The sequence below is a fragment of the Heterodontus francisci genome, chromosome 1, assembly GCF_036365525.1.
Source record: "Heterodontus francisci isolate sHetFra1 chromosome 1, sHetFra1.hap1, whole genome shotgun sequence".
NCBI lineage: Eukaryota > Metazoa > Chordata > Chondrichthyes > Heterodontiformes > Heterodontidae > Heterodontus > Heterodontus francisci.
Window position 1 is genome coordinate 240,396,122 of NC_090371.1, and position 144,179 is coordinate 240,540,300.

The following is a 144,179-nucleotide window of genomic DNA, read 5'->3' on the forward strand; positions in this document are numbered from 1 at the left end:
GTGAGGCGTGACAGTGTATGTCATGCGTGACAGTGTGTGATGTGTGACTGTGATATGTGACAGTGTATGATGTGTGCCCGTGAGTGTGATGAGTGACAGTTTGTGTGATGTGTGACAGAGTGAAATGTGGAAGTGTGTTTGATGTGTGACAGTGTGTGATGTGTGAAAGTGTGTGTGATGTGTAACAGTATGTTTGATGTGTGACAGTTTGTGTGATGTGTGACAGTTTGTGTGATGTGTGACAGCTTGATATGTGGCAGTGAGTTTGATGTGTGACAGTGTGTGCGACGTGTGACAGTGTGTGCGATGTGTGACAGTGTGTGCGAAGTGTGACAGTGTGTGCGATGTGTGACAGTGAGTGCGATGTGTGACAGTGAGTGCGATGTGAGTGTGACAGTGTGATATGTGGCAGTGTGTTTGATGTGTGACAGCGTAGGATGTGTGACAGTGTGTTTGATGTGTGTCAGTGTGTTTGATGTGTGACAGCGTCTGTGATGCGTGACAGGGTGTTTGATGTGTGACAGTGTGTGATGTGTGACAGTGTGTGATGTGTGACAGTGAGTGCAATGTGTGACAGTGAGTGCGATGTGTGACAGCATCTGTGATGTGTGACAGTGTGTTTGATGTGTGACAGTGTGATTGATGTGTGACAGATTGTGTGATGTGTGACAGCGTGATATGTGGCAGTGTGTTTGATGTGTGACAGTGTGCGATGTGTGACAGTGTGTGCGATGTGTGAAAGTGGGTGCGATGTGTGACATTGGGTGCGATGGGTGACAGTGGGTGTGATGTGTGACAGGGTGTTTGATGTCTGACAGTGTGTTTGATGTCTGACAGTGTGCGTGATGTGTGACAGTGTGTTTGATGTGTGACAGTGTGTTTGATATCTGACAGTGTGCGTGATGTGTGACAGTGTGTTTGATGTGTGACAGTATGTTTAATGTGTGGCTGTGTGTGTGATGTGTGACAGTGTGTGTGATGTGTGACAGTGTGATATGTAGCAGTGTGTTTGATGAGTGACAGTGTGTGACGTGTGACAGTGAGTGTGACATGTGAACATCTGTGTGATGTGTGACAGTGTTTGTGACGTGTGACACGGTGTGTGACGTGTGACAGGGTGTGTGACGTGTGACAGGGTGTTTGATGTGTGACAGTTTGTGTGATGTGTGACAGTGTGTGCGATGTGTGACAGTGTGTTTCATGTGTGAGTGTGTGTATGAAGTGTGACATTTTGTGTGATGTGTGACAGTGTGTGTTATGTGTGACAGTGTGTGTGATGTGTGACATTGTGTATGATGCATGGCAGTGTGTGTGATGTGTGACAGTTTGATATGTGGCAGTGTGTTTGATGTGTGACAGCGTATGATGTGTGACAGTGTGTGTGACGTGTGACAGTGTGCTTGATGTGTGACACTGTGATGTGTGGCAGTGTGTGTGATGTGTGACAGCATCTGTGATGTGTGACAGCGTCTGTGATGTGTGACAGCGTCTGTGATGTGTGACAGTGTGTTTGATGTGTAGCAGTGTGTTTGATGTGTAGCAGTGAGTGCGATGTGTGACAGTGAGTGCGATGTGTGACAGTGTGTGCGACGTGTGACACGGTGTGTGACGTGTGACAGGGTGTGTGACGTGTGACAGGGTGTTTGATGTGTGACAGTTTGTGTGATGTGTGACAGTGTGTGTGATGTGTGACAGTGTGTTTCATGTGTGAGTGTGTGTGTGAAGTGTGACAGTTTGTGTGATGTGTGACAGTGTGTGTGATGTGTGACAGTGTGTGTGATGTGTGACATTGTGTATGATGCATGACAGTGTGTTTGATGTGTGACAGTTTGATATGTGGCAGTGTGTTTGATGTGTGACAGTGTATGATGTGTGACAGTGTGTGTGACGTGTGACAGTGTGCTTGATGTGTGACACTGTGTGCGATGTGTGTGAGAGTTTGAGATGTGTGAGTGTGTGTGATGTGTGAGTGTGTGCGATGTGTGACAGTGTGCTTCATGTTTGACAGTGTGTATGATGTGTGACAGTGTGTGCGATATGTGACAGTGTGTGCGATGTGTGACAGTGAGTGCGATGTGTGACAGTGAGTGCGATGTGTGACAGTGTGTGTGATGTGTGACAGTGTGATATGTAGCAGTGTGTTTGATGAGTCACAGTGTGTGATTTGTGACAGTGAGTGTGACGTGTGAACATCTGTGTGATGTGTGACAGTGTTTGTGACGTGTGACAGGGTGTGTGACGTGTGACAGGGTGTTTGAAGTGTGACAGGGTGTGATATGTGACAGTGAGTGCGATGTGTGACAGTGAGTGCGACGTGTGACAGTGTGTGTGACGTGTGACAGCGTGTGTGATGTGTGACAGCGTGCTTGATGTGTGACAGCGTGTATGATGTGTGACAATGAGTGTGATGTGCAACCGTGGGTGTGACGCGTGACAGAGTGGGTGTGACGCGTGACAGTGTGTGCGATGTGTGACAGTGTGTGCGATGTGTGACAGTGTGTGTGACAGTGTGATATGTGGCAGTGTGTTTGATGTGTGACAGCGTAGGATGTGTGACAGTGTGTTTGATGTGTGACATTGTGTTTGATGTGTGACAGCATCTGTGATGCGTGACAGGGTGTGTGATGCGTGACAGGATGTGTGATGTGTGACAGGGTGTGTGATGTGTGACAGTGTGTGTGATGTCTAACAGTTTGTGTGATGTGTGACAGCGTGATATGTGGCAGTGTGTTTGATGTGTGACAGTGTGTGATGTGTGACAGTGTGTGATGTGTGACAGTGAGTGCGATGTGTGACAGTGAGTGCGATGTGTGACAGTGAGTGCGATGTGTTACAGTGTGTTTGATGTGTGGCAGTGTGTGTGATGTGTGACAGTTTGTGTGATGTGTGACAGCGTCTGTGATGTGTGTCAGTGTGCTTGATGTATGGCAGTGTGTTTGATGTATGGCAGTGTGTTTGATGTGTGACAGTGTGTGTGATGTGTGACAGTGTGTGTGATGTGTGACAGTGTGTGTGATGTGTGACAGTGTGTGTGATGTCTGAGTGTTTGTGATGTGTGAGTGTGTGTGATGTGTGAGGATGTGTGATGTGTGACAGTGTGCTTCATGTTTGACAGCGTGTATGATGTGTGACAGTGTGTATGATGTGTGACAGTGTGTGCGATGTGTGACAGTGACTGCGATGTGTGACAGTGACTGCGATGTGTGACAGTGTGTATTATGTGTGACAGTGTTTGCGATTTGTGACAGTGAGTGCGATGTGTGACAGTGAGTGCGATGTGTGACAGCGTGATAGGTGGCAGTGTGTTTGATGTGTGATAGTGTGTGATGTGTGACAGTGTGTGTGACGCGTGACAGTTTATGTGACGCGTGATAGTGTATGTGACGCGTGACAGTGTATGTGATGCGTGGCAGTGTATGTCATGTGTGACAGTGTATGTCATGCGTGACAGTGTGTGTGATGTGTGACTGTGACATGTGACAGTGTGTGATGTGTGACCGTGAGTGTGATGAGTGACAGTTTGTGTGATGTGTGACAGCGTGATATGTGGCAGTGTGTTTGATGTGTGACAGTGTGTGATGTGTGAAAGTGTGTGTGATGTGTAACAGTATGTTTGATGTGTGACAGTTTGTGTGATGTGTGACAGTTTGTGTGATGTGTGACAGCGTGATATGTGGCAGTGAGTTTGATGTGTGACAGTGTGTGCGATGCGTGACAGTGTGTGCAACGTGTGACAGTGTGTGCGAAGTGTGACAGTGAGTGCGATGTGTGACAGTGAGTGCGATGTGTGTGTGACAGTGTGATATGTGGCAGTGTGTTTGATGTGTGACAGCGTAGGATGTGTGACAGTGTGTTTGATGTGTGTCAGTGTGTTTGATGTGTGACAGCATCTGTGATGCGTGACAGGGAGTGTGATGCGTGACAGGGTGTGTGATGCGTGACAGGGTGTGTGATGTGTGACAGTGTGTGTGATGTGTGACAGTGTGTGTGATGTCTAACAGTTTGTGTGATGTGTGACAGCGTGATATGTGGCAGTGTGTTTGATGTGTGACAGTGTGTGATGTGTGACAGTGTGTGATGTGTGACAGTGAGTGCGATGTGTGACAGTGAGTGCGATGTGTGACAGTGAGTGCGATGTGTGACAGTGTGTTTGATGTGTGGCAGTGTGTGTGATGTGTGACAGCGTCTGTGATGTGTGACAGTGTATTTGATGTATGGCAGTGTGTTTGATGTATGACAGTGTGTGTGATGTGTGACAGTTTGATATGTGGCAGTGTGTTTGATGTGTGACAGCGTATGATGTGTGACAGTGTGTGTGACGTGTGACAGTGTGCTTGATGTGTGACACTGTGATGTGTGGCAGTGTGTGTGATGTGTGACAGTGTGTGCGATGTGTGTGAGTGTTTGTGATGTGTGAGTGTGTGTGATGTGTGAGTGTGTGCGATGTGTGACAGTGTGCATCATGTTTGACAGTGTGTGCGATGTGTGACAGTGTGTGCGATGTGTGACAGTGTGTGCGATGTGTGTCAGTGAGTGCGATGTGTGACAGTGAGTGCGATGTGTGACAGTGTGTGCGATGTGTGACAGTGTGATATGTAGCAGTGTGTTTGATGAGTGACAGTGTGTGATTTGTGACAGTGAGTGTGACGTGTGAACATCTGTGTGATGTGTGACAGTGTTTGTGACGTGTGACAGGGTGTGTGACGTGTCACAGGGTGTTTGAAGTGGGTCAGGGTGTTTGAAGTGTGACATGGTGTGATATGTGACAGTGAGTGCGATGTGTGACAGTGTGTGCGACGTGTGACAGTGTGTGTGACGTGTGACAGCGTGTGTGATGTGTGACAGCGTGTTTGATGTGTGACAGCGTGTGTGATGTGTGACAATGAGTGTGATGTGCAACCGTGGGTGTGACGCGTGACAGAGTGGGTGTGACGCGTGACAGTGTGTGCGATGTGTGACAGTGTGTGCGATGTGTGACAGTGTGTGTGACAGTGTGATATGTGGCAGTGTGTGTGATGTGTGACAGCGTAGGATGTGTGAGAGTGTGTTTGATGTGTGACAGTGTGTTTGATGTGTGACAGCATCTGTGATGCGTGCCAGGGTGTGTGATGCGTGACAGGATGTGTGATGTGTGACAGTGTGTGTGATGTGTGACAGTGTGTGTGATGTGTGACTGTTTGTGACGTGTGAGTGTGTGTGATGTGTGAGTGTGTGTGATGTGTGAGTGTGTGTGATGTGTGCCAGTGTGCTTCATGTTTGACAGTGTGTATGATGTGTGACAGTGTGTATGATGTGTGACAGTGTGTGCGATGTGTGACAGTGACTGCTATGTGTGACAGTGTGCGATGTGTGACAGTGTGCGATGTGTGACAGTGTGTGCGATGTGTGACAGTGTGTATGATGTGTGACAGTGTGTGCGATGTGTGACATTGAGTGCGATGTGTGACAGTGTGTGTGATGTGTGACAGTGTGTACGATGTGTGACAGTGTATGCGATTTGTGACAGTGAGTGCGATGTGTGACAGTGAGTGCGATGTGTGACAGTGAGTGCGATGTGTGACAGCGTGATATGTGGCAGTGTGTTTGATGTGTGACAGTGTGTGATGTGTGACAGTGTGTGTGACGCGTGACAGTGTATGTGACGCATGATAGTGTATGTGACGCGTGACAGTGTATGTGATGCGTGACAGTGTATGTCATGCGTGACAGTGTTTGTCATGCGTGGCAGTGTTTGTCATGCGTGACAGTGTGTGTGATGTGTGACTGTGACATGTGACAGTGTGTGATGTGTGACCGTGAGTGTGATGAGTGACAGTTTGTGTGATGTGTGACAGCGTCTGTGATGTATGACAGAGTGTTTGATGTATGGCAGTGTGTTTGATGTATGACAGTGTGTGTGATGTGTGACAGTTTGATATGTGGCAGTGTGTTTGATGTGTGACAGCGTATGATGTGTGACAGTGTGTGTGACGTGTGACAGTGTGCTTGATGTGTGACACTGTGTTGTGTGGCAGTGTGTGTGATGTGTGACAGTGTGTGCGATGTGTGTGAGTGTTTGTGATGTGTGAGTGTGTGTGATGTGTGAGTGTGTGCGATGTGTGACAGTGTGCATCATGTTTGAGAGTGTGTGCGATGTGTGATAGTGTGTGCGATGTGTGACAGTGTGTGCGATGTGTGTCACTGAGTGCGATGTGTGACAGTGAGTGCGATGTGTGACAGTGTGTGTGATGTGTGACAGTGTGATATGTAGCAGTGTGTTTGATGAGTGAATGTGTGTGATTTGTGACAGTGAGTGTGACGTGTGAACATCTGTGTGATGTGTGACAGTGTTTCTGACGTGTGACAGGGTGTGTGACGTGTCACAGGGTGTGTGACGTGTCACAGGGTGTGTGACGTGTGACAGGGTGTTTAAACTGGGTCAGGGTGTTTCAAGTGTGACAGGGTGTGATATGTGACAGTGAGTGCGATGTGTGACAGTGTGTGCGACGTGTGACAGTGTGTGTGATGTGTGACAGCGTGTGTGATGTGTGACAGCGTGTTTGATGTGTGACAGCGTGTGTGATGTGTGACAATGAGTGTGATGTGCAACCGTGGGTGTGACGCGTGACAGAGTGTGTGTGACACGTGACAGTGTGTGCGATGTGTGACAGTGTGTGCGATGTGTTACAGTGTGTGTGACAGTGTGATATGTGGCAGTGTGTTTGATGTGTGACAGCGTAGGATGTGTGACAGTGTGTTTGATGTGTGACATTGTGTTTGATGTGTGACAGCATCTGTGATGCGTGACAGGGTGTGTGATGCGTGACAGGATGTGTGATGTGTGACAAGGTGTGTGATGTGTGACAGTGTGTGTGATGTCTAACAGTTTGTGAGATGTGTGACAGCGTGATATGTGGCAGTGTGTTTGATGTGTGACAGTGTGTGATGTGTGACAGTGTGTGATGTGTGACAGTGAGTGCGATGTGTGACAGTGAGTGCGATGTGTGACAGTGAGTGCAATGTGTGACAGTAGGTGCGATGTGTGACAGTGGGTGCGATGTGTGACAGGGTGTTTGATGTCTGTCAGTGTGTTTGATGTCTGACAGTGTGCGTGATGTGTGACAGTATGTTTGATGTGTGGCTGTGTGTGTGATGTGTGACAGTGTGTGTGATGTGTGACAGTGTGATATGTAGCAGTGTGTTTGATGAGTGACAGTGTGTGACTTGTGACAGTGAGTGTGACATGTGAACATCTGTGTGATGTGTGACAGTGTTTGTGACGTGTGACACGGTGTGTGACGTGTGACAGGGTGTGTGACGTGTGACAGGGTGTGTGACGTGTGACAGTTTGTGTGATGTGTGACAGTGTGTGCGATGTGTGACAGTGTGTTTCATGTGTGAGTGTGTGTATGAAGTGTGACAGTTTGTGTGATGTGTGACAGTGTGTGTTATGTGTGACAGTGTGTGTGATGTGTGACATTGTGCATGATGCATGACAGTGTGTGTGATGTGTGACAGTTTGATTTGTGGCATTCTGTTTGATGTGTGACAGCGTATGATGTGTGACAGTGTGTGTGACGTGTGACAGTGTGCTTGATGTGTGACACTGTGATGTGTGGCAGTGTGTGTGATGTGTGACAGTGTGTGCGATGTGTGTGAGTGTTTGTGATGTGTGACAGTGTGTGATGTGTGAGTGTGTGCGATGTGTGACAGTGTGCTTCATGTTTGACAGAGTGTATGATGTGTGACAGTGTGTGCGATGTGTGACAGTGTGTGCGATGTGTGACAGTGTGTGCGATGTGTGTCAGTGAGTGCGATGTGTGACAGTGAGTGCGATGTGTGACAGTGAGTGCCATATGTGACAGTGTGTGTGATGTGTGACAGTGTGATATGTAGCAGTGTGTTTGATGAGTGACAGTGTGTGATTTGTGACAGTGAGTGTGACGTGTGAACATCTGTTTGATGTGTGACAGTGTTTGTGACGTGTGACAGGGTGTGTGACGTGTCACAGGGTGTGTGACATGTCACAGGGTGTGTGACGTGTGACAGGGTGTTTGAAGTGTGACAGGGTGTGATATGTGACAGTGAGTGCGATGTGTGACAGTGTGTGCGACGTGTGACAGTGTGTGTGACGTATGACAGCGTGTGTGATGTGTGACAGCGTGTTTGATGTGTGACAGCGTGTGTGATGTGTGACAATGAGTGTGATGTGCAACCGTGGGTGTGACGCGTGACAGAGTGGGTGTGACGCGTGACAGTGTGTGCGATGTGTGACAGTGTGTGCGATGTGTGACAGTGTGTGTGACAGTGTGTTTGATGTGTGACAGTGTAGGATGTGTGACAGTGTGTTTGATGTGTGACAGTGGGTTTGATGTGTGACAGCATCTGTGATGCGTGACAGGGTGTGTGATGCGTGACAGGATGTGTGATGTGTGACAGGGTGTGTGATGTGTGACAGTGTGTGTGATGTCTAACAGTTTGTGTGATGTGTGACAGCGTGATATGTGGCAGTGTGTTTCATGTGTGACAGTGTGTGATGTGTGACAGTTTTGTGATGTGTGACAGTGAGTGCGATGTGTGACAGTGAGTGCGATGTGTGACAGTGAGTGCGATGTGTGACAGTGAGTGCGATGTGTGACAGCGTGATATGTGGCAGTGTGTTTGATGTGTGACAGTGTGTGATGTGTGACAGTGTGTGTGATGCGTGACAGTGTATGTGACGCGTGACAGTGCATGTGACGCGTGACAGTGTATGTCAGGCGTGACAGTGTATGTCATGCGTGACAGTGTGTGTGATGTGTGACTGTGATATGTGACAGTGTATGATGTGTGCCCGTGAGTGTGATGAGTGACAGTTTGTGTGATGTGTGACAGAGTGAAATGTGGAAGTGTGTTTGATGTGTGACAGTGTGTGATGTGTGAAAGTGTGTGTGATGTGTAACAGTATGTTTGATGTGTGACAGTTTGTGTGATGTGTGACAGTTTGTGTGATGTGTGACAGCTTGATATGTGGCAGTGAGTTTGATGTGTGACAGTGTGTGCGACGTGTGACAGTGTGTGCGATGTGCGACAGTGTGTGCGAAGTGTGACAGTGTGTGCGATGTGTGACAGTGAGTGCGATGTGTGACAGTGAGTGCGATGTGAGTGTGACAGTGTGATATGTGGCAGTGTGTTTGATGTGTGACAGCGTAGGATGTGTGACAGTGTGTTTGATGTGTGTCAGTGTGTTTGATGTGTGACAGCGTCTGTGATGCGTGACAGGGTGTGTGATGCGTGACAGGGTGTGCTATGTGTGACAGGGTGTGTGATGTGTGACAGTGTGTGTGATGTCTAACAGTTTGTGTGATGTGTGACAGCGTGATATGTGGCAGTGTGTTTGATGTGTGACAGTGTGTGATGTGTGACAGTGTGTGATGTGTGACAGTGAGTGCAATGTGTGACAGTGAGTGCGATGTGTGACAGCATCTGTGATGTGTGACAGTGTGTTTGATGTGTGACAGTGTGATTGATGTGTGACAGATTGTGTGATGTGTGACAGCGTGATATTTGGCAGTGTGTTTGATGTGTGACAGTGTGCGATGTGTGACAGTGTGTGCGATGTGTGAAAGTGGGTGCGATGTGTGACATTGGGTGCGATGGGTGACAGTGGGTGCGATGTGTGACAGGGTGTTTGATGTCTGACAGTGTGTTTGATGTCTGACAGTGTGCGTGATGTGTGACAGTGTGTTTGATGTGTGACAGTATGTTTAATGTGTGGCTGTGTGTGTGATGTGTGACAGTGTGTGTGATGTGTGACAGTGTGATATGTAGCAGTGTGTTTGTCACACGTCACACACTGTCACTCATCAAACACACTGCTACATATCACACTGTCACACATCACACACACTGTCACACATCACACACACAGCCACACATTAAACATACTGTCACACATCAAACACCCTGTCACACGTCACACACCCTGTCACACGTCACACACCGTGTCACACGTCACAAGCACTGTCACACATCACACAGATGTTCACATGTCACACTCACTGTCACACGTCACACACTGTCACTCATCAGTGAGGGTGACATGTGAACATCTGTGTGATGTGTGACAGTGCTTGTGACGTGTGACACGGTGTGTGACGTGTGACAGGGTGTGTGACGTGTGACAGGGTGTTTGATGTGTGACAGTTTGTGTGATGTGTGACAGTGTGTGCGATGTGTGACAGTGTGTTTCATGTGTGAGTGTGTGTATGAAGTGTGACATTTTGTGTGATGTGTGACAGTGTGTGTTATGTGTGACAGTGTGTGTGATGTGTGACAATGTGTATGATGCATGACAGTGTGTGTGATGTGTGACAGTTTGATATGTGGCAGTGTGTTTGATGTGTGACAGCGTATGATGTGTGACAGTGTGTGTGACGTGTGACAGTGTGCTTGATGTGTGACACTGTGATGTGTGGCAGTGTGTGTGATGTGTGACAGCATCTGTGATGTGTGACAGCGTCTGTGATGTGTGACAGTGTGTTTGATGTGTAGCAGTGTGTTTGATGTGTGTCAGTGAGTGCGATGTGTGACAGTGAGTGCGATGTGTGACAGTGTGTGCGACGTGTGACACGGTGTGTGACGTGTGACAGGGTGTGTGACGTGTGACAGGGTGTTTGATGTGTGACAGTTTGTGTGATGTGTGACAGTGTGTGTGTTGTGTGACAGTGTGTTTCATGTGTGAGTGTGTGTGTGAAGTGTGACAGTTTGTGTGATGTGTGACAGTGTGTGTGATGTGTGACAGTGTGTGTGATGTGTGACAGTGTGTATGATGCATGACTGTGTGTTTGATGTGTGACAGTTTGATATGTGGCAGTGTGTTTGATGTGTGACAGTGTGTGTGACGCGTGACAGTGTGCTTGATGTGTGACACTGTGATGTGTGGCAGTGTGTGTGATGTGTGACACTGTGTGCGATGTGTGTGAGAGTTTGTGATGTGTGAGTGTGTGTGATGTGTGAGTGTGTGCGATGTGTGACAGTGTGCTTCACGTTTGACAGTGTGTATGATGTGTGACAGTGTGTGCGATGTGTGACAGTGAGTGCGATGTGTGACAGTGAGTGCGATGTGTGACAGTGAGTGCGATGTGTGACAGTGTGTGTGATGTGTGACAGTGTGATATGTAGCAGTGTGTTTGATGAGTGACAGTGTGTGATTTGTGACAGTGAGTGTGACGTGTGAACATCTGAGTGACGTGTGACAGGGTGTGTGACGTGTCACAGGGTGTGTGACGTGTCACAGGGTGTGTGACGTGTGACAGGGTGTTTGAAGTGGGACAGGGTGTTTGAAGTGTGACAGGGTGTGATATGTGACAGTGAGTGCGATGTGTGACAGTGTGTGCGATGTGTGACAGTGTGTGTGACGTGTGACAGCGTGTGTGATGTGTGACAGCGTGTTTGATGTGTGACAGCGTGTGTGATGTGTGACAATGAGTGTGATGTGCAACCGTGGGTGTGACGCGTGAAAGAGTGGGTGTGACGAGTGACAGTGTGTGCGATGTGTGACAGTGTGTGCGATGTGTGACAGTGTGTGTGACAGTGTGATATGTGGCAGTGTGTTTGATGTGTGACAGCGTAGGATGTGTGACAGTGTGTTTGATGTGTGACATTGTGTTTGATGTGTGACAGCATCTGTGATGCGTGACAGGGTGTGTGATGCGTGACAGGATGTGTGATGTGTGACAGAGTGGGTGTGACGCGTGACAGTGTGTGCGATGTGTGACAGTGTGTGCGATGTGTGACAGTGTGTGTGACAGTGTGTTTGATGTGTGACAGTGTAGGATGTGTGACAGTGTGTTTGATGTGTGACAGTGTGTTTGATGTGTGACAGCATCTGTGATGCGTGACAGGGTGTGTGATGCGTGACAGGATGTGTGATGTGTGACAGGGTGTGTGATGTGTGACAGTGTGTGTGATGTCTAACAGTTTGTGTGATGTGTGACAGCGTGATATGTGGCAGTGTGTTTCATGTGTGACAGTGTGTGATGTGTGACAGTTTTGTGATGTGTGACAGTGAGTGCGATGTGTGACAGTGAGTGCGATGTGTGACAGTGAGTGCGATGTGTCACAGTGTGTTTGATGTGTGGCAGTGTGTGTGATGTGTGACAGTTTGTGTGATGTGTGACAGCGTCTGTGATGTGTGACAGTGTGTTTGATGTATGGCAGTGTGTTTGATGTATGGCAGTGTGTTTGATGTGTGACAGTGTGTGTGATGTGTGACAGTGTGTGTGATGTGTGACAGTGTGTGTGATGTGTGAGTGTGTGTGATGTGTGACAGTGTGCTTCATGTTTGAAAGTGTGAATGATGTGTGAGTGTGTGTGATGTGTGACAGTGTGTGCGATGTGTGACAGTGAGTGTGATGTGTGACAGTGACTGCGATGTGTGACAGTGACTGCAATGTGTGACAGTGTGCGATGTGTGACAGTGTGCGATGTGTGACAGTGTGTGCAATGTGTGACAGTGTGTATGATGTGTGACAGTGTGTGCGATGTGTGACAGTGAGTGCGATGTGTGACAGTGTGTGTGATGTGTGACAGTGTGTACGATGTGTGACATTGTGTGCGATGTGTGACAGTGAGTGAGATGTGTGACAGCGTGATATGTGGCAGTGTGTTTGATGTGTGACAGTGTGTGATGTGTGACAGTGTGTGTGATGCGTGACAGTGTATGTGACGCGTGACAGTGTATGTGACGCGTGACAGTGTATGTGAGGCGTGACAGTGTATGTCATGCGTGACAGTGTGTGTGATGTGTGACTGTGATATGTGACAGTGTATGATGTGTGCCCGTGAGTGTGATGAGTGACAGTTTGTGTGATGTGTGACAGAGTGAAATGTGGAAGTGTGTTTGATGTGTGACAGTGTGTGATGTGTGAAAGTGTGTGTGATGTGTAACAGTATGTTTGATGTGTGACAGTTTGTGTGATGTGTGACAGTTTGTGTGATGTGTGACAGCTTGATATGTGGCAGTGAGTTTGATGTGTGACAGTGTGTGCGACGTGTGACAGTGTGTGCGATGTGTGACAGTGTCTGCGAAGTGTGACAGTGTGTGCGATGTGTGACAGTGTGTGCGATGTGTGAAAGTGGGTGCGATGTGTGACATTGGGTGCGATGGGTGACAGTGGGTGCGATGTGTGACAGGGTGTTTGATGTCTGACAGTGTGTTTGATGTCTGACAGTGTGCGTGATGTGTGACAGTGTGTTTGATGTGTGACAGTATGTTTGATGTGTGACAGCGTGATATGTGGCAGTGTGTTTGATGTGTGACAGTGTGCGATGTGTGACAGTGTGTGTGATGTGTGAAAGTGGGTGCGATGTGTGACATTGGGTGCGATGGGTGACAGTGAGTGCGATGTGTGGCTGTGTGTGTGATGTGTGACAGTGTGTGTGATGTGTGACAGTGTGATATGTAGCAGTGTGTTTGATGAGTGACAGTGTGTGTCGTGTGACAGTGAGTGTGACATGTGAACATCTGTGTGATGTGTGAGTGTTTGTGACGTGTGACATGGTGTGTGACGTGTGACAGGGTGTGTGACGTGTGACAGGGTGTTTGATGTGTGACAGTTTGTGTGATGTGTGACAGTGTGTGCGATGTGTGACAGTGTGTTTCATGTGTGAGTGTGTGTATGAAGTGTGACATTTTGTGTGATGTGTGACAGTGTGTGTTATGTGTGACAGTGTGTGTGATGTGTGACATTGTGTATGATGCATGACAGTGTGTGTGATGTGTGACAGTTTGATATGTGGCAGTGTGTTTGATGTGTGACAGTGTGCGATGTGTGACAGTGTGTGCGATGTGTGAAAGTGGGTGCGATGTGTGACATTGGGTGCGATGGGTGACATTGGGTGCGATGGGTGACAGTGGGTGCGATGTGTGACAGGGTGTTTGATGTCTGACAGTGTGTTTGATGTCTGACAGTGTGCGTGATGTGTGACAGTGTGTTTGATGTGTGACAGTATGTTTAATGTGTGGCTGTGTGTGTGATGTGTGACAGTGTGTGTGATGTGTGACAGTGTGATATGTAGCAGTGTGTTTGATGAGTGACAGTGTGTGACGTGTGACAGTGAGTGTGACATGTGAACATCTGTGTGATGTGTGACAGTGTTTGTGACGTGTGACACGGTGTGTGACGTGTGACAGGGTGTGTGACGTGTGACAGGGTGTTTGATGTGTGACAGTTTGTGTGATGTGTGACAGTGTGTGCGATGTGTGACAGTGTGTTTCATGTGTGAGTGTGTGTATGAAGTGTGACATTTTGTGTGATGTGTGACAGTGTGTGTTATGTGTGACAGTGTGTGTGATGTGTGACATTGTGTATGATGCATGACAGTGTGTGTGATGTGTGACAGTTTGATATGTGGCAGTGTGTTTGATGTGTGACAGCGTATGATGTGTGACAGTGTGTGTGACGTGTGACAGTGTGCTTGATGTGTGACACTGTGATGTGTGGCAGTGTGTGTGATGTGTGACAGCATCTGTGATGTGTGACAGCGTCTGTGATGTGTGACAGCGTCTGTGATGTGTGACAGTGTGTTTGATGTGTAGCAGTGTGTTTGATGTGTGTCAGTGAGTGCGATGTGTGACAGTGAGTGCGATGTGTGACAGTGTGTGCGACGTGTGACACGGTGTGTGACGTGTGACAGGGTGTGTGACGTGTGATAGGGTGTTTGATGTGTGACAGTTTGTGTGATGTGTGACAGTGTGTGTGATGTGTGACAGTGTGTTTCATGTGTGAGTGTGTGTGTGAAGTGTGACAGTGTGTGTGATGTGTGACAGTGTGTGATGTGTGACAGTGAGTGCGATGTGTGACAGTGTGTATGATGCATTACAGTGTGTTTGATGTGTGACAGTTTGATATGTGGCAGTGTGTTTGATGTGTGACAGCGTATGATTTGTGACAGTGTGTGTGACGTGTGACAGTGTGCTTGATGTGTGACACTGTGATGTGTGGCAGTGTGTGTGATGTGTGACACTGTGTGCGATGTGTGTGAGAGTTTGTGATGTGTGAGTGTGTGTGATGTGAGTGTGTGCGATGTGTGACAGTGTGCTTCATGTTTGACAGTGTGTATGATGTGTGACAGTGTGTGCGATGTGTGACAGTGTGTGCGATGTGTGACAGTGAGTGCGATGTGTGACAGTGAGTGCGATGTGTGACAGTGTGTGTGATGTGTGACAGTGTGATATGTAGCAGTGTGTTTGATGAGTGACAGTGTGTGATTTGTGACAGTGAGTGTGACGTGTGAACATCTGTGTGATGTGTGACAGTGAGTGCGATGTGTGACAGTGTGTGCGACGTGTGACAGTGTGTGTGACGTGTGACAGCGTGTGTGATGTGTGACAGCGTGTTTGATGTGTGACAGCGTGTGTGATGTGTGACAATGAGTGTGATGTGCAACCGTGGGTGTGACGCGTGACAGAGTGGGTGTGACGCGTGACAGTGTGCGCGATGTGTGACAGTGTGTGCGATGTCTGACAGTGTGTGTGACAGTGTGATATGTGGCAGTGTGTTTGATGTGTGACAGCGTAGGATGTGTGAGAGTGTGTTTGATGTGTGACAGTGTGTTTGATGTGTGACAGCATCTGTGATGCGTGACAGGGTGTGTGATGCGTGACAGGATGTGTGATGTGTGACAGGGTGTGTGATGTGTGACAGTGTGTGTGATGTCTAACAGTTTGTGTGATGTGTGACAGCGTGATATGTGGCAATGTGTTTGATGTGTGACAGTGTGTGATGTGTGACAGTGAGTGCGATGTGTGACAGTGAGTGCGATGTGTGACAGTGAGTGCGATGTGTGACAGTGAGTTCGATGTGTTACAGTGTGTTTGATGTGTGGCAGTGTGTGTGATGTGTGACAGTTTGTGTGATGTGTGACAGCGTCTGTGATGTGTGACAGTGTGCTTGATGTATGGCAGTGTGTTTGATGTATGGCAGTGTGTTTGATGTGTGACAGTGAGTGTGATGTGTGACAGTGTGTGTGATGTGTGACAGTGTGTGTGATGTCTGAGTGTTTGTGATGTGTGAGTGTGTGTGATGTGTGAGGATGTGTGATGTGTGACAGTGTGCTTCATGTTTGACAGTGTGTATGATGTGTGACAGTGTGTATGATGTGTGACAGTGTGTGCGATGTGTGACAGTGAGAGCGATGTGTGACAGTGACTGCGATGTGTGACAGTGACTGCGATGTGTGACAGTGTGCAATGTGTGACAGTGTGCGATGTGTGACAGTGTGTGCAATGTGTGACAGTGTGTATGATGTGTGACAGTGTGTGCGATGTGTGACAGTGTGTGCGACGTGTGACAGTGTGTGTGACATGTGACAGCGTGTGTGATGTGTGACAGCGTGTTTGATGTGTGACAGCGTCTTTGATGTGTGACAGCGTGTGTGATGTGTGACAATGAGTGTGATGTGCAACCATGGGTGTGACGCGTGACAGAGTGGGTGTGACGCGTGACAGTGTGTGCGATGTGTGACAGTGTGTGCGATGTGTGACAGTGTGTGTGACAGTGTGATATGTGGCAGTGTGTTTGATGTGTGACAGCGTAGGATGTGTGACAGTGTGTTTGATGTGTGACATTGTGTTTGATGTGTGACAGCATCTGTGATGCGTGACAGGGTGTGTGATGCGTGACAGGATGTGTGATGTGTGACAGGATGTGTGATGTGTGACAGTGTGTGTGATGTCTAACAGTTTGTGTGATGTGTGACAGCGTGATATGTGGCAGTGTGTTTGATGTGTGACAGTGTGTGATGTGTGACAGTGAGTGCGATGTGTGACAGTGAGTGCGATGTGTGACAGTGAGTGCGATGTGTTACAGTGTGTTTGATGTGTGGCAGTGTGTGTGATGTGTGACAGTTTGTGTGATGTGTGACAGCGTCTGTGATGTGTGACAGTGTGCTTGATGTATGGCAGTGTGTTTGATGTATGGCACTGTGTTTGATGTGTGACAGTGTGTGTGATGTGTGACAGTGTGTGTGATGTGTGACAGTGTGTGTGATGTCTGAGTGTTTGTGATGTGTGAGTGTGTGTGATGTGTGAGGATGTGTGATGTGTGAGGATGTGTGATGTGTGACAGTGTGCTTCATGTTTGACAGTGTGTATGATGTGTGACAGTGTGTATGATGTGTGACAGTGTGTGCGATGTGTGACAGTGAGTGCGATGTGTGACAGTGACTGCGATGTGTGACATTGACTGCGATGTGTGACAGTGTGTGTTATGTGTGACAGTGTGTGTGATGTGTGACAATGTGTATGATGCATGACAGTGTGTGTGATGTGTGACAGTTTGATATGTGGCAGTGTGTTTGATGTGTGACAGCGTATGATGTGTGACAGTGTGTGTGACGTGTGACAGTGTGCTTGATGTGTGACACTGTGATGTGTGGCAGTGTGTGTGATGTGTGACAGCATCTGTGATGTGTGACAGCGTCTGTGATGTGTGACAGTGTGTTTGATGTGTAGCAGTGTGTTTGATGTGTGTCAGTGAGTGCGATGTGTGACAGTGAGTGCGATGTGTGACAGTGTGTGCGACGTGTGACACGGTGTGTGACATGTGACAGGGTGTGTGACGTGTGACAGGGTGTTTGATGTGTGACAGTTTGTGTGATGTGTGACAGTGTGTGTGTTGTGTGACAGTGTGTTTCATGTGTGAGTGTGTGTGTGAAGTGTGACAGTTTGTGTGATGTGTGACAGTGTGTGTGATGTGTGACAGTGTGTGTGATGTGTGACAGTGTGTATGATGCATGACTGTGTGTTTGATGTGTGACAGTTTGATATGTGGCAGTGTGTTTGATGTGTGACAGTGTGTGTGACGTGTGACAGTGTGCTTGATGTGTGACACTGTGATGTGTGGCAGTGTGTGTGATGTGTGACACTGTGTGCGATGTGTGTGAGAGTTTGTGATGTGTGAGTGTGTGTGATGTGTGAGTGTGTGCGATGTGTGACAGTGTGCTTCTTGTTTGACAGTGTGTATGATGTGTGACAGTGTGTGCGATGTGTGACAGTGAGTGCGATGTGTGACAGTGAGTGCGATGTGTGACAGTGAGTGCGATGTGTGACAGTGTGTGTGATGTGTGACAGTGTGATATGTAGCAGTGTGTTTGATGAGTGACAGTGTGTGATTTGTGACAGTGAGTGTGACGTGTGAACATCTGAGTGATGTGTGACAGTGTTTGTGACGTGTGACAGGGTGTGTGACGTGTCACAGGGTGTGTGACGTGTCACAGGGTGTGTGACGTGTCACAGGGTGTTTGAAGTGGGACAGGGTGTTTGAAGTGTGACAGGGTGTGATATGTGACAGTGAGTGCGATGTGTGACAGTGTGTGCGACGTGTGACAGTGTGTGTGACGTGTGACAGCGTGTGTGATGTGTGACAGCGTGTTTGATGTGTGACAGCGTGTGTGATGTGTGACAATGAGTGTGATGTGCAACCGTGGGTGTGACGCGTGAAAGAGTGGGTGTGACGAGTGACAGTGTGTGCGATGTGTGACAGTGTGTGCGATGTGTGACAGTGTGTGTGACAGTGTGATATGTGGCAGTGTGTTTGATGTGTGACAGCGTAGGATGTGTGACAGTGTGTTTGATGTGTGACATTGTGTTTGATGTGTGACAGCATCTGTGATGCGTGACAGGGTGTGTGATGCGTGACAGGATGTGTGATGTGTGACAGAGTGGGTGTGACGCGTGACAGTGTGTGCGATGTGTGACAGTGTGTGCGATGTGTGACAGTGTGTGTGACAGTGTGTTTGATGTGTGACAGTGTAGGATGTGTGACAGTGTGTTTGATGTGTGACAGTGTGTTTGATGTGTGACAGCATCTGTGATGCGTGACAGGGTGTGTGATGCGTGACAGGATGTGTGATGTGTGACAGGGTGTGTGATGTGTGACAGTGTGTGTGATGTCTAACAGTTTGTGTGATGTGTGACAGCGTGATATGTGGCAGTGTGTTTCATGTGTGACAGTGTGTGATGTGTGACAGTTTTGTGATGTGTGACAGTGAGTGCGATGTGTGACAGTGAGTGCGATGTGTGACAGTGAGTGCGATGTGTCACAGTGTGTTTGATGTGTGGCAGTGTGTGTGATGTGTGACAGTTTGTGTGATGTGTGACAGCGTCTGTGATGTGTGACAGTGTGTTTGATGTATGGCAGTGTGTTTGATGTATGGCAGTGTGTTTGATGTGTGACAGTGTGTGTGATGTGTGACAGTGTGTGTGATGTGTGACAGTGTGTGTGATGTGTGAGTGTGTGTGATGTGTGACAGTGTGCTTCATGTTTGAAAGTGTGAATGATGTGTGAGTGTGTGTGATGTGTGACAGTGTGTGCGATGTGTGACAGTGAGTGTGATGTGTGACAGTGACTGCGATGTGTGACAGTGACTGCAATGTGTGACAGTGTGCGATGTGTGACAGTGTGCGATGTGTGACAGTGTGTGCAATGTGTGACAGTGTGTATGATGTGTGACAGTGTGTGCGATGTGTGACAGTGAGTGCGATGTGTGACAGTGTGTGTGATGTGTGACAGTGTGTACGATGTGTGACATTGTGTGCGATGTGTGACAGTGAGTGAGATGTGTGACAGCGTGATATGTGGCAGTGTGTTTGATGTGTGACAGTGTGTGATGTGTGACAGTGTGTGTGATGCGTGACAGTGTATGTGACGCGTGACAGTGTATGTGACGTGTGACAGTGTATGTGAGGCGTGACAGTGTATGTCATGCGTGACAGTGTGTGTGATGTGTGACTGTGATATGTGACAGTGTATGATGTGTGCCCGTGAGTGTGATGAGTGACAGTTTGTGTGATGTGTGACAGAGTGAAATGTGGAAGTGTGTTTGATGTGTGACAGTGTGTGATGTGTGAAAGTGTGTGTGATGTGTAACAGTATGTTTGATGTGTGACAGTTTGTGTGATGTGTGACAGTTTGTGTGATGTGTGACAGCTTGATATGTGGCAGTGAGTTTGATGTGTGACAGTGTGTGCGACGTGTGACAGTGTGTGCGATGTGTGACAGTGTCTGCGAAGTGTGACAGTGTGTGCGATGTGTGACAGTGTGTGCGATGTGTGAAAGTGGGTGCGATGTGTGACATTGGGTGCGATGGGTGACAGTGGGTGCGATGTGTGACAGGGTGTTTGATGTCTGACAGTGTGTTTGATGTCTGACAGTGTGCGTGATGTGTGACAGTGTGTTTGATGTGTGACAGTATGTTTGATGTGTGACAGCGTGATATGTGGCAGTGTGTTTGATGTGTGACAGTGTGCGATGTGTGACAGTGTGTGTGATGTGTGAAAGTGGGTGCGATGTGTGACATTGGGTGCGATGGGTGACAGTGAGTGCGATGTGTGGCTGTGTGTGTGATGTGTGACAGTGTGTGTGATGTGTGACAGTGTGATATGTAGCAGTGTGTTTGATGAGTGACAGTGTGTGTCGTGTGACAGTGAGTGTGACATGTGAACATCTGTGTGATGTGTGAGTGTTTGTGACGTGTGACACGGTGTGTGACGTGTGACAGGGTGTGTGACGTGTGACAGGGTGTTTGATGTGTGACAGTTTGTGTGATGTGTGACAGTGTGTGCGATGTGTGACAGTGTGTTTCATGTGTGAGTGTGTGTATGAAGTGTGACATTTTGTGTGATGTGTGACAGTGTGTGTTATGTGTGACAGTGTGTGTGATGTGTGACATTGTGTATGATGCATGACAGTGTGTGTGATGTGTGACAGTTTGATATGTGGCAGTGTGTTTGATGTGTGACAGTGTGCGATGTGTGACAGTGTGTGCGATGTGTGAAAGTGGGTGCGATGTGTGACATTGGGTGCGATGGGTGACATTGGGTGCGATGGGTGACAGTGGGTGCGATGTGTGACAGGGTGTTTGATGTCTGACAGTGTGTTTGATGTCTGACAGTGTGTTTGATGTCTGACAGTGTGCGTGATGTGTGACAGTGTGTTTGATGTGTGACAGTATGTTTAATGTGTGGCTGTGTGTGTGATGTGTGACAGTGTGTGTGATGTGTGACAGTGTGATATGTAGCAGTGTGTTTGATGAGTGACAGTGTGTGACGTGTGACAGTGAGTGTGACATGTGAACATCTGTGTGATGTGTGACAGTGTTTGTGACGTGTGACACGGTGTGTGACGTGTGACAGGGTGTGTGACGTGTGACAGGGTGTTTGATGTGTGACAGTTTGTGTGATGTGTGACATTGTGTATGATGCATGACAGTGTGTGTGATGTGTGACAGTTTGATATGTGGCAGTGTGTTTGATGTGTGACAGCGTATGATGTGTGACAGTGTGTGTGACGTGTGACAGTGTGCTTGATGTGTGACACTGTGATGTGTGGCAGTGTGTGTGATGTGTGACAGCATCTGTGATGTGTGACAGCGTCTGTGATGTGTGACAGCGTCTGTGATGTGTGACAGTGTGTTTGATGTGTAGCAGTGTGTTTGATGTGTGTCAGTGAGTGCGATGTGTGACAGTGAGTGCGATGTGTGACAGTGTGTGCGACGTGTGACACGGTGTGTGACGTGTGACAGGGTGTGTGACGTGTGATAGGGTGTTTGATGTGTGACAGTTTGTGTGATGTGTGACAGTGTGTGTGATGTGTGACAGTGTGTTTCATGTGTGAGTGTGTGTGTGTATAGTGTGACAGTGTGTGTGATGTGTGACAGTGTGTGTGATGTGTGACAGTGTGTATGATGCATTACAGTGTGTTTGATGTGTGACAGTTTGATATGTGGCAGTGTGTTTGATGTGTGACAGCGTATGATTTGTGACAGTGTGTGTGACGTGTGACAGTTTGCTTGATGTGTGACACTGTGATGTGTGGCAGTGTGTGTGATGTGTGACACTGTGTGCGATGTGTGTGAGAGTTTGTGATGTGTGAGTGTGTGTGATGTGAGTGTGTGCGATGTGTGACAGTGTGCTTCATGTTTGACAGTGTGTATGATGTGTGACAGTGTGTGCGATGTGTGACAGTGTGTGCGATGTGTGACAGTGAGTGCGATGTGTGACAGTAAGTGCGATGTGTGACAGTGTGTGTGATGTGTGACAGTGTGATATGTAGCAGTGTGTTTGATGAGTGACAGTGTGTGATTTGTGACAGTGAGTGTGACGTGTGAACATCTGTGTGATGTGTGACAGTGTTTGTGACGTGTGACAGGGTGTGTGACGTGTCACAGGGTGTGTGACGTGTGACAGGGTGTTTGAAGTGGGACAGGGTGTTTGAAGTGTGACAGGGTGTGATATGTGACAGTGAGTGCGATGTGTGACAGTGTGTGCGACGTGTGACAGTGTGTGTGACGTGTGACAGCGTGTGTGACGTGTGACAGCGTGTTTGATGTGTGACAGCGTGTGTGATGTGTGACAATGAGTGTGATGTGCAACCGTGGGTGTGACGCGTGACAGAGTGGGTGTGACGCGTGACAGTGTGCGCGATGTGTGACAGTGTGTGCGATGTCTGACAGTGTGTGTGACAGTGTGATATGTGGCAGTGTGTTTGATGTGTGACAGCGTAGGATGTGTGAGAGTGTGTTTGATGTGTGACAGTGTGTTTGATGTGTGACAGCATCTGTGATGCGTGACAGGGTGTGTGATGCGTGACAGGATGTGTGATGTGTGACAGGGTGTGTGATGTGTGACAGTGTGTGTGATGTCTAACAGTTTGTGTGATGTGTGACAGCGTGATATGTGGCAATGTGTTTGATGTGTGACAGTGTGTGATGTGTGACAGTGAGTGCGATGTGTGACAGTGAGTGCGATGTGTGACAGTGAGTGCGATGTGTGACAGTGAGTTCGATGTGTTACAGTGTGTTTGATGTGTGGCAGTGTGTGTGATGTGTGACAGTTTGTGTGATGTGTGACAGCGTCTGTGATGTGTGACAGTGTGTTGATGTATGGCAGTGTGTTTGATGTATGGCAGTGTGTTTGATGTGTGACAGTGTGTGTGATGTGTGACAGTGTGTGTGATGTGTGACAGTGTGTGTGATGTCTGAGTGTTTGTGATGTGTGAGTGTGTGTGATGTGTGAGGATGTGTGATGTGTGACAGTGTGCTTCATGTTTGACAGTGTGTATGATGTGTGACAGTGTGTATGATGTGTGACAGTGTGTGCGATGTGTGACAGTGAGAGCGATGTGTGACAGTGACTGCGATGTGTGACAGTGACTGCGATGTGTGACAGTGTGCAATGTGTGACAGTGTGCGATGTGTGACAGTGTGTGCAATGTGTGACAGTGTGTATGATGTGTGACAGTGTGTGCGATGTGTGACAGTGTGTGCGACGTGTGACAGTGTGTGTGACATGTGACAGCGTGTGTGATGTGTGACAGCGTGTTTGATGTGTGACAGCGTCTTTGATGTGTGACAGCGTGTGTGATGTGTGACAATGAGTGTGATGTGCAACCATGGGTGTGACGCGTGACAGAGTGGGTGTGACGCGTGACAGTGTGTGCGATGTGTGACAGTGTGTGCGATGTGTGACAGTGTGTGTGACAGTGTGATATGTGGCAGTGTGTTTGATGTGTGACAGCGTAGGATGTGTGACAGTGTGTTTGATGTGTGACATTGTGTTTGATGTGTGACAGCATCTGTGATGCGTGACAGGGTGTGTGATGCGTGACAGGATGTGTGATGTGTGACAGGGTGTGTGATGTGTGACAGTGTGTGTGATGTCTAACAGTTTGTGTGATGTGTGACAGCGTGATATGTGGCAGTGTGTTTGATGTGTGACAGTGTGTGATGTGTGACAGTGAGTGCGATGTGTGACAGTGAGTGCGATGTGTGACAGTGAGTGCGATGTGTTACAGTGTGTTTGATGTGTGGCAGTGTGTGTGATGTGTGACAGTTTGTGTGATGTGTGACAGCGTCTGTGATGTGTGACAGTGTGCTTGATGTATGGCAGTGTGTTTGATGTATGGCACTGAGTTTGATGTGTGACAGTGTGTGTGATGTGTGACAGTGTGTGTGATGTGTGACAGTGTGTGTGATGTGTGACAGTGTGTGTGATGTCTGAGTGTTTGTGATGTGTGAGTGTGTGTGATGTGTGAGGATGTGTGATGTGTGACAGTGTGCTTCATGTTTGACAGTGTGTATGATGTGTGACAGTGTGTATGATGTGTGACAGTGTGTGCGATGTGTGACAGTGAGTGCGATGTGTGACAGTGACTGCGATGTGTGACATTGACTGCGATGTGTGACAGTGTGCGATGTGTGACAGTGTGTATGATGTGTGACAGTGTGTGCGATTTGTGACAGTGAGTGCGATGTGTGACAGTGAGTGCGATGTGTGACAGCGTGATATGTGGCAGTGTGTTTGATGTGTGATAGTGTGTGATGTGTGACAGTGTGTGTGACGCGTGACAGTGTATGTGACGCGTGATAGTGTATGTGACGCGTGACAGTGTATGTGATGCGTGACAGTGTATGTCATGTGTGACAGTGTATGTCATGCGTGACAGTGTGTGTGATGTGTGACTGTGACATGTGACAGTGTGTGATGTGTGACCGTGAGTGTGATGAGTGACAGTTTGTGTGATGTGTGACAGCGTGATATGTGGCAGTGTGTTTGATGTGTGACAGTGTGTGATGTGTGAAAGTGTGTGTGATGTGTAACAGTATGTTTGATGTGTGACAGTTTGTGTGATGTGTGACAGTTTGTGTGATGTGTGACAGCGTGATATGTGGCAGTGCGTTTGATGTGTGACAGCGTAGGATGTGTGACAGTGTGTTTGATGTGTGGCAGTGTGTTTGATGTGTGACAGCATCTGTGATGCGTGACAGGGTGTGTGATGCGTGACAGGGTGTGTGATGTGTGACAGGGTGTGTGATGTGTGACAGTGTGTGTGATGTCTAACAATTTGTGTGATGTGTGACAGCGTGATATGTGGCAGTGTGTTTGATGTGTGACAGTGTGTGATGTGTGACAGTGAGTGCGATGTGTGACAGTGAGTGCGATGTGTGACAGTGAGTGCGATGTGTGACAGTGTGTTTGATGTGTGGCAGTGTGTGTGATGTGTGACAGCGTCTGTGATGTATGACAGTGTATTTGATGTATGGCAGTGTGTTTGATGTATGACAGTGTGTGTGATGTGTGACAGTTTGATATGTGGCAGTGTGTTTGATGTGTGACAGCGTATGATGTGTGACAGTGTGTGTGACGTGTGACAGTGTGCTTGATGTGTGACACTGTGATGTGTGGCAGTGTGTGTGATGTGTGACAGTGTGTGTGATGTGTGTGAGTGTTTGTGATGTGTGAGTGTGTGTGATGTGTGAGTGTGTGCGATGTGTGACAGTGTGCATCATGTTTGACAGTGTGTGCGATGTGTGACAGTGTGTGCGATGTGTGACAGTGTGTGCGATGTGTGTCAGTGAGTGCGATGTGTGACAGTGAGTGCGATGTGTGACAGTGTGTGTGATGTGTGACAGTGTGATATGTAGCAGTGTGTTTGATGAGTGACAGTGTGTGATTTGTGACAGTGAGTGTGACGTGTGAACATCTGTGTGATGTGTGACAGTGTTTGTGACGTGTGACAGGGTGTGTGACGTGTCACAGGGTGTTTGAAGTGGGTCAGGGTGTTTGAAGTGTGACAGGGTGTGATATGTGACAGTGAGTGCGATGTGTGACATTGTGTGCGACGTGTGACAGTGTGTGTGACGTGTGACAGCGTGTGTGATGTGTGACAGCGTGTTTGATGTGTGACAGTGTGTGTGATGTCTGAGTGTTTGTGATGTGTGAGTGTGTGTGATGTGTGAGGATGTGTGATGTGTGACAGTGTGCTTCATGTTTGTCAGTGTTTATGATGTGTGACAGTGTGTATGATGTGTGACAGTGTGTGCGATGTGTGACAGTGAGTGCGATGTGTGACAGTGACTGCGATGTGTGACAGTGTGTGATGTGTGAAAGTGTGTGTGATGTGTAACAGTATGTTTGATGTGTGACAGTTTGTGTGATGTGTGACAGTTTGTGTGATGTGTGACAGCGTGATATGTGGCAGTGAGTTTGATGTGTGACAGTGTGTGCAACGCGTGACAGGGTGTGCAACGTGTGACAGTGTGTGCGAAGTGTGACAGTGAGTGCAATGTGTGACAGTGAGTGCGATGTGTGTGTGACAGTGTGATATGTGGCAGTGTGTTTGATGTGTGACAGCGTAGGATGTATGACAGTGTGTTTGATGTGTGTCAGTGTGTTTGATGTGTGACAGCATCTGTGATGCGTGACAGGGTGTGTGATGCGTGACAGGGTGTGTGATGCGTGACAGGGTGTGTGATGTGTGACAGTGTGTGTGATGTCTAACAATTTGTGTGATGTGTGACAGCGTGATATGTGGCAGTGTGTTTGATGTGTGACAGTGTGTGATGTGTGACAGTGTGTGATGTGTGACAGTGAGTGCGATGTGTGACAGTGAGTGCGATGTGTGACAGTGAGTGCGATGTGTGACAGTGAGTGCGATGTGTGACAGTGTGTTTGATGTGTGGCAGTGTGTGTGATGTGTGACAGCGTCTGTGATGTATGACAGTGTATTTGATGTATGGCAGTGTGTTTGATGTATGACAGTGTGTGTGATGTGTGACAGTTTGATATGTGGCAGTGTGTTTGATGTGTGACAGCGTATGATGTGTGACAGTGTGTGTGACGTGTGGCAGTGTGTTTGATGTGTGACAGCGTATGATGTGTGACAGTGTGTGTGACGTGTGACAGTGTACTTGATGTGTGACACTGTGATGTGTGGCAGTGTGTGTGATGTGTGACAGTGTGTGCGATGTGTGTGAGTGTTTGTGATGTGTGAGTGTGTGTGATGTGTGAGTGTGTGCGATGTGTGACAGTGTGCATCATGTTTGACAGTGTGTGCGATGTGTGACAGTGTGTGCGATGTGTGACAGTGTGTGCGATGTGTGTCAGTGAGTGCGATGTGTGACAGTGAGTGCGATGTGTGACAGTGTGTGTGATGTGTGACAGTGTGATATGTAGCAGTGTGTTTGATGAGTGACTGTGTGTGATTTGTGACAGTGAGTGTGACGTGTGAACATCTGTGTGATGTGTGACAGTGTTTGTGATGTGTGACAGGGTGTGTGACGTGTCACAGGGTGTGTGACGTGTCACAGGGTGTGTGACGTGTGACAGGGTGTTTGAAGTGGGTCAGGGTGTTTGAAGTGTGACAGGGTGTGATATGTGACAGTGAGTGCGATGTGTGACAGTGTGTGCGACGTGTGACAGTGTGTGTGACGTGTGACAGCGTGTGTGATGTGTGACAGCGTGTTTGATGTGTGACAGCGTGTGTGATGTGTGACAATGAGTGTGATGTGCAACCGTGGGTGTGGCGCATGACAGAGTGGGTGTGACGCGTGACAGTGTGTGCGATGTGTGACAGTGTGTGCGATGTGTGACAGTGTGTGTGACAGTGTGATATGTGGCAGTGTGTTTGATGTGTGACAGCGTAGGATGTGTGAGAGTGTGTTTGATGTGTGACAGTGTGTTTGATGTGTGACAGCATCTGTGATGCGTGACAGGGTGTGTGATGCGTGACAGGATGTGTGATGTGTGACAGTGTGTGTGATGTGTGACAGTGTGTGTGATGTGTGACTGTTTGTGACGTGTGAGTGTGTGTGATGTGTAAGTGTGTGTGATGTGTGAGTGTGTGTGATGTGTGACAGTGTACTTGATGTGTGACACTGTGATGTGTGGCAGTGTGCGTGATGTGTGACAGTGTGTGCGATGTGTGTGAGTGTTTGTGATGTGTGAGTGTGTGTGATGTGTGAGTGTGTGCGATGTGTGACAGTGTGCATCATGTTTGACAGTGTGTGCGATATGTGACAGTGTGTGCGATGTGTGACAGTGTGTGCGATGTGGGTCAGTGAGTGCGATGTGTGACAGTGAGTGCGATGTGTGACAGTGTGTGTGATGTGTGACAGTGTGATATGTAGCAGTGTGTTTGATGAGTGACAGTGTGTGATTTGTGACAGTGAGTGTGACTTGTGAACATCTGTGTGATGTGTGACAGTGTTTGTGACGTGTGACAGGGTGTGTGACGTGTCACAGGGTGTGTGACGTGTGACAGGGTGTTTGAAGTGGGTCAGGGTGTTTGAAGTGTGACAGGGTGTGATATGTGACAGTGAGTGCGATGTGTGACAGTGTGTGCGACGTGTGACAGTGTGTGTGACGTGTGACAGCGTGTGTGATGTGTGACAGCGTGTTTGATGTGTGACAGCGTGTGTGATGTGTGACAATGAGTGTGATGTGCAACCGTGGGTGTGACGTGTGACAGAGTGGGTGTGACGCGTGACAGTGTGTGCGATGTGTGACAGTGTGTGCGATGTGTGACAGTGTGATATGTGGCAGTGTGTTTGATGTGTGACAGCGTAGGATGTGTGAGAGTGTGTTTGATGTGTGACAGTGTGTTTGATGTGTGACAGCATCTGTGATGCGTGACAGGGTGTGTGATGCGTGACAGGATGTGTGATGTGTGACAGTGTGTGTGATGTGTGACAGTGTGTGTGATGTCTGACTGTTTGTGACGTGTGAGTCTGTGTGATGTGTGAGTGTGTGTGATGTGTGAGTGTGTGTGATGTGTGACAGTGTGCTTCATGTTTGACAGTGTGTATGATGTGTGACAGTGTGTATGATGTGTGACAGTGTGTGCGATGTGTGACAGTGACTGCTATGTGTGACAGTGTGCGATGTGTGACAGTGTGCGATGTGTGACAGTGTGTGCGATGTGTGACAGTGTGTATGATGTGTGACAGTGTGTGCGATGTGTGACATTGAGTGCGATGTGTGACAGTGTGTGCGATTTGTGACAGTGAGTGCGATGTGTGACAGTGAGTGCGATGTGTGACAGCGTGATATGTGGCAGTGTGTTTGATGTGTGACAGTGTGTGATGTGCGACAGTGTGTGTGACGCGTGACAGTGTATGTGACGCGTGATAGTGTATGTGACGCGTGACAGTGTATGTGATGCGTGACAGTGTATGTCATGCGTGACAGTGTTTGTCATGCGTGACAGTGTGTGTGATGTGTGACTGTGACATGTGACAGTGTGTGATGTGTGACCGTGAGTGTGATGAGTGACAGTATGTGTGATGTGTGACAGCGTGATATGTGGCAGTGTGTTTGATGTGTGACAGTGTGTGATGTGTGAAAGTGTGTGTGATGTGTAACAGTGTGTTTGATGTGTGACAGTTTGTGTGATGTGTGACAGTTTGTGTGATGTGTGACAGCGTGATATGTGGCAGTGAGTTTGATGTGTGACAGGGTGTGCGAAGTGTGACAGTGAGTGCGATGTGTGACAGTGAGTGCGATGTGTGTGTGACAGTGTGATATGTGGCAGTGTGTTTGATGTGTGACAGCGTAGGATATGTGACAGTGTGTTTGATGTGTGTCAGTGTGTTTGATGTGTGACAGCATCTGTGATGCGTGACAGGGTGTGTGATGCGTGACCGGGTGTGTGATGTGTGACAGTGTGTGTGATGTGTGACAGTGTGTGTGATGTCTAACAGTTTGTGTGATGTGTGACAGCGTGATATGTGGCAGTGTGTTTGATGTGTGGCAGTGTGTGTGATGTGTGACAGTCAGTGCGATGTGTGACAGTGAGTGCGATGTGTGACAGTGAGTGCGATGTGTGACAGTGTGTTTGATGTGTGGCAGTGTGTTTGATGTGTGGCAGTGTGTGTGATGTGTGACAGCGTCTGTGATGTATGACAGTGTGTTTGATGTATGGCAGTGTGTTTGATGTATGACAGTGTGTGTGATGTGTGACAGTTTGATATGTGGCAGTGTGTTTATTGTGTGACAGCGTATGATGTGTGGCAGTGTGTGTGATGTGTGACAGTGTGTGCGATGTGTGTGAGTGTTTGTGATGTGTGAGTGTGTGTGATGTGTGAGTGTGTGCGATGTGTGACAGTGTGCATCATGTTTGACAGTGTGTGCGATGTGTGACAGTGTGTGCGATGTGTGACAGTGTGTGCGATGTGTGTCACTGAGTGCGATGTGTGACAGTGAGTGCGATGTGTGACAGTGTGTGTGATGTGTGACAGTGTGATATGTAGCAGTGTGTTTAATGAGTGACTGTGTGTGATTTGTGACAGTGAGTCTGACGTGTGAACATCTGTGTGATGTGTGACAGTGTTTGAGACGTGTGACAGGGTGTGTGACGTGTCACAGGGTGTGTGACGTGTCACAGGGTGTGTGACGTGTGACAGGGTGTTTGAAGTGGGTCAGGGCGTTTGAAGTGTGACAGGGTGTGATATGTGACAGTGAGTGCGATGTGTGACAGTGTGTGCGACGTGTGACAGTGTGTGTGACGTGTGACAGCGTGTGTGATGTGTGACAGCGTCTTTGATGTGTGATAGCGTGTGTGATGTGTGACAATGAGTGTGATGTGCAACCGTGGGTGTGACGCGTGACAGAGTGGGTGTGACGCGTGACAGTGTGTGCGATGTGTGACAGTGTGTGCGATGTGTGACAGTGTGTGTGACAGTGTGATATGTGGCAGTGTGTTTGATGTGTGACAGCGTAGGATGTGTGAGAGTGTGTTTGATGTGTGACAGTGTGTTTGATGTGTGACAGCATCTGTGATGCGTGACAGGGTGTGTGATGCGTGACAGGATGTGTGATGTGTGACAGGGTGTGTGATGTGTGACAGTGTGTGTGATGTCTAACAGTTTGTGTGATGTGTGACAGCGTGATATGTGGCAGTGTGTTTGATGTGTGACAGTGTGTGATGTGTGACAGTGTGTGATGTGTGACAGTGAGTGCGATGTGTGACAGTGAGTGCGATGTGTGACAGTGAGTGCGATGTGTGACAGTGTGCTTCATGTTTGACAGTGTGTATGATGTGTGACAGTGTGTGCGATGTGTGACAGTGTGTGCGATGTGTGTCAGTGAGTGCGATGTGTGACAGTGAGTGCGATGTGTGACAGTGAGTGCGATGTGTGACAGTGTGTTTGATGTGTGGCAGTGTGTGTGATGTGTGACAGTTTGTATGATGTGTGACAGCGTCTGTGATGTGTGACAGTGTGCTTGATGTATGGCAGTGTGTTTGATGTATGGCAGTGTGTTTGATGTGTGACAGTGTGTGTGATGTGTGACAGTGTGTGTGATGTGTGACAGTGTGTGTGATGTGTGAGTGTTTGTGATGTGTGAGTGTGTGTGATGTGTGAGTGTGTGTGATGTGTGAGTGTGTGTTATGTGTGACAGTGTGCTTCATGTTTGACAGTGTGTATGATGTGCGACAGTGTGTATGATGTGTGACAGTGTGTGCGATGTGTGACAGTGAGTGCGATGTGTGACAGTGAGTGCGATGTGTGACAGCGTGATATGTGGCAGTGTGTTTGATGTGTGACAGTGTGTGATGTGTGACAGTGTGTGTGACGCGTGACAGTGTATGTGACGCGTGATAGTGTATGTGACGCGTGACAGTGTATGTGATGCGTGACAGTGTATGTCATGCGTGACAGTGTTTGTCATGCGTGACAGTGTTTGTCATGCGTGACAGTGTGTGTGATGTGTGACTGTGACATGTGACAGTGTGTGATGTGTGACCATCAGTGTGATGAGTGACAGTTTGTGTGATGTGTGACAGCGTGATATGTGGCAGTGTGTTTGATGTGTGACAGTGTGTGATGTGTGAAAGTGTGTGTGATGTGTAACAGAGTGTTTGATGTGTGACAGTTTGTGTGATGTGTGACAGCGTGATATGTGGCAGTCAGTTTGATGTGTGACAGTGTGTGCGAAGTGTGTCAGTGAGTGCGATGTGTGACAGTGAGTGCGATGTGTGTGTGACAGTGTGATATGTGGCAGGGTGTTTGATGTGTGACAGCGTAGGATATGTGACAGTGTGTTTGATGTGTGTCAGTGTGTTTGATGTGTGACAGCATCTGTGATGCGTGACAGGGTGTGTGATGCGTGACAGGGTGTGTGATGTGTGACAGGGTGTGTGATGTGTGACAGTGTGTGTGATGTCTAACAGTTTGTGTGATGTGTGACAGCGTGATATGTGGCAGTGTGTTTGATGTGTGACAGTGTGTGATGTGTGACAGTGTGTGATGTGTGACAGTGAGTGCGATGTGTGACAGTGAGTGCGATGTGTGACAGTGAGTGCGATGTGTGACAGTGTGTTTGATGTGTGGCAGTGTGTGTGATGTGTGACAGCGTCTGTGATGTATGACAGTGTGTTTGATGTATGGCAGTGTGTTTGATGTATGACAGTGTGTGTGATGTGTGACAGTTTGATATGTGACAGTGTGTTTGATGTGTGTCACTGTGTTTGATGTGTGACAGCGTCTGTGATGCGTGATAGGGTGTGTGATGTGTGAAAGTGTGTGTGATGTCTAACAGTTTGTGTGATGTGTGACAGCGTGATATGTGTCAGTGTGTTTGATGTGTGACAGTGTGTGATGTGTGACAGTGTGTGATGTGCGACAGTGAGTGCGATGTGTGACAGTGAGTGCGATGTGTGACAGTTAGTGCGATGTGTGACAGTGTGTTTGATGTGTGGCAGTGTGTGTGATGTGTGACAGTTTGTATGATGTGTGACAGCGTCTGTGATGTGTGACAGTGTGCTTGATGTATGGCAGTGTGTTTGATGTATGGCAGTGTGTTTGATGTGTGACAGTGTGTGTGATGTGTGACAGTGTGTGTGATGTGTGACAGTGTGTGTGATGTGTGAGTGTTTGTGATGTGTGAGTGTGTGTGATGTGTGAGTGTGTGTGATGTGTGACAGTGTGCTTCACGTTTGACAGTGTGTATGATGTGTGACAGTGTGTATGATGTGTGACAGTGTGTGTGATGTGTGACAGTGAGTGCGATGTGTGACAGTGAGTGCGATGTGTGACAGCGTGATATGTGGCAGTGTGTTTGATGTGTGACAGTGTGTGATGTGTGACAGTGTGTGTGACGCGTGACAGTGTATGTGAGGTGTGATAGTGTATGTGACGCGTGACAGTGTATGTGATGCGTGACAGTGTATGTCATGCGTGACAGTGTTTCTCATGCGTGACAGTGTGTGTGATGTGTGACTGTGACATGTGACAGTGTGTGATGTGTGACCGTGAGTGTGATGAGTGACAGTTTGTGTGATGTGTGACAGCGTGATATGTGGCAGTGTGTTTGATGTGTGACAGTGTGTTTGATGTGTGTCACTGTGTTTGATGTGTGACAGCGTCTGTGATGCGTGATAGGGTGTGTGATGTGTGACAGTGTGTGTGATGTCTAACAGTTTGTGTGATGTGTGACAGCGTGATATGTGTCAGTGTGTTTGATGTGTGACAGTGTGTGATGTGTGACAGTGTGTGATGTGCGACAGTGAGTGCGATGTGTGACAGTGAGTGCGATGTGTGACAGTGAGTGCGATGTGTGACAGTGTGTTTGATGTGTGGCAGTGTGTGTGATGTGTGACAGTTTGTATGATGTGTGACAGCGTCTGTGATGTGTGACAGTGTGCTTGATGTATGGCAGTGTGTTTGATGTATGGCAGTGTGTTTGATGTGTGACAGTGTGTGTGATGTGTGACAGTGTGTGTGATGTGTGACAGTGTGTGTGATGTGTGAGTGTTTGTGATGTGAGTGTGTGTGATGTGTGAGTGTGTGTGATGTGTGAAGTGTGCTTCATGTTTGACAGTGTGTATGATGTGTGACAGTGTGTATGATGTGTGACAGTGTGTGCGATGTGTGACAGTGAGTGCGATGTGTGACAGTGAGTGCGATGTGTGACAGCGTGATATGTGGCAGTGTGTTTGATGTGTGACAGTGTGTGATGTGCGACAGTGTGTGTGACGCGTGACAGTGTATGTGACGCGTGATAGTGTATGTGACGTGTGACAGTGTATGTGATGCGTGACAGTGTATGTCATGCGTGACAGTGTTTCTCATGCGTGACAGTGTGTGTGATGTGTGACTGTGACATGTGACAGTGTGTGATGTGTGACCGTGAGTGTGATGAGTGACAGTTTGTGTGATGTGTGACAGCGTGATATGTGGCAGTGTGTTTGATGTGTGACAGTGTGTGATGTGTGAAAGTGTGTGTGATGTGTAACAGTGTGTTTGATGTGTGACAGTTTGTGTGATGTGTGACAGTTTGTGTGATGTGTGACAGCGTGATATGTGGCAGTGAGTTTGATGTGTGACAGGGTGTGCGAAGTGTGACAGTGAGTGCGATGTGTGACAGTGAGTGCGATGTGTGTGTGACAGTGTGATATGTGGCAGTGTGTTTGATGTGTGACAGCGTAGGATATGTGACAGTGTGTTTGATGTGTGTCAGTGTGTTTGATGTGTGACAGCCTCTGTGATGCGTGACAGGGTGTGTGATGCGTGACAGGGTGTGTGATGTGTGACAGGGTGTGTGATGTGTGACAGTGTGTGTGATGTCTAACAGTTTGTGTGATGTGTGACAGCGTGATATGTGGCAGTGTGTATGATGTGTGACAGTGTGTGATGTGTGACAGTGTGTGATGTGTGACAGTGTGTATGATGTGTGACAGTGTGTGCGATGTGTGACAGTGAGTGCGATGTGTGACAGTGTGTTTGATGTGTGGCAGTGTGTGTGATGTGTGACAGCGTCTGTGATGTATGACAGTGTGTTTGATGTATGGCAGTGTGTTTGATGTATGACAGTGTGTGTGATGTGTGACAGTTTGATATGTGGCAGTGTGTTTGATGTGTGACAGCGTATGATGTGTGACAGTGTGTGTGACGTGTGACAGTGTGCTTGATGTGTGACACTGTGATGTGTGGCAGTGTGTGTGATGTGTGACAGTGTGTGCGATGTGTGTGAGTGTTTGTGATGTGTGAGTGTGTGTGATGTGTGAGTGTGTGCGATGTGTGACAGTGTGCATCATGTTTGACAGTGTGTGCGATGTGTGACAGTGTGTGCGATGTGTGACAGTGAGTGCGATATGTGACAGTGAGTGTGATGTGTGACAGTGTGTGTGATGTGTGACAGTGTGATATGTAGCAGTGTGTTTGATGAGTGAATGTGTGTGATTTGTGACAGTGAGTGTGACGTGTGAACATCTGTGTGATGTGTGACATTGTTTGTGATGTGTGACAGGGTGTGTGACGTGTCACAGGGTGTGTGACGTGTCACAGGGTGTGTGACGTGTGACAGGGTGTTTGAAGTGGGTCAGGGTGTTTGAAGTGTGACAGGGTGTGATATGTGACAGTGAGTGCGATGTGTGACAGTGTGTGCGACGTGTGACAGTGTGTGTGACATGTGACAGCGTGTGTGATGTGTGACAGCGTGTTTGATGTGTGACAGCGTGTGTGATGTGTGACAATGAGTGTGATGTGCAACCGTGGGTGTGACGCGTGACAGAGTGGGTGTGACGCGTGACAGTGTGTGCGATGTGTGACAGTGTGTGCGATGTGTGACAGTGTGTGTGACAGTGTGATATGTGGCAGTGTGTTTGATGTGTGACAGCATCTGTGATGCGTGACAGGGTGTGTGATGCGTGACAGGATGTGTGATGTGTGACAGGGTGTGTGATGTGTGACAGTGTGTGTGATGTCTAACAGTTTGTGTGATGTGTGACAGCGTGATATGTGGCAGTGTGTTTGATGTGTGACAGTGTGTGACGTGTGACAGTGTGTGATGTGTGACAGTGAGTGCGATGTGTGACAGTGTGCTTCATGTTTGACAGTGTGTATGATGTGTGACAGTGTGTGCGATGTGTGACAGTGTGTGCGATGTGTGACAGTGTGTGCGATGTGTGTCAGTGAGTGCGATGTGTGTCAGTGAGTGCGATGTGTGACAGTGTGTGTGATGTGTGACAGTGTGATATGTAGCAGTGTGTTTGATGAGTGACAGTGTGTGATTTGTGACAGTGAGTGTGACGTGTGAACATCTGTGTGATGTGTGACAGTGTTTGTGACGTGTGACAGGGTGTGTGACGTGTCACAAGGTGTGTGACGTGTCACAGGGTGTGTGACGTGTGACAGCGTGTTTGAAGTGTGACAGGGTGTTTGAAGTGTGACAGGGTGTGATATGTGACAGTGAGTGCGATGTGTGACAGTGTGTGCGACGTGTGACAGTGTGTGTGACGTGTGACAGCGTGTGTGATGTGTGACAGCGTGTTTGATGTGTGACAGCGTGTGTGATGTGTGACAATGAGTGTGATGTGCAACCGTGGGTGTGACGCGTGACAGAGTGGGTGTGACGCATGACAGTGTGTGCAATGTGTGACAGTGTGTGCGATGTGTGACAGTGTGATATGTGACAGTGTGTTTGATGTGTGACAGCGTAGGATGTGTGACAGTGTGTTTGATGTGTGACAGTGTGTTTGATGTGTGATAGCATCTGTGATGCGTGACAGGGTGTGTGATGCGTGACAGGATGTGTGATGTGTGACAGGGTGTGTGATGTGTGACAGTGTGTGTGATGTCTAACAGTTTGTGTGATGTGTGACAGCGTGATATGTGGCAGTGTGTTTGATGTGTGACAGTGTGTGATGTGTGACAGTGTGTGATGTGTGACAGTGAGTGCGATGTGTGACAGTGAGTGCGATGTGTGACAGTGAGTGCAATGTGTGACAGTGGGTGCGATGTGTGACAGGGTGTTTGATGTCTGACAGTGTGCGTGATGTGTGACAGTGTGTTTGATGTGTGACAGTATGTTTGATGTGTGGCTGTGTGTGTGATGTGTGACAGTGTTTGTGACGTGTGACACGGTGTGTGACGTGTGACAGGGTGTGTGACGTGTGACAGGGTGTTTGATGTGTGACAGTTTGTGTGATGTGTGACAGTGTGTGCGATGTGTGACTGTGTGTTTCATGTGTGAGTGTGTGTATGAAGTGTGACAGTGTGTGTGAAGTGTGACAGTGTGTGTTATGTATGACAGTGTGTGTGATGTGAGACATTGTGTATGATGCATGACAGCGTGTGTGATGTGTGACAGTTTGATTTGTGGCAGTCTGTTTGATGTGTGACAGCGTATGATGTGTGACAGTGTGTGTGACGTGTGACAGTGTGCTTGATGTGTGACACTGTGATGTGTGGCAGTGTGTGTGATGTGTGACAGTGTGTGCGATGTGTGTGAGTGTTTGTGATGTGTGAGTGTGTGTGATGTGTGAGTGTGTGCGATGTGTGACAGTGTGCTTCATGTTTGACAGTGTGTATGATGTGTGACAGTGTGTGCGATGTGTGACAGTGTGTGCGATGTGTGACAGTGTGTGCGATGTGTGTCAGTGAGTGCGATGTGTGACAGTGAGTGCGATGTGTGACAGTGAGTGCCATGTGTGACAGTGTGTGTGATGTGTGACAGTGTGATATGTAGCAGTGTGTTTGATGAGTGACAGTGTGTGATTTGTGACAGTGAGTGTGACGTGTGAACATCTGTTTGATGTGTGACAGTGTTTGTGACGTGTGACAGGGTGTGTGACGTGTCACAGGGTGTGTGACGTGTGACAGGGTGTTTGAAGTGTGACAGGGTGTTTGAAGTGTGACAGGGTGTTTGAAGTGTGACAGGGTGTGATATGTGACAGTGAGTGCGATGTGTGACAGTGTGTGCGACGTGTGACACTGTGTGTGATGTGTGACAGCGTGTGTGATGTGTGACAGCGTGTTTGATGTGTGACAGCGTGTGTGATGTGTGACAATGAGTGTGATGTGCAACCGTGGGTGTGACGCGTGACAGAGTGGGTGTGACGCGTGACAGTGTGTGCGATGTGTGACAGTGTGTGCGATGTGTGACAGTGTGTGTGACAGTGTGTTTGATGTGTGACAGTGTAGGATGTGTGACAGTGTGTTTGATGTGTGACAGTGTGTTTGATGTGTGACAGCATCTGTGATGCGTGACAGGGTGTGTGATGCGTGACAGGATGTGTGATGTGTGACAGGGTGTATGATGTGTGACAGTGTGTGTGATGTCTAACAGTTTGTGTGATGTGTGACAGCGTGATATGTGGCAGTGTGTTTCATTTGTGACAGTGTGTGATGTGTGACAGTTTTGTGATGTGTGACAGTGACTGCGATGTGTGACAGTGAGTGCGATGTGTGACAGTGAGTGCGATGTGTGACAGTGAGTGCGATGTGTCACAGTGTGTTTGATGTGTGGCAGTGTGTGTGATGTGTTACAGTTTGTGTGATGTGTGACAGCGTCTGTGATGTGTGACAGTGTGTTTGATGTATGGCAGTGTGTTTGATGTATGGCAGTGTGTTTGATGTGTGACAGTGTGTGTGATGTGTGACAGTGTGTGTGATGTGTGACAGTGTGTGTGATGTGTGAGTGTGTGTGATGTGTGACAGTGTGCTTCATGTTTGAAAGTGTGTATGATGTGTGACAGTGTGTATGATGTGTGACAGTGTGTGCGATGTGTGACAGTGAGTGTGATGTGTGACAGTGACTGCGATGTGTGACAGTGACTGCAATGTGTGACAGTGTGCCATGTGTGACAGTGTGCGATGTGTGACAGTGTGTGCAATGTGTGACAGTGTGTATGATGTGTGACAGTGTGTGCGATGTGTGACAGTGAGTGCGATGTGTGACAGTGTGTGTGATGTGTGACAGTTTGATTTGTGGCAGTCTGTTTGATGTGTGACAGCGTATGATGTGTGACAGTGTGTGTGACGTGTGACAGTGTGCTTGATGTGTGACACTGTGATGTGTGGCAGTGTATGTGATGTGTGACAGTGTGTGCGATGTGTGTGAGTGTTTGTGATGTGTGAGTGTGTGTGATGTGTGAGTGTGTGCGATGTGTGACAGTGTGCTTCATGTTTGACAGTGTGTATGATGTGTGACAGTGTGTGCGATGTGTGACAGTGTGTGCGATGTGTGACAGTGTGTGCGATGTGTTTCAGTGAGTGCGATGTGTGACAGTGAGTGCGATGTGTGACAGTGAGTGCCATGTGTGACAGTGAGTGCCATGTGTGACAGTGTGTGTGATGTGTGACAGTGTGATATGTAGCAGTGTGTTTGATGAGTGACAGTGTGTGATTTGTGACAGTGAGTGTGACGTGTGAACATCTGTTTGATGTGTGACAGTGTTTGTGACGTGTGACAGGGTGTGTGACGTGTCACAGGGTGTGTGACGTGTCACAGGGTGTGTGACGTGTGAGAGGGTGTTTGAAGTGTGACAGGGTGTGATATGTGACAGTGAGTGCGATGTGTGACAGTGTGTGCGACGTGTGACAGTGTGTGTGACGTGTGACAGCGTGTGTGATGTGTGACAGCGTGTTTGATGTGTGACAGCGTGTGTGATGTGTGAGAATGAGTGTGATGTGCAACCGTGGGTGTGACGCGTGACAGAGTGGGTGTGACGCGTGACAGTGTGTGCGATGTGTGACAGTGTGTGCGATGTGTGACAGTGTGTGTGACAGTGTGTTTGATGTGTGACAGTGTAGGATGTGTGACAGTGTGTTTGATGTGTGACAGCATCTGTGATGCGTGACAGGGTGTGTGATGCGTGACAGGATGTGTGATGCGTGACAGGATGTGTGATGTGTGACAGGGTGTATGATGTGTGACAGTGTGTGTGATGTCTAACAGTTTGTGTGATGTGTGACAGCGTGATATGTGGCAGTGTGTTTCATGTGTGACAGTGTGTGATGTGTGACAGTTTTGTGATGTGTGACAGTGAGTGCGATGTGTGACAGTGAGTGTGATGTGTGACAGTGAGTGCGATGTGTCACAGTGTGTTTGATGTGTGGCAGTGTGTGTGATGTGTGACAGTTTGTGTGATGTGTGACAGCGTCTGTGATGTGTGACAGTGCGTTTGATGTATGGCAATGTGTTTGATGTATGGCAGTGTGTTTGATGTGTGACAGTGTGTGTGATGTGTGACAGTGTGTGTGATGTGTGACAGTGTGTGTGATGTGTGAGTGTGTGTGATGTGTGACAGTGTGCTTCATGTTTGAAAGTGTGTATGATGTGTGACAGTGTGTGCGATGTGTGACAGTGAGTGTGATGTGTGACAGTGACTGCGATGTGTGACAGTGACTGCAATGTGTGACAGTGTGCCATGTGTGACAGTGTGCGATGTGTGACAGTGTGCGATGTGTGACAGTGTGTGCAATGTGTGACAGTGTGTATGATGTGTGACAGTGTGTGCGATGTGTGACAGTGTGTGCGATGTGTGACAGTGTGTGTGATGTGTGACAGTGTGTACGATGTGTGACATTGTGTGCGATGTGTGACAGTGAGTGCGATGTGTGACAGTGAGTGCGATGTGTGACAGCGTGATATGTGGCAGTGTGTTTGATGTGTGACCGTGTGTGATGTGTGACAGTGTGTGTGATGCGTGACAGTGTATGTGACGCGTGACAGTGTATGTGACGCGTGACAGTGTATGTGAGGCATGACAGTGTATGTCATGCGTGACAGTGTGTGTGATGTGTGACTGTGATATGTGATAGTGTATGATGTGTGCCCGTGAGTGTGATGAGTGACAGTTTGTGTGATGTGTGACAGAGTGAAATGTGGAAGTGTGTTTGATGTGTGACAGTGTGTGATGTGTGAAAGTGTGTGTGATGTGTAACAGTATGTTTGATGTGTGACAGTTTGTGTGATGTGAGACAGTTTGTGTGATGTGTGACAGCTTGATATGTGGCAGTGAGTTTGATGTGTGACAGTGTGTGCGACGTGTGACAGTGTGTGCGATGTGTGACAGTGTGTGCGAAGTGTGACAGTGTGTGCGATGTGTGACAGTGAGTGCGATGTGTGACAGTGAGTGCGATGTGAGTGTGACAGTGTGATATGTGGCAGTGTGTTTGATGTGTGACAGCGTAGGATGTGTGACAGTGTGTTTGATGTGTGTCAGTGTGTTTGATGTGTGACAGCGTCTGTGATGCGTGACAGGGTGTGTGATGCGTGACAGGGTGTGTGATGCGTGACAGGGTGTGTGATGTGTGACAGGGTGTGTGATGTGTGACAGTGTGTGTGATGTCTAACAGTTTGTGTGATGTGTGACAGCGTGATATGTGGCAGTGTGTTTGATGTGTGACAGTGTGTGATGTGTGACAGTGAGTGCAATGTGTGACAGTGAGTGCGATGTGTGACAGCATCTGTGATGTGTGACAGTGTGTTTGATGTGTGACAGTGTGTTTGATGTGTGACAGATTGTGTGATGTGTGACAGCGTGATATGTGGCAGTGTGTTTGATGTGTGACAGTGTGCGATGTGTGACAATGTGTGCGATGGGTGACAGTGAGTGCGATGTGTGACAGGGTGTTTGATGTCTGACAGTGTGTTTGATGTCTGACAGTGTGCGTGATGTGTGACAGTGTGTTTGATGTGTGACAGTATGTTTAATGTGTGGCTGTGTGTGTGATGTGTGACAGTGTGTGTGATGTGTGACAGTGTGATATGTAGCAGTGTGTTTGATGAGTGACAGTGTGTGACCTGTGACAGTGAGTGTGACATGTGAACATCTGTGTGATGTGTGACAGTGTTTGTGACGTGTGACACGGTGTGTGACGTGTGACAGGGTGTGTGACGTGTGACAGGGTGTTTGATGTGTGACAGTTTGTGTGATGTGTGACAGTGTGTGCGATGTGTGACAGTGTGTTTCATGTGTGAGTGTGTGTATGAAGTGTGACATTTTGTGTGATGTGTGACAGTGTGTGTTATGTGTGACAGTGTGTGTGATGTGTGACATTGTGTATGATGCATGACAGTGTGTGTGATGTGTGACAGTTTGATATGTGGCAGTGTGTTTGATGTGTGACAGCGTATGATGTGTGACAGTGTGTGTGACGTGTGACAGTGTGCTTGATGTGTGACACTGTGATGTGTGGCAGTGTGTGTGATGTGTGACAGCATCTGTGATGTGTGACAGCGTCTGTGATGTGTGACAGCGTCTGTGATGTGTGACAGTGTGTTTGATGTGTAGCAGTGTGTTTGATGTGTGTCAGTGAGTGCGATGTGTGACAGTGAGTGCGATGTGTGACAGTGTGTGCGATGTGTGTGAGTGTTTGTGATGTGTGAGTGTGTGTGATGTGTGAGTGTGTGAGATGTGTGACAGTGTGCTTCATGTTTGACAGTGTGTATGATGTGTGACAGTGTGTGCGATGTGTGACAGCGTGTGCGATGTGTGACAGTGTGTGCGATGTGTGTCAGTGAGTGCGATGTGTGACAGTGAGTGCGATGTGTGACAGTGAGTGCGATGTGTGACAGTGTGTGTGATGTGTGACAGTGTGATATGTAGCAGTGTGTTTGATGAGTGACAGTGTGTGATTTGTGACAGTGAGTGTGACGTGTGAACATCTGTGTGATGTGTGACAGTGTTTGTGACGTGTGACAGGGTGTGTGACGTGTCACAAGGTGTGTGACGTGTCACAGGGTGTGTGACGTGTGACAGCGTGTTTGAAGTGTGACAGGGTGTTTGAAGTGTGACAGGGTGTGATATGTGACAGTGAGTGTGATGTGTGACAGTGTGTGCGACGTGTGACAGTATGTGTGACGTGTGACAGCGTGTGTGATGTGTGACAGCGTGTTTGATGTGTGACAGCGTGTGTGATGTGTGACAATGAGTGTGATGTGCAACCGTGGGTGTGACACGTGACAGAGTGGGTGTGACGCATGACAGTGTGTGCGATGTGTGACAGTGTGTGCGATGTGTGACAGTGTGTGTGACAGTGTGATATGTGGCAGTGTGTTTGATGTGTGACAGCGTAGGATGTGTGACAGTGTGTTTGATGTGTGACAATGAGTGTGATGTGTGACAGCATCTGTGATGCGTGCCAGGGTGTGTGATGCGTGACAGGATGTGTGATGCGTGCCAGGGTGTGTGATGCGTGACAGGATGTGTGACGTGTGACAGTGTGCTTGATGTGTGACACTGTGATGTGTGGCAGTGTGTGTGATGTGTGACAGCATCTGTGATGTGTGACAGCGTCTGTGATGTGTGACAGCGTCTGTGATGTGTGACAGTGTGTTTGATGTGTAGCAGTGTGTTTGATGTGTGTCAGTGAGTGCGATGTGTGACAGTGAGTGCGATGTGTGACAGTGTGTGCGATGTGTGTGAGTGTTTGTGATGTGTGAGTGTGTGTGATGTGTGAGTGTGTGAGATGTGTGACAGTGTGCTTCATGTTTGACAGTGTGTATGATGTGTGAAAGTGTGTGCGATGTGTGACAGTGTGTGCGATGTGTGTCAGTGAGTGCGATGTGTGACAGTGAGTGCGATGTGTGACAGTGAGTGCGATGTGTGACAGTGTGTGTGATGTGTGACAGTGTGATATGTAGCAGTGTGTTTGATGAGTGACAGTGTGTGATTTGTGACAGTGAGTGTGACGTGTGAACATCTGTGTGATGTGTGACAGTGTTTGTGACGTGTGACAGGGTGTGTGACGTGTCACAAGGTGTGTGACGTGTCACAGGGTGTGTGACGTGTGACAGCGTGTTTGAAGTGTGACAGGGTGTTTGAAGTGTGACAGGGTGTGATATGTGACAGTGAGTGTGATGTGTGACAGTGTGTGCGACGTGTGACAGTATGTGTGACGTGTGACAGCGTGTGTGATGTGTGACAGCGTGTTTGATGTGTGACAGCGTGTGTGATGTGTGACAATGAGTGTGATGTGCAACCGTGGGTGTGACACGTGACAGAGTGGGTGTGACGCATGACAGTGTGTGCGATGTGTGACAGTGTGTGCGATGTGTGACAGTGTGTGTGACAGTGTGATATGTGGCAGTGTGTTTGATGTGTGACAGCGTAGGATGTGTGACAGTGTGTTTGATGTGTGACAATGAGTGTGATGTGTGACAGCATCTGTGATGCGTGCCAGGGTGTGTGATGCGTGACAGGATGTGTGATGCGTGCCAGGGTGTGTGATGCGTGACAGGATGTGTGACGTGTGACAGTGTGCTTGATGTGTGACACTGTGATGTGTGGCAGTGTGTGTGATGTGTGACAGCATCTGTGATGTGTGACAGCGTCTGTGATGTGTGACAGCGTCTGTGATGTGTGACAGTGTGTTTGATGTGTAGCAGTGTGTTTGATGTGTGTCAGTGAGTGCGATGTGTGACAGTGAGTGCGATGTGTGACAGTGTGTGCGATGTGTGTGAGTGTTTGTGATGTGTGAGTGTGTGTGATGTGTGAGTGTGTGAGATGTGTGACAGTGTGCTTCATGTTTGACAGTGTGTATGATGTGTGACAGTGTGTGCGATGTGTGACAGTGTGTGCGATGTGTGTCAGTGAGTGCGATGTGTGACAGTGAGTGCGATGTGTGACAGTGAGTGCGATGTGTGACAGTGTGTGTGATGTGTGACAGTGTGATATGTAGCAGTGTGTTTGATGAGTGACAGTGTGTGATTTGTGACAGTGAGTGTGACGTGTGAACATCTGTGTGATGTGTGACAGTGTTTGTGACGTGTGACAGGGTGTGTGACGTGTCACAAGGTGTGTGACGTGTCACAGGGTGTGTGACGTGTGACAGCGTGTTTGAAGTGTGACAGGGTGTTTGAAGTGTGACAGGGTGTGATATGTGACAGTGAGTGCGATGTGTGACAGTGTGTGCGACGTGTGACAGTGTGTGTGACGTGTGACAGCGTGTGTGATGTGTGACAGCGTGTTTGATGTGTGACAGCGTGTGTGATGTGTGACAATGAGTGTGATGTGCAACCGTGGGTGTGACGCGTGACAGAGTGGGTGTGACGCATGACAGTGTGTGCAATGTGTGACAGTGTGTGCGATGTGTGACAGTGTGATATGTGACAGTGTGTTTGATGTGTGACAGCGTAGGATGTGTGACAGTGTGTTTGATGTGTGACAGTGTGTTTGATGTGTGATAGCATCTGTGATGCGTGACAGGGTGTGTGATGCGTGACAGGATGTGTGATGTGTGACAGGGTGTGTGATGTGTGACAGTGTGTGTGATGTCTAACAGTTTGTGTGATGTGTGACAGCGTGATATGTGGCAGTGTGTTTGATGTGTGACAGTGTGTGATGTGTGACAGTGTGTGATGTGTGACAGTGAGTGCGATGTGTGACAGTGAGTGCGATGTGTGACAGTGAGTGCAATGTGTGACAGTGGGTGCGATGTGTGACAGGGTGTTTGATGTCTGACAGTGTGCGTGATGTGTGACAGTGTGTTTGATGTGTGACAGTATGTTTGATGTGTGGCTGTGTGTGTGATGTGTGACAGTGTGTGTGATGTGTGACAGTGTGATATGTAGCAGTGTGTTTGATGAGTGACAGTGTGTGATTTGTGACAGTGAGTGTGACGTGTGAACATCTGTGTGATGTGTGACAGTGTTTGTGACGTGTGACACGGTGTGTGACGTGTGACAGGGTGTGTGACGTGTGACAGGGTGTTTGATGTGTGACAGTTTGTGTGATGTGTGACAGTGTGTGCGATGTGTGACTGTGTGTTTCATGTGTGAGTGTGTGTATGAAGTGTGACAGTTTGTGTGAAGTGTGACAGTGTGTGTTATGTATGACAGTGTGTGTGATGTGTGACATTGTGTATGATGCATGACAGCGTGTGTGATGTGTGACAGTTTGATTTGTGGCAGTCTGTTTGATGTGTGACAGCGTATGATGTGTGACAGTGTGTGTGACGTGTGACAGTGTGCTTGATGTGTGACACTGTGATGTGTGGCAGTGTGTGTGATGTGTGACAGTGTGTGCGATGTGTGTGAGTGTTTGTGATGTGTGAGTGTGTGTGATGTGTGAGTGTGTGCGATGTGTGACAGTGTGCTTCATGTTTGACAGTGTGTATGATGTGTGACAGTGTGTGCGATGTGTGACAGTGTGTGCGATGTGTGACAGTGTGTGCGATGTGTGTCAGTGAGTGCGATGTGTGACAGTGAGTGCGATGTGTGACAGTGAGTGCCATGTGTGACAGTGTGTGTGATGTGTGACATTGTGTATGATGCATGACAGTGTGTGTGATGTGTGACAGTTTGATATGTGGCAGTGTGTTTGATGTGTGACAGCGTATGATGTGTGACAGTGTGTGTGACGTGTGACAGTGTGCTTGATGTGTGACACTGTGATGTGCGGCAGTGTGTCTGATGTGTGACAGCATCTGTGATGTGTGACAGGGTGTGTGATGCGTGACAGGGTGTGTGATGCGTGACAGGGTGTGTGATGTGTGACAGGGTGTGTGATGTGTGACAGTGTGTGTGATGTCTAACAGTTTGTGTGATGTGTGACAGCGTGATATGTGGCAGTGTGTTTGATGTGTGACAGTGTGTGATGTGTGACAGTGTGTGATGTGTGACAGTGAGTGCAATGTGTGACAGTGAGTGCGATGTGTGACAGCATCTGTGATGTGTGACAGTGTGTTTGATGTGTGACAGTGTGTTTGATGTGTGACAGATTGTGTGATGTGTGACAGCGTGATATGTGGCAGTGTGTTTGATGTGTGACAGTGTGCGATGTGTGACAGTGTGTGCGATGTGTGAAAGTGGGTGCGATGTGTGACATTGGGTGCGATGGGTGACAGTGGGTGCGATGTGTGACAGTGTGTTTGATGTGTGACAGTATGTTTAATGTGTGGCTGTGTGTGTGATGTGTGACAGTGTGTGTGATGTGTGACAGTGTGATATGTAGCAGTGTGTTTGATGAGTGACAGTGTGTGACCTGTGACAGTGAGTGTGACATGTGAACATCTGTGTGATGTGTGACAGTGTTTGTGACGTGTGACACGGTGTGTGACGTGTGACAGGGTGTGTGACGTGTGACAGGGTGTTTGATGTGTGACAGTTTGTGTGATGTGTGACAGTGTGTGCGATGTGTGACAGTGTGTTTCATGTGTGAGTGTGTGTATGAAGTGTGACATTTTGTGTGATGTGTGACAGTGTGTGTTATGTGTGACAGTGTGTGTGATGTGTGACATTGTGTATGATGCATGACAGTGTGTGTGATGTGTGACAGTTTGATATGTGGCAGTGTGTTTGATGTGTGACAGCGTATGATGTGTGACAGTGTGTGATGTGTGACAGTGTGTGCGATGTGTGAAAGTGGGTGCGATGTGTGACATTGGGTGCGATGGGTGACAGTGGGTGCGATGTGTGACAGGGTGTTTGATGTCTGACAGTGTGTTTGATGTCTGACAGTGTGCGTGATGTGTGACAGTGTGTTTGATGTGTGACAGTATGTTTAATGTGTGGCTGTGTGTGTGATGTGTGACAGTGTGTGTGATGTGTGACAGTGTGATATGTAGCAGTGTGTTTGATGAGTGACAGTGTGTGACCTGTGACAGTGAGTGTGACATGTAAACATCTGTGTGATGTGTGACAGTGTTTCTGACGTGTGACACGGTGTGTGACGTGTGACAGGGTGTGTGACGTGTGACAGGGTGTTTGATGTGTGACAGTTTGTGTGATGTGTGACAGTGTGTGCGATGTGTGACAGTGTGTTTCATGTGTGAGTGTGTGTATGAAGTGTGACATTTTGTGTGATGTGTGACAGTGTGTGTTATGTGTGACAGTGTGTGTGATGTGTGACATTGTGTATGATGCATGACAGTGTGTGTGATGTGTGACAGTTTGATATGTGGCAGTGTGTTTGATGTGTGACAGCGTATGATGTGTGACAGTGTGTGTGACGTGTGACAGTGTGCTTGATGTGTGACACTGTGATGTGTGGCAGTGTGTGTGATGTGTGACAGCGTCTGTGATGTGTGACAGCGTCTGTGATGTGTGACAGCGTCTGTGATGTGTGACAGTGTGTTTGATGTGTAGCAGTGTGTTTGATGTGTGTCAGTGAGTGCGATGTGTGACAGTGAGTGCGATGTGTGACAGTGTGTGCGATGTGTGTGAGTGTTTGTGATGTGTGAGTGTGTGTGATGTGTGAGTGTGTGAGATGTGTGACAGTGTGCTTCATGTTTGACAGTGTGTATGATGTGTGACAGTGTGTGCGATGTGTGACAGTGTGTGCGATGTGTGACAGTGTGTGCGATGTGTGTCAGTGAGTGCGATGTGTGACAGTGAGTGCGATGTGTGTCAGTGAGTGCGATGTGTGACAGTGTGTGATGTGTGACAGTGTGATATGTAGCAGTGTGTTTGATGAGTGACAGTGTGTGATTTGTGACAGTGAGTGTGACGTGTGAACATCTGTGTGATGTGTGACAGTGTTTGTGACGTGTGACAGGGTGTGTGACGTGTCACAAGGTGTGTGACGTGTCACAGGGTGTGTGACGTGTGACAGCGTGTTTGAAGTGTGACAGGGTGTTTGAAGTGTGACAGGGTGTGATATGTGACAGTGAGTGTGATGTGTGACAGTGTGTGCGACGTGTGACAGTATGTGTGACGTGTGACAGCGTGTGTGATGTGTGACAGCGTGTTTGATGTGTGACAGCGTGTGTGATGTGTGACAATGAGTGTGATGTGCAACCGTGGGTGTGACGCGTGACAGAGTGGGTGTGACGCATGACAGTGTGTGCGATGTGTGACAGTGTGTGCGATGTGTGACAGTGTGTGTGACAGTGTGATATGTGGCAGTGTGTTTGATGTGTGACAGCGTAGGATGTGTGACAGTGTGTTTGATGTGTGACAATGAGTGTGATGTGTGACAGCATCTGTGATGCGTGCCAGGGTGTGTGATGCGTGACAGGATGTGTGATGCGTGCCAGGGTGTGTGATGCGTGACAGGATGTGTGACGTGTGACAGTGTGCTTGATGTGTGACACTGTGATGTGTGGCAGTGTGTGTGATGTGTGACAGCATCTGTGATGTGTGACAGCGTCTGTGATGTGTGACAGCGTCTGTGATGTGTGACAGTGTGTTTGATGTGTAGCAGTGTGTTTGATGTGTGTCAGTGAGTGCGATGTGTGACAGTGAGTGCGATGTGTGACAGTGTGTGCGATGTGTGTGAGTGTTTGTGATGTGTGAGTGTGTGTGATGTGTGAGTGTGTGAGATGTGTGACAGTGTGCTTCATGTTTGACAGTGTGTATGATGTGTGACAGTGTGTGCGATGTGTGACAGTGTGTGCGATGTGTGTCAGTGAGTGCGATGTGTGACAGTGAGTGCGATGTGTGACAGTGAGTGCGATGTGTGACAGTGTGTGTGATGTGTGACAGTGTGATATGTAGCAGTGTGTTTGATGAGTGACAGTGTGTGATTTGTGACAGTGAGTGTGACGTGTGAACATCTGTGTGATGTGTGACAGTGTTTGTGACGTGTGACAGGGTGTGTGACGTGTCACAAGGTGTGTGACGTGTCACAGGGTGTGTGACGTGTGACAGCGTGTTTGAAGTGTGACAGGGTGTTTGAAGTGTGACAGGGTGTGATATGTGACAGTGAGTGCGATGTGTGACAGTGTGTGCGACGTGTGACAGTGTGTGTGACGTGTGACAGCGTGTGTGATGTGTGACAGCGTGTTTGATGTGTGACAGCGTGTGTGATGTGTGACAATGAGTGTGATGTGCAACCGTGGGTGTGACGCGTGACAGAGTGGGTGTGACGCATGACAGTGTGTGCAATGTGTGACAGTGCGTGCGATGTGTGACAGTGTGATATGTGACAGTGTGTTTGATGTGTGACAGCGTAGGATGTGTGACAGTGTGTTTGATGTGTGACAGTGTGTTTGATGTGTGATAGCATCTGTGATGCGTGACAGGGTGTGTGATGCGTGACAGGATGTGTGATGTGTGACAGCGTGATATGTGGCAGTGTGTTTGATGTGTGACAGTGTGTGATGTGTGACAGTGTGTGATGTGTGACAGTGAGTGCTATGTGTGACAGTGAGTGCGATGTGTGACAGTGAGTGCAATGTGTGACAGTGGGTGCGATGTGTGACAGGGTGTTTGATGTCTGACAGTGTGCGTGATGTGTGACAGTGTGTTTGATGTGTGACAGTATGTTTGATGTGTGGCTGTGTGTGTGATGTGTGACAGTGTGTGTGATGTGTGACAGTGTGATATGTAGCAGTGTGTTTGATGAGTGACAGTGTGTGACTTGTGACAGTGAGTGTGACATGTGAACATCTGTGTGATGTGTGACAGTGTTTGTGACGTGTGACACGGTGTGTGACGTGTGACAGGGTGTGTGACGTGTGACAGGGTGTTTGATGTGTGACAGTTTGTGTGATGTGTGACAGTGTGTGCGATGTGTGACTGTGTGTTTCATGTGTGAGTGTGTGTATGAAGTGTGACAGTTTGTGTGAAGTGTGACAGTGTGTGTTATGTATGACAGTGTGTGTGATGTGTGACATTGTGTATGATGCATGACAGCGTGTGTGATGTGTGACAGTTTGATTTGTGGCAGTCTGTTTGATGTGTGACAGCGTATGATGTGTGACAGTGTGTGTGACGTGTGACAGTGTGCTTGATGTGTGACACTGGGATGTGTGGCAGTGTGTGTGATGTGTGACAGTGTGTGCGATGTGTGTGAGTGTTTGTGATGTGTGAGTGTGTGTGATGTGTGAGTGTGTGCGATGTGTGACAGTGTGCTTCATGTTTGACAGTGTGTATGATGTGTGACAGTGTGTGCGATGTGTGACAGTGTGTGCGATGTGTGACAGTGTGTGCGATGTGTGTCAGTGAGTGCGATGTGTGACAGTGAGTGCGATGTGTGACAGTGAGTGCGATGTGTGACAGTGAGTGCCATGTGTGACAGTGTGTGTGATGTGTGACAGTGTGATATGTAGCAGTGTGTTTGATGAGTGACAGTGTGTGATTTGTGACAGTGAGTGTGACGTGTGAACATCTGTTTGATGTGTGACAGTGTTTGTGACGTGTGACAGGGTGTGTGACGTGTCACAGGGTGTGTGACGTGTCACAGGGTGTGTGACGTGTGACAGGGTGTTTGAAGTGTGACAGGGTGTTTGAAGTGTGACAGGGTGTTTGAAGTGTGACAGGGTGTGATATGTGACAGTGAGTGCGATGTGTGACAGTGTGTGCGACGTGTGACAGTGTGTGTGACGTGTGACAGCGTGTGTGATGTGTGACAGCGTGTTTGATGTGTGACAGCGTGTGTGATGTGTGACAATGAGTGTGATGTGCAACCGTGGGTGTGACGCGTGACAGAGTGGGTGTGACGCGTGACAGTGTGTGCGATGTGTGACAGTGTGTGCGATGTGTGACAGTGTGTGTGACAGTGTGTTTGATGTGTGACAGTGTAGGATGTGTGACAGTGTGTTTGATGTGTGACAGTGTGTTTGATGTGTGACAGCATCTGTGATGCGTGACAGGGTGTGTGATGCGTGACAGGATGTGTGATGTGTGACAGGGTGTATGATGTGTGACAGTGTGTGTGATGTCTAACAGTTTGTGTGATGTGTGACAGCGTGATATGTGGCAGTTGTGTGATGTGTGACAGTGAGTGCGATGTGTGACAGTGAGTGCGATGTGTGACAGTGAGTGCGATGTGTCGCAGTGTGTTTGATGTGTGGCAGTGTGTGTGATGTGTGACAGTTTGTGTGATGTGTGACAGCGTCTGTGATGTGTGACTGTGTGTTTGATGTATGGCAGTGTGTTTGATGTATGGCAGTGTGTTTGATGTGTGACAGTGTGTGTGATGTGTGACAGTGTGTGTGATGTGTGACAGTGTGTGTGATGTGTGAGAGTGTGTGATGTGTGACAGTGTGCTTCATGTTTGAAAGTGTGTATGATGTGTGACAGTGTGTATGATGTGTGACAGTGTGTGCGATGTGTGACAGTGAGTGTGATGTGTGACAGTGACTGCGATGTGTGACAGTGACTGCAATGTGTGACAGTGTGCCATGTGTGACAGTGTGCGATGTGTGACAGTGTGTGCAATGTGTGACAGTGTGTATGATGTGTGACAGTGTGTGTGATGTGTGACAGTGAGTGCGATGTGTGACAGTGTGTGTGATGTGTGACAGTGTGTACGATGTGTGACATTGTGTGCGATGTGTGACAGTGAGTGCGATGTGTGACAGTGAGTGCGATGTGTGACAGCGTGATATGTGGCAGTGTGTTTGATGTGTGACAGTGTGTGATGTGTGACAGTGTGTGTGATGCGTGACAGTGTATGTGACGCGTGACAGTGTATGTGACGCGTGACAGTGTATGTGAGGCATGACAGTGTATGTCATGCGTGACAGTGTGTGTGATGTGTGACTGTGATATGTGATAGTGTATGATGTGTGCCCTTGAGTGTGATGAGTGACAGTTTGTGTGATGTGTGACAGAGTGAAATGTGGAAGTGTGTTTGATGTGTGACAGTGTGTGATGTGTGAAAGTGTGTGTGATGTGTAACAGTATGTTTGATGTGTGACAGTTTGTGTGATGTGAGACAGTTTGTGTGATGTGTGACAGCTTGATATGTGGCAGTGAGTTTGATGTGTGACAGTGTGTGCGACGTGTGACAGTGTGTGCGATGTGTGACAGTGTGTGCGAAGTGTGACAGTGTGTGCGATGTGTGACAGTGAGTGCGAAGTGTGACAGTGAGTGCGATGTGAGTGTGACAGTGTGATATGTGGCAGTGTGTTTGATGTGTGACAGCGTAGGATGTGTGACAGTGTGTTTGATTGTGTCAGTGTGTTTGATGTGTGACAGCGTCTGTGATGCGTGACAGGGTGTGTGATGCGTGACAGGGTGTGTGATGCGTGACAGGGTGTGTGATGTGTGACAGGGTGTGTGATGTGTGACAGTGTGTGTGATGTCTAACAGTTTGTGTGATGTGTGACAGCGTGATATGTGGCAGTGTGTTTGATGTGTGACAGTGTGTGATGTGTGACAGTGTGTGATGTGTGACAGTGAGTGCAATGTGTGACAGTGAGTGCGATGTGTGACAGCATCTGTGAGGTGTGACAGTGTGTTTGATGTGTGACAGTGTGTTTGATGTGTGACAGATTGTGTGATGTGTGACAGCGTGATATGTGGCAGTGTGTTTGATGTGTGACAGTGTGCGATGTGTGACAGTGTGTGCGATGTGTGAAAGTGGGTGCGATGTGTGACATTGGGTGCGATGGGTGACAGTGGGTGCGATGTGTGACAGGGTGTTTGATGTCTGACAGTGTGTTTGATGTCTGACAGTGTGCGTGATGTGTGACAGTGTGTTTGATGTGTGACAGTATGTTTAATGTGTGGCTGTGTGTGTGATGTGTGACAGTGTGTGTGATGTGTGACAGTGTGATATGTAGCAGTGTGTTTGATGAGTGACAGTGTGTGACCTGTGACAGTGAGTGTGACATGTGAACATCTGTGTGATGTGTGACAGTGTTTGTGACGTGTGACACGGTGTGTGACGTGTGACAGGGTGTGTGACGTGTGACAGGGTGTTTGATGTGTGACAGTTTGTGTGATGTGTGACAGTGTGTGCGATGTGTGACAGTGTGTTTCATGTGTGAGTGTGTGTATGAAGTGTGACATTTTGTGTGATGTGTGACAGTGTGTGTTATGTGTGACAGTGTGTGTGATGTGTGACATTGTGTATGATGCATGACAGTGTGTGTGATGTGTGACAGTTTGATATGTGGCAGTGTGTTTGATGTGTGACAGCGTATGATGTGTGACAGTGTGTGTGACGTGTGACAGTGTGCTTGATGTGTGACACTGTGATGTGTGGCAGTGTGTGTGATGTGTGACAGCATCTGTGATGTGTGACAGCGTCTGTGATGTGTGACAGCGTCTGTGATGTGTGACAGTGTGTTTGATGTGTAGCAGTGTGTTTGATGTGTGTCAGTGAGTGCGATGTGTGACAGTGAGTGCGATGTGTGACAGTGTGTGCGATGTGTGTGAGTGTTTGTGATGTGTGAGTGTGTGTGATGTGTGAGTGTGTGAGATGTGTGACAGTGTGCTTCATGTTTGACAGTGTGTATGATGTGTGACAGTGTGTGCGATGTGTGACAGCGTGTGCGATGTGTGACAGTGTGTGCGATGTGTGTCAGTGAGTGCGATGTGTGACAGTGAGTGCGATGTGTGACAGTGAGTGCGATGTGTGACAGTGTGTGTGATGTGTGACAGTGTGATATGTAGCAGTGTGTTTGATGAGTGACAGTGTGTGATTTGTGACAGTGAGTGTGACGTGTGAACATCTGTGTGATGTGTGACAGTGTTTGTGACGTGTGACAGGGTGTGTGACGTGTCACAAGGTGTGTGACGTGTCACAGGGTGTGTGACGTGTGACAGCGTGTTTGAAGTGTGACAGGGTGTTTGAAGTGTGACAGGGTGTGATATGTGACAGTGAGTGTGATGTGTGACAGTGTGTGCGACGTGTGACAGTATGTGTGACGTGTGACAGCGTGTGTGATGTGTGACAGCGTGTTTGATGTGTGACAGCGTGTGTGATGTGTGACAATGAGTGTGATGTGCAACCGTGGGTGTGACGCGTGACAGAGTGGGTGTGACGCATGACAGTGTGTGCGATGTGTGACAGTGTGTGCGATGTGTGACAGTGTGTGTGACAGTGTGATATGTGGCAGTGTGTTTGATGTGTGACAGCGTAGGATGTGTGACAGTGTGTTTGATGTGTGACAATGAGTGTGATGTGTGACAGCATCTGTGATGCGTGCCAGGGTGTGTGATGCGTGACAGGATGTGTGATGTGTGACAGGGTGTGTGATGTGTGACAGTGTGTGTGATGTCTAACAGTTTGTGTGATGTGTGACAGCGTGATATGTGGCAGTGTGTTTGATGTGTGGCAGTGTGTGATGTGTGACAGTGTGTGATGTGTGACAGTGAGTGCGATGTGTGACAGTGAGTGCGATGTGTGACAGTGAGTGCAATGTGTGACAGTGGGTGCGATGTGTGACAGGGTGTTTGATGTCTGTCAGTGTGTTTGATGTCTGACAGTGTGCGTGATGTGTGACAGTGTGTTTGATGTGTGACAGTGTGTTTGATGTGTGACAGTGTGTTTGATGTGTGGCAGTGTGATATGTAGCAGTGTGTTTGATGAGTGACAGTGTGTGACTTGTGACAGTGAGTGTGACATGTGAACATCTGTGTGATGTGTGACAGTGTTTGTGATGTGTGACACGGTGTGTGACGTGTGACAGGGTGTGTGACAGGGTGTTTGATGTGTGACAGTTTGTGTGATGTGTGACAGTGTGTGCGATGTGTGACAGTGTGTTTCATGTGTGAGTGTGTGTATGAAGTGTGACAGCTTGTGTGATGTGTGACAGTGTGTGTTATGTGTGACAGTGTGTGTGATGTGTGACATTGTGTATGATGCATGACAGTGTGTGTGATGTGTGACAGTTTGATTTGTGGCAGTCTGTTTGATGTGTGACAGCGTATGATGTGTGACAGTGTGTGTGACGTGTGACAGTGTGCTTGATGTGTGACACTGTGATGTGTGGCAGTGTGTGTGATGTGTGACAGTGTGCTTCATGTTTGACAGTGTGTATGATGTGTGACAGTGTGTGCGATGTGTGACAGTGTGTGCGATGTGTGACAGTGTGTGCGATGTGTGTCAGTGAGTGCGATGTGTGACAGTGAGTGCCATGTGTGACAGTGTGTGTGATGTGTGACAGTGTGATATGTAGCAGTGTGTTTGATGAGTGACAGTGTGTGATTTGTGACAGTGAGTGTGACGTGTGAACATCTGTTTGATGTGTGACAATGTTTGTGACGTGTGACAGGGTGTGTGACGTGTCACAGGGTGTGTGACGTGTGACAGGGTGTTTGAAGTGTGACAGGGTGTTTGAAGTGTGACAGGGTGTTTGAAGTGTGACAGGGTGTGATGTGTGACAGTGAGTGCGATGTGTGACAGTGTGTGCGACGTGTGACAGTGTGTGTGACATGTGACAGCGTGTGTGATGTGTGACAGCGTGTTTGATGTGTGACAGCGTGTGTGATGTGTGACAATGAGTGTTATGTGCAACCGTGGGTGTGACGCGTGACAGAGTGGGTGTGACGCGTGACAGTGTGTGCGATGTGTGACAGTGTGTGTGATGTGTGACAGTGTGTGTGACAGTGTGTTTGATGTGTGACAGTGTAGGATGTGTGACAGTGTGTTTGATGTGTGACATTGTGTTTGATGTGTGACAGCATCTGTGATGCGTGACAGGGTGTGTGATGTGTGACAGGATGTGTGATGTGTGACAGGGTGTGTGATGTGTGACAGTGTGTGATGTCTAACAGTTTGTGTGATGTGTGACAGCGTGATATGTGGCAGTGTGTTTCATGTGTGACAGTGTGTGATGTGTGACAGTTCTGTGATGTGTGACAGTGAGTGCGATGTGTGACAGTGAGTGCGATGTGTGACAGTGTGTTTGATGTGTGGCAGTGTGTGTGATGTGTGACAGTTTGTGTGATGTGTGACAGCGTCTGTGATGTGTGACAGTATGTTTGATGTATGGCAGTGTGTTTGATGTATGGCATTGTGTTTGATGTGTGACAGTGACTGCGATGTGTGACAGTGACTGCAATGTGTGACAGTGACTGCAATGTGTGACAGTGTGCGATGTGTGACAGTGTGCGATGTGTGACAGTGTGTGCAATGTGTGACAGTGTGTATGATGTGTGACAGTGTGTGCGATGTGTGACAGTGAGTGCGATGTGTGACAGTGTGTGTGATGTGTGACAGTGTGTACGATGTGCGACATTGTGTGCGATGTGTGACAGTGAGTGCGATGTGTGACAGCGTGATATGTGGCAGTGTGTTTGATGTGTGACAGTGTGTGATGTGTGACAGTGTGTGTGATGCGTGACAGTGTATGTGACGTGTGACAGTGTATGTGACGCGTGACAGTGTATGTGAGGCGTGACAGTGTATGTCATGCGTGACAGTGTGTGTGATGTGTGACTGTGATATGTGACAGTGTATGATGTGTGACCGTGAGTGTGATGAGTGACAGTTTGTGTGATGTGTGACAGCGTGAAATGTGGAAGTGTGTTTGATGTGTGACAGTGTGTGATGTGTGAAAGTGTGTGTGATGTGTAACAGTATGTTTGATGTGTGACAGTTTGTGTGATGTGTGACAGTTTGTGTGATGTGTGACAGCTTGATATGTGGCAGTGAGTTTGATGTGTGACAGTGTGTGCGATGTGTGACAGTGTGTGCAACGTGTGACAGTGTGTGCGAAGTGTGACAGTGTGTGCGATGTGTGACAGTGAGTGCGATGTGTGTGTGACAGTGTGATATGTGGCAGTGTGTTTGATGTGTGACAGCGTAGGATGTGTGACAGTGTGTTTGATGTGTGTCAGTGTGTTTGATGTGTGACAGCGTCCGTGATGCGTGACAGGGTGTGTGACGCGTGACAGGGTGTGTGATGTGTGACAGGGTGTGTGATGTGTGACAGTGTGTGTGATGTCTAACAGTTTGTGTGATGTGTGACAGCGTGATATGTGGCAGTGTGTTTGATGTGTGACAGTGTGTGATGTGTGACAGTGTGTGATTTGTGACAGTGAGTGCAATGTGTGACAGTGAGTGCGATGTGTGACAGTGAGTGCGATGTGTGAAAGTGGGTGCGATGTGTGACAGCGTGTTTGATGTCTGACAGTGTGTTTGATGTCTGACAGTGTGCGTGATGTGTGTCAGTGTGTTTGATGTCTGACAGCATGTTTGACGTGTGACAGTGTGTGTGATGTGTGACAGTGTGATATGTAGCAGTGTGTTTGATGTGTGGCAGTGTGTGTGATGTGTGACAGCGTCTGTGATGCATGACAGTGTGTTTGATGTATGGCAGTGTGTTTGATGTATGGCAGTGTGTTTGATGTGTGACAGTGTGTGATGTGTGACATTGTGTGTGATGTGTGACAGTGTGTGTGATGTGTGAGTGTTTGTGATGTGTGAGTGTGTGTGATGTGTGACAGTGTGCTTCATGTTTGACAGTGTGTATGATGTGTGACAGTGTGTATGATGTGTGACAGTGACTGCGAAGTGTGACAGTGACTGCGATGTGTGACAGTGTGCGATGTGTGACAGTGTGTGCGATGTGTGACAGTGTGTATGATGTGTGACACTGTGTATGATGTGTGACAGTGTGTGCGATGTGTGACAGTGAGTGCGATGTGTGACAGTGAGTGCGATGTGTGACAGTGTGTTTGATATCTGAAAGTGTGTTTGATGTGTGACAGGGTGTGTGACGTGTGACAGGGTGTGTGACGTGTGACAGGGTGTGTTACGCGTGACAGGGTGTGTGATGTGTGACAGTGAGTGCGATGTGTGACAGTGTGTGTGATGTGTGACAGCGTGTGTGATGTGTGACAGTGTGAGTAATATGTGACAGTTTGTGTGATGTGTGACAGTGTGTGCGATGTGTGACAGTGTGTGCGAGTGTGACAGTGTGTTTGATGTCTGACAGTGTGCATGATGTGTGACAGTGTGTGTGATGTGTGACAGTGTATGTGATGTGTGACATTGTGTTTGATGTTTCACAGTGTGTTTGATGTGTGACAGTGTGTTTGATGTGTGACAGTGTGTTTGATGTGTGAGTGTGTGTGTGATGAGTGACAGTGTATTTGATGTGTGATGTGATGTGTGACAGTGTGTGTGATGTGTGACAGTGTGTGTGATGTGTGACAGGCTGATATGTGGCAGTGTGTTTGATGTGTGACAGTGTGATATGTAATATTGTGTTTGATGTGTGACAGTGTGTGTGATGTGTGACAGTGTATGTGATGTGTGACAGTTTCTTTGATGTGTGACAGTGTGTGTGATGTGTGACAGCGTGATATGTGGCAGTGTGTTTGATGTGTGACCGTGTGTGTGATGTGTGACAGTGAGTGTGATGTGTGACAGTGTGTGGGATGTGTGACAGCGACTGTGATGTGTGACAGTGTGTTTGATGTGTGACAGATTGCGTGATGTGTGACAGCATGATATGCGGCAGTGTGTTTGATGTGTGACAGTGTGCGATGTGCGACAGTGTGTGTGATGTGTGAAAGTGGGTGCGATGTGTGACAGTGGGTGCGATGTGTGAAAGTGGGTGCGATGTCTGACAGTGTGTTTGATGTCTGACAGTATGTTTGATGTGTGACAGTGTGTGTGATGTGTGACAGTGTGATATGTAGCAGTGTGTTTGATGAGTGACAGTGTGTGATTTGTGACAATGTGTGTGACGTGTGAACATCTGTGTGATGTGTGACAGGGTCTTTGAAGTGTGACAGTGTGTGCGATGTGTGACAGTGTGTTTGATGTCTGACAGTGTGCCTGATGTGTGATAGTGTGTTTGATGTCTGACAGTATGTTTGATGTGTGACAGTGTGTGTGATGTGTGACAGTGTGATATGTAGCAGTGTGTTTGATGAGTGACAGTGTGTGATTTGTGACAATGTGTGTGACGTGTGAACATCTGTGCGATGTGTGACAGGGTCTTTGAAGTGTGACAGTGTGTGCGATGTGTGACAGTGTGTTTGATGTCTGACAGTGTGCGTGATGTGCGACAGTGTGTGTGATGTGTGACAGTGTATGTGATGTGTGGCATTGTGTTTGATGTGTCACAGTGTGTGTGATGTGTGACAGTGTGTGTGATGTGTGACAGCGACTGTGATGTGTGACAGTGTGTTTGATGTGTGACAGATTGTGTGATGTGTGACAGCGTGATATGCGGCAGTGTGTTTGATGTGTGACAGTGTGCGATGTGTGACAGTGTGTGCGATGTGTGACAGTGTGTGCGATGTGTGACAGTGTGTGCGATGTGTGAAAGTGGGTGCGATGTGTGACAGTGGGTGCAATGTGTGACAGTGGGTGCAATGTGTGACAGTGGGTGCAATGTGTGACAGGGTGTTTGATGTCTGACAGTGTGTTTGATGTCTGACAGTGTGCGTGATGTGTGATAGTGTGTTTGATGTCTGACAGTATGTTTGATGTCTGACAGTGTGTGTGATGTGTGACAGTGTGATATGTAGCAGTGTGTTTGATGTGTGACAGTGTGTGATTTGTGACAGTGAGTGTGACGTGTGAACATCTGTGTGATGTGTGACAGGGTGTTTGAAGTGTGACAGTGTGTGCGATGTGTGACAGTGTGTGCGATGTGTGGCAGTGTGTTTGATGTGTGACAGTGTGATATGTAATATTGTGTTTGATGTGTGACAGTGTGTGTGATGTGTGACAGTGTATGTGATGTGTGACAGTTTGTTTGATGTGTGACAGTGTGTGTGATGTGTGACAGCGTGATATGTGGCAGTGTGTTTGATGTGTGACAGTGTGTTTGATGTCTGACAGTGTGCGTGATGTGTGACAGTGTGTGTGATGTGTGACAGTGTATGTGATGTGTGACATTGTGTTTGATGTGTCACAGTGTGTTTGATGTGTGAGTGTGTGTGTGATGTGTGACAGTGTATTTGATGTGTGATGTGATGTGTGACAGTGTGTGTGATGTGTGACAGTGTGTGTGATGTGTGACAGTATGATATGTGGCAGTGTGTTTGATGTGTGACAGTGTGATGTGTAATATTGTGTTTGATGTGTGACAGTGTGTGTGATGTGTGACAGTGTATGTGATGTGTGACAGTTTGTTTGATGTGTGAGTGTGTGTGTGATGTGTGACAGTGTATTTGATGTGTGATGTGATGTGTGACAGTGTGTGTGATGTGTGACAGTGTTTGTGATGTGTGACAGTATGATATGTGGCAGTGTGATGGATGTGTGACAGTATGTTTGATGTGTGACAGTATGTTTGATGTGTGACAGTGTGTGTGATGTGTGACAGTGTGTGTGACGTGTGACAGTGTGTGTGATGTGTGACAGTGTGTGTGATTTGTGACAGTGTGATATGTAGCAGTGTGTTTGATGAGTGACAGTGTGTGATTTGTGACAGTGAGTGTGACGTGTGAACATCTGTGTGATGTGTGACAGTGTTTGTGACGTGTGACAGGGTGTGTGACGTGTGACAGGGTGTGTGACGTGTGACAGAGTGTTTGAAATGTGACCACGTGTCATATGTGACAGTGAGTGCGATGTGTGACAGTGTGTGCGACGTGTGACAGTGTGTGTGACGTGTGACATTGTGTGTGATGTGTGACAGCGTGTTTGATGTGTGACAGCGTGTGTGATGTGTGACAATGAGTGTGATGTGCAACCGTGGGTGTGACGCGTGACAGAGTGGGTGTGACGCGTGACAGTGTGGGTGTGACGCGTGACAGTGTGTGTGATGTGCGACAGTGTGATATGTGGCAGCATGTTTTTGATGTGTGACAGCGTATAATGTGTGACAGTGAGTGTGATGTGCAACCGTGTGTGTGATGTGTGTCAGTGAGTGCGATGTGTGACAGTGTGTGTGATGTGTGACAGTGTGAGTGATGTGTGACAGCATCTGTGATGTGTGTCAGTGTGTTTGATGTGTGACAGATTGTGTGATGTGTGACAGCGTGATATGTGGCAGTGTGTTTGAAGTGTGACAGTGTGCGATGTGTGACAGTGTGTGCGATGTGTGAAAGTGGGTGCGATGTGTGACAGTGGGTGCGATGTGTGACAGTGGGTGCGATGTGTGACAGGGTGTTTGATGTCTGACAGTGTGTTTGATGTGTGACAGTGTGCGTGATGTGTGACAGGGTCTTTGAAGTGTGACAGTGTGTGCGATGTGTGACAGTGTGTTTGATGTCTGACAGTGTGCGTGATGTGCGACAGTGTGTGTGATGTGTGACAGTGTATGTGATGTGTGGCATTGTGTTTGATGTGTCACAGTGTGTGTGATGTGTGACAGTGTGTGTGATGTGTGACAGCGACTGTGATGTGTGACAGTGTGTTTGATGTGTGACAGATTGTGTGATGTGTGACAGCGTGATATGCGGCAGTGTGTTTGATGTGTGACAGTGTGCGATGTGTGACAGTGTGTGCGATGTGTGACAGTGTGTGCGATGTGTGACAGTGTGTGCGATGTGTGAAAGTGGGTGCGATGTGTGACAGTGGGTGCAATGTGTGACAGTGGGTGCAATGTGTGACAGGGTGTTTGATGTCTGACAGTGTGTTTGATGTCTGACAGTGTGCGTGATGTGTGATAGTGTGTTTGATGTCTGACAGTATGTTTGATGTGTGACAGTGTGTGTGATGTGTGACAGTGTGATATGTAGCAGTGTGTTTGATGTGTGACAGTGTGTGATTTGTGACAGTGAGTGTGACGTGTGAACATCTGTGTGATGTGTGACAGAGTCTTTGAAGTGTGACAGTGTGTGCGATGTGTGACAGTGTGTGCGATGTGTGACAGTGTGTTTGATGTCTGACAGTGTGCGTGATGTGTGACAGTGTGTGTGATGTGTGACAGTGTATGTGATGTGTGACATTGTGTTTGATGTGTCACAGTGTGTTTGATGTGTGAGTGTGTGTGTGATGTGTGACAGTGTATTTGATGTGTGATGTGATGTGTGACAGTGTGTGTGAGGTGTGACAGTGTGTGTGATGTGTGACAGTATGATATGTGGCAGTGTGTTTGATGTGTGACAGTGTGATGTGTAATATTGTGTTTGATGTGTGACAGTGTGTGTGATGTGTGACAGTGTATGTGATGTGTGACAGTTTGTTTGATGTGTGAGTGTGTGTGTGATGTGTGACAGTGTATTTGATGTGTGATGTGATGTGTGACAGTGTGTGTGATGTGTGACAGTGTTTGTGATGTGTGACAGTATGATATGTGGCAGTGTGATGGATGTGTGACAGTATGTTTGATGTGTGACAGTATGTTTGATGTGTGACAGTGTGTGTGATGTGTGACAGTGTGTGTGACGTGTGACAGTGTGTGTGATGTGTGACAGTGTGTGTGATTTGTGACAGTGTGATATGTAGCAGTGTGTTTGATGAGTGACAGTGTGTGATTTGTGACAGTGAGTGTGACGTGTGAACATCTGTGTGATGTGTGACAGTGTTTGTGACGTGTGACAGGGTGTGTGACGTGTGACAGGGTGTGTGACGTGTGACAGAGTGTTTGAAATGTGACCACGTGTCATATGTGACAGTGAGTGCGATGTGTGACAGTGTGTGCGACGTGTGACAGTGTGTGTGACGTGTGACATTGTGTGTGATGTATGACAGCGTGTTTGATGTGTGACAGCGTGTGTGATGTGTGACAATGAGTGTGATGTGCAACCGTGGGTGTGACGCGTGACAGAGTGGGTGTGACGCGTGACAGTGTGGGTGTGACGCGTGACAGTGTGTGTGATGTGCGACAGTGTGATATGTGGCAGCATGTTTTTGATGTGTGACAGCGTATAATGTGTGACAGTGAGTGTGATGTGCAACCGTGTGTGTGATGTGTGTCAGTGAGTGCGATGTGTGACAGTGTGTGTGATGTGTGACAGTGTGAGTGATGTGTGACAGCATCTGTGATGTGTGTCAGTGTGTTTGATGTGTGACAGATTGTGTGATGTGTGACAGCGTGATATGTGGCAGTGTGTTTGAAGTGTGACAGTGTGCGATGTGTGACAGTGTGTGCGATGTGTGAAAGTGGGTGCGATGTGTGACAGTGGGTGCGATGTGTGACAGTGGGTGCGATGTGTGACAGGGTGTTTGATGTCTGACAGTGTGTTTGATGTGTGACAGTGTGCGTGATGTGTGACAGTGTGTTTGATGTGTGACAGTATGTTTGATGTGTGACTGTGTGTGTGATGTGTGACAGTGTGTGTGATGTGTGACAGTGTGATATGTAGCAGTGTGTTTGATGAGTGACAGTGTGTGACTTGTGACAGTGAGTGTGACATGTGAACATCTGTGTGATGTGTGACAGTGTTTGTGACGTGTGACACGGTGTGTGACGTGTGACAGGGTGTGTGATGTGTGACAGGGTGTTTGATGTGTGACTGTTTGTGTGATGTGTGACAGTGTGTGCGATGTGTGACAGTGTGTTTCATGTGTGAGTGTGTGTATGAAGTGTGACAGTTTGTGTGATGTGTGACAGTGTGTGTTATGTGTGACAGTGTGTGTGATGTGTGACATTGTGTATGATGCATGACAGTGTGTGTGATGTGTGACAGTTTGATATGTGGCAGTGTGTTTGATGTGTGACAGCGTATGATGTGTGACAGTGTGTGTGACGTGTGACAGTGTGCTTGATGTGTGACACTGTGATGTGTGGCAGTGTGTGTGATGTGTGACAGCATCTGTGATGTGTGACAGCGTCTGTGATGTGTGACAGCGTCTGTGATGTGTGACAGTGTGTTTGATGTGTAGCAGTGTGTTTGATGTGTGTCAGTGAGTGCGATGTGTGACAGTGAGTGCGATGTGTGACAGTGTGTGCAATGTGTGTGAGTGTTTGTGATGTGTGAGTGTGTGTGATGTGTGAGTGTGTGAGATGTGTGACAGCGTGCTTCATGTTTGACAGTGTGTATGATGTGTGACAATGTGTGCGATGTGTGACAGTGTGTGCGATGTGTGACAGTGTGTGCGATGTGTGACAGTGTGTATGATGTGTGACAGTGTGTATGATGTGTGACAGTGTGTGCGATGTGTGACAGTGAGTGCGATGTGTGACAGTGAGTGCGATGTGTGACAGTGTGTTTGATATCTGAAAGTGTGTTTGATGTGTGACAGGGTGTGTGACGTGTGACAGGGTGTGTGACGTGTGACAGGGTGTGTGACGTGTGACAGGGTGTGTGACGCGTGACAGGGTGTGTGATGTGTGACAGTGAGTGCGATGTGTGACAGTGTGTGTGATGTGTGACAGCGTGTGTGATGTGTGACAGCGTGTGTGATGTGTGACAGTGCGTGTGATATGTGACAGTTTGTGTGATGTGTGACAGTGTATGCGATGTGTGACAGTGTGTGCGAGTGTGACAGTGTGTTTGATGTCTGACAGTGTGCATGATGTGTGACAGTGTGTGTGATGTGTGACAGTGTATGTGATGTGTGACATTGTGTTTGATGTGTCACAGTGTGTTTGATGTGTGACAGTGTGTTTGATATGTGACAGTGTGTTTGATCTGTGAGTGTGTGTGTGATGTGTGACAGTGTATTTGATGTGCGACAGTGTGTGTGATGTGTGACAGGCTGATATGTGGCAGTGTGTTTGATGTGTGACAGTGTGATATGTAATATTGTGTTTGATGTGTGACAGTGTGTGTGATGTGTGACAGTGTATTTGATGTGTGACAGTTTGTTTGATGTGTGACAGTGTGTGTGATGTGTGACAGCGTGATATGTGGCAGTGTGTTTGATGTGTGACAGTGTGATATGTAGCAGTGTGTTTGATGTGTGACAGTGTGTGTGATGTGTGACAGTGTGATATGTAGCAGTGTGTTTGATGAGTGACAGTGTGTGATTTGTGACAGTGAGTGTGACGTGTGAACATCTGTGTGATGTGTGACAGGGTCTTTGAAGTGTGACAGTTTGTGCGATGTGTGACAGTGTGTGCGATGTGTGACAGTGTGTTTGATGTTTGACAGTGTGCGTGATGTGTGACAGTGTGTGTGATGTGTGACAGTGTATGTGATGTGTGACATTGTGTTTGATGTGTCACAGTGTGTTTGATGTGTGAGTGTGTGTGTGATGTGTGACAGTGTATTTGATGTGTGATGTGATGTGTGACAGTGTGTGTGAGGTGTGACAGTGTGTGTGATGTGTGACAGTATGATATGTGGCAGTGTGTTTGATGTGTGACAGTGTGATGTGTAATATTGTGTTTGATGTGTGACAGTGTGTGTGATGTGTGACAGTGTATGTGATGTGTGACAGTTTGTTTGATGTGTGAGTGTGTGTGTGATGTGTGACAGTGTATTTGATGTGTGATGTGATGTGTGACAGTGTGTGTGATGTGTGACAGTGTTTGTGATGTGTGACAGTATGATATGTGGCAGTGTGATGGACGCGTGACAGTATGTTTGATGTGTGACAGTATGTTTGATGTGTGACAGTATGTTTGATGTGTGACAGTGTGTGTGATGTGTGACAGTGTGTGTGACGTGTGACAGTGTGTGTGATGTGTGACAGTGTGTGTGATTTGTGACAGTGTGATATGTAGCAGTGTGTTTGATGAGTGACAGTGTGTGATTTGTGACAGTGAGTGTGACGTGTGAACATCTGTGTGATGTGTGACAGTGTTTGTGACGTGTGACAGGGTGTGTGACGTGTGACAGGGTGTGTGACGTGTGACAGAGTGTTTGAAATGTGACCACGTGTCATATGTGACAGTGAGTGCGATGTGTGACAGTGTGTGCGACGTGTGACAGTGTGTGTGACGTGTGACATTGTGTGTGATGTGTGACAGCGTGTTTGATGTGTGACAGCGTGTGTGATGTGTGACAATGAGTGTGATGTGCAACCGTGGGTGTGACGCGTGACAGAGTGGGTGTGACGCGTGACAGTGTGGGTGTGACGCGTGACAGTGTGTGTGATGTGCGACAGTGTGATATGTGGCAGCATGTTTTTGATGTGTGACAGCGTATAATGTGTGACAGTGAGTGTGATGTGCAACCGTGTGTGTGATGTGTGTCAGTGAGTGCGATGTGTGACAGTGTGTGTGATGTGTGACAGTGTGAGTGATGTGTGACAGCATCTGTGATGTGTGTCAGTGTGTTTGATGTGTGACAGATTGTGTGATGTGTGACAGCGTGATATGTGGCAGTGTGTTTGAAGTGTGACAGTGTGCGATGTGTGACAGTGTGTGCGATGTGTGAAAGTGGGTGCGATGTGTGACAGTGGGTGCGATGTGTGACAGTGTGTGCGATGTGTGACAGGGTGTTTGATGTCTGACAGTGTGTTTGATGTGTGACAGTGTGCGTGATGTGTGACAGGGTCTTTGAAGTGTGACAGTGTGTGCGATGTGTGACAGTGTGTTTGATGTCTGACAGTGTGCGTGATGTGCGACAGTGTGTGTGATGTGTGACAGTGTATGTGATGTGTGGCATTGTGTTTGATGTGTCACAGTGTGTGTGATGTGTGACAGTGTGTGTGATGTGTGACAGCGACTGTGATGTGTGACAGTGTGTTTGATGTGTGACAGATTGTGTGATGTGTGACAGCGTGATATGCGGCAGTGTGTTTGATGTGTGACAGTGTGCGATGTGTGACAGTGTGTGCGATGTGTGACAGTGTGTGCGATGTGTGACAGTGTGTGCGATGTGTGAAAGTGGGTGCGATGTGTGAAAGTGGGTGCGATGTGTGACAGTGGGTGCGATGTGTGACAGGGTGTTTGATGTCTGACAGTGTGTTTGATGTCTGACAGTGTGCGTGATGTGTGATAGTGTGTTTGATGTCTGACAGTATGTTTGATGTGTGACAGTGTGTGTGATGTGTGACAGTGTGATATGTAGCAGTGTGTTTGATGTGTGACAGTGTGTGATTTGTGACAGTGAGTGTGACGTGTGAACATCTGTGTGATGTGTGACAGGGTCTTTGAAGTGTGACAGTGTGTGCGATGTGTGACAGTGTGTGCGATGTGTGACAGTGTGTTTGATGTCTGACAGTGTGCGTGATGTGTGACAGTGTGTGTGATGTGTGACAGTGTATGTGATGTGTGACATTGTGTTTGATGTGTCACAGTGTGTTTGATGTGTGAGTGTGTGTGTGATGTGTGACAGTGTATTTGATGTGTGATGTGATGTGTGACAGTGTGTGTGAGGTGTGACAGTGTGTGTGATGTGTGACAGCATGATATGTGGCAGTGTGTTTGATGTGTGACAGTGTGATGTGTAATATTGTGTTTGATGTGTGACAGTGTGTGTGATGTGTGACAGTGTATGTGATGTGTGACAGTTTGTTTGATGTGTGAGTGTGTGTGTGATGTGTGACAGTGTATTTGATGTGTGATGTGATGTGTGACAGTGTGTGTGATGTGTGACAGTGTTTGTGATGTGTGACAGTATGATATGTGGCAGTGTGATGGATGTGTGACAGTATGTTTGATGTGTGACAGTATGTTTGATGTGTGACAGTGTGTATGATGTGTGACAGTGTGTGTGACGTGTGACAGTGTGTGTGATGTGTGACAGTGTGTGTGATTTGTGACAGTGTGATATGTAGCAGTGTGTTTGATGAGTGACAGTGTGTGATTTGTGACAGTGAGTGTGACGTGTGAACATCTGTGTGATGTGTGACAGTGTTTGTGACGTGTGACAGGGTGTGTGACGTGTGACAGGGTGTGTGACGTGTGACAGAGTGTTTGAAATGTGACCACGTGTCATATGTGACAGTGAGTGCGATGTGTGACAGTGTGTGCGACGTGTGACAGTGTGTGTGACGTGTGACATTGTGTGTGATGTGTGACAGCGTGTTTGATGTGTGACAATGAGTGTGATGTGCAACCGTGGGTGTGACGCGTGACAGAGTGGGTGTGACGCGTGACAGTGTGGGTGTGACGTGTGACAGTGAGTGTGATGTGCAACCGTGTGTGTGATGTGTGTCAGTGAGTGCGATGTGTGACAGTGTGTGTGATGTGTGACAGTGTGAGTGATGTGTGACAGCATCTGTGATGTGTGTCAGTGTGTTTGATGTGTGACAGATTGTGTGATGTGTGACAGCGTGATATGTGGCAGTGTGTTTGAAGTGTGACAGTGTGCGATGTGTGACAGTGTGTGCGATGTGTGAAAGTGGGTGCGATGTGTGACAGTGGGTGCGATGTGTGACAGTGGGTGCGATGTGTGACAGTGTGTTTGATGTGTGACAGTGTGCGTGATGTGTGACAGTGTGTTTGATGTTTGACAGTATGTTTGATGTGTGACTGTGTGTGTGATGTGTGACAGTGTGTGTGATGTATGACAGTGTGATATGTAGCAGTGTGTTTGATGAGTGACAGTGTGTGACTTGTGACAGTGAGTGTGACATGTGAACATCTGTGTGATGTGTGACAGTGTTTGTGACGTGTGACACGGTGTGTGACGTGTGACAGGGTGTGTGACGTGTGACAGGGTGTTTGATGTGTGACTGTTTGTGTGATGTGTGACTGTTTGTGTGATGTGTGACAGTGTGTGCGATGTGTGACAGTGTGTTTCATGTGTGAGTGTGTGTATGAAGTGTGACAGTTTGTGTGATGTGTGACAGTGTGTGTTATGTGTGACAGTGTGTGTGATGTGTGACATTGTGTATGATGCATGACAGTGTGTGTGATGTGTGACAGTTTGATATGTGGCAGTGTGTTTGATGTGTGACAGCGTATGATGTGTGACAGTGTGTGTGACGTGTGACAGTGTGCTTGATGTGTGACACTGTGATGTGTGGCAGTGTGTGTGATGTGTGACAGCATCTGTGATGTGTGACAGCGTCTGTGATGTGTGACAGCGTCTGTGATGTGTGACAGTGTGTTTGATGTGTAGCAGTGTGTTTGATGTGTGTCAGTGAGTGCGATGTGTGACAGTGAGTGCGATGTGTGACAGTGTGTGCAATGTGTGTGAGTGTTTGTGATGTGTGAGTGTGTGTGATGTGTGAGTGTGTGAGATGTGTGACAGTGTGCTTCATGTTTGACAGTGTGTATGATGTGTGACAGTGTGTGCGATGTGTGACAGTGTGTGCGATGTGTGACAGTGTGTATGATGTGTGACAGTGTGTGCGATGTGTGACAGTGAGTGCGATGTGTGACAGTGAGTGCGATGTGTGACAGTGAGTGCGATGTGTGACAGTGTGTTTGATATCTGAAAGTGTGTTTGATGTGTGACAGGGTGTGTGACGTGTGACAGGGTGTGTGACGTGTGACAGGGTGTGTGACGTGTGACAGGGTGTGTGACGCATGACAGGGTGTGTGATGTGTGACAGTGAGTGCGATGTGTGACAGTGTGTGTGATGTGTGACAGCGTGTGTGATGTGTGACAGCGTGTGTGATGTGTGACAGTGTGTTTGATGTCTGACAGTGTGCATGATCTGTGAGTGTGTGTGTGATGTGTGACAGTGTATTTGATGTGCGACAGTTTGTGTGATGTGTGACAGTGTGTGCGATGTGTGACAGTGTGTGCGAGTGTGACAGTGTGTTTGATGTCTGACAGTGTGCATGATGTGTGACAGTGTGTGTGATGTGTGACAGTGTATGTGATGTGTGACATTGTGTTTGATGTGTCACAGTGTGTTTGATGTGTGACAGTGTGTTTGATATGTGACAGTGTGTATGATCTGTGAGTGTGTGTGTGATGTGTGACAGTGTATTTGATGTGCGACAGTGTGTGTGATGTGTGACAGTGTATTTGATGTGTGACAGTTTGTTTGATGTGTGACAGTGTGTGTGATGTGTGACAGCGTGATATGTGGCAGTGTGTTTGATGTGTGACAGTGTGATATGTAGCAGTGTGTTTGATGTGTGACAGTGTGTGTGATGTGTGACAGTGTGATATGTAGCAGTGTGTTTGATGAGTGACAGTGTGTGATTTGTGACAATGTGTGTGACGTGTGAACATCTGTGTGATGTGTGAAAGGGTCTTTGAAGTGTGAAAGTGTGTGCGATGTGCGACAGTGTGTGTGATGTGTGACAGTATATGTGATGTGTGGCATTGTGTTTGATGTGTCACAGTGTGTGTGATGTGTGACAGTGTGTGTGATGTGTGACAGTGACTGTGATGTGTGACAGTGTGTTTGATGTGTGAAGATTGTGTGATGTGTGACAGCGTGATATGCAGCAGTGTGTTTGATGTGTGACAGTGTGCGATGTGTGACAGTGTGCTTCATGTTTGACAGTGTGTATGATGTGTGACAGTGTGTGCGATGTGTGACAGTGTGTGCGATGTGTGACAGTGTGTGCGATGTGTGTCAGTGAGTGTGATGTGTGACAGTGAGTGCGATGTGTGACAGTGAGTGCGATGTGTGACAGTGTGTGTGATGTGTGACAGTCTGATATGTAGCAGTGTGTTTGATGAGTGACAGTGTGTGATTTGTGACAGTGAGTGTGACGTGTGAACATCTGTGTGATGTGTGACAGTGTTTGTGACGTGTGACAGGGTGTGTGACGTGTCACAAGGTGTGTGACGTGTCACAGGGTGTGTGACGTGTGACAGCGTGTTTGAAGTGTGACAGGGTGTTTGAAGTGTGACAGGGTGTGATATGTGACAGTGAGTGTGATGTGTGACAGTGTGTGCGACGTGTGACAGTATGTGTGACGTGTGACAGCGTGTGTGATGTTTGACAGCGTGTTTGATGTGTGACAGCGTGTGTGATGTGTGACAATGAGTGTGATGTGCAACCGTGGGTGTGACGCGTGACAGAGTGTGTGTGACGCATGACAGTGTGTGCGATGTGTGACAGTGTGTGCGATGTGTGACAGTGTGTGTGACAGTGTGATATGTGGCAGTGTGTTTGATGTGTGACAGCGTAGGATGTGTGACAGTGTGTTTGATGTGTGACAATGAGTGTGATGTGTGACAGCATCTGTGATGCGTGCCAGGGTGTGTGATGCGTGACAGGATGTGTGATGTGTGACAGGGTGTGTGATGTGTGACAGTGTGTGTGATGTCTAACAGTTTGTGTGATGTGTGACAGCGTGATATGTGGCAGTGTGTTTGATGTGTGACAGTGTGTGATGTATGACAGTGTGTGATGTGTGACAGTGAGTGCGATGTGTGACAGTGAGTGCGATGTGTGAGTGAGTGCAATGTGTGACAGTGGGTGCGATGTGTGACAGGGTGTTTGATGTCTGTCAGTGTGTTTGATGTCTGACAGTGTGCGTTATGTGTGACAGTGTGTTTGATGTGTGACAGTATGTTTGATGTGTGGCTGTGTGTGTGATGTGTGACAGTGTGTGTGATGTGTGACAGAGTGATATGTAGCAGTGTGTTTGATGAGTGACAGTGTGTTTGATATCTGAAAGTGTGTTTGATGTGTGACAGGGCGTGTGACGTGTGACAGGGTGTGTGACGTGTGACAGGGTGTGTTACGCGTGACAGGGTGTGTGATGTGTGACAGTGAGTGCGATGTGTGACAGTGTGTGTGATGTGTGACAGCGTGTGTGATGTGTGACAGTGTGTGTAATATGTGACAGTTTGTGTGATGTGTGACAGTGTGTGCGATGTGTGACAGTGTGTGCGAGTGTGACAGTGTGTTTGATGTCTGACAGTGTGCATGATGTGTGACAGTGTGTGTGATGTGTGACAGTGTATGTGATGTGTGACATTGTGTTTGATGTTTCACAGTGTGTTTGATGTGTGACAGTGTGTTTGATGTGTGACAGTGTGTTTGATGTTTGAGTGTGTGTGTGATGAGTGACAGTGTATTTGATGTGTGATGTGATGTGTGACAGTGTGTGTGATGTGTGACAGTGTGTGTGATGTGTGACAGTGTGATATGTAATATTGTGTTTGATGTGTGACAGTGTGTGTGATGTGTGACAGTGTATGTGATGTGTGACAGTTTCTTTGATGTGTGACAGTGTGTGTGATGTGTGACAGCGTGATATGTGGCAGTGTGTTTGATGTGTGACCGTGTGTGTGATGTGTGACAGTGTGTGTGATGTGTGACAGTGTGTGGGATGTGTGACAGCGACTGTGATGTGTGACAGTGTGTTTGATGTGTGACAGATTGCGTGATGTGTGACAGCGTGGTATGCGGCAGTGTGTTTGATGTGTGACAGTGTGCGATGTGTGACAGTGTGTGCGATGTGTGAAAGTGGGTGCGATGTGTGAAAGTGGGTGCGATGTGTGAAAGTGGGTGCGATGTCTGACAGTGTGTTTGATGTCTGACAGTGTGTTTGATGTCTGACAGTGTGTTTGATGTCTGACAGTGTGCGTGATGTGTGATAGTGTGTTTGATGTCTGACAGTATGTTTGATGTGTGACAGTGTGTGTGATGTGTGACAGTGTGATATGTAGCAGTGTGTTTGATGAGTGACAGTGTGTGATTTGTGACAATGTGTGTGACGTGTGAACATCTGTGTGATGTGTGACAGGGTCTTTGAAGTGTGACAGTGTGTGCGATGTGTGACAGTGTGTTTGATGTCTGACAGTGTGTGTGATGTGTGACAGTGTGTGTGATGTGTGACAGCGACTGTGATGTGTGACAGTGTGTTTGATGTGTGACAGATTGTGTGATGTGTGACAGCGTGATATGCAGCAGTGTGTTTGATGTGTGACAGTGTGCGATGTGTGACCGTGTGCTTCATGTTTGACATTGTGTATGATGTGTGACAGTGTGTGCGATGTGTGACAGTGTGTGCGATGTGTGACAGTGTGTGCGATGTGTGTCAGTGAGTGCGATGTGTGACAGTGAGTGCGATGTGTGACAGTGAGTGCGATGTGTGACAGTGTGTGTGATGTGTGACAGTGTGATATGTAGCAGTGTGTTTGATGAGTGACAGTGTGTGATTTGTGACAGTGAGTGTGACGTGTGAACATCTGTGTGATGTGTGACAGTGTTTGTGACGTGTGACAGGGTGTGTGACGTGTCACAAGCTGTGTGACGTGTCACAGGGTGTGTGACGTGTGACAGCGTGTTTGAAGTGTGACAGGGTGTTTGAAGTGTGACAGGGTGTGATATGTGACAGTGAGTGTGATGTGTGACAGTGTGTGCGACGTGTGACAGTATGTGTGACGTGTGACAGCGTGTGTGATGTGTGACAGCGTGTTTGATGTGTGACAGCATGTGTGATGTGTGACAATGAGTGTGATGTGCAACCGTGGGTGTGACGCGTGACAGAGTGTGTGTGACGCATGACAGTGTGTGCGATGTGTGACAGTGTGTGCGATGTGTGACAGTGTGTGTGATTTGTGACAGTGTGATATGTAGCAGTGTGTTTGATGAGTGACAGTGTGCGATGTGTGACAGTGTGCTTCATGTTTGACATTGTGTATGATGTGTGACAGTGTGTGCGATGTCTGACAGTGTGTGCGATGTGTGACAGTGTGTGCGATGTGTGTCAGTGAGTGCGATGTGTGACAGTGAGTGCGATGTGTGACAGTGAGTGCGATGTGTGACAGTGTGTGTGATGTGTGACAGTGTGATATGTAGCAGTGTGTTTGATGAGTGACAGTGTGTGATTTGTGACAGTGAGTGTGACGTGTGAACATCTGTGTGATGTGTGACAGTGTTTGTGACGTGTGACAGGGTGTGTGACGTGTCACAAGCTGTGTGACGTGTCACAGGGTGTGTGACGTGTGACAGCGTGTTTGAAGTGTGACAGGGTGTTTGAAGTGTGACAGGGTGTGATATGTGACAGTGAGTGTGATGTGTGACAGTGTGTGCGACGTGTGACAGTATGTGTGATGTGTGACAGCGTGTGTGATGTGTGACAGCGTGTTTGATGTGTGACAGCATGTGTGATGTGTGACAATGAGTGTGATGTGCAACCGTGGGTGTGACGCGTGACAGAGTGTGTGTGACGCATGACAGTGTGTGCGATGTGTGACAGTGTGTGTGATGTGTGACAGTGTGTGTGATTTGTGACAGTGTGATATGTAGCAGTGTGTTTGATGAGTGACAGTGTGTGATTTGTGACAGTGAGTGTGACGTGTGAACATCTGTGTGATGTGTGACAGTGTTTGTGACGTGTGACAGGGTGTGTGACGTGTGACAGGGTGTGTGACGTGTGACAGAGTGTTTGAAATGTGACCACGTGTCATATGTGACAGTGAGTGCGATGTGTGACAGTGTGTGCGACGTGTGACAGTGTGTGTGACGTGTGACATTGTGTGTGATGTGTGACAGCGTGTTTGATGTGTGACAATGAGTGTGATGTGCAACCGTGGGTGTGACGCGTGACAGAGTGGGTGTGACGCGTGACAGTGTGGGTGTGACGTGTGACAGTGAGTGTGATGTGCAACCGTGTGTGTGATGTGTGTCAGTGAGTGCGATGTGTGACAGTGTGTGTGATGTGTGACAGTGTGAGTGATGTGTGACAGCATCTGTGATGTGTGTCAGTGTGTTTGATGTGTGACAGATTGTGTGATGTGTGACAGCGTGATATGTGGCAGTGTGTTTGAAGTGTGACAGTGTGCGATGTGTGACAGTGTGTGCGATGTGTGAAAGTGGGTGCGATGTGTGACAGTGGGTGCGATGTGTGACAGTGGGTGCGATGTGTGACAGTGTGTTTGATGTGTGACAGTGTGCGTGATGTGTGACAGTGTGTTTGATGTGTGACAGTATGTTTGATGTGTGACTGTGTGTGTGATGTGTGACAGTGTGTGTGATGTATGACAGTGTGATATGTAGCAGTGTGTTTGATGAGTGACAGTGTGTGACTTGTGACAGTGAGTGTGACATGTGAACATCTGTGTGATGTGTGACAGTGTTTGTGACGTGTGACACGGTGTGTGACGTGTGACAGGGTGTGTGACGTGTGACAGGGTGTTTGATGTGTGACTGTTTGTGTGATGTGTGACTGTTTGTGTGATGTGTGACAGTGTGTGCGATGTGTGACAGTGTGTTTCATGTGTGAGTGTGTGTATGAAGTGTGACAGTTTGTGTGATGTGTGACAGTGTGTGTTATGTGTGACAGTGTGTGTGATGTGTGACATTGTGTATGATGCATGACAGTGTGTGTGATGTGTGACAGTTTGATATGTGGCAGTGTGTTTGATGTGTGACAGCGTATGATGTGTGACAGTGTGTGTGACGTGTGACAGTGTGCTTGATGTGTGACACTGTGATGTGTGGCAGTGTGTGTGATGTGTGACAGCATCTGTGATGTGTGACAGCGTCTGTGATGTGTGACAGCGTCTGTGATGTGTGACAGTGTGTTTGATGTGTAGCAGTGTGTTTGATGTGTGTCAGTGAGTGCGATGTGTGACAGTGAGTGCGATGTGTGACAGTGTGTGCAATGTGTGTGAGTGTTTGTGATGTGTGAGTGTGTGTGATGTGTGAGTGTGTGAGATGTGTGACAGTGTGCTTCATGTTTGACAGTGTGTATGATGTGTGACAGTGTGTGCGATGTGTGACAGTGTGTGCGATGTGTGACAGTGTGTATGATGTGTGACAGTGTGTGCGATGTGTGACAGTGAGTGCGATGTGTGACAGTGAGTGCGATGTGTGACAGTGAGTGCGATGTGTGACAGTGTGTTTGATATCTGAAAGTGTGTTTGATGTGTGACAGGGTGTGTGACGTGTGACAGGGTGTGTGACGTGTGACAGGGTGTGTGACGTGTGACAGGGTGTGTGACGCATGACAGGGTGTGTGATGTGTGACAGTGAGTGCGATGTGTGACAGTGTGTGTGATGTGTGACAGCGTGTGTGATGTGTGACAGCGTGTGTGATGTGTGACAGTGTGTTTGATGTCTGACAGTGTGCATGATCTGTGAGTGTGTGTGTGATGTGTGACAGTGTATTTGATGTGCGACAGTTTGTGTGATGTGTGACAGTGTGTGCGATGTGTGACAGTGTGTGCGAGTGTGACAGTGTGTTTGATGTCTGACAGTGTGCATGATGTGTGACAGTGTGTTTGATGTGTGACAGCGTAGGATGTGTGACAGAGTGTTTGATGTGTGACGGTGTGTTTGATGTGTGACAGCATCTGTGATGCGTGCCAGGGTGTGTGATGCGTGACAGGATGTGTGATGTGTGACAGGGTGTGTGATGTGTGACAGTGTGTGTGATGTCTAACAGTTTGTGTGATGTGTGACAGCGTGATATGTGGCAGTGTGTTTGATGTGTGACAGTGTGTGATGTATGACAGTGTGTGATGTGTGACAGTGAGTGCGATGTGTGACAGTGAGTGCGATGTGTGAGTGAGTGCAATGTGTGACAGTGGGTGCGATGTGTGACAGGGTGTTTGATGTCTGTCAGTGTGTTTGATGTCTGACAGTGTGCGTTATGTGTGACAGTGTGTTTGATGTGTGACAGTATGTTTGATGTGTGGCTGTGTGTGTGATGTGTGACAGTGTGTGTGATGTGTGACAGAGTGATATGTAGCAGTGTGTTTGATGAGTGACAGTGTGTTTGATATCTGAAAGTGTGTTTGATGTGTGACAGGGCGTGTGACGTGTGACAGGGTGTGTGACGTGTGACAGGGTGTGTTACGTGTGACAGGGTGTGTGATGTGTGACAGTGAGTGCGATGTGTGACAGTGTGTGTGATGTGTGACAGCGTGTGTGATGTGTGACAGTGTGTGTAATATGTGACAGTTTGTGTGATGTGTGACAGTGTGTGCGATGTGTGACAGTGTGTGCGAGTGTGACAGTGTGTTTGATGTCTGACAGTGTGCATGATGTGTGACAGTGTGTGTGATGTGTGACAGTGTATGTGATGTGTGACATTGTGTTTGATGTTTCACAGTGTGTTTGATGTGTGACAGTGTGTTTGATGTGTGACAGTGTGTTTGATGTTTGAGTGTGTGTGTGATGAGTGACAGTGTATTTGATGTGTGATGTGATGTGTGACAGTGTGTGTGATGTGTGACAGTGTGATATGTAATATTGTGTTTGATGTGTGACAGTGTGTGTGATGTGTGACAGTGTATGTGATGTGTGACAGTTTCTTTGATGTGTGACAGTGTGTGTGATGTGTGACAGCGTGATATGTGGCAGTGTGTTTGATGTGTGACCGTGTGTGTGATGTGTGACAGTGTGTGTGATGTGTGACAGTGTGTGGGATGTGTGACAGCGACTGTGATGTGTGACAGTGTGTTTGATGTGTGACAGATTGCGTGATGTGTGACAGCGTGGTATGCGGCAGTGTGTTTGATGTGTGACAGTGTGCGATGTGTGACAGTGTGTGCGATGTGTGAAAGTGGGTGCGATGTGTGAAAGTGGGTGCGATGTGTGAAAGTGGGTGCGATGTCTGACAGTGTGTTTGATGTCTGACAGTGTGTTTGATGTCTGACAGTGTGTTTGATGTCTGACAGTGTGCGTGATGTGTGATAGTGTGTTTGATGTCTGACAGTATGTTTGATGTGTGACAGTGTGTGTGATGTGTGACAGTGTGATATGTAGCAGTGTGTTTGATGAGTGACAGTGTGTGATTTGTGACAATGTGTGTGACGTGTGAACATCTGTGTGATGTGTGACAGGGTCTTTGAAGTGTGACAGTGTGTGCGATGTGTGACAGTGTGTTTGATGTCTGACAGTGTGTGTGATGTGTGACAGTGTGTGTGATGTGTGACAGCGACTGTGATGTGTGACAGTGTGTTTGATGTGTGACAGATTGTGTGATGTGTGACAGCGTGATATGCAGCAGTGTGTTTGATGTGTGACAGTGTGCGATGTGTGACCGTGTGCTTCATGTTTGACATTGTGTATGATGTGTGACAGTGTGTGCGATGTGTGACAGTGTGTGCGATGTGTGACAGTGTGTGCGATGTGTGTCAGTGAGTGCGATGTGTGACAGTGAGTGCGATGTGTGACAGTGAGTGCGATGTGTGACAGTGTGTGTGATGTGTGACAGTGTGATATGTAGCAGTGTGTTTGATGAGTGACAGTGTGTGATTTGTGACAGTGAGTGTGACGTGTGAACATCTGTGTGATGTGTGACAGTGTTTGTGACGTGTGACAGGGTGTGTGACGTGTCACAAGCTGTGTGACGTGTCACAGGGTGTGTGACGTGTGACAGCGTGTTTGAAGTGTGACAGGGTGTTTGAAGTGTGACAGGGTGTGATATGTGACAGTGAGTGTGATGTGTGACAGTGTGTGCGACGTGTGACAGTATGTGTGACGTGTGACAGCGTGTGTGATGTGTGACAGCGTGTTTGATGTGTGACAGCATGTGTGATGTGTGACAATGAGTGTGATGTGCAACCGTGGGTGTGACGCGTGACAGAGTGTGTGTGACGCATGACAGTGTGTGCGATGTGTGACAGTGTGTGCGATGTGTGACAGTGTGTGTGATTTGTGACAGTGTGATATGTAGCAGTGTGTTTGATGAGTGACAGTGTGCGATGTGTGACAGTGTGCTTCATGTTTGACATTGTGTATGATGTGTGACAGTGTGTGCGATGTGTGACAGTGTGTGCGATGTGTGACAGTGTGTGCGATGTGTGTCAGTGAGTGCGATGTGTGACAGTGAGTGCGATGTGTGACAGTGAGTGCGATGTGTGACAGTGTGTGTGATGTGTGACAGTGTGATATGTAGCAGTGTGTTTGATGAGTGACAGTGTGTGATTTGTGACAGTGAGTGTGACGTGTGAACATCTGTGTGATGTGTGACAGTGTTTGTGACGTGTGACAGGGTGTGTGACGTGTCACAAGCTGTGTGACGTGTCACAGGGTGTGTGACGTGTGACAGCGTGTTTGAAGTGTGACAGGGTGTTTGAAGTGTGACAGGGTGTGATATGTGACAGTGAGTGTGATGTGTGACAGTGTGTGCGACGTGTGACAGTATGTGTGATGTGTGACAGCGTGTGTGATGTGTGACAGCGTGTTTGATGTGTGACAGCATGTGTGATGTGTGACAATGAGTGTGATGTGCAACCGTGGGTGTGACGCGTGACAGAGTGTGTGTGACGCATGACAGTGTGTGCGATGTGTGACAGTGTGTGTGATGTGTGACAGTGTGTGTGATTTGTGACAGTGTGATATGTAGCAGTGTGTTTGATGAGTGACAGTGTGTGATTTGTGACAGTGAGTGTGACGTGTGAACATCTGTGTGATGTGTGACAGTGTTTGTGACGTGTGACAGGGTGTGTGACGTGTGACAGGGTGTGTGACGTGTGACAGAGTGTTTGAAATGTGACCACGTGTCATATGTGACAGTGAGTGCGATGTGTGACAGTGTGTGCGACGTGTGACAGTGTGTGTGACGTGTGACATTGTGTGTGATGTGTGACAGCGTGTTTGATGTGTGACAATGAGTGTGATGTGCAACCGTGGGTGTGACGCGTGACAGAGTGGGTGTGACGCGTGACAGTGTGGGTGTGACGTGTGACAGTGAGTGTGATGTGCAACCGTGTGTGTGATGTGTGTCAGTGAGTGCGATGTGTGACAGTGTGTGTGATGTGTGACAGTGTGAGTGATGTGTGACAGCATCTGTGATGTGTGTCAGTGTGTTTGATGTGTGACAGATTGTGTGATGTGTGACAGCGTGATATGTGGCAGTGTGTTTGAAGTGTGACAGTGTGCGATGTGTGACAGTGTGTGCGATGTGTGAAAGTGGGTGCGATGTGTGACAGTGGGTGCGATGTGTGACAGTGGGTGCGATGTGTGACAGTGTGTTTGATGTGTGACAGTGTGCGTGATGTGTGACAGTGTGTTTGATGTGTGACAGTATGTTTGATGTGTGACTGTGTGTGTGATGTGTGACAGTGTGTGTGATGTATGACAGTGTGATATGTAGCAGTGTGTTTGATGAGTGACAGTGTGTGACTTGTGACAGTGAGTGTGACATGTGAACATCTGTGTGATGTGTGACAGTGTTTGTGACGTGTGACACGGTGTGTGACGTGTGACAGGGTGTGTGACGTGTGACAGGGTGTTTGATGTGTGACTGTTTGTGTGATGTGTGACTGTTTGTGTGATGTGTGACAGTGTGTGCGATGTGTGACAGTGTGTTTCATGTGTGAGTGTGTGTATGAAGTGTGACAGTTTGTGTGATGTGTGACAGTGTGTGTTATGTGTGACAGTGTGTGTGATGTGTGACATTGTGTATGATGCATGACAGTGTGTGTGATGTGTGACAGTTTGATATGTGGCAGTGTGTTTGATGTGTGACAGCGTATGATGTGTGACAGTGTGTGTGACGTGTGACAGTGTGCTTGATGTGTGACACTGTGATGTGTGGCAGTGTGTGTGATGTGTGACAGCATCTGTGATGTGTGACAGCGTCTGTGATGTGTGACAGCGTCTGTGATGTGTGACAGTGTGTTTGATGTGTAGCAGTGTGTTTGATGTGTGTCAGTGAGTGCGATGTGTGACAGTGAGTGCGATGTGTGACAGTGTGTGCAATGTGTGTGAGTGTTTGTGATGTGTGAGTGTGTGTGATGTGTGAGTGTGTGAGATGTGTGACAGTGTGCTTCATGTTTGACAGTGTGTATGATGTGTGACAGTGTGTGCGATGTGTGACAGTGTGTGCGATGTGTGACAGTGTGTATGATGTGTGACAGTGTGTGCGATGTGTGACAGTGAGTGCGATGTGTGACAGTGAGTGCGATGTGTGACAGTGAGTGCGATGTGTGACAGTGTGTTTGATATCTGAAAGTGTGTTTGATGTGTGACAGGGTGTGTGACGTGTGACAGGGTGTGTGACGTGTGACAGGGTGTGTGACGTGTGACAGGGTGTGTGACGCATGACAGGGTGTGTGATGTGTGACAGTGAGTGCGATGTGTGACAGTGTGTGTGATGTGTGACAGCGTGTGTGATGTGTGACAGCGTGTGTGATGTGTGACAGTGTGTTTGATGTCTGACAGTGTGCATGATCTGTGAGTGTGTGTGTGATGTGTGACAGTGTATTTGATGTGCGACAGTTTGTGTGATGTGTGACAGTGTGTGCGATGTGTGACAGTGTGTGCGAGTGTGACAGTGTGTTTGATGTCTGACAGTGTGCATGATGTGTGACAGTGTGTTTGATGTGTGACAGCGTAGGATGTGTGACAGAGTGTTTGATGTGTGACGGTGTGTTTGATGTGTGACAGCATCTGTGATGCGTGCCAGGGTGTGTGATGCGTGACAGGATGTGTGATGTGTGACAGGGTGTGTGATGTGTGACAGTGTGTGTGATGTCTAACAGTTTGTGTGATGTGTGACAGCGTGATATGTGGCAGTGTGTTTGATGTGTGACAGTGTGTGATGTATGACAGTGTGTGATGTGTGACAGTGAGTGCGATGTGTGACAGTGAGTGCGATGTGTGAGTGAGTGCAATGTGTGACAGTGGGTGCGATGTGTGACAGGGTGTTTGATGTCTGTCAGTGTGTTTGATGTCTGACAGTGTGCGTTATGTGTGACAGTGTGTTTGATGTGTGACAGTATGTTTGATGTGTGGCTGTGTGTGTGATGTGTGACAGTGTGTGTGATGTGTGACAGAGTGATATGTAGCAGTGTGTTTGATGAGTGACAGTGTGTTTGATATCTGAAAGTGTGTTTGATGTGTGACAGGGCGTGTGACGTGTGACAGGGTGTGTGACGTGTGACAGGGTGTGTTACGCGTGACAGGGTGTGTGATGTGTGACAGTGAGTGCGATGTGTGACAGTGTGTGTGATGTGTGACAGCGTGTGTGATGTGTGACAGTGTGTGTAATATGTGACAGTTTGTGTGATGTGTGACAGTGTGTGCGATGTGTGACAGTGTGTGCGAGTGTGACAGTGTGTTTGATGTCTGACAGTGTGCATGATGTGTGACAGTGTGTGTGATGTGTGACAGTGTATGTGATGTGTGACATTGTGTTTGATGTTTCACAGTGTGTTTGATGTGTGACAGTGTGTTTGATGTGTGACAGTGTGTTTGATGTTTGAGTGTGTGTGTGATGAGTGACAGTGTATTTGATGTGTGATGTGATGTGTGACAGTGTGTGTGATGTGTGACAGTGTGATATGTAATATTGTGTTTGATGTGTGACAGTGTGTGTGATGTGTGACAGTGTATGTGATGTGTGACAGTTTCTTTGATGTGTGACAGTGTGTGTGATGTGTGACAGCGTGATATGTGGCAGTGTGTTTGATGTGTGACCGTGTGTGTGATGTGTGACAGTGTGTGTGATGTGTGACAGTGTGTGGGATGTGTGACAGCGACTGTGATGTGTGACAGTGTGTTTGATGTGTGACAGATTGCGTGATGTGTGACAGCGTGGTATGCGGCAGTGTGTTTGATGTGTGACAGTGTGCGATGTGTGACAGTGTGTGCGATGTGTGAAAGTGGGTGCGATGTGTGAAAGTGGGTGCGATGTGTGAAAGTGGGTGCGATGTCTGACAGTGTGTTTGATGTCTGACAGTGTGTTTGATGTCTGACAGTGTGTTTGATGTCTGACAGTGTGCGTGATGTGTGATAGTGTGTTTGATGTCTGACAGTATGTTTGATGTGTGACAGTGTGTGTGATGTGTGACAGTGTGATATGTAGCAGTGTGTTTGATGAGTGACAGTGTGTGATTTGTGACAATGTGTGTGACGTGTGAACATCTGTGTGATGTGTGACAGGGTCTTTGAAGTGTGACAGTGTGTGCGATGTGTGACAGTGTGTTTGATGTCTGACAGTGTGTGTGATGTGTGACAGTGTGTGTGATGTGTGACAGCGACTGTGATGTGTGACAGTGTGTTTGATGTGTGACAGATTGTGTGATGTGTGACAGCGTGATATGCAGCAGTGTGTCTGATGTGTGACAGTGTGCGATGTGTGACCGTGTGCTTCATGTTTGACATTGTGTATGATGTGTGACAGTGTGTGCGATGTGTGACAGTGTGTGCGATGTGTGACAGTGTGTGCGATGTGTGTCAGTGAGTGCGATGTGTGACAGTGAGTGCGATGTGTGACAGTGAGTGCGATGTGTGACAGTGAGTGCGATGTGTGACAGTGTGTGTGATGTGTGACAGTGTGATATGTAGCAGTGTGTTTGATGAGTGACAGTGTGTGATTTGTGACAGTGAGTGTGACGTGTGAACATCTGTGTGATGTGTGACAGTGTTTGTGACGTGTGACAGGGTGTGTGACGTGTCACAAGCTGTGTGACGTGTCACAGGGTGTGTGACGTGTGACAGCGTGTTTGAAGTGTGACAGGGTGTTTGAAGTGTGACAGGGTGTGATATGTGACAGTGAGTGTGATGTGTGACAGTGTGTGCGACGTGTGACAGTATGTGTGACGTGTGACAGCGTGTGTGATGTGTGACAGCGTGTTTGATGTGTGACAGCATGTGTGATGTGTGACAATGAGTGTGATGTGCAACCGTGGGTGTGACGCGTGACAGAGTGTGTGTGACGCATGACAGTGTGTGCGATGTGTGACAGTGTGTGCGATGTGTGACAGTGTGTGTGATTTGTGACAGTGTGATATGTAGCAGTGTGTTTGATGAGTGACAGTGTGCGATGTGTGACAGTGTGCTTCATGTTTGACATTGTGTATGATGTGTGACAGTGTGTGCGATGTGTGACAGTGTGTGCGATGTGTGACAGTGTGTGCGATGTGTGTCAGTGAGTGCGATGTGTGACAGTGAGTGCGATGTGTGACAGTGAGTGCGATGTGTGACAGTGTGTGTGATGTGTGACAGTGTGATATGTAGCAGTGTGTTTGATGAGTGACAGTGTGTGATTTGTGACAGTGAGTGTGACGTGTGAACATCTGTGTGATGTGTGACAGTGTTTGTGACGTGTGACAGGGTGTGTGACGTGTCACAAGCTGTGTGACGTGTCACAGGGTGTGTGACGTGTGACAGCGTGTTTGAAGTGTGACAGGGTGTTTGAAGTGTGACAGGGTGTGATATGTGACAGTGAGTGTGATGTGTGACAGTGTGTGCGACGTGTGACAGTATGTGTGATGTGTGACAGCGTGTGTGATGTGTGACAGCGTGTTTGATGTGTGACAGCATGTGTGATGTGTGACAATGAGTGTGATGTGCAACCGTGGGTGTGACGCGTGACAGAGTGTGTGTGACGCATGACAGTGTGTGCGATGTGTGACAGTGTGTGTGATGTGTGACAGTGTGTGTGATTTGTGACAGTGTGATATGTAGCAGTGTGTTTGATGAGTGACAGTGTGTGATTTGTGACAGTGAGTGTGACGTGTGAACATCTGTGTGATGTGTGACAGTGTTTGTGACGTGTGACAGGGTGTGTGACGTGTGACAGGGTGTGTGACGTGTGACAGAGTGTTTGAAATGTGACCACGTGTCATATGTGACAGTGAGTGCGATGTGTGACAGTGTGTGCGACGTGTGACAGTGTGTGTGACGTGTGACATTGTGTGTGATGTGTGACAGCGTGTTTGATGTGTGACAATGAGTGTGATGTGCAACCGTGGGTGTGACGCGTGACAGAGTGGGTGTGACGCGTGACAGTGTGGGTGTGACGTGTGACAGTGAGTGTGATGTGCAACCGTGTGTGTGATGTGTGTCAGTGAGTGCGATGTGTGACAGTGTGTGTGATGTGTGACAGTGTGAGTGATGTGTGACAGCATCTGTGATGTGTGTCAGTGTGTTTGATGTGTGACAGATTGTGTGATGTGTGACAGCGTGATATGTGGCAGTGTGTTTGAAGTGTGACAGTGTGCGATGTGTGACAGTGTGTGCGATGTGTGAAAGTGGGTGCGATGTGTGACAGTGGGTGCGATGTGTGACAGTGGGTGCGATGTGTGACAGTGTGTTTGATGTGTGACAGTGTGCGTGATGTGTGACAGTGTGTTTGATGTGTGACAGTATGTTTGATGTGTGACTGTGTGTGTGATGTGTGACAGTGTGTGTGATGTATGACAGTGTGATATGTAGCAGTGTGTTTGATGAGTGACAGTGTGTGACTTGTGACAGTGAGTGTGACATGTGAACATCTGTGTGATGTGTGACAGTGTTTGTGACGTGTGACACGGTGTGTGACGTGTGACAGGGTGTGTGACGTGTGACAGGGTGTTTGATGTGTGACTGTTTGTGTGATGTGTGACTGTTTGTGTGATGTGTGACAGTGTGTGCGATGTGTGACAGTGTGTTTCATGTGTGAGTGTGTGTATGAAGTGTGACAGTTTGTGTGATGTGTGACAGTGTGTGTTATGTGTGACAGTGTGTGTGATGTGTGACATTGTGTATGATGCATGACAGTGTGTGTGATGTGTGACAGTTTGATATGTGGCAGTGTGTTTGATGTGTGACAGCGTATGATGTGTGACAGTGTGTGTGACGTGTGACAGTGTGCTTGATGTGTGACACTGTGATGTGTGGCAGTGTGTGTGATGTGTGACAGCATCTGTGATGTGTGACAGCGTCTGTGATGTGTGACAGCGTCTGTGATGTGTGACAGTGTGTTTGATGTGTAGCAGTGTGTTTGATGTGTGTCAGTGAGTGCGATGTGTGACAGTGAGTGCGATGTGTGACAGTGTGTGCAATGTGTGTGAGTGTTTGTGATGTGTGAGTGTGTGTGATGTGTGAGTGTGTGAGATGTGTGACAGTGTGCTTCATGTTTGACAGTGTGTATGATGTGTGACAGTGTGTGCGATGTGTGACAGTGTGTGCGATGTGTGACAGTGTGTATGATGTGTGACAGTGTGTGCGATGTGTGACAGTGAGTGCGATGTGTGACAGTGAGTGCGATGTGTGACAGTGAGTGCGATGTGTGACAGTGTGTTTGATATCTGAAAGTGTGTTTGATGTGTGACAGGGTGTGTGACGTGTGACAGGGTGTGTGACGTGTGACAGGGTGTGTGACGTGTGACAGGGTGTGTGACGCATGACAGGGTGTGTGATGTGTGACAGTGAGTGCGATGTGTGACAGTGTGTGTGATGTGTGACAGCGTGTGTGATGTGTGACAGCGTGTGTGATGTGTGACAGTGTGTTTGATGTCTGACAGTGTGCATGATCTGTGAGTGTGTGTGTGATGTGTGACAGTGTATTTGATGTGCGACAGTTTGTGTGATGTGTGACAGTGTGTGCGATGTGTGACAGTGTGTGCGAGTGTGACAGTGTGTTTGATGTCTGACAGTGTGCATGATGTGTGACAGTGTGTGTGATGTGTGACAGTGTATGTGATGTGTGACATTGTGTTTGATGTGTCACAGTGTGTTTGATGTGTGACAGTGTGTTTGATATGTGACAGTGTGTATGATCTGTGAGTGTGTGTGTGATGTGTGACAGTGTATTTGATGTGCGACAGTGTGTGTGATGTGTGACAGGCTGATATGTGGCAGTGTGTTTGATGTGTGACAGTGTGATATGTAATATTGTGTTTGATGTGTGACAGTGTGTGTGATGTGTGACAGTGTATTTGATGTGTGACAGTTTGTTTGATGTGTGACAGTGTGTGTGATGTGTGACAGCGTGATATGTGGCAGTGTGTTTGATGTGTGACAGTGTGATATGTAGCAGTGTGTTTGATGTGTGACAGTGTGTGTGATGTGTGACAGTGTGATATGTAGCAGTGTGTTTGATGAGTGACAGTGTGTGATTTGTGACAATGTGTGTGACGTGTGAACATCTGTGTGATGTGTGAAAGGGTCTTTGAAGTGTGAAAGTGTGTGCGATGTGCGACAGTGTGTGTGATGTGTGACAGTATATGTGATGTGTGGCATTGTGTTTGATGTGTCACAGTGTGTGTGATGTGTGACAGCGACTGTGATGTGTGACAGTGTGTTTGATGTGTGAAGATTGTGTGATGTGTGACAGCGTGATATGCAGCAGTGTGTTTGATGTGTGACAGTGTGCGATGTGTGACAGTGTGCTTCATGTTTGACAGTGTGTATGATGTGTGACAGTGTGTGCGATGTGTGACAGTGTGTGCGATGTGTGACAGTGTGTGCGATGTGTGTCAGTGAGTGCGATGTGTGACAGTGAGTGCGATGTGTGACAGTGAGTGCGATGTGTGACAGTGTGTGTGATGTGTGACAGTCTGATATGTAGCAGTGTGTTTGATGAGTGACAGTGTGTGATTTGTGACAGTGAGTGTGACGTGTGAACATCTGTGTGATGTGTGACAGTGTTTGTGACGTGTGACAGGGTGTGTGACGTGTCACAAGGTGTGTGACGTGTCACAGGGTGTGTGACGTGTGACAGCGTGTTTGAAGTGTGACAGGGTGTGATATGTGACAGTGAGTGTGATGTGTGACAGTGTGTGCGACGTGTGACAGTATGTGTGACGTGTGACAGCGTGTGTGATGTTTGACAGCGTGTTTGATGTGTGACAGCGTGTGTGATGTGTGACAATGAGTGTGATGTGCAACCGTGGGTGTGACGCGTGACAGAGTGTGTGTGACGCATGACAGTGTGTGCGATGTGTGACAGTGTGTGCGATGTGTGACAGTGTGTGTGACAGTGTGATATGTGGCAGTGTGTTTGATGTGTGACAGCGTAGGATGTGTGACAGTGTGTTTGATGTGTGACAATGAGTGTGATGTGTGACAGCATCTGTGATGCGTGCCAGGGTGTGTGATGCGTGACAGGATGTGTGATGTGTGACAGGGTGTGTGATGTGTGACAGTGTGTGTGATGTCTAACAGTTTGTGTGATGTGTGACAGCGTGATATGTGGCAGTGTGTTTGATGTGTGACAGTGTGTGATGTATGACAGTGTGTGATGTGTGACAGTGAGTGCGATGTGTGACAGTGAGTGCGATGTGTGAGTGAGTGCAATGTGTGACAGTGGGTGCGATGTGTGACAGGGTGTTTGATGTCTGTCAGTGTGTTTGATGTCTGACAGTGTGCGTGATGTGTGACAGTGTGTTTGATGTGTGACAGTATGTTTGATGTGTGGCTGTGTGTGTGATGTGTGACAGTGTGTGTGATGTGTGACAGTGTGATATGTAGCAGTGTGTTTGATGAGTGACAGTGTGTGACTTGTGACAGTGAGTGTGACATGTGAACATCTGTGTGATGTGTGACAGTGTTTGTGATGTGTGACACGGTGTGTGACGTGTGACAGGGTGTGTGACAGGGTGTTTGATGTGTGACAGTTTGTGTGATGTGTGACAGTGTGTGCGATGTGTGACAGTGTGTTTCATGTGTGAGTGTGTGTATGAAGTGTGACAGTTTGTGTGATGTGTGACAGTGTGTGTTATGTGTGACAGTGTGTGTGATGTGTGACATTGTGTATGATGCATGACAGTGTGTGTGATGTGTGACAGTTTGATTTGTGGCAGTCTGTTTGATGTGTGACAGCGTATGATGTGTGACAGTGTGTGTGACGTGTGACAGTGTGCTTGATGTGTGACACTGTGATGTGTGGCAGTGTGTGTGATGTGTGACAGTGTGTGCGATGTGTGTGAGTGTTTGTGATGTGTGAGTGTGTGTGATGTGTGAGTGTGTGCGATGTGTGACAGTGTGCTTCATGTTTGACAGTGTGTATGATGTGTGACAGTGTGTGCGATGTGTGACAGTGTGTGCGATGTGTGACAGTGTGTGCAATGTGTGTCAGTGAGTGTGATGTGTGACAGTGAGTGCCATGTGTGACAGTGTGTGTGATGTGTGACAGTGTGATATGTAGCAGTGTGTTTGATGAGTGACAGTGTGTGATTTGTGACAGTGAGTGTGACGTGTGAACATCTGTTTGATGTGTGACAGTGTTTGTGACGTGTGACAGGGTGTGTGACGTGTCACAGGGTGTGTGACGTGTCACAGGGTGTGTGACGTGTGACAGGGTGTTTGAAGTGTGACAGGGTGTTTGAAGTGTGACAGGGTGTTTGAAGTGTGACAGGGTGTGATATGTGACAGTGAGTGCGATGTGTGACAGTGTGTGCGACGCGTGACAGTGTGTGTGACGTGTGACAGCGTGTGTGATGTGTGACAGCGTGTTTGATGTGTGACAGCATGTGTGATGTGTGACAATGAGTGTGATGTGCAACCGTGGGTGTGACGCGTGACAGAGTGGGTGTGACGCGTGACAGTGTGTGCGATGTGTGACAGTGTGTGTGATGTGTGACTGTGTGTGTGACAGTGTGTTTGATGTGTGACAGTGTAGGATGTGTGACAGTGTGTTTGATGTGTGACAGTGTGTTTGATGTGTGACAGCATCTGTGATGCGTGACAGGGTGTGTGATGTGTGACAGGATGTGTGATGTGTGACAGGGTGTGTGATGTGTGACAGGATGTGTGATGTGTGACAGGGTGTGTGATGTGTGACAGTGTGTGATGTCTAACAGTTTGTGTGATGTGTGACAGCGTGATATGTGGCAGTGTGTTTCATGTGTGACAGTGTGTGATGTGTGTCAGTTTTGTGATGTGTGACAGTGAGTGCGATGTGTGACATTGAGTGCGATGTATGACAGTGAGTGCGATGTGTGACAGTGTGTTTGATGTGTGGCAGTGTGTGTGATGTGTGACAGTTTGTGTGATGTGTGACAGCGTCTGTGATGTGTGACAGTATGTTTGATGTATGGCAGTGTGTTTGATGTATGGCATTGTGTTTGATGTGTGACAGTGTGTGTGATGTGTGACAGTGTGTGTGATGTGTGACAGTGTGTGTGATGTGTGAGTGTGTGTGATGTGTGACAGTGTGCTTCATGTTTGAAAGTGTGTATGATTTGTGACAGTGTGTATGATGTGTGACAGTGTGTGCGATGTGTGACAGTGAGTGTGATGTGTGACAGTGACTGCGATGTGTGACAGTGACTGCAATGTGTGACAGTGACTGCAATTTGTGACAGTGTGTGATGTGTGACAGTGTGCGATGTGTGACAGTGTGTGCAATGTGTGACAGTGTGTATGATGTGTGACAGTGTGTGCGATGTGTGACAGTGAGTGCGATGTGTGACAGTGTGTGCGATGTGTGACAGTGTGTGCGATGTGTGAAAGTGGGTGCGATGTGTGAAAGTGGGTGCGATGTGTGACAGTGGGTGCGATGTGTGACAGGGTGTTTGATGTCTGACAGTGTGTTTGATGTCTGACAGTGTGCGTGATGTGTGATAGTGTGTTTGATGTCTGACAGTATGTTTGATGTGTGACAGTGTGTGTGATGTGTGACAGTGTGATATGTAGCAGTGTGTTTGATGTGTGACAGTGTGTGATTTGTGACAGTGAGTGTGACGTGTGAACATCTGTGTGATGTGTGACAGGGTCTTTGAAGTGTGACAGTGTGTGCGATGTGTGACAGTGTGTGCGATGTGTGACAGTGTGTTTGATGTCTGACAGTGTGCGTGATGTGTGACAGTGTGTGTGATGTGTGACAGTGTATGTGATGTGTGACATTGTGTTTGATGTGTCACAGTGTGTTTGATGTGTGAGTGTGTGTGTGATGTGTGACAGTGTATTTGATGTGTGATGTGATGTGTGACAGTGTGTGTGAGGTGTGACAGTGTGTGTGATGTGTGACAGTATGATATGTGGCAGTGTGTTTGATGTGTGACAGTGTGATGTGTAATATTGTGTTTGATGTGTGACAGTGTGTGTGATGTGTGACAGTGTATGTGATGTGTGACAGTTTGTTTGATGTGTGAGTGTGTGTGTGATGTGTGACAGTGTATTTGATGTGTGATGTGATGTGTGACAGTGTGTGTGATGTGTGACAGTGTTTGTGATGTGTGACAGTATGATATGTGGCAGTGTGATGGATGTGTGACAGTATGTTTGATGTGTGACAGTATGTTTGATGTGTGACAGTGTGTGTGATGTGTGACAGTGTGTGTGATGTGTGACAGTGTGTGTGATGTGTGACAGTGTGTGTGATTTGTGACAGTGTGATATGTAGCAGTGTGTTTGATGAGTGACAGTGTGTGATTTGTGACAGTGAGTGTGACGTGTGAACATCTGTGTGATGTGTGACAGTGTTTGTGACGTGTGACAGGGTGTGTGACGTGTGACAGGGTGTGTGACGTGTGACAGAGTGTTTGAAATGTGACCACGTGTCATATGTGACAGTGAGTGCGATGTGTGACAGTGTGTGCGACGTGTGACAGTGTGTGTGACGTGTGACATTGTGTGTGATGTGTGACAGCGTGTTTGATGTGTGACAATGAGTGTGATGTGCAACCGTGGGTGTGACGTGTGACAGAGTGGGTGTGACGCGTGACAGTGTGGGTGTGACGTGTGACAGTGAGTGTGATGTGCAACCGTGTGTGTGATGTGTGTCAGTGAGTGCGATGTGTGACAGTGTGTGTGATGTGTGACAGTGTGAGTGATGTGTGACAGCATCTGTGATGTGTGTCAGTGTGTTTGATGTGTGACAGATTGTGTGATGTGTGACAGCGTGATATGTGGCAGTGTGTTTGAAGTGTGACAGTGTGCGATGTGTGACAGTGTGTGCGATGTGTGAAAGTGGGTGCGATGTGTGACAGTGGGTGCGATGTGTGACAGTGGGTGCGATGTGTGACAGTGTGTTTGATGTGTGACAGTGTGCGTGATGTGTGACAGTGTGTTTGATGTGTGACAGTATGTTTGATGTGTGACTGTGTGTGTGATGTGTGACAGTGTGTGTGATGTATGACAGTGTGATATGTAGCAGTGTGTTTGATGAGTGACAGTGTGTGACTTGTGACAGTGAGTGTGACATGTGAACATCTGTGTGATGTGTGACAGTGTTTGTGACGTGTGACACGGTGTGTGACGTGTGACAGGGTGTGTGACGTGTGACAGGGTGTTTGATGTGTGACTGTTTGTGTGATGTGTGACAGTGTGTGCGATGTGTGACAGTGTGTTTCATGTGTGAGTGTGTGTATGAAGTGTGACAGTTTGTGTGATGTGTGACAGTGTGTGTTATGTGTGACAGTGTGTGTGATGTGTGACATTGTGTATGATGCATGACAGTGTGTGTGATGTGTGACAGTTTGATATGTGGCAGTGTGTTTGATGTGTGACAGCGTATGATGTGTGACAGTGTGTGTGACGTGTGACAGTGTGCTTGATGTGTGACACTGTGATGTGTGGCAGTGTGTGTGATGTGTGACAGCATCTGTGATGTGTGACAGCGTCTGTGATGTGTGACAGCGTCTGTGATGTGTGACAGTGTGTTTGATGTGTAGCAGTGTGTTTGATGTGTGTCAGTGAGTGCGATGTGTGACAGTGAGTGCGATGTGTGACAGTGTGTGCAATGTGTGTGAGTGTTTGTGATGTGTGAGTGTGTGTGATGTGTGAGTGTGTGAGATGTGTGACAGTGTGCTTCATGTTTGACAGTGTGTATGATGTGTGACAGTGTGTGCGATGTGTGACAGTGTGTGCGATGTGTGACAGTGTGTATGATGTGTGACAGTGTGTATGATGTGTGACAGTGTGTGCGATGTGTGACAGTGAGTGCGATGTGTGACAGTGAGTGCGATGTGTGACAGTGTGTTTGATATCTGAAAGTGTGTTTGATGTGTGACAGGGTGTGTGACGTGTGACAGGGTGTGTGACGTGTGACAGGGTGTGTGACGTGTGACAGGGTGTGTGACGCATGACAGGGTGTGTGATGTGTGACAGTGAGTGCGATGTGTGACAGTGTGTGTGATGTGTGACAGCGTGTGTGATGTGTGACAGCGTGTGTGATGTGTGACAGTGTGTTTGATGTCTGACAGTGTGCATGATCTGTGAGTGTGTGTGTGATGTGTGACAGTGTATTTGATGTGCGACAGTTTGTGTGATGTGTGACAGTGTGTGCGATGTGTGACAGTGTGTGCGAGTGTGACAGTGTGTTTGATGTCTGACAGTGTGCATGATGTGTGACAGTGTGTGTGATGTGTGACAGTGTATGTGATGTGTGACATTGTGTTTGATGTGTCACAGTGTGTTTGATGTGTGACAGTGTGTTTGATATGTGACAGTGTGTATGATCTGTGAGTGTGTGTGTGATGTGTGACAGTGTATTTGATGTGCGACAGTGTGTGTGATGTGTGACAGGCTGATATGTGGCAGTGTGTTTGATGTGTGACAGTGTGATATGTAATATTGTGTTTGATGTGTGACAGTGTGTGTGATGTGTGACAGTGTATTTGATGTGTGACAGTTTGTTTGATGTGTGACAGTGTGTGTGATGTGTGACAGCGTGATATGTGGCAGTGTGTTTGATGTGTGACAGTGTGATATGTAGCAGTGTGTTTGATGTGTGACAGTGTGTGTGATGTGTGACAGTGTGATATGTAGCAGTGTGTTTGATGAGTGACAGTGTGTGATTTGTGACAATGTGTGTGACGTGTGAACATCTGTGTGATGTGTGAAAGGGTCTTTGAAGTGTGAAAGTGTGTGCGATGTGCGACAGTGTGTGTGATGTGTGACAGTATATGTGATGTGTGGCATTGTGTTTGATGTGTCACAGTGTGTGTGATGTGTGACAGTGTGTGTGATGTGTGACAGCGACTGTGATGTGTGACAGTGTGTTTGATGTGTGAAGATTGTGTGATGTGTGACAGCGTGATACGCAGCAGTGTGTTTGATGTGTGACAGTGTGCGATGTGTGACAGTGTGCTTCATGTTTGACAGTGTGTATGATGTGTGACAGTGTGTGCGATGTGTGACAGTGTGTGCGATGTGTGACAGTGTGTGCGATGTGTGTCAGTGAGTGCGATGTGTGACAGTGAGTGCGATGTGTGACAGTGAGTGCGATGTGTGACAGTGTGTGTGATGTGTGACAGTGTGATATGTAGCAGTGTGTTTGATGAGTGACAGTGTGTGATTTGTGACAGTGAGTGTGACGTGTGAACATCTGTGTGATGTGTGACAGTGTTTGTGACGTGTGACAGGGTGTGTGACGTGTCACAAGGTGTGTGACGTGTCACAGGGTGTGTGACGTGTGACAGCGTGTTTGAAGTGTGACAGGGTGTTTGAAGTGTGACAGGGTGTGATATGTGACAGTGAGTGTGATGTGTGACAGTGTGTGCGACGTGTGACAGTATGTGTGACGTGTGACAGCGTGTGTGATGTTTGACAGCGTGTTTGATGTGTGACAGCGTGTGTGATGTGTGACAATGAGTGTGATGTGCAACCGTGGGTGTGACGCGTGACAGAGTGTGTGTGACGCATGACAGTGTGTGCGATGTGTGACAGTGTGTGCGATGTGTGACAGTGTGTGTGACAGTGTGATATGTGGCAGTGTGTTTGATGTGTGACAGCGTAGGATGTGTGACAGTGTGTTTGATGTGTGACAATGAGTGTGATGTGTGACAGCATCTGTGATGCGTGCCAGGGTGTGTGATGCGTGACAGGATGTGTGATGTGTGACAGGGTGTGTGATGTGTGACAGTGTGTGTGATGTCTAACAGTTTGTGTGATGTGTGACAGCGTGATATGTGGCAGTGTGTTTGATGTGTGACAGTGTGTGATGTATGACAGTGTGTGATGTGTGACAGTGAGTGCGATGTGTGACAGTGAGTGCGATGTGTGAGTGAGTGCGATGTGTGACAGTGGGTGCGATGTGTGACAGGGTGTTTGATGTCTGTCAGTGTGTTTGATGTCTGACAGTGTGCGTGATGTGTGACAGTGTGTTTGATGTGTGACAGTATGTTTGATGTGTGGCTGTGTGTGTGATGTGTGACAGTGTGTGATGTATGACAGTGTGTGATGTGTGACAGTGAGTGCGATGTGTGACAGTGAGTGCGATGTGTGAGTGAGTGCAATGTGTGACAGTGGGTGCGATGTGTGACAGGGTGTTTGATGTCTGTCAGTGTGTTTGATGTCTGACAGTGTGCGTGATGTGTGACAGTGTGTTTGATGTGTGACAGTATGTTTGATGTGTGGCTGTGTGTGTGATGTGTGACAGTGTGTGTGATGTGTGACAGTGTGATATGTAGCAGTGTGTTTGATGAGTGACAGTGTGTGACTTGTGACAGTGAGTGTGACATGTGAACATCTGTGTGATGTGTGACAGTGTTTGTGATGTGTGACACGGTGTGTGACGTGTGACAGGGTGTGTGACAGGGTGTTTGATGTGTGACAGTTTGTGTGATGTGTAACAGTGTGTGCGATGTGTGACAGTGTGTTTCATGTGTGAGTGTGTGTATGAAGTGTGACAGTTTGTGTGATGTGTGACAGTGTGTGTTATGTGTGACAGTGTGTGTGATGTGTGACATTGTGTATGATGCATGACAGTGTGTGTGATGTGTGACAGTTTGATTTGTGGCAGTCTGTTTGATGTGTGACAGCGTATGATGTGTGACAGTGTGTGTGACGTGTGACAGTGTGCTTGATGTGTGACACTGTGATGTGTGGCAGTGTGTGTGATGTGTGACAGTGTGTGCGATGTGTGTGAGTGTTTGTGATGTGTGAGTGTGTGTGATGTGTGAGTGTGTGCGATGTGTGACAGTGTGCTTCATGTTTGACAGTGTGTATGATGTGTGACAGTGTGTGCGATGTGTGACAGTGTGTGCGATGTGTGACAGTGTGTGCGATGTGTGTCAGTGAGTGTGATGTGTGACAGTGAGTGCCATGTGTGACAGTGTGTGTGATGTGTGACAGTGTGTGTGATGTGTGACAGTGTGATATGTAGCAGTGTGTTTGATGAGTGACAGTGTGTGATTTGTGACAGTGAGTGTGACGTGTGAACATCTGTTTGATGTGTGACAGTGTTTGTGACGTGTGACAGGGTGTGTGACGTGTCACAGGGTGTGTGACGTGTGACAGGGTGTTTGAAGTGTGACAGGGTGTTTGAAGTGTGACAGGGTGTGATATGTGACAGTGAGTGCGATGTGTGACAGTGTGTGCGACGCGTGACAGTGTGTGTGACGTGTGACAGCGTGTGTGATGTGTGACAGCGTGTTTGATGTGTGACAGCGTGTGTGATGTGTGACAATGAGTGTGATGTGCAACCGTGGGTGTGACGCGTGACAGAGTGGGTGTGACGCGTGACAGTGTGTGCGATGTGTGACAGTGTGTGTGATGTGTGACTGTGTGTGTGACAGTGTGTTTGATGTGTGACAGTGTAGGATGTGTGACAGTGTGTTTGATGTGTGACAGTGTGTTTGATGTGTGACAGCATCTGTGATGCGTGACAGGGTGTGTGATGTGTGACAGGATGTGTGATGTGTGACAGGGTGTGTGATGTGTGACAGGATGTGTGATGTGTGACAGGGTGTGTGATGTGTGACAGTGTGTGATGTCTAACAGTTTGTGTGATGTGTGACAGCGTGATATGTGGCAGTGTGTTTCATGTGTGACAGTGTGTGATGTGTGACAGTTTTGTGATGTGTGACAGTGAGTGCGATGTGTGACATTGAGTGCGATGTGTGACAGTGAGTGCGATGTGTGACAGTGTGTTTGATGTGTGGCAGTGTGTGTGATGTGTGACAGTTTGTGTGATGTGTGACAGCGTCTGTGATGTGTGACAGTATGTTTGATGTATGGCAGTGTGTTTGATGTATGGCATTGTGTTTGATGTGTGACAGTGTGTGTGATGTGTGACAGTGTGTGTGATGTGTGACAGTGTGTGTGATGTGTGAGTGTGTGTGATGTGTGACAGTGTGCTTCATGTTTGAAAGTGTGTATGATTTGTGACAGTGTGTATGATGTGTGACAGTGTGTGCGATGTGTGACAGTGAGTGTGATGTGTGACAGTGACTGCGATGTGTGACAGTGACTGCAATGTGTGACAGTGACTGCAATGTGTGACAGTGTGCGCTGTGTGACAGTGTGCGATGTGTGACAGTGTGTGCAATGTGTGACAGTGTGTATGATGTGTGACAGTGTGTGCGATGTGTGACAGTGAGTGCGATGTGTGACAGTGTGTGTGATGTGTGACAGTGTGTACGATGTGCGACATTGTGTGCGATGTGTGACAGTGAGTGCGATGTGTGACAGCGTGATATGTGGCAGTGTGTTTGATGTGTGACAGTGTGTGATGTGTGACAGTGTGTGTGATGCGTGACAGTGTATGTGACGTGTGACAGTGTATGTGACGCGTGACAGTGTATGTGAGGCGTGACAGTGTATGTCATGCGTGACAGTGTGTGTGATGTGTGACTGTGATATGTGACAGTGTATGATGTGTGACCGTGAGTGTGATGAGTGACAGTTTGTGTGATGTGTGACAGCGTGAAATGTGGAAGTGTGTTTGATGTGTGACAGTGTGTGATGTGTGAAAGTGTGTGTGATGTGTAACAGTATGTTTGATGTGTGACAGTTTGTGTGATGTGTGACAGTTTGTGTGATGTGTGACAGCTTGATATGTGGCAGTGAGTTTGATGTGTGACAGTGTGTGCGACGTGTGACAGTGTGTGCGACGTGTGACAGTGTGTGCGAAGTGTGACAGTGTGTGCGATGTGTGACAGTGAGTGCGATGTGTGACAGTGAGTGCGATGTGTGTGTGACAGTGTGATATGTGGCAGTGTGTTTGATGTGTGACAGCGTAGGATGTGTGACAGTGTGTTTGATGTGTGTCAGTGTGTTTGATGTGTGACAGCGTCTGTGATGCGTGACAGGGTGTGTGATGCGTGACAGGGTGTGTGATGTGTGACAGGGTGTGTGATGTGTGACAGTGTGTGTGATGTCTAACAGTTTGTGTGATGTGTGACAGCGTGATATGTGGCAGTGTGTTTGATGTGTGACAGTGTGTGATGTGTGACAGTGTGTGATGTGTGACAGTGAGTGCAATGTGTGACAGTGAGTGCGATGTGTGACAGTGAGTGCGATGTGTGAAAGTGGGTGCGATGTGTGACAGCGTGTTTGATGTCTGACAGTGTGTTTGATGTCTGACAGTGTGCGTGATGTGTGTCAGTGTGTTTGATGTCTGACAGCATGTTTGACGTGTGACAGTGTGTTTGATGTGTGGCAGTGTGTGTGATGTGTGACAGCGTCTGTGATGTATGACAGTGTGTTTGATGTATGGCAGTGTGTTTGATGTATGGCAGTGTGTTTGATGTGTGACAGTGTGTGTGATGTGTGACATTGTGTGTGATGTGTGACAGTGTGTGTGATGTGTGAGTGTTTGTGATGTGTGAGTGTGTGTGATGTGTGACAGTGTGCTTCATGTTTGACAGTGTGTATGATGTGTGACAGTGTGTATGATGTGTGACAGTGACTGCGAAGTGTGACAGTGACTGCGATGTGTGACAGTGTGCGATGTGTGACAGTGTGTGCAATGTGTGACAGTGTGTATGATGTGTGACAGTGTGTATGATGTGTGACAGTGTGTGCGATGTGTGACAGTGAGTGCGATGTGTGACAGTGAGTGCGATGTGTGACAGTGTGTTTGATATCTGAAAGTGTGTTTGATGTGTGACAGGGCGTGTGACGTGTGACAGGGTGTGTGACGTGTGACAGGGTGTGTTACGCGTGACAGGGTGTGTGATGTGTGACAGTGAGTGCGATGTGTGACAGTGTGTGTGATGTGTGACAGCGTGTGTGATGTGTGACAGTGTGTGTAATATGTGACAGTTTGTGTGATGTGTGACAGTGTGTGCGATGTGTGACAGTGTGTGCGAGTGTGACAGTGTGTTTGATGTCTGACAGTGTGCGTGATGTGTGACAGTGTGTGTGATGTGTGACAGTGTATGTGATGTGTGACATTGTGTTTGATGTTTCACAGTGTGTTTGATGTGTGACAGTGTGTTTGATGTGTGACAGTGTGTTTGATGTGTGAGTGTGTGTGTGATGAGTGACAGTGTATTTGATGTGTGATGTGATGTGTGACAGTGTGTGTGATGTGTGACAGTGTGTGTGATGTGTGACAGGCTGATATGTGGCAGTGTGTTTGATGTGTGACAGTGTGATATGTAATATTGTGTTTGATGTGTGACAGTGTGTGTGATGTGTGACAGTGTATGTGATGTGTGACAGTTTCTTTGATGTGTGACAGTGTGTGTGATGTGTGACAGCGTGATATGTGGCAGTGTGTTTGATGTGTGACCGTGTGTGTGATGTGTGACAGTGTGTGTGATGTGTGACAGTGTGTGGGATGTGTGACAGCGACTGTGATGTGTGACAGTGTGTTTGATGTGTGACAGATTGCGTGATGTGTGACAGCGTGATATGCGGCAGTGTGTTTGATGTGTGACAGTGTGCGATGTGTGACAGTGTGTGCGATGTGTGAAAGTGGGTGCGATGTGTGAAAGTGGGTGCGATGTGTGAAAGTGGGTGCGTTGTGTGAAAGTGGGTGCGATGTCTGACAGTGTGTTTGATGTCTGACAGTGTGTTTGATGTCTGACAGTGTGTTTGATATCTGACAGTGTGCGTGATGTGTGATAGTGTGTTTGATGTCTGACAGTATGTTTGATGTGTGACAGTGTGTGTGATGTGTGAGTGTGTGTGTGATGAGTGACAGTGTATTTGATGTGTGATGTGATGTGTGACAGTGTGTGTGATGTGTGACAGTGTGTGTGATGTGTGACAGGCTGATATGTGGCAGTGTGTTTGATGTGTGACAGTGTGATATGTAATATTGTGTTTGATGTGTGACAGTGTGTGTGATGTGTGACAGTGTATGTGATGTGTGACAGTTTCTTTGATGTGTGACAGTGTGTGTGATGTGTGACAGCGTGATATGTGGCAGTGTGTTTGATGTGTGACCGTGTGTGTTATGTGTGACAGTGTGTTTGATGTTTCACAGTGTGTTTGATGTGTGACAGTGTGTTTGATGTGTGACAGTGTGTATGATGTGTGACAGTGTGTGCGATGTGTGACAGTGAGTGCGATGTGTGACAGTGAGTGCGATGTGTGACAGTGAGTGCGATGTGTGACAGTGTGTTTGATATCTGAAAGTGTGTTTGATGTGTGACAGGGCGTGTGACGTGTGACAGGGTGTGTGACGTGTGACAGGGTGTGTTACGCGTGACAGGGTGTGTGATGTGTGACAGTGAGTGCGATGTGTGACAGTGTGTGTGATGTGTGACAGCGTGTGTGATGTGTGACAGTGTGTGTAATATGTGACAGTTTGTGTGATGTGTGACAGTGTGTGCGATGTGTGACAGTGTGTGCGAGTGTGACAGTGTGTTTGATGTCTGACAGTGTGCGTGATGTGTGACAGTGTGTGTGATGTGTGACAGTGTATGTGATGTGTGACATTGTGTTTGATGTTTCACAGTGTGTTTGATGTGTGACAGTGTGTTTGATGTGTGACAGTGTGTTTGATGTGTGAGTGTGTGTGTGATGAGTGACAGTGTATTTGATGTGTGATGTGATGTGTGACAGTGTGTGTGATGTGTGACAGTGTGTGTGATGTGTGACAGGCTGATATGTGGCAGTGTGTTTGATGTGTGACAGTGTGATATGTAATATTGTGTTTGATGTGTGACAGTGTGTGTGATGTGTGACAGTGTATGTGATGTGTGACAGTTTCTTTGATGTGTGACAGTGTGTGTGATGTGTGACAGCGTGATATGTGGCAGTGTGTTTGATGTGTGACCGTGTGTGTGATGTGTGACAGTGTGTGTGATGTGTGACAGTGTGTGGGATGTGTGACAGCGACTGTGATGTGTGACAGTGTGTTTGATGTGTGACAGATTGCGTGATGTGTGACAGCGTGATATGCGGCAGTGTGTTTGATGTGTGACAGTGTGCGATGTGTGACAGTGTGTGCGATGTGTGAAAGTGGGTGCGATGTGTGAAAGTGGGTGCGATGTGTGAAAGTGGGTGCGTTGTGTGAAAGTGGGTGCGATGTCTGACAGTGTGTTTGATGTCTGACAGTGTGTTTGATGTCTGACAGTGTGTTTGATATCTGACAGTGTGCGTGATGTGTGATAGTGTGTTTGATGTCTGACAGTATGTTTGATGTGTGACAGTGTGTGTGATGTGTGAGTGTGTGTGTGATGAGTGACAGTGTATTTGATGTGTGATGTGATGTGTGACAGTGTGTGTGATGTGTGACAGTGTGTGTGATGTGTGACAGGCTGATATGTGGCAGTGTGTTTGATGTGTGACAGTGTGATATGTAATATTGTGTTTGATGTGTGACAGTGTGTGTGATGTGTGACAGTGTATGTGATGTGTGACAGTTTCTTTGATGTGTGACAGTGTGTGTGATGTGTGACAGCGTGATATGTGGCAGTGTGTTTGATGTGTGACCGTGTGTGTGATGTGTGACAGTGTGTTTGATGTTTCACAGTGTGTTTGATGTGTGACAGTGTGTTTGATGTGTGACAGTGTGTTTGATGTGTGAGTGTGTGTGTGATGAGTGACAGTGTATGTGATGTGTGATGTGATGTGTGACAGTGTGTGTGATGTGTGACAGTGTGTGTGATGTGTGACAGGCTGATATGTGGCAGTGTGTTTGATGTGTGACAGTGTGATATGTAATATTGTGTTTGATGTGTGACAGTGTGTGTGATGTGTGACAGTGTATGTGATGTGTGACAGTTTCTTTGATGTGTGACAGTGTGTGTGATGTGTGACAGCGTGATATGTGGCAGTGTGTTTGATGTGTGACCGTGTGTGTGATGTGTGACAGTGTGTGTGATGTGTGACAGTGTGTGGGATGTGTGACAGCTACTGTGATGTGTGACAGTGTGTTTGATGTGTGACAGATTGCGTGATGTGTGACAGCGTGATATGCGGCAGTGTGTTTGATGTGTGACAGTGTGCGATGTGTGACAGTGTGTGCGATGTGTGAAAGTGGGTGCGATGTGTGAAAGTGGGTGCGATGTGTGAAAGTGGGTGCGTTGTGTGAAAGTGGGTGCGATGTCTGACAGTGTGTTTGATGTCTGACAGTGTGTTTGATGTCTGACAGTGTGTTTGATGTCTGACAGTGTGCGTGATGTGTGATAGTGTGTTTGATGTCTGACAGTATGTTTGATGTGTGACAGTGTGTGTGATGTGTGAGTGTGTGTGTGATGAGTGACAGTGTATTTGATGTGTGATGTGATGTGTGACAGTGTGTGTGATGTGTGACAGTGTGTGTGATGTGTGACAGGCTGATATGTGGCAGTGTGTTTGATGTGTGACAGTGTGATATGTAATATTGTGTTTGATGTGTGACAGTGTGTGTGATGTGTGACAGTGTATGTGATGTGTGACAGTTTCTTTGATGTGTGACAGTGTGTGTGATGTGTGACAGCGTGATATGTGGCAGTGTGTTTGATGTGTGACCGTGTGTGTGATGTGTGACAGTGTGTTTGATGTTTCACAGTGTGTTTGATGTGTGACAGTGTGTTTGATGTGTGACAGTGTGTTTGATGTGTGAGTGTGTGTGTGATGAGTGACAGTGTATTTGATGTGTGATGTGATGTGTGACAGTGTGTGTGATGTGTGACAGTGTGTGTGATGTGTGACAGGCTGATATGTGGCAGTGTGTTTGATGTGTGACAGTGTGATATGTAATATTGTGTTTGATGTGTGAAAGTGTGTGTGATGTGTGACAGTGTATGTGATGTGTGACAGTTTCTTTGATGTGTGACAGTGTGTGTGATGTGTGACAGCGTGATATGTGGCAGTGTGTTTGATGTGTGACCGTGTGTGTGATGTGTGACAGTGTGTGTGATGTGTGACAGTGTGTGGGATGTGTGACAGCGACTGTGATGTGTGACAGTGTGTTTGATGTGTGACAGATTGCGTGATGTGTGACAGCGTGATATGCGGCAGTGTGTTGGATGTGTGACAGTGTGCGATGTGTGACAGTGTGTGCGATGTGTGAAAGTGGGTGCGATGTGTGAAATTGGGTGCGATGTGTGAAAGTGGGTGCGATGTCTGACAGTGTGTTTGATGTCTGACAGTGTGTTTGATGTCTGACAGTGTGTTTGATGTCTGACAGTGTGCGTGATGTGTGATAGTGTGTTTGATGTCTGACAGTATGTTTGATGTGTGACAGTGTGTGTGATGTGTGACAGTGTGATATGTAGCAGTGTGTTTGATGAGTGACAGTGTGTGATTTGTGACAATGTGTGTGACGTGTGAACATCTGTGTGATGTGTGACAGGGTCTTTGAAGTGTGACAGTGTGTGCGATGTGTGACAGTGTGTTTGATGTCTGACAGTGTGCGTGATGTGCGACAGTGTGTGTGATGTGTGACAGTGTATGTGATGTGTGGCATTGTGTTTGATGTGTCACAGTGTGTGTGATGTGTGACAGTGTGTGTGATGTGTGACAGCGACTGTGATGTGTGACAGTGTGTTTGATGTGTGACACATTGTGTGATGTGTGACAGCGTGATATGCGGCAGTGTGTTTGATGTGTGACAGTGTGCGATGTGTGACAGTGTGTGCGATGTGTGACAGTGTGTGCGATGTGTGACAGTGTGTGCGATGTGTGAAAGTGGGTGCGATGTGTGAAAGTGGGTGCGATGTGTGACAGTGGGTGCGATGTGTGACAGGGTGTTTGATGTCTGACAGTGTGTTTGATGTCTGACAGTGTGCGTGATGTGTGATAGTGTGTTTGATGTCTGACAGTATGTTTGATGTGTGACAGTGTGTGTGATGTGTGACAGTGTGATATGTAGCAGTGTGTTTGATGTGTGACAGTGTGTGATTTGTGACAGTGAGTGTGACGTGTGAACATCTGTGTGATGTGTGACAGGGTCTTTGAAGTGTGACAGTGTGTGCGATGTGTGACAGTGTGTGCGATGTGTGACAGTGTGTTTGATGTCTGACAGTGTGCGTGATGTGCGACAGTGTGTGTGATGTGTGACAGTGTATGTGATGTGTGGCATTGTGTTTGATGTGTCACAGTGTGTGTGATGTGTGACAGTGTGTGTGATGTGTGACAGCGACTGTGATGTGTGACAGTGTGTTTGATGTGTGACACATTGTGTGATGTGTGACAGCGTGATATGCGGCAGTGTGTTTGATGTGTGACAGTGTGCGATGTGTGACAGTGTGTGCGATGTGTGACACTGTGTGCGATGTGTGACAGTGTGTGCGATGTGTGACAGTGTGTGCGATGTGTGAAAGTGGGTGCGATGTGTGAAAGTGGGTGCGATGTGTGACAGTGGGTGCGATGTGTGACAGGGTGTTTGATGTCTGACAGTGTGTGTGATGTGTGACAGTGTGTGTGATGTGTGACAGGCTGATATGTGGCAGTGTGTTTGATGTGTGACAGTGTGATATGTAATATTGTGTTTGATGTGTGACAGTGTGTGTGATGTGTGACAGTGTATGTGATGTGTGACAGTTTCTTTGATGTGTGACAGTGTGTGTGATGTGTGACAGCGTGATATGTGGCAGTGTGTTTGATGTGTGACCGTGTGTGTGATGTGTGACAGTGTGTTTGATGTTTCACAGTGTGTTTGATGTGTGACAGTGTGTTTGATGTGTGACAGTGTGTTTGATGTGTGAGTGTGTGTGTGATGAGTGACAGTGTATTTGATGTGTGATGTGATGTGTGACAGTGTGTGTGATGTGTGACAGTGTGTGTGATGTGTGACAGGCTGATATGTGGCAGTGTGTTTGATGTGTGACAGTGTGATATGTAATATTGTGTTTGATGTGTGAAAGTGTGTGTGATGTGTGACAGTGTATGTGATGTGTGACAGTTTCTTTGATGTGTGACAGTGTGTGTGATGTGTGACAGCGTGATATGTGGCAGTGTGTTTGATGTGTGACCGTGTGTGTGATGTGTGACAGTGTGTGTGATGTGTGACAGTGTGTGGGATGTGTGACAGCGACTGTGATGTGTGACAGTGTGTTTGATGTGTGACAGATTGCGTGATGTGTGACAGCGTGATATGCGGCAGTGTGTTGGATGTGTGACAGTGTGCGATGTGTGACAGTGTGTGCGATGTGTGAAAGTGGGTGCGATGTGTGAAATTGGGTGCGATGTGTGAAAGTGGGTGCGATGTCTGACAGTGTGTTTGATGTCTGACAGTGTGTTTGATGTCTGACAGTGTGTTTGATGTCTGACAGTGTGCGTGATGTGTGATAGTGTGTTTGATGTCTGACAGTATGTTTGATGTGTGACAGTGTGTGTGATGTGTGACAGTGTGATATGTAGCAGTGTGTTTGATGAGTGACAGTGTGTGATTTGTGACAATGTGTGTGACGTGTGAACATCTGTGTGATGTGTGACAGGGTCTTTGAAGTGTGACAGTGTGTGCGATGTGTGACAGTGTGTTTGATGTCTGACAGTGTGCGTGATGTGCGACAGTGTGTGTGATGTGTGACAGTGTATGTGATGTGTGGCATTGTGTTTGATGTGTCACAGTGTGTGTGATGTGTGACAGTGTGTGTGATGTGTGACAGCGACTGTGATGTGTGACAGTGTGTTTGATGTGTGACACATTGTGTGATGTGTGACAGCGTGATATGCGGCAGTGTGTTTGATGTGTGACAGTGTGCGATGTGTGACAGTGTGTGCGATGTGTGACAGTGTGTGCGATGTGTGACAGTGTGTGCGATGTGTGACAGTGTGTGCGATGTGTGAAAGTGGGTGCGATGTGTGAAAGTGGGTGCGATGTGTGACAGTGGGTGCGATGTGTGACAGGGTGTTTGATGTCTGACAGTGTGTTTGATGTCTGACAGTGTGCGTGATGTGTGATAGTGTGTTTGATGTCTGACAGTATGTTTGATGTGTGACAGTGTGTGTGATGTGTGACAGTGTGATATGTAGCAGTGTGTTTGATGTGTGACAGTGTGTGATTTGTGACAGTGAGTGTGACGTGTGAACATCTGTGTGATGTGTGACAGGGTCTTTGAAGTGTGACAGTGTGTGCGATGTGTGACAGTGTGTGCGATGTGTGACAGTGTGTTTGATGTCTGACAGTGTGCGTGATGTGTGACAGTGTGTGTGATGTGTGACAGTGTGATATGTAGCAGTGTGTTTGATGAGTGACAGTGTGTGATTTGTGACAATGTGTGTGACGTGTGAACATCTGTGTGATGTGTGACAGGGTCTTTGAAGTGTGACAGTGTGTGCGATGTGTGACAGTGTGTTTGATGTCTGACAGTGTGCGTGATGTGCGACAGTGTGTGTGATGTGTGACAGTGTATGTGATGTGTGGCATTGTGTTTGATGTGTCACAGTGTGTGTGATGTGTGACAGTGTGTGTGATGTGTGACAGCGACTGTGATGTGTGACAGTGTGTTTGATGTGTGACACATTGTGTGATGTGTGACAGCGTGATATGCGGCAGTGTGTTTGATGTGTGACAGTGTGCGATGTGTGACAGTGTGTGCGATGTGTGACACTGTGTGCGATGTGTGACAGTGTGTGCGATGTGTGACAGTGTGTGCGATGTGTGAAAGTGGGTGCGATGTGTGAAAGTGGGTGCGATGTGTGACAGTGGGTGCGATGTGTGACAGGGTGTTTGATGTCTGACAGTGTGTTTGATGTCTGACAGTGTGCGTGATGTGTGATAGTGTGTTTGATGTCTGACAGTATGTTTGATGTGTGACAGTGTGTGTGATGTGTGACAGTGTGATATGTAGCAGTGTGTTTGATGTGTGACAGTGTGTGATTTGTGACAGTGAGTGTGACGTGTGAACATCTGTGTGATGTGTGACAGGGTCTTTGAAGTGTGACAGTGTGTGCGATGTGTGACAGTGTGTGCGATGTGTGACAGTGTGTTTGATGTCTGACAGTGTGCGTGATGTGTGACAGTGTGTGTGATGTGTGACAGTGTATGTGATGTGTGACATTGTGTTTGATGTGTGACAGTGTGTTTGATGTGTGAGTGTGTGTGTGATGTGTGACAGTGTATTTGATGTGTGATGTGATGTGTGACAGTGTGTGTGAGGTGTGACAGTGTGTGTGATGTGTGACAGTATGATATGTGGCAGTGTGTTTGATGTGTGACAGTGTGATGTGTAATATTGTGTTTGATGTGTGACAGTGTGTGTGATGTGTGACAGTGTATGTGATGTGTGACAGTTTGTTTGATGTGTGAGTGTGTGTGTGATGTGTGACAGTGTATTTGATGTGTGATGTGATGTGTGACAGTGTGTGTGATGTGTGACAGTGTTTGTGATGTGTGACAGTATGATATGTGGCAGTGTGATGGATGTGTGACAGTATGTTTGATGTGTGACAGTATGTTTGATGTGTGACAGTGTGTGTGATGTGTGACAGTGTGTGTGACGTGTGACAGTGTGTGTGATGTGTGACAGTGTGTGTGATGTGTGACAGTGTGTGTGATTTGTGACAGTGTGATATGTAGCAGTGTGTTTGATGAGTGACAGTGTGTGATTTGTGACAGTGAGTGTGACGTGTGACAGTGTGTGTGATGTGTGACAGTGTGTGTGACGTGTGACAGTGTGTGTGATGTGTGACAGTGTGTGTGATTTGTGACAGTGTGATATGTAGCAGTGTGTTTGATGAGTGACAGTGTGTGATTTGTGACAGTGAGTGTGACGTGTGAACATCTGTGTGATGTGTGACAGTGTTTGTGACGTGTGACAGGGTGTGTGACGTGTGACAGGGTGTGTGACGTGTGACAGAGTGTTTGAAATGTGACCACGTGTCATATGTGACAGTGAGTGCGATGTGTGACAGTGTGTGCGACGTGTGACAGTGTGTGTGACGTGTGACATTGTGTGTGATGTGTGACAGCGTGTTTGATGTGTGACAGCGTGTGTGATGTGTGACAATGAGTGTGATGTGCAACCGTGGGTGTGACGCGTGACAGAGTGGGTGTGACGCGTGACAGTGTGGGTGTGACGCGTGACAGTGTGTGTGATGTGCGACAGTGTGATATGTGGCAGCATGTTTTTGATGTGTGACAGCGTATAATGTGTGACAGTGAGTGTGATGTGCAACCGTGTGTGTGATGTGTGTCAGTGAGTGCGATGTGTGACAGTGTGTGTGATGTGTGACAGTGTGAGTGATGTGTGACAGCATCTGTGATGTGTGTCAGTGTGTTTGATGTGTGACAGATTGTGTGATGTGTGACAGCGTGATATGTGGCAGTGTGTTTGAAGTGTGACAGTGTGCGATGTGTGACAGTGTGTGCGATGTGTGAAAGTGGGTGCGATGTGTGACAGTGGGTGCGATGTGTGACAGTGGGTGCGATGTGTGACAGGGTGTTTGATGTCTGACAGTGTGTTTGATGTGTGACAGTGTGCGTGATGTGTGACAGTGTGTTTGATGTGTGACAGTATGTTTGATGTGTGACTGTGTGTGCGATGTGTGACAGTGAGTGTGATGTGTGACAGTGACTGCGATGTGTGACAGTGACTACAATGTGTGACAGTGACTGCAATGTGTGACAGTGTGCGATGTGTGACAGTGTGCGATGTGTGACAGTGTGTGCAATGTGTGACAGTGTGTATGATGTGTGACAGTGTGTGCGATGTGTGACAGTGAGTGCGATGTGTGACAGTGAGTGCGATGTGTGACAGTGTGTGTGATGTGTGACAGTGTGTACGATGTGCGACATTGTGTGCGATGTGTGACAGTGAGTGCGATGTGTGACAGCGTGATATGTGGCAGTGTGTTTGATGTGTGACAGTGTGTGATGTGTGACAGTGTGTGTGATGCGTGACAGTGTATGTGACGTGTGACAGTGTATGTGACACGTGACAGTGTATGTGAGGCGTGACAGTGTATGTCATGCGTGACAGTGTGTGTGATGTGTGACTGTGATATGTGACAGTGTATGATGTGTGACCGTGAGTGTGATGAGTGACAGTTTGTGTGATGTGTGACAGCGTGAAATGTGGAAGTGTGTTTGATGTGTGACAGTGTGTGATGTGTGAAAGTGTGTGTGATGTGTAACAGTATGTTTGATGTGTGACAGTTTGTGTGATGTGTGACAGTTTGTGTGATGTGTGACAGCTTGATATGTGGCAGTGAGTTTGATGTGTGACAGTGTGTGCGACGTGTGACAGTATGTGCGATGTGTGACAGTGTGTGCGAAGTGTGACAGTGTGTGCGATGTGTGACAGTGAGTGCGATGTGTGTGTGACAGTGTGATATGTGGCAGTGTGTTTGATGTGTGACAGCGTAGGATGTGTGACAGTGTGTTTGATGTGTGTCAGTGTGTTTGATGTGTGACAGCGTCTGTGATGCGTGACAGGGTGTGTGATGCGTGACAGGGTGTGTGATGTGTGACAGGGTGTGTGATGTGTGACAGTGTGTGTGATGTCTAACAGTTTGTGTGATGTGTGACAGCGTGATATGTGGCAGTGTGTTTGATGTGTGACAGTGTGTGATGTGTGACAGTGTGTGATGTGTGACAGTGAGTGCAATGTGTGACAGTGAGTGCGATGTGTGACAGTGAGTGCGATGTGTGAAAGTGGGTGCGATGTGTGACAGCGTGTTTGATGTCTGACAGTGTGTTTGATGTCTGACAGTGTGCGTGATGTGTGTCAGTGTGTTTGATGTCTGACAGCATGTTTGACGTGTGACAGTGTGTGTGATGTGTGACAGTGTGATATGTGGCAGTGTGTTTGATGTGTGGCAGTGTGTGTGATGTGTGACAGCGTCTGTGATGTATGACAGTGTGTTTGATGTATGGCAGTGTGTTTGATGTATGGCAGTGTGTTTGATGTGTGACAGTGTGTGTGATGTGTGACATTGTGTGTGATGTGTGACAGTGTGTGTGATGTGTGAGTGTTTGTGATGTGTGAGTGTGTGTGATGTGTGACAGTGTGCTTCATGTTTGACAGTGTGTATGATGTGTGACAGTGACTGCGAAGTGTGACAGTGACTGCGATGTGTGACAGTGTGCGATGTGTGACAGTGTGTGCGATGTGTGACAGTGTGTATGATGTGTGACAGTGTGTATGATGTGTGACAGTGTGTGCGATGTGTGACAGTGAGTGCGATGTGTGACAGTGAGTGCGATGTGTGACAGTGTGTTTGATATCTGAAAGTGTGTTTGATGTGTGACAGGGCGTGTGACGTGTGACAGGGTGTGTGACATGTGACAGGGTGTGTTACACGTGACAGGGTGTGTGATGTGTGACAGTGAGTGCGATGTGTGACAGTGTGTGTGATGTGTGACAGCGTGTGTGATGTGTGACAGTGTGTGTAATATGTGACAGTTTGTGTGATGTGTGACAGTGTGTGCGATGTGTGACAGTGTGTTTGATGTCTGACAGTGTGCATGATGTGTGACAGTGTGTGTGATGTGTGACAGTGTATGTGATGTGTGACATTGTGTTTGATGTTTCACAGTGTGTTTGATGTGTGACAGTGTGTTTGATGTGTGACAGTGTGTTTGATGTGTGAGTGTGTGTGTGATGAGTGACAGTGTATTTGATGTGTGATGTGATGTGTGACAGTGTGTGTGATGTGTGACAGTGTGTGTGATGTGTGACAGGCTGATATGTGGCAGTGTGTTTGATGTGTGACAGTGTGATATGTAATATTGTGTTTGATGTGTGACAGTGTGTGTGATGTGTGACAGTGTATGTGATGTGTGACAGTTTCTTTGATGTGTGACAGTGTGTGTGATGTGTGACAGCGTGATATGTGGCAGTGTGTTTGATGTGTGACCGTGTGTGTGATGTGTGACAGTGTGTGTGATGTGTGACAGTGTGTGGGATGTGTGACAGCGACTGTGATGTGTGACAGTGTGTTTGATGTGTGACAGATTGCGTGATGTGTGACAGCGTGATATGCGGCAGTGTGTTTGATGTGTGACAGTGTGCGATGTGTGACAGTGTGTGCGATGTGTGACAGTGTGTGCGATGTGTGACAGTGTGTGCGATGTGTGAAAGTGGGTGCGATGTGTGAAAGTGGGTGCGATGTGTGAAAGTGGGTGCGATGTGTGACAGGGTGTTTGATGTCTGACAGTGTGTTTGATGTCTGACAGTGTGCGTGATGTGTGATAGTGTGTTTGATGTCTGACAGTATGTTTGATGTGTGACAGTGTGTGTGATGTGTGACAGTGTGATATGTAGCAGTGTGTTTGATGTGTGACAGTGTGTGATTTGTGACAGTGAGTGTGACGTGTGAACATCTGTGTGATGTGTGACAGGGTCTTTGAAGTGTGACAGTGTGTGCGATGTGTGACAGTGTGTGCGATGTGTGACAGTGTATTTGATGTCTGACAGTGTGCGTGATGTGTGACAGTGTGCGTGATGTGTGACAGTGTATGTGATGTGTGACATTGTGTTTGATGTGTCACAGTGTGTTTGATGTGTGAGTGTGTGTGTGATGTGTGACAGTGTATTTGATGTGTGATGTGATGTGTGACAGTGTGTGTGAGGTGTGACAGTGTGTGTGATGTGTGACAGTATGATATGTGGCAGTGTGTTTGATGTGTGACAGTGTGATGTGTAATATTGTGTTTGATGTGTGACAGTGTGTGTGATGTGTGACAGTGTATGTGATGTGTGACAGTTTGTTTGATGTGTGAGTGTGTGTGTGATGTGTGACAGTGTATTTGATGTGTGATGTGATGTGTGACAGTGTGTGTGATGTGTGACAGTGTTTGTGATGTGTGACAGTATGATATGTGGCAGTGTGATGGATGTGTGACAGTATGTTTGATGTGTGACAGTATGTTTGATGTGTGACAGTGTGTGTGATGTGTGACAGTGTGTGTGACGTGTGACAGTGTGTGTGATGTGTGACAGTGTGTGTGATTTGTGACAGTGTGATATGTAGCAGTGTGTCTGATGAGTGACAGTGTGTGATTTGTGACAGTGAGTGTGACGTGTGAACATCTGTGTGATGTGTGACAGTGTTTGTGACGTGTGACAGGGTGTGTGACGTGTGACTGTGTGTGTGATGTGTGACAGTGTGTGTGATGTGTGACAGTGTGATATGTAGCATTGTGTTTGATGAGTGACAGTGTGTGACTTGTGACAGTGAGTGTGACATGTGAACATCTGTGTGATGTGTGACAGTGTTTGTGACGTGTGACACGGTGTGTGACATGTGACAGGGTGTGTGACGTGTGACAGGGTGTTTGATGTGTGACTGTTTGTGTGATGTGTGACAGTGTGTGCGATGTGTGACAGTGTGTTTCATGTGTGAGTGTGTGTATGAAGTGTGACAGTTTGTGTGATGTGTGACAGTGTGTGTTATGTGTGACAGTGTGTGTGATGTGTGACATTGTGTATGATGCATGACAGTGTGTGTGATGTGTGACAGTTTGATATGTGGCAGTGTGTTTGATGTGTGACAGCGTATGATGTGTGACAGTGTGTGTGACGTGTGACAGTGTGCTTGATGTGTGACACTGTGATGTGTGACAGTGTGTGTGATGTGTGACAGCATCTGTGATGTGTGACAGCGTCTGTGATGTGTGACAGCGTCTGTGATGTGTGACAGTGTGTTTGATGTGTAGCAGTGTGTTTGATGTGTGTCAGTGAGTGCGATGTGTGACAGTGAGTGCGATGTGTGACAGTGTGTGCAATGTGTGTGAGTGTTTGTGATGTGTGAGTGTGTGTGATGTGTGAGTGTGTGAGATGTGTGACAGTGTGCTTCATGTTTGACAGTGTGTATGATGTGTGACAGTGTGTGCGATGTGTGACAGTGTGTGCGATGTGTGACAGTGTGTATGATGTGTGACAGTGTGTGCGATGTGTGACAGTGTGTGCGATGTGTGACAGTGAGTGCGATGTGTGACAGTGAGTGCGATGTGTGACAGTGTGTTTGATATCTGAAAGTGTGTTTGATGTGTGACAGGGTGTGTGACGTGTGACAGGGTGTGTGACGTGTGACAGGGTGTGTGACGCGTGACAGGGTGTGTGATGTGTGACAGTGAGTGCGATGTGTGACAGTGTGTGTGATGTGTGACAGCGTGTGTGATGTGTGACAGCGTGAGTGATGTGTGACAGTGCGTGTGATATGTGACAGTTTGTGTGATGTGTGACAGTGTGTGCGATGTGTGACAGTGTGTGCGAGTGTGACAGTGTGTTTGATGTCTGACTGTGTGCATGATGTGTGACAGTGTGTGTGATGTGTGACAGTGTATGTGATGTGTGACATTGTGTTTGATGTGTCACAGTGTGTTTGATGTGTGACAGTGTGTTTGATATGTGACAGTGTGTTTGATCTGTGAGTGTGTGTGTGATGTGTGACAGTGTATTTGATGTGCGACAGTGTGTGTGATGTGTGACAGGCTGATATGTGGCAGTGTGTTTGATGTGTGACAGTGTGATATGCAATATTGTGTTTGATGTGTGACAGTGTGTGTGATGTGTGACAGTGTATTTGATGTGTGACAGTTTGTTTGATGTGTGACAGTGTGTGTGATGTGTGACAGCGTGATATGTGGCAGTGTGTTTGATGTGTGACAGTGTGATATGTAGCAGTGTGTTTGATGTGTGACAGTGTGTGTGATGTGTGACAGTGTGATATGTAGCAGTGTGTTTGATGAGTGACAGTGTGTGATTTGTGACAATGTGTGTGACGTGTGAACATCTGTGTGATGTGTGAAAGGGTCTTTGAAGTGTGAAAGTGTGTGCGATGTGTGACAGTGTGTTTGATGTCTGACAGTGTGCGTGATGTGCGACAGTGTGTGTGATGTGTGACAGTGTATGTGATGTGTGGCATTGTGTTTGATGTGTCACAGTGTGTGTGATGTGTGACAGTGTGTGTGATTTGTGACAGCGACTGTGATGTGTGACAGTGTGTTTGATGTGTGACAGATTGTGTGATGTGTGACAGCGTGATATGCAGCAGTGTGTTTGATGTGTGACAGTGTGCGATGTGTGACAGTGTGTGCGATGTGTGACAGTGTGTGCGATGTGTGAAAGTGGGTGCGATGTCTGAAAGTGGGTGCGATGTGTGACAGTGGGTGCGATGTGTGACAGGGTGTTTGATGTCTGACAGTGTGTTTGATGTCTGACAGTGTGCGTGATGTGTGATAGTGTGTTTGATGTCTGACAGTATGTTTGATGTGTGACAGTGTGTGTGATGTGTGACAGTGTGATATGTAGCAGTGTGTTTGATGAGTGACAGTGTGTGATTTGTGACAGTGAGTGTGACGTGTGAACATCTGTGTGATGTGTGACAGGGTCTTTGAAGTGTGACAGTGTGTGCGATGTGTGACAGTGTGTGCGATGTGTGACAGTGTGTTTGATGTCTGACAGTGTGCGTGATGTGTGACAGTGTGTGTGATGTGTGACAGTGTATGTGATGTGTGACATTGTGTTTGATGTGTCACAGTGTGTTTGATGTGTTGTGTGTGATGTGTGACAGTGTATTTGATGTGTGATGTGATGTGTGACAGTGTGTGTGAGGTGTGACAGTGTGTGTGATGTGTGACAGTATGATATGTGGCAGTGTGTTTGATGTGTGACAGTGTGATGTGTAATATTGTGTTTGATGTGTGACAGTGTGTGTGATGTTTGACAGTGTATGTGATGTGTGACAGTTTGTTTGATGTGTGAGTGTGTGTGTGATGTGTGACAGAGTGACATGTGGCAGTGTGTTTGATGTGTGACAGTGAGTGCGATGTGTGCCAGTCTGTGCGATGTGTGACAGTGGGTGCGATGTGTGAAAGTGGGTGCGATGTGTGACAGTGGGTGCGATGTGTGACAGTGGGTGCGATGTGTGAAAGTGGGTGCGATGTGTGACAGTGGGTGCGATGTGTGACAGTGGGTGCAATGTGTGACAGTGGGTGCGGTGTGTGACAGGGTGTTTGATGTCTGACAGTGTGTTTGATGTGTGACAGTATGTTTGATGTGTGACAGTATGTTTGATGTGTGACAGTGTGTGTGATGTGTGACAGTGTGTGTGATGTGTGACAGTGTATGTGATGTGTGACATTGTTTTTGATGTGTCACAGTGTGTTTGATGTGTGAGTGTGTGTGTGATGTGTGACAGTGTATTTGATGTGTGATGTGATGTGTGACAGTGTGTGTGAGGTGTGACAGTGTGTGTGATGTGTGACAGTATGATATGTGGCAGTGTGTTTGATGTGTGACAGTGTGATGTGTAATATTGTGTTTGATGTGTGACAGTGTGTGTGATGTGTGACAGTGTATGTGATGTGTGACAGTTTGTTTGATGTGTGAGTGTGTGTGTGATGTGTGACAGCGTGATATGTGGCAGTGATGTGTGACAGCGTGATATGTGGCAGTGTGTTTGATGTGTGACAGTGAGTGCGATGTGTGACAGTGTGTGTGATGTGTGACAGTGCGTTTGATCTGTGACAGCGTCTGTGATGTGTGAGAGTGTGTTTGATGTGTGACAGCGTGATATGTGGCAGTGTGTTTGATGTGTGACAGTGTGCGATGTGTGACAGTGTGTGCGATGTGTGACAGTGGGTGCGATGTGTGAAAGTGGGTGCGATGTGTGACAGTGGGTGCGATGTGTGACAGTGGGTGCGATGTGTGACAGTGGGTGCGGTGTGTGACAGGGTGTTTGATGTCTGACAGTGTGTTTGATGTCTGACAGTGTGCCTGATGTGTGACAGTGTGTTTGATGTGTGACAGTATGTTTGATGTGTGACAGTGTGTGTGATTTGTGACAGTGTGATTTGTAGCAGTGTGTTTGATGAGTGACAGTGTGTGATTTGTGACAGTGAGTGTGACGTGTGAACATTTGTGTGATGTGTGACAGTGTTTGTGACGTGTGACAGGGTGTGTGACGTGTGACAGGGTGTGTGACGTGTGACAGAGTGTTTGAAATGTGACCACGTGTGATATGTGACAGTGAGTGCGATGTGTGACAGTGTGTGCGACGTGTGACAGTGTGTGTGACGTGTGACATTGTGTGTGATGTGTGACAGCGTGTTTGATGTGTGACAGCGTGTGTGATGTGTGACAATGAGTGTGACGCGTGACAGAGTGGGTGTGATGCGTGACAGTGTGGGTGTGACGCGTGACAGTGTGGGTGTGACGCGTGACAGTGTGTGTGATGTGTGACAGTGTGATATGTGGCAGCATGTTTTTGATGTGTGACAGCGTATAATGTGTGACAGTGAGTGTGATGTGCAACCGTGTGTGTGATGTGTGTCAGTGAGGGCGATGTGTGACAGTGTGTGTGATGTGTGACAGTGTGTGTGATGTGTGACAGCATCTGTGATGTGTGACAGTGTGTTTGATGTGTGACAGATTGTGTGATGTGTGACAGCGTGATATGTGGCAGTGTGTTTGATGTGTGACAGTGTGCGATGTGTGACAGTGTGTGCGATGTGTGAAAGTGGGTGCGATGTGTGACAGTGGGTGCGATGTGTGACAGTGGGTGCGATGTGTGAAAGGGTGTTTGATGTCTGACAGTGTGTTTGATGTCTGACAGTGTGCGTGATGTGTGACAGTGTGTTTGATGTGTGACAGTATGTTTGATGTGTGACTGTGTGTGTGATGTGTGACAGTGTGTGTGATGTGTGACAGCGTGATATGTAGCAGTGTGTTTGATGAGTGACAGTGTGTGACCTGTGACAGTGAGTGTGACATGTGAACATCTGTGTGATGTGTGACAGTGTTTGTGACGTGTGACACGGTGTGTGACGTGTGACAGGGTGTGTGACATGTGACAGGGTGTTTGATGTGTGACTCTTTGTGTGATGTGTGACAGTGTGTGCGATGTGTGACAGTGTGTTTCATGTGTGAGTATGTGTATGAAGTGTGACAGTTTGTGTGATGTGTGACAGTGTGTGTTATGTGTGACAGTGTTTGTGATGTGTGACATTGTGTATGATGCATGACAGTGTGTGTGATGTGTGACAATTTGATATGTGGCAGTGTGTTTGATGTGTGACAGCGTATGATGTGTGACAGTGTGTGTGACGTGTGACAGTGTGCTTGATGTGTGACACTGTGATGTGTGGCAGTGTGTGTGATGTGTGACAGCATCTGTGATGTGTGACAGCGTTTGTGATGTGTGACAGCATCTGTGATGTGTGACAGTGTGTTTGATGTGTGTCAGTGAGTGCGATGTGTGACAGTGTGTGCGATGTGTGTGAGTGTTTGTGATGTGCGACAGTGTGTGATGTGTGACAGTGTGTGATGTGTGACAGTGAGTGCGATGTGTGACAGTGTGCTTCATGTTTGACAGTGTGTATGATGTGTGACAGTGTGTGCGATGTGTGACAGTGTGTGCGATGTGTGACAGTGTGTATGATGTGTGACAGTGTGTGCGATGTGTGACAGTGAGTGCGATGTGTGACAGTGAGTGCGATGTGTGACAGTGTGTTTGATATCTGAAAGTGTGTTTGATGTGTGACAGGGTGTGTGACGTGTGGCAGGGTGTGTGATGTGTGACAGGGTGTGTGACGCGTGACAGGGTGTGTGATGGGTGACAGTGAGTATGATGTGTGACAGTGTGTGTGATGTGTGACAGGGTGTGTGACGTGTGACAGGGTGTGTGACGTGTGACAGAGTGTTTGAAATGTGACCACGTGTGATATGTGACAGTGAGTGCGATGTGTGACAGTGTGTGCGACGTGTGACAGTGTGTGTGATGTGTGACATTGTGTGTGATGTGTGACAGCGTGTTTGATGTGTGACAGCGTGTGTGATGTGTGACAATGAGTGTGATGTGCAACCGTGGGTGTGACGCGTGACAGAGTGGGTGTGCCGCGTGACAGTGTGGGTGTGATGCGTGACAGTGTGGGTGTGACGCGTGACAGTGTGTGTGATGTGCGACAGTGTGATATGTGGCAGCATGTTTTTGATGTGTGAAAGCGTATAATGTGTGACAGTGAGTGTGATGTGCAACCGTGTGTGTGATATGTGTCAGTGAGTGTGATCTGTGACAGTGTGTGTGATGTCTGACAGTGTGCGTGATGTGTGACAGTGTGTGTGATGTGTGACAGTGTGTGTGATGTGTGACAGTGTGTGTGATGTGTGACAGCATCTGTGATGTGTGACAGTGTGTTTGATGTGTGACAGATTGTGTGATGTGTGACAGCGTGATATGTGGCAGTGTGTTTGATGTGTGACAGTGTGCGAGGTGTGACAGTGTGTGCGATGTGTCAAAATGGGTGCGATGTGTGACAGTGGGTGCGATGTGTGACAGTGGGTGCGATGTGTGAAAGGGTGTTTGATGTCTGACACTGTGTTTGATGTCTGACAGTGTGCGTGATGTGTGACAGTGTGTTTGATGTGTGACAGTATGTTTGATGTGTGACTGTGTGTGTGATGTGTGACAGTGTGTGTGATGTGTGACAGTGTGATATGTAGCAGTGTGTTTGATGAGTGACAGTTTGTGACCTGTGACAGTGAGTGTGACATGTGAACATCTGTGTGATGTGTGACAGTGTTTGTGACGTGTGACACGGTGTGTGACGTGTGACAGGGTGTGTGACGTGTGACAGGGTGTTTGATGTGTGACTGTTTGTGCGATGTGTGACAGTGTGTGCGATGTGTGACAGTGTGTTTCATGTGTGAGTGTGTGTATGAAGTGTGACAGTTTGTGTGATGTGTGACAGTGTGTGTTATGTGTGACAGTGTGTGTGATGTGTGACATTGTGTATGATGCATGACAGTGTGTGTGATGTGTGACAGTTTGATATGTGGCAGTGTGTTTGATGTGTGACAGCGTATGATGTGTGACAGTGTGTGTGACGTGTGACAGTGTGCTTGATGTGTGACACTGTGATGTGTGGCAGTGTGTGTGATGTGTGACAGCATCTGTGAAGTGTGACAGCGTTTGTGATGTGTGACAGCATCTGTGATGTGTGACAGTGTGTTTGATGTGTGTCAGTGAGTGCGATGTGTGACAGTGAGTGCGATGTGTGACAGTGTGTGCGATGTGTGTGAGTGTTTGTGATGTGTGAGTGTGTGTGATGTGTGAGTGTGTGAGATGTGTGACAGTGTGCTTCATGTTTGACAGTGTGTATGATGTGTGACAGTGTGTGCGATGTGTGACAGTGTGTGCGATGTGTGACAGTGTGTATGATGTGTGACAGTGTGTGCGATGTGTGACAGTGAGTGCGATGTGTGACAGTGAGCGCGATGTGTGACAGTGTGTTTGATATCTGAAAGTGTGTTTGATGTGTGACAGGGTGTGTGAAGTGTGACAGGGTGTGTGACGTGTGACAGGGTGTGTGACGCGTGACAGGGTGTGTGATGTGTGACAGTGAGTGCGATGTGTGACAGTGTGTGTGATGTGTGACAGCGTGTGTGATGTGTGACAGTGTGTGTGATATGTGACAGTTTGTGTGATGTGTGACAGTGTGTGCGATGTGTGACAGTGTGTGCGAGTGTGACAGTGTGTTTGATGTCTGACAGTGTGCATGATGTGTGACAGTGTGTGTGATGTGTGACAGTGTATGTGATGTGTGACATTGTGTTTGATGTGTCACAGTGTGTTTGATGTGTGACAGTGTGTTTGATGTGTGACAGTGTGTTTGATGTGTGAGTGTGTGTGTGATGTGTGACAGTTTATTTGATGTGTGATGTGACGTGTGACAGTGTGTGTGATGTGTGACAGTGTGTGTGATGTGTGACAGGCTGATATGTGGCAGTGTGTTTGATGTGTGACAGTGTGATATGTAATATTGTGTTTGATGTGTGACAGTGTGTGTGATGTGTGACAGTGTATGTGATGTGTGACAGTTTGTTTGATGTGTGACAGTGTGTGTGATGTGTGACAGCGTGATATGTGGCAGTGTGTGTGATGTGTGACAGTGTGTGTGATGTGTGACAGTGTGTGTGATGTGTGACAGTGCGTGTGATGTGTGACAGCGACTGTGATGTGTGATAGTGTGTTTGATGTGTGACAGATTGTGTGATGTGTGACAGCGTGATATGCGGCAGTGTGTTTGATGTGTGACAGTGTGTGCGATGTGTGACAGTGTGTGCGATGTGTGACAGTGTGTGCGATGTGTGAAAGTGGGTGCGATGTGTGAAAGTGGGTGCGATGTGTGAAAGTGGGTGCGATGTGTGACAGTGGGTGCGATGTGTGACAGGGTGTTTGATGTCTGACAGTGTGTTTGATGTCTGACAGTGTGTTTGATGTCTGACAGTGTGCGTGATGTGTGATAGTGTGTTTGATGTCTGACAGTATGTTTGATGTGTGACAGTGTGTGTGATGTGTGACAGTGTGATATGTAGCAGTGAGTTTGATGAGTGACAGTGTGTGATTTGTGACAGTGTGTGTGACGTGTGAACATCTGTGTGATGTGTGAAAGGGTCTTTGAAGTGTGACAGTGTGTGCGATGTGTGACACTGTGTTTGATGTCTGACAGTGTGCGTGATGTGCAACAGTGTGTGTGATGTGTGACAGTGTATGTGATGTGTGATATTGTGTTTGATGTGTGACAGTGTGTGTGATGTGTGACAGTGTGTGTGATGTGTGACAGTGTGTGTGATGTGTGACAGCGACTGTGATGTGTGACAGTGTGTTTGATGTGTGACAGATTGTGTGATGTGTGACAGCGTGATATGCGGCAGTGTGTTTGATGTGTGACACTGTGCGATGTGTGACAGTGTCTGCGATGCGTGACAGTGTGTGCGATGTGTGAAAGTGGGTGCGATGTGTGAAAGTGGGTGCGATGTGTGACAGTGGGTGCGATGTGTGACAGGGTGTTTGATGTCTGACAATGTGTTTGATGTCTGACAGTGTGCGTGATGTGTGATAGTGTGTTTGATGTCTGACAGTATGTTTGATGTGTGACAGTGTGTGTGATGTGTGACAGTGTGATATGCAGCTGTGTGTTTGATGAGTGACAGTGTGTGATTTGTGACAGTGAGTGTGACGTGTGAACATCTGTGTGATGTGTGACAGGGTCTTTGAAGTGTGACAGTGTGTGCGATGTGTGACAGTGTGTTTGATGTCTGACAGTGTGCGTGATGTGTGACAGTGTGTGTGATGTGTGACAGTGTATGTGATGTGTGACATTGTGTTTGATGTGTCACAGTGTGTTTGATGTGTGACAGTGTGTTTGATGTGTGACAGTGTGTTTGATGTGTGAGTGTGTGTGTGATGTGTGACAGTGTATATGATGTGTGATGTGATGTGTGACAGTGTGTGTGAGGTGTGACAGTGTGTGTGATGTGTGACAGTATGATATGTGGCAGTGTGTTTGATGTGTGACAGTGTGATGTGTAATATTGTGTTTGATGTGTGACAGTGTGTGTGATGAGTGACAGTGTATGTGATGTGTGACAGTTTGTTTGATGTGTGAGTGTGTGTGTGATGTGTGACAGTGTATTTGATGTGTGATGTGATGTGTGACAGTGTGTGTGATGTGTGACAGTATGTGTGATGTCTGACAGTATGATATGTGGCAGTGTGATGGATGTGTGACAGTGTGATGTGTAATATTGTGTTTGATGTGTGATAGTGTATGTGATGTGTGACAGTTTGTTTGATGTGTGACAGTGTGTGTGATGTGTGACAGCGTGATATGTGGCAGTGTGTTTGAGGTGTGACAGTGTATGTGATGTGTGACAGTTTGTTTGTTGTGTGACAGTGTGTGTGATGTGTGACAGCGTGATATGTGGCAGTGTGTTTGATGTGTGACAGTGAGTGCGATGTGTGACAGTGTGTGTGATGTGTGACAGTGTGTGTGATCTGTGACAGCGTCTGTGATGTGTGACAGTGTGTTTGATGTGTGACAGCGTGATATGGGGCAGTGTGTTTGATGTGTGACAGTGTGCGATGTGTGACAGTGTGTGCGATGTGTGACAGTAGGTGCGATGTGTGAAAGTGGGTGCGATGTGTGACAGTGGGTGCGATGTGTGACAGTGGGTGCGATGTGTGACAGTGGGTGTGGTGTGTGACAGGGTGTTTGATGTCTGACAGTGTGTTTGATGTCTGACAGTGTGCCTGATGTGTGACAGTGTGTTTGATGTGTGACAGTATGTTTGATGTGTGACAGTATGTTTGATGTGTGACAGTGTGTGTGATGTGTGACAGCGTCTGTGATGTATGACAGTGTGTTTGATGTATGGCAGTGTGTTTGATGAATGGCAGTTTGTTTGATGTGTGACAGTGTGTGTGATGTGTGACAGTGTGTGTGATGTGTGAGTGTTTGTGATGTGTGAGTGTGTGTGATGTGTGAGTGTGTGTATGATGTGTGACAGTGTGTGCGATGTGTGACAGTGTGTGCGATGTGTGACAGTGACTGCGATGTGTGACAGTGTGCGATGTGTGACAGTGTGCGATGTGTGACAGTGTGTGCGATGTGTGACAGTGTGTATGATGTGTGACAGTGTGCTTCATGTTTGACTGTGTGTATGATGTGTGACAGTGTGTATGATGTGTGACAGTGTGTGCGATGTGTGACAGTGACTGCGATGTGTGACAGTGTGCGATGTGTGACAGTGTGTGCGATGTGTGACAGTGTGTATGAAGTGTGACAGTGTGTATGATGTATGACAGTGTGTGCAATGTGTGACAGTGAGTGCGATCTGTGACAGTGAGTGCGATGTGTGACAGTGTGTTTGATATCTGAAAGTGTGTTTGATGTGTGACAGGGTGTGTGACGTGTGACAGGGTGTGTGACGTGTGACAGGGTGTGTTACGCGTGACAGGGTGCGTGATGTGTGACAGTGAGTGCGATGTGTGACAGTGTGTGTGATGTGTGACTGCGTGTGTGATGTGTGACAGTGTGTGTGATATGTGACAGTTTGTGTGATGTGTGACAGTGTGTGCGATGTGTGACAGTGTGTGCGAGTGTGACAGTGTGTTTGATGTCTGACAGTGTGCATGATGTGTGACAGTGTGTGTGATGTGTGACAGTGTATGTGATGTGTGAAATTGTGTTTGATGTGTCACAGTGTGTTTGATGTGTGACAGTGTGTTTGATGTGTGAGTGTGTGTGTGATGTGTGACAGAGTATTTGATGTGTAATGTGATGTGTGACAGTGTGTGTGATGTGTGACAGTGTGTGTGATGTGTGACAGGCTGATATGTGTCAGTGTGTTTGATGTGTGACAGTGTGATATGTAATATTGTGTTTGATGTGTGACAGTGTGTGTGATGTGTGACAGTGTATGTGATGTGTGACAGTTTGTTTGATGTGTGACAGTGCGTGTGATCTGTGACAGCGTCAGTGTTGTGTGACAGTGTGTTTGATGTGTGACAGCGTGATATGTGGCAGTGTGTTTGATGTGTGACAGCGTATGATGTGTGACAGTGTGTGTGACGTGTGACAGTGTGCTTGATGTGTGACACTGTGATGTGTGGCAGTGTGTGTGATGTGTGACAGTATATGTGATGTGTGACAGCGTTTGTGATGTGTGACAGCATCTGTGATGTGTGACAGTGCGTTTGATGTGTGTCATGAGTGCAACGTGTGACAGTGAGTGCGATGTGTGACAGTGTGTGCGATGTGTGTGAGTGTTTGTGATGTGTTAGTGTGTGTGATGTGTGAGTGTGTGAGATGTGTGACAGTGTGCTTCATGTTTGACAGTGTGTATGATGTGTGACAGTGTGTGCGATGTGTGACAGTGTGTGCGATGTGTGACAGTGTGTATGATGTGTGACAGTGTGTGCGATGTGTGACAGTGAGTGCGATGTGTGACAGTGTGTTTAATATCTGAACGTGTGTTTGATGTGTGACAGGGTGTGTGACGTGTGACAGGGTGTGTGACATGTGACAGGGTGTGTGACGCGTGACAGGGTGTGTGATGTGTGACAGTGAGTGCGATGTGTGACAGTGTGTGTGATGTGTGACAGCATGTGTGATGTGTGACAGTGTGTGTGATATGTGACAGTTCGTGTGATGTGTGACAGTGTGTGCGATGTGTGACAGTGTGTGCGAGTGTGACAGTGTGTTTGATGTCTGACAGTGTGCATGATGTGTGACAGTGTGTGTGATGTGTGACAGTGTATGTGATGTGTGACATTGTGTTTGATGTGTCACAGTATGTTTGATGTGTGACAGTGTGTTTGATGTGTGACAGCGTGTTTGATGTGTGAGTGTGTGTGTGTGATGTGTGACAGTTTATTTGATGTGTGATGTGATGTGTGACAGTGTGTGTGATGTGTGACAGTGTGTGTGATGTGTGACAGGCTGATATGTGGCAGTGTATTTGATGTGTGACAGTGTGATATGTAATATTGTGTTTGATGTGTGACAGTGTGTGTGATGTGTGACAGTGTATGTGATGTGTGACAGTTTGTTTGATGTGTGTCAGTGTGTGTGATGTGTGACAGCGTGATATGTGGCAGTGTGTTTGATGTGTGACAGTGTGTGTGATGTGTGACAGTGTGTGTGATGTGTGACAGTGCGTGTGATGTGTGACAGCGACTGTGATGTGTGACAGTTTGTTTGATGTGTGAGTGTGTGTGTGATGTGTGACAGTGTATTTGATGTGTAATGTGATGTGTGACAGTGTGTGTGATGTGTGACAGTGTGTGTGATGTGTGACAGGCTGATATGTGGCAGTGTGTTTGATGTGTGACAGTGTGATATGTAATATTGTGTTTGATGTGTGACAGTGTGTGTGATGTGTGACAGTGTATGTGATGTGTGACAGTTTGTTTGATGTGTGACAGTGCGTGTGATCTGTGACAGCGTCTGTGATGTGTCACAGTGTGTTTGATGTGTGACAGCGTGATATGTGACAGTGTGTTTGATGTGTGACAGCGTATGATGTGTGACAGTGTGAGTGACGTGTGACAGTGTGCTTGATGTGTGACACTGTGATGTGTGGCAGTGTGTGTGATGTGTGACAGCATCTGTGATGTGTGACAGCGTTTGTGATGTGTGACAGCATCTGTGATGTGTGACAGTGCGTTTGATGTGTCTCATGAGTGCGATGTGTGACAGTGAGTGCGATGTGTGACAGTGTGTTTGATGTGTGACAGCGTGATATGTGGCAGTGTGTTTGATGTGTGACAGTGTGCGATGTGTGACAGTGTGTGCGATGTGTGACAGTAGGTGCGATGTGTGAAAGTGGGTGCGATGTGTGACAGTGGGTGCGATGTGTGACAGTGGGTGCGATGTGTGACAGTGGGTGCGGTGTGTGACAGGGTGTTTGATGTCTGACAGTGTGTTTGATGCCTGACAGTGTGCCTGATGTGTGACAGTGTGTTTGATGTGTGATAGTATGTTTGATGTGTGACAGTATGTTTGATGTGTGACAGTGTGTGTGATGTGTGACAGCGTCTGTGATGTATGACAGTGTGTTTGATGTATGACAGTGTGTGCGATGTGTGACAGTGAGTGCGATCTGTGACAGTGAGTGCGATGTGTGACAGTGTGTTTGATATCTGAAAGTGTGTTTGATGTGTGACAGGGTGTGTGACGTGTGACAGGGTGTGTGACGTGTGACAGGGTGTGTTACGCGTGACAGGGTGCGTGATGTGTGACAGTGAGTGCGATATGTGACAGTCTGTGTGATGTGTGACAGCGTGTGTGATGTGTGACAGTGTGTATGATGTATGACAGTGTGTATGATGTATGACGGTATGTGCGATGTGTGACAGTGAGTGCGATCTGTGACAGTGAGTGCGATGTGTGACAGTGTGTTTGATGTGTGACAGTGTGTATGATGTATGACAGTGTGTATGATGTATGACAGTGTGTGCGATGTGTGAAAGTGAGTGCGATCTGTGACAGTGAGTGCGATGTGTGACAGTGTGTTTGATATCTGAAAGTGTGTTTGATGTGTGACAGGGTGTGTGACGTGTGACAGGGTGTGTGACGTGTGACAGGGTGTGTTACGCGTGACAGGGTGCGTGATGTGTGACAGTGAGTGCGATGTGTGACAGTCTGTGTGATGTGTGACAGTGTGTGTGATATGTGACAGTTTGTGTGATGTGTGACAGTGTGTGCGATGTGTGACAGTGTGTGCGAGTGTGACAGTGTGTTTGATGTCTGACAGTGTGCATGATGTGTGACAGTGTGTGTGATGTGTGACAGTGTATGTGATGTGCGAAATTGTGTTTGATGTGTGACAGTGTGTTTGATGTGTGACAGTGTATTTGATGTGTGATGTCATGTGTGACAGTGTGTGTGATGTGTGACAGTGTGTGTGATGTGTGACAGGCTGATATGTGGCAGTGTGTTTGATGTGTGACAGTGTGATATGTAATATTGTGTTTGATGTGTGACAGTGTCTGTGATGTGTGACAGTGTATGTGATGTGTGACAGTTTGTTTGATGTGTGACAGTGCGTGTGATCTGTGACAGCGTCTGTGATGTGTGACAGTGTGTTTGATGTGTGACAGCGTGATATGTGGCAGTGTGTTTGATGTGTGACAGTGTGCGATGTGTGACAGTGTGTGCGATGTGTGACAGTGGGTGCGATGTGTGAAAGTGGGTGCGATGTGTGAAAGTGGGTGCGATGTGTGACAGTGGGTGCGATGTGTGACAGTGGGTGCGGTGTGTGACAGGGTGTTTGATGTCTGACAGTGTGTTTGATGTCTGACAGTGTGTTTGATGTGTGACAGTATGGTTGATGTGTGACAGTATGTTTGATGTGTGACAGTGTGTGTGATGTGTGGCAGTGTGTGTGATGTGTGACAGTGTGTGTGATGTGTGACAGTGTGATATGTAACAGTGTGTTTGATGAGTGACAGTGTGTGATTTGTGACAGTGAGTGTGACGTGTGAACATCTGTGTGATGTGTGACAGTGTTTGTGACGTGTGACAGGGTGTGTGACGTGTGACAGGGTGTGTGACGTGTGACAGAGTGTTTGAAAAGTGACCACGTGTGATATGTGACAGTGAGTGCGATGTGTGACGGTGTGTGCGACGTGTGACAGTGTGTGTGACGTGTGACATTGTGTGTGATGTGTGACAGTGTGTTTGATGTGTGACAGCGTGTGTGATGTGTGACAATGAGTGTGACGTGCAACCGTGGGTGTGACGCGTGACAGAGTGGGTGTGTCGCGTGACAGTGTGGGTGTGACGCGTGACAGTGTGGGTGTGACGCGTGACAGTGTGTGTGATGTGCGACAGTGTGATATGTGGCAGCATGTTTTTGATGTGTGACAGCGTATAATGTGTGACAGTGAGTGTGATGTGCAACCGTGTGTGTGATGTGTGACAGTGTGTGTGATGTGTGACAGCATCTGTGATGTGTGACAGTGTGTTTGATGTGTGACAGGCTGATATGTGGCAATGTGTTTGATGTGTGACAGTGTGATATGTAATATTGTGTTTGATGTGTGACAGTGTGTGTGATGTGTGACAGTGTATGTGATGTGTGACAGTTTGTTTGATGTGTGACAGTGTGTGTGATGTGTGACAGCGTGATATGTGGCAGTGTGTTTGATGTGTGACTGTGTGTGTGATGTGTGACAGTGTGTGTGATGTGTGACAGTGTGTGTGATGTGTGACAGCGACTGTGATGTGTGACAGTGTGTTTGATGTGTGACAGATTGTGTGATGTGTGACAGCGTGATATGCGGCAGCGTGTTTGATGTGTGACAGTGTGCGATGTGTGACAGTGTGTGCGATGTGTGAAAGTGGGTGCGATGTGTGACAGTGTGTGTGATGTGTGACAGTGTGTGTGATGTCTGACAGTATGATATGTGGCAGTGTGATGGATGTGTGACAGTGTGATGTGTAATATTGTGTTTGATGTGTGATAGTGTATGTGATGTGTGACAGTTTGTTTGATGTGTGACAGTGTGTGTGATGTGTGACAGCGTGATATGTGGCAGTGTGTTTGAGGTGTGACAGTCTATGTGATGTGTGACAGTTTGTTTGTTGTGTGACAGTGTGTGTGATGTGTGACAGCGTGATATGTGGCAGTGTGTTTGATGTGTGACAGTGAGTGCGATGTGTGACAGTGTGTGTGATGTGTGACAGTGTGTGTGATCTGTGACAGCGTCTGTGATGTGTGACAGTGTGTTTGATGTGTGACAGCGTGATATGGGGCAGTGTGTTTGATGTGTGACAGTGTGCGATGTGTGACAGTGTGTGCGATGTGTGACAGTAGGTGCGATGTGTGAAAGTGGGTGCGATGTGTGACAGTGGGTGCGATGTGTGACAGTGGGTGCGATGTGTGACAGTGGGTGCGGTGTGTGACAGGGTGTTTGATGTCTGACAGTGTGTTTGATGTCTGACAGTGTGCCTGATGTGTGACAGTGTGTTTGATGTGTGACAGTATGTTTGATGTGTGACAGTATGTTTGATGTGTGACAGTGTGTGTGATGTGTGACAGCGTCTGTGATGTATGACAGTGTGTTTGATGTATGGCAGTGTGTTTGATGTATGGCAGTTTGTTTGATGTGTGACAGTGTGTGTGATGTGTGACAGTGTGTGTGATGTGTGAGTGTTTGTGATGTGTGAGTGTGTGTGATGTGTGAGTGTGTGTATGATGTGTGACAGTGTGTGCGATGTGTGACAGTGACTGCGATGTGTGACAGTGTGCGATGTGTGACAGTGTGCGATGTGTGACAGTGTGTGTGATGTGTGACAGTGTGTGCGATGTGTGACAGTGTGTATGATGTGTGACAGTGTGCTTCATGTTTGACTGTGTGTATGATGTGTGACAGTGTGTATGATGTGTGACAGTGTGTGCGATGTGTGACAGTGACTGCGATGTATGACAGTGTGCGATGTGTGACAGTGTGTGCGATGTGTGACAGTGTGTATGATGTGTGACAGTGTGTATGATGTATGACAGTGTGTGCGATGTGTGACAGTGAGTGCGATCTGTGACAGTGAGTGCGATGTGTGACAGTGTGTTTGATATCTGAAAGTGTGTTTGATGTGTGACAGGGTGTGTGACGTGTGACAGGGTGTGTGACGTGTGACAGGGTGTGTTACGCGTGACAGGGTGCGTGATGTGTGACAGTGAGTGCGATGTGTGACAGTGTGTGTGATGTGTGACTGCGTGTGTGATGTGTGACAGTGTGTGTGATATGTGACAGTTTGTGTGATGTGTGACAGTGTGTGCGATGTGTGACAGTGTGTGCGAGTGTGACAGTGTGTTTGATGTCTGACAGTGTGCATGATGTGTGACAGTGTGTGTGATGTGTGACAGTGTATGTGATGTGTGAAATTGTGTTTGATGTGTCACAGTGTGTTTGATGTGTGACAGTGTGTTTGATGTGTGAGTGTGTGTGTGATGTGTGACAGAGTATTTGATGTGTAATGTGATGTGTGACAGTGTGTGTGATGTGTGACAGTGTGTGTGATGTGTGACAGGCTGATATGTGGCAGTGTGTTTGATGTGTGACAGTGTGATATGTAATATTGTGTTTGATGTGTGACAGTGTGTGTGATGTGTGACAGTGTATGTGATGTGTGACAGTTTGTTTGATGTGTGACAGTGCGTGTGATCTGTGACAGCGTCAGTGATGTGTGACAGTGTGTTTGATGTGTGACAGCGTGATATGTGGCAGTGTGTTTGATGTGTGACAGCGTATGATGTGTGACAGTGTGTGTGACGTGTGACAGTGTGCTTGATGTGTGACACTGTGATGTGTGGCAGTGTGTGTGATGTGTGACAGCATCTGTGATGTGTGACAGCGTTTGTGATGTGTGACAGCATCTGTGATGTGTGACAGTGCGTTTGATGTGTGTCATGAGTGCGATGTGTGACAGTGAGTGCGATGTGTGACAGTGTGTGCGATGTGTGTGAGTGTTTGTGATGTGTTAGTGTGTGTGATGTGTGAGTGTGTGAGATGTGTGACAGTGCGCTTCATGTTTGACAGGGTGTATGATGTGTGACAGTGTGTGCGATGTGTGACAGTGTGTGCGATGTGTGACAGCATCTGTGATGTGTGACAGCGTTTGTGATGTGTGACAGCATCTGTGATGTGTGACAGTGCGTTTGATGTGTCTCATGAGTGCGATGTGTGACAGTGAGTGCGATGTGTGACAGTGTGTGCGATGTGTGTGAGTGTTTGTGATGTGTGAGTGTGTGTGATGTGTGAGTGTGTGAGATGTGTGACAGTGTGCTTCATGTTTGACAGTGTGTATGATGTGTGACAGTGTGTGCGATGTGTGACAGTGTGTGCGATGTGTGACAGTGTGTATGATGTGTGACAGTGAGTGCGATGTGTGACAGTGTGTGTGATGTGTGACAGTGTGTGTGATCTGTGACAGCGTCTGTGATGTGTGACAGTGTGTTTGATGTGTGACAGCGTGATATGTGGCAGTGTGTTTGATGTGTGACAGTGTGCGATGTGTGACAGTGTGTGCGATGTGTGACAGTAGGTGCGATGTGTGAAAGTGGGTGCGATGTGTGACAGTGGGTGCGATGTGTGACAGTGGGTGCGATGTGTGACAGTGGGTGCGGTGTGTGACAGGGTGTTTGATGTCTGACAGTGTGTTTGATGCCTGACAGTGTGCCTGATGTGTGACAGTGTGTTTGATGTGTGATAGTATGTTTGATGTGTGACAGTATGTTTGATGTGTGACAGTGTGTGTGATGTGTGACAGCGTCTGTGATGTATGACAGTGTGTTTGATGTATGACAGTGTGTGCGATGTGTGACAGTGAGTGCGATCTGTGACAGTGAGTGCGATGTGTGACAGTGTGTTTGATATCTGAAAGTGTGTTTGATGTGTGACAGGGTGTGTGACGTGTGACAGGGTGTGTGACGTGTGACAGGGTGTGTTACGCGTGACAGGGTGCGTGATGTGTGACAGTGAGTGCGATATGTGACAGTCTGTGTGATGTGTGACAGCGTGTGTGATGTGTGACAGTGTGTATGATGTATGACAGTGTGTATGATGTATGACGGTATGTGCGATGTGTGACAGTGAGTGCGATCTGTGACAGTGAGTGCGATGTGTGACAGTGTGTTTGATGTGTGACAGTGTGTATGATGTATGACAGTGTGTATGATGTATGACAGTGTGTGCGATGTGTGAAAGTGAGTGCGATCTGTGACAGTGAGTGCGATGTGTGACAGTGTGTTTGATATCTGAAAGTGTGTTTGATGTGTGACAGGGTGTGTGACGTGTGACAGGGTGTGTGACGTGTGACAGGGTGTGTTACGCGTGACAGGGTGCGTGATGTGTGACAGTGAGTGCGATGTGTGACAGTCTGTGTGATGTGTGACAGTGTGTGTGATATGTGACAGTTTGTGTGATGTGTGACAGTGTGTGCGATGTGTGACAGTGTGTGCGAGTGTGACAGTGTGTTTGATGTCTGACAGTGTGCATGATGTGTGACAGTGTGTGTGATGTGTGACAGTGTATGTGATGTGCGAAATTGTGTTTGATGTGTCACAGTGTGTTTGATGTGTGACAGTGTATTTGATGTGTGATGTCATGTGTGACAGTGTGTGTGATGTGTGACAGTGTGTGTGATGTGTGACAGGCTGATATGTGGCAGTGTGTTTGATGTGTGACAGTGTGATATGTAATATTGTGTTTGATGTGTGACAGTGTCTGTGATGTGTGACAGTGTATGTGATGTGTGACAGTTTGTTTGATGTGTGACAGTGCGTGTGATCTGTGACAGCGTCTGTGATGTGTGACAGTGTGTTTGATGTGTGACAGCGTGATATGTGGCAGTGTGTTTGATGTGTGACAGTGTGCGATGTGTGACAGTGTGTGCGATGTGTGACAGTGGGTGCGATGTGTGAAAGTGGGTGCGATGTGTGAAAGTGGGTGCGATGTGTGACAGTGGGTGCGATGTGTGACAGTGGGTGCGGTGTGTGACAGGGTGTTTGATGTCTGACAGTGTGTTTGATGTCTGACAGTGTGTTTGATGTGTGACAGTATGGTTGATGTGTGACAGTATGTTTGATGTGTGACAGTGTGTGTGATGTGTGGCAGTGTGTGTGATGTGTGACAGTGTGTGTGATGTGTGACAGTGTGATATGTAACAGTGTGTTTGATGAGTGACAGTGTGTGATTTGTGACAGTGAGTGTGACGTGTGAACATCTGTGTGATGTGTGACAGTGTTTGTGACGTGTGACAGGGTGTGTGACGTGTGACAGGGTGTGTGACGTGTGACAGAGTGTTTGAAAAGTGACCACGTGTGATATGTGACAGTGAGTGCGATGTGTGACGGTGTGTGCGACGTGTGACAGTGTGTGTGACGTGTGACATTGTGTGTGATGTGTGACAGTGTGTTTGATGTGTGACAGCGTGTGTGATGTGTGACAATGAGTGTGACGTGCAACCGTGGGTGTGACGCGTGACAGAGTGGGTGTGTCGCGTGACAGTGTGGGTGTGACGCGTGACAGTGTGGGTGTGACGCGTGACAGTGTGTGTGATGTGCGACAGTGTGATATGTGGCAGCATGTTTTTGATGTGTGACAGCGTATAATGTGTGACAGTGAGTGTGATGTGCAACCGTGTGTGTGATGTGTGACAGTGTGTGTGATGTGTGACAGCATCTGTGATGTGTGACAGTGTGTTTGATGTGTGACAGGCTGATATGTGGCAATGTGTTTGATGTGTGACAGTGTGATATGTAATATTGTGTTTGATGTGTGACAGTGTGTGTGATGTGTGACAGTGTATGTGATGTGTGACAGTTTGTTTGATGTGTGACAGTGTGTGTGATGTGTGACAGCGTGATATGTGGCAGTGTGTTTGATGTGTGACTGTGTGTGTGATGTGTGACAGTGTGTGTGATGTGTGACAGTGTGTGTGATGTGTGACAGCGACTGTGATGTGTGACAGTGTGTTTGATGTGTGACAGATTGTGTGATGTGTGACAGCGTGATATGCGGCAGCGTGTTTGATGTGTGACAGTGTGCGATGTGTGACAGTGTGTGCGATGTGTGAAAGTGGGTGCGATGTGTGACAGTGTGTGTGATGTGTGACAGTGTGTGTGATGTCTGACAGTATGATATGTGGCAGTGTGATGGATGTGTGACAGTGTGATGTGTAATATTGTGTTTGATGTGTGATAGTGTATGTGATGTGTGACAGTTTGTTTGATGTGTGACAGTGTGTGTGATGTGTGACAGCGTGATATGTGGCAGTGTGTTTGAGGTGTGACAGTGTATGTGATGTGTGACAGTTTGTTTGTTGTGTGACAGTGTGTGTGATGTGTGACAGCGTGATATGTGGCAGTGTGTTTGATGTGTGACAGTGAGTGCGATGTGTGACAGTGTGTGTGATGTGTGACAGTGTGTGTGATCTGTGACAGCGTCTGTGATGTGTGACAGTGTGTTTGATGTGTGACAGCGTGATATGGGGCAGTGTGTTTGATGTGTGACAGTGTGCGATGTGTGACAGTGTGTGCGATGTGTGACAGTAGGTGCGATGTGTGAAAGTGGGTGCGATGTGTGACAGTGGGTGCGATGTGTGACAGTGGGTGCGATGTGTGACAGTGGGTGCGGTGTGTGACAGGGTGTTTGATGTCTGACAGTGTGTTTGATGTCTGACAGTGTGCCTGATGTGTGACAGTGTGTTTGATGTGTGACAGTATGTTTGATGTGTGACAGTATGTTTGATGTGTGACAGTGTGTGTGATGTGTGACAGCGTCTGTGATGTATGACAGTGTGTTTGATGTATGGCAGTGTGTTTGATGTATGGCAGTTTGTTTGATGTGTGACAGTGTGTGTGATGTGTGACAGTGTGTGTGATGTGTGAGTGTTTGTGATGTGTGAGTGTGTGTGATGTGTGAGTGTGTGTATGATGTGTGACAGTGTGTGCGATGTGTGACAGTGACTGCGATGTGTGACAGTGTGCGATGTGTGACAGTGTGCGATGTGTGACAGTGTGTGTGATGTGTGACAGTGTGTGCGATGTGTGACAGTGTGTATGATGTGTGACAGTGTGCTTCATGTTTGACTGTGTGTATGATGTGTGACAGTGTGTATGATGTGTGACAGTGTGTGCGATGTGTGACTGTGACTGCGATGTATGACAGTGTGCGATGTGTGACAGTGTGTGCGATGTGTGACAGTGTGTATGATGTGTGACAGTGTGTATGATGTATGACAGTGTGTGCGATGTGTGACAGTGAGTGCGATCTGTGACAGTGAGTGCGATGTGTGACAGTGTGTTTGATATCTGAAAGTGTGTTTGATGTGTGACAGGGTGTGTGACGTGTGACAGGGTGTGTGACGTGTGACAGGGTGTGTTACGCGTGACAGGGTGCGTGATGTGTGACAGTGAGTGCGATGTGTGACAGTGTGTGTGATGTGTGACTGCGTGTGTGATGTGTGACAGTGTGTGTGATATGTGACAGTTTGTGTGATGTGTGACAGTGTGTGCGATGTGTGACAGTGTGTGCGAGTGTGACAGTGTGTTTGATGTCTGACAGTGTGCATGATGTGTGACAGTGTGTGTGATGTGTGACAGTGTATGTGATGTGTGAAATTGTGTTTGATGTGTCACAGTGTGTTTGATGTGTGACAGTGTGTTTGATGTGTGAGTGTGTGTGTGATGTGTGACAGAGTATTTGATGTGTAATGTGATGTGTGACAGTGTGTGTGATGTGTGACAGTGTGTGTGATGTGTGACAGGCTGATATGTGGCAGTGTGTTTGATGTGTGACAGTGTGATATGTAATATTGTGTTTGATGTGTGACAGTGTGTGTGATGTGTGACAGTGTATGTGATGTGTGACAGTTTGTTTGATGTGTGACAGTGCGTGTGATCTGTGACAGCGTCAGTGATGTGTGACAGTGTGTTTGATGTGTGACAGCGTGATATGTGGCAGTGTGTTTGATGTGTGACAGCGTATGATGTGTGACAGTGTGTGTGACGTGTGACAGTGTGCTTGATGTGTGACACTGTGATGTGTGGCAGTGTGTGTGATGTGTGACAGCATCTGTGATGTGTGACAGCGTTTGTGATGTGTGACAGCATCTGTGATGTGTGACAGTGCGTTTGATGTGTGTCATGAGTGCGATGTGTGACAGTGAGTGCGATGTGTGACAGTGTGTGCGATGTGTGTGAGTGTTTGTGATGTGTTAGTGTGTGTGATGTGTGAGTGTGTGAGATGTGTGACAGTGCGCTTCATGTTTGACAGGGTGTATGATGTGTGACAGTGTGTGCGATGTGTGACAGTGTGTGCGATGTGTGACAGTGTGTATGATGTGTGACAGTGAGTGCGATGTGTGACAGTGTGTGTGATGTGTGACAGTGTGTGTGATCTGTGACAGCGTCTGTGATGTGTGACAGTGTGTTTGATGTGTGACAGCGTGATATGTGGCAGTGTGTTTGATGTGTGACAGTGTGCGATGTGTGACAGTGTGTGCGATGTGTGACAGTAGGTGCGATGTGTGAAAGTGGGTGCGATGTGTGACAGTGGGTGCGATGTGTGACAGTGGGTGCGGTGTGTGACATGGTGTTTGATGTCTGACAGTGTGTTTGATGTCTGACAGTGTGCCTGATGTGTGACAGTGTGTTTGATGTGTGATAGTATGTTTGATGTGTGACAGTATGTTTGATGTGTGACAGTGTGTGTGATGTGTGACAGCGTCTGTGATGTATGACAGTGTGTTTGATGTATGACAGTGTGTGCGATGTGTGACAGTGAGTGCGATCTGTGACAGTGTGTGCGATGTGTGACAGTGTGTTTGATATCTGAAAGTGTGTTTGATGTGTGACAGGGTGTGTGACGTGTGACAGGGTGTGTGACGTGTGACAGGGTGTGATACGCGTGACAGGGTGCGTGATGTGTGACAGTGAGTGCGATGTGTGACAGTCTGTGTGATGTGTGACAGCGTGTGTGATGTGTGACAGTGTGTATGATGTATGACAGTGTGTATGATGTATGACAGTATGTGCGATGTGTGACAGTGAGTGCGATCTGTGACAGTGAGTGCGATGTGTGACAGTGTGTTTGATGTGTGACAGTGTGTATGATGTATGACAGTGTGTATGATGTATGACAGTGTGTATGATGTATGACAGTGTGTGCGATGTGTGAAAGTGAGTGCGATCTGTGACAGTGAGTGCGATGTGTGACAGTGTGTTTGATATCTGAAAGTGTGTTTGATGTGTGACAGGGTGTGTGACGTGTGACAGGGTGTGTGACGTGTGACAGGGTGTGTTACGCGTGACAGGGTGCGTGATGTGTGACAGTGAGTGCGATGTGTGACAGTCTGTGTGATGTGTGACAGCGTGTGTGATGTGTGACAGTGTGTGTGATATGTGACAGTTTGTGTGATGTGTGACAGTGTGTGCGATGTGTGACAGTGTGTGCGAGTGTGACAGTGTGTTTGATGTCTGACAGTGTGCATGATGTGTGACAGTGTGTGTGATGTGTGACAGTGTATGTGATGTGCGAAATTGTGTTTGATGTGTCACAGTGTGTTTGATGTGTGACAGTGTGTGCGATGTGTGACAGTGAGTGCGATCTGTGACAGTGAGTGCGATGTGTGACAGTGTGTTTGATATCTGAAAGTGTGTTTGATGTGTGACAGGGTGTGTGACGTGTGACAGGGTGTGATACGCGTGACAGGGTGCGTGATGTGTGACAGTGAGTGCGATGTGTGACAGTCTGTGTGATGTGTGACAGCGTGTGTGATGTGTGACAGTGTGTATGATGTATGACAGTGTGTATGATGTATGACAGTATGTGCGATGTGTGACAGTGAGTGCGATCTGTGACAGTGAGTGCGATGTGTGACAGTGTGTTTGATGTGTGACAGTGTGTATGATGTATGACAGTGTGTATGATGTATGACAGTGTGTATGATGTATGACAGTGTGTGCGAAGTGTGAAAGTGAGTGCGATCTGTGACAGTGAGTGCGATGTGTGACAGTGTGTTTGATATCTGAAAGTGTGTTTGATGTGTGACAGGGTGCGTGATGTGTGACAGGGTGTGTGACGTGTGACAGGGTGTGTTACGCGTGACAGGGTGCGTGATGTGTGACAGTGAGTGCGATGTGTGACAGTCTGTGTGATGTGTGACAGCGTGTGTGATGTGTGACAGTGTGTGTGATATGTGACAGTTTGTGTGATGTGTGACAGTGTGTGCGATGTGTGACAGTGTGTGCGAGTGTGACAGTGTGTTTGATGTCTGACAGTGTGCATGATGTGTGACAGTGTGTGTGATGTGTGACAGTGTATGTGATGTGCGAAATTGTGTTTGATGTGTCACAGTGTGTTTGATGTGTGACAGTGTGTTTGATGTGTGAGTGTGTGTGTGATGTGTGACAGTGTATTTGATGTGTGATGTCATGTGTGACAGTGTGTGTGATGTGTGACAGTGTGTGTGATGTGTGACAGGCTGATATGTGGCAGTGTGTTTGATGTGTGACAGTGTGATATGTAATATTGTGTTTGATGTGTGACAGTGTGTGTGATGTGTGACAGTGTATGTGATGTGTGACAGTTTGTTTGATGTGTGACAGTGCGTGTGATCTGTGACAGCGTCTGTGATGTGTGACAGTGTGTTTGATGTGTGACAGTGTGATATGTGGCAGTGTGTTTGATGTGTGACAGTGTGCGATGTGTGACAGTGTGTGCGATGTGTGACAGTGGGTGCGATGTGTGAAAGTGGGTGCGATGTGTGACAGTGGGTGCGATGTGTGACAGTGGGTGCGGTGTGTGACAGGGTGTTTGATGTCTGACAGTGTGTTTGATGTCTGACAGTGTGTTTGATGTGTGACAGTATGGTTGATGTGTGACAGTATGTTTGATGTGTGACAGTGTGTGTGATGTGTGGCAGTGTGTGTGATGTGTGACAGTGTGTGTGATGTGTGACAGTGTGATATGTAGCAGTGTGTTTGATGAGTGACAGTGTGTGATTTGTGACAGTGAGTGTGACGTGTGAACATCTGTGTGATGTGTGACAGTGTTTGTGACGTGTGACAGGGTGTGTGACGTGTGACAGGGTGTGTGACGTGTGACAGAGTGTTTGAAAAGTGACCACGTGTGATATGTGACAGTGAGTGCGATGTGTGACGGTGTGTGCGACGTGTGACAGTGTGTGTGACGTGTGACATTGTGTGTGATGTGTGACAGTGTGTTTGATGTGTGACAGCGTGTGTGATGTGTGACAATGAGTGTGATGTGCAACCGTGGGTGTGTCGCGTGACAGTGTGGGTGTGACGCGTGACAGTGTGGGTGTGACGCGTGACAGTGTGTGTGATGTGCGACAGTGTGATATGTGGCAGCATGTTTTTGATGTGTGACAGCGTATAATGTGTGACAGTGAGTGTGATGTGCAACCGTGTGTGTGATGTGTGACAGTGTGTGTGATGTGTGACAGCATCTGTGATGTGTGACAGTGTGTTTGATGTGTGACAGGCTGATATGTGGCAATGTGTTTGATGTGTGACAGTGTGATATGTAATATTGTGTTTGATGTGTGACAGTGTGTGTGATGTGTGACAGTGTATGTGATGTGTGACAGTTTGTTTGATGTGTGACAGTGTGTGTGATGTGTGACAGCGTGATATGTGGCAGTGTGTTTGATGTGTGACTGTGTGTGTGATGTGTGACAGTGTGTGTGATGTGTGACAGTGTGTGTGATGTGTGACAGCGACTGTGATGTGTGACAGTGTGTTTGATGTGTGACAGATTGTGTGATGTGTGACAGCGTGATATGCGGCAGCGTGTTTGATGTGTGACAGTGTGCGATGTGTGACAGTGTGTGCGATGTGTGAAAGTGGGTGCGATGTGTGAAAGTGGGTGCGATGTGTGAAAGTGGGTGCGATGTGTGACAGGGTGTTTGATGTCTGACAGTGTGTGCGATGTCTGACAGTGTGTTTGATGTCTGACAGTGTGCGTGATGTGTGACAGTGTGTTTGATGTGTGACAGATTGTGTGATGTGTGACAGCGTGATATGCGGCAGTGTGTTTGATGTGTGACAGTGTGTGATGTGTGACAGTGTGTGCGATGTGTGAAAGTGGGTGCGATGTGTGAAAGTGGGTGCGATGTGTGACATTATGTTTGATGTGTGACAGTGTGTGTGATGTGTGACAGTGTGATATGTAGCAGTTTGTTTGATGAGTGACAGTGTGTGATTTGTGACAGTGTGTGTGACGTGTGAACATCTGTGCGATGTGTGACAGGGTCTGTGAAGTGTGACAGTGTGTGCGATGTGTGACAGTGTGTTTGATGTCTGACAGTGTGCGTGATGTGCGACAGTGTGTGTGATGTGTGACAGTGTATGTGATGTGTGGCATTGTGTTTGATGTGTCACAGTGTGTGTGATGTGTGACAGTGTGTGTGATGTGTGACAGTGTGTGTGATGTGTGACAGCGACTGTGATGTGTGACAGTGTGTTTGATGTGTGACAGATTGTGTGATGTGTGACAGCGTGATATGCGGCATTGTGTTTGATGTGTGACAGTGTGCGATGTGTGACAGTGTGTGCGATGTGTGACAGCGTGTTTGATGTCTGACAGTGTGTTTGATGTCTGACAGTGTGCGTGATGTGTGATTGTGTGTTTGATGTCTGACAGTGTGCGTGATGTGCGACAGTGTGTGTGATGTGTGACAGTGTATGTGATGTGTGGCATTGTGTTTGATGTGTCACAGTGTGTGTGATGTGTGACAGTGTGTGTGATGTGTGACAGTGTGTGTGATGTGTGACAGCGACTGTGATGTGTGACAGTGTGTTTGATGTGTGACAGATTGTGTGATGTGTGACAGCGTGATATGCGGCAGTGTGTTTGATGAGTGACAGTGTGCGATGTGTGACAGTGTGTGCGATGTGTGACAGTGTGTGCGATGTGTGAAAGTGGGTGCGATGTGTGAAAGTGGGTGCGATGTGTGACAGTGGGTGCGATGTGTGATAGTGTATTTGATGTCTGACAGTATGTTTGATGTGTGACAGTGTGTGTGATGTGTGACAGTGTGATATGTAGCAGTGTGTTTGATGTGTGACAGTGTGTGTGATGTGTGACAGTGTGATATGTAGCAGTGTGTTTGATGAGTGACAGTGTGTGATTTGTGACAGTGAGTGTGACGTGTGAACATCTGTGTGATGTGTGACAGGGTCTTTGAAGTGTGACAGTGTGTGCGATGTGTGACAGTGTGTGCGATGTGTGACAGTGTGTTTGATGTCTGACAGTGTGCGTGATGTGTGACAGTGTGTGTGATGTGTGACAGTGTATGTGATGTGTGACATTGTGTTTGATGTGTCACAGTGTGTTTGATGTGTGAGTGTGTGTGTGATGTGTGACAGTGTATTTGATGTGTGATGTGATGTGTGACAGTGTGTGTGAGGTGTGACAGTATGATATGCGGCAGTGTGTTTGATGTGTGACAGTGTGATGTGTAATATTGTGTTTGATGTGTGACAGTGTGTGTGATGTGTGACAGTGTATGTGATGTCTGACAGTATGTTTGATGTGTGAGTGTGTGTGTGATGTGTGACAGTGTATTTGATGTGTGATGTGATGTGTGACAGTGTGTGTGATGTGTGACAGTGTGTGTGATGTGTGACAGTATGATATGTGGCAGTGTGATGGATGTGTGACAGTGTGATGTGTAATATTGTGTTTGATGTGTGACAGTGTGTGTGATGTGTAACAGTGTATGAGATGTGTGACAGTTTGTTTGATGTCTGACAGTGTGTATGATGTCTGACAGTGTGCCTGATGTGTGACAGTGTGTTTGATGTGTGACAGTATGTTTGATGTGTGACCGTATGTTTGATGTGTGACCGTATGTTTGATGTGTGACAGTGTGTGTGATGTGTGGCAGTGTGTGTGATTTGTGACAGTGTGTGTGATGTGTGACAGTGTTATTATGTAGCAGTGTGTTTGATGAGTGACAGTGTGTGATTTGTGACAGTGAGTGTGACGTGTGAACATCTGTGTGACGTGTGACAGGGTGTGTGACGTGTGACAGAGTGTTTGAAATGTGACCACGTGTGATATGTGACAGTGAGTGCGATGTGTGACAGTGTGTGCGACGTGTGACAGTGTGTGTGACGTGTGACATTGTGTGTGATGTGTGACAGTGTGTTTGATGTGTGACAGCGTGTGTGATGTGTGACAATGAGTGTGATGTGCAACCGTGGGTGTGACGCGTGACAGAGTGGGTGTGACGCGTGACAGTGTGGGTGTGACGCGTGACAGTGTGGGTGTGACGCGTGACAGTGTGTGTGATGTGCGACAGTGTGATATGTGGCAGCATGTTTTTGATGAGTGACAGCGTATAATGTGTGACAGTGAGTGTGATGTGCAACCGTGTGTGTGATGTGTGTCAGTGAGTGTGATGTGTGACAGCGTGATATGTGGCAGTGTGTTTGATGTGTGACAGTGTGCGATGTGTGACAGAGTGTGCGATGTGTGAAAGTGGGTGCGATGTGTGACAGCGGGTGCGATGTGTGACAGTGGGTGCGATGTGTGACAGGGTGTTTGATGTCTGACAGTGTGTTTGATGTGTGACAGTGTGCGTGATGTGTGACAGTGTGTTTGATGTGTGACAGTATGTTTGATGTGTGACTGTGTGTGTGATGTGTGACAGTGTGATATGTAGCAGTGTGTTTGATGAGTGACAGTGTGTGATTTGTGACAGTGTGTGTGACGTGTGGACATCTGTGTGATGTGTGAAAGGGTCTTTGAAGTGTGATAGTGTGTGCGATGTGTGACAGTGTGTTTGATGTCTGACAGTGTGCGTGATGTGCGACAGTGTGTGTGATGTGTGACAGTGTATGTGATGTGTGGCATTGTGTTTGATGTGTCACAGTGTGTGTGCTGTGTGACAGTGTGTGTGATGTGTGACAGTGTGTGTGATGTGTGACAGCGACTGTGATGTGTGACAGTGTGTTTGATGTGTGACAGATTGTGTGATGTGTGACAGCGTGATATGCAGCAGTGTGTTTGATGTGTAACAGTGTGCGATGTGTGACAGTGTGTGCGATGTGTGACAGTGTGTGCGATGTGTGAAAGTGGGTGCGATATGTGAAAGTGGGTGCGATGTGTGACAGTGGGTGCGATGTGTGACAGTGGGTGCGATGTGTGACAGGGTGATTGATGTCTGACAGTGTGTTTGATGTCTGACAGTGTGCGTGATGTGTGATAGTGTGTTTGATGTCTGACAGTATGTTTGATGTGTGACAGTGTGTGTGATGTGTGATAGTGTGATATGTAGCAGTGTGTTTGATGAGTGACAGTGTGTGGTTTGTGACAGTGAGTGTGAAGTGTGAACATCTGTGTGATGTGTGACAGGGTCTTTGAAGTGTGACAGTGTGTGCGATGTGTGACAGTGTGTGCGATGTGTGACAGTGTGTTTGATGTCTGACAGTGTGCGTGATGTGTGACAGTGTGTGTGATGTGTGACAGTGTGTGTGATGTGTGACAGTGTTTGTGATGTGTGACATTGTGTTTGATGTGTCACAGTGTGTTTGATGTGTGAGTGTGTGTGTGATGTGTGACAGTGTATTTGATGTGTGATGTGATGTGTGACAGTGTGTGTGACGTGTGACATTGTGTGTGATGTGTGACAGTGTGTTTGATGTGTGACAGCGTGTGTGATGTGTGACAATGAGTGTGATGTGCAACCGTGGGTGTGACGTGTGACAGAGTGGGTGTGTCGCGTGACAGTGTGGGTGTGACGCGTGACAGTGTGGGTGTGACGCGTGACAGTGTGTGTGATGTGCGACAGTGTGATATGTGGCAGCATGTTTTTGATGTGTGACAGCGTATAATGTGTGACAGTGAGTGTGATGTGCAACCGTGTGTGTGATGTGTGACAGTGTGTGTGATGTGTGACAGCATCTGTGATGTGTGACAGTGTGTTTGATGTGTGACAGGCTGGTATGTGGCAATGTGTTTGATGTGTGACAGTGTGATATGTAATATTGTGTTTGATGTGTGACAGTGTGTGTGATGTGTGACAGTGTATGTGATGTGTGACAGTTTGTTTGATGTGTGACAGTGTGTGTGATGTGTGACAGCGTGATATGTGGCAGTGTGTTTGATGTGTGACTGTGTGTGTGATGTGTGACAGTGTGTGTGATGTGTGACAGTGTGTGTGATGTGTGACAGTGTGTGTGATGTGTGACAGCGACTGTGATGTGTGACAGCGACTGTGATGTGTGACAGTGTGTTTGATGTGTGACAGATTGTGTGATGTGTGACAGCGTGATATGCGGCAGCGTGTTTGATGTGTGACAGTGTGCGATGTGTGACAGTGTGTGCGATGTGTGAAAGTGGGTGCGATGTGTGAAAGTGGGTGCGATGTGTGACAGGGTGTTTGATGTCTGACAGTGTGTTTGATGTCTGACAGTGTGTTTGATGTCTGACAGTGTGCGTAATGTGTGACAGTGTGTTTGATGTGTGACAGATTGTGTGATGTGTGACAGCGTGATATGCGGCAGTGTGTTTGATGTCTGACAGTGTGTTTGATGTCTGACAGTGTGCGTAATGTGTGACAGTGTGTGCGATGTGTGAAAGTGGGTGCGATGTGTGAAAGTGGGTGCGATGTGTGACAGTATGTTTGATGTGTGACAGTGTGTGTGATGTGTGACAGTGTGATATGTAGCAGTTTGTTTGATGAGTGACAGTGTGTGATTTGTGACAGTGTGTGTGACGTGTGAACATCTGTGTGATGTGTGACAGGGTCGGTGAAGTGTGACAGTGTGTGCGATGTGTGACAGTGTGTTTGATGTCTGACAGTGTGAGTGATGTGCGACAGTGTGTGTGATGTGTGACAGTGTATGTGATGTGTGGCATTGTGTTTGATGTGTCACAGTGTGTGTGATGTGTGACAGTGTGTGTGATGTGTGACAGTGTGTGTGATGTGTGACAGCGACTGTGATGTGTGACAGTGTGTTTGATGTGTGACAGATTGTGTGATGTGTGACAGCGTGATATGCGGCATTGTGTTTGATGTGTGACAGTGTGCGATGTGTGACAGTGTGTGAGATGTGTGACAGGGTGTTTGATGTCTGACAGTGTGTTTGATGTCTGACAGTGTGCGTGATGTGTGATAGTGTATTTGATGTCTGACAGTGTGCGTGATGTGTGACAGTGTGTGTGATGTGTGACAGTGTATGTGATGTGTGGCATTGTGTTTGATGTGTCACAGTGTGTGTGATGTGTGACAGTGTGTGTGATGTGTGACAGTGTGTGTGATGTGTGACAGCGACTGTGATGTGTGACAGTGTGTTTGATGTGTGACAGATTGTGTGATGTGTGACAGCGTGATATGCGGCAGTGTGTTTGATGAGTGACAGTGTGCGATGTGTGACAGTGTGTGCGATGTGTGACAGTGTGTGCGATGTGTGACAGTGTGTGCGATGTGTGAAAGTGGGTGCGATGTGTGAAAGTGGGTGCGATGTGTGAAAGTGGGTGCGATGTGTGACAGGGTGTTTGATGTCTGACAGTGTGTTTGATGTCTGACAGTGTGCGTGATGTGTGACAGTGTGATATGTAGCAGTGTGTTTGATGTGTGACAGTGTGTGTGATGTATGACAGTGTGATATGTAGCAGTGTGTTTGATGTCTGACAGTGTGCGTGATGTGTGACAGTGTGTGTGATGTGTGACAGTGTGTGTGATGTGTGACAGTGTTTGTGATGTGTGACATTGTGTTTGATGTGTCACAGTGTGTTTGATGTGTGAGTGTGTGTGTGATGTGTGACAGTGTATTTGATGTGTGATGTGATGTGTGACAGTGTGTGTGACGTGTGACATTGTGTGTGATGTGTGACAGTGTGTTTGATGTGTGACAGCGTGTGTGATGTGTGACAATGAGTGTGATGTGCAACCGTGGGTGTGACGTGTGACAGAGTGGGTGT